Source organism: Elephas maximus, chromosome 14 (genome assembly GCF_024166365.1).
Source record: "Elephas maximus indicus isolate mEleMax1 chromosome 14, mEleMax1 primary haplotype, whole genome shotgun sequence".
Lineage (NCBI taxonomy): Eukaryota > Metazoa > Chordata > Mammalia > Proboscidea > Elephantidae > Elephas > Elephas maximus.
Genome location: NC_064832.1, coordinates 72,014,059 through 72,158,237, shown reverse-complemented (window position 1 = coordinate 72,158,237; position 144,179 = coordinate 72,014,059). Strand labels below are relative to the sequence as shown.

At 40.5% G+C, this 144,179-nt stretch overlaps 2 protein-coding genes across 2 annotated transcripts; both read left to right on the top strand.

The window, feature by feature from the left end:
* Window positions 1–62,487: 62,487 nt before the first annotated feature.
* OBI1 (ORC ubiquitin ligase 1) lies at window positions 62,488–109,247 on the top strand. Its single transcript, XM_049853131.1, has 6 exons — window positions 62,488–62,617; window positions 77,205–77,340; window positions 79,405–79,496; window positions 81,249–81,497; window positions 85,146–85,234; window positions 106,065–109,247. Exons 1-6 carry the CDS (start codon window positions 62,546–62,548, stop codon window positions 107,602–107,604), a joined length of 2,178 nt encoding a protein of 725 aa, XP_049709088.1. The 5' UTR covers window positions 62,488–62,545; the 3' UTR covers window positions 107,605–109,247.
* Window positions 109,248–120,850: 11,603 nt separating this feature from the next.
* POU4F1 (POU class 4 homeobox 1) lies at window positions 120,851–122,779 on the top strand. The gene is made up of 2 exons (XM_049853207.1): window positions 120,851–120,973; window positions 121,637–122,779. Exons 1-2 carry the CDS (start codon window positions 120,851–120,853, stop codon window positions 122,777–122,779), a joined length of 1,266 nt encoding a protein of 421 aa, XP_049709164.1.
* Window positions 122,780–144,179: the final 21,400 nt, after the last annotated feature.

The following is a 144,179-nucleotide window of genomic DNA, read 5'->3' as shown; positions in this document are numbered from 1 at the left end:
AACCCAATGAAGACACAGGGTAAAGACTCAAAAATGCTCACCCCTTTCATCATTTATGAAAAAAATCTGTATCTGCCACAAAATTTTACAGCACCTGGGTGACGCAAACAGTTTGAGCTTGTCTACTAACCTAAAGGATGCTGGTTCAACGCACCCAGCAGCATCATGGGAGAAAGGCCTGACGATCTGCTTTGGTCAAGATTATAGCCAGGGAAACCCTATGGAGCAGTCCTACTTTGTAATATATGGGGTGTCCATGAGTCAGAATCAACTCAACAGCAACCGGTTTTTCTAAAACACAGACAGCAACCGTTTTAGGATATGACCTCTGGCACTTCGCACGGTGCCTCATACATGGTAGATACTCTATCAACTTTACTGAACTGACTTGTACTCACATTAGTATAAAAAGACAACCATAGGAAGTGGTGAAAATAGCCCACCCAATAAGGGAACCACCCAGCACACTCTGGATGATCAGAGAGCAGTGCAGCGATGTTGGACAGGCACCATGATGTGGCGTTAACTTAACACTGCCTAAAGCTCCCAGATCGCTCCACTCAGCTCCCCAGCCCACAGATAACCACCTTTTGGCCCCCAAGAGGAAAAAAGGCAAGTTTATATACAGAACTGTGCATACACACCTTTACAACTAAAGAAATTAATCAAAGCCCTTGCCTTACTAATGGGGGACCCACGCTGGGATCATTTACATCTAAGAAAGCACACATATGTTATTCTTATGGAAGCAATCTTGAAGGAGAGGTTCATGCCCCTTTGTATCCATATCCTCCATTTGTGGAGATGGACACTCATGCTCAGCAAATCACATGGGGCACTTAGACAGATGCTGCATGGAGAGGTCAAATGCTGCAGTGTCATATGGCATGAGTTAAAAGGACATTGCACTCCCTACAGAAGCAGGAAAATGGATCACTGGGGACACAACAGGAGCTATGGGAAAAATAATCAAGTAACAATAAGAATAGATGCAAAAGGCACTGGCATAAAAAAAGGCATGACACAAGTATTACTCAAAGTTGTGGAAGAATGTGTAGATGACAAAACAAACAATCAAACAAAAAACTGGTTGCATCGAGTCAATTACAATTCATGGCAACCTCATGTGTTGTAGAGTAGAACTGCACTACATAGTGTTTTTATGTATGTAAGCTTTCCAAAGCAGATCTCCAGGCCTTTGTTTTGAGTTGCCTCTGGGTGGATTCAAAACACGAGTCTTTGGGTTAGTAGTCTACTGAGCAACCATTTGCACCACACAGGGACTCTGTGGATGGCAAAGCAAGAAAAAATAGCATCTAGCACAATACAATGGGGAAGAGTTGTAATATCATGCCCTTCCTTCGACTGCAGCCCAATGCACGTGCTCTTTCTTATCTCTAGCCCGTTGCATAACCCATTGCATATGCTCCCATTATCTCCTCCAGTGCTAAAGGCCTTGGCTTGCTCATCACTGCCTCTGCCAAGCCATCTTTCTGAAGACTGCAGATGTTCACTGTTGAGTCCCTGGCACCTTGAAAGTGTCTGGAAGATAGTAGGCACTCAATAAATATGTGTGGCATAGTTAATGCTTTAGCATGACTGGGACATACAGATGCTAGGAACCATGACTTCTACTGCATTGAGCACTGACCTGGGAATTTATTAAGTTACAATGCTTACATTTTAACAGGTGTAGAAAATAATTCAGAAGATGGAAATTAAAAGGGAAACAATAATTACTAAAGATAAGTAAAGTTTAAAAATAGACGTTAGATTGAAACTAACCAAGATGTCCATCAATGGGTAAATGGATAAACAAACTATGGTACATCCATACAACGGAGTATTTTTCAGCAATAAAAAGAAATGAGCTCTCAAGCCACAAAATACATGGAGGAACCTTAAATACACATTGTCAAGTGAAAGATGCCAATCTGAAAAAGCTACACACTGTATGAGTCCCATTATATGACATTTTGGAAAAGGCAAAACTACACAGGAAGTGAAAAAAATGAGTGTTCACCCGGAGTTAAGGGGGAGGGTATAGGATGAATAGGTGGAACATTTTTAGGGCAGTGACACTATGCTGTATGACACTGTAACGGTGGACATATGATATTATACATTTGTCAAAACTGATAGAAATGTACAACACAAAGAGCGAACCCTAATGTGAACATGGACTTTAGAAAATAATAATGTATTTTCAGTTCATCATTTTTAACAAATGTACCGCATTTGCCAAGGGGAGAGGGAGTACATGGAAACTCTCTGTACTTTCTGCACAAATTTTCTGTAAGCCTAAAACTGCTCTGAAAAATAAAGTCCATTAAAAATCCTTTAAAGAATAAAAATATATTAAAAAAAATTTTTAAAGTATATGTTGGTTAGCAGTTACAAGAATAATATGTGCTTTGTTATCACCAGGACAGTATAATCAACTGATCATATCGCTGAAGAGAATGACATAAAACAGAGTAAGGACACATAGGTACAATGAAAAATAAGAGAATTAATTTAAATATCAATTAGAAGTGTGTTTGCTTTTTATTTAAAGAAGATTAAAAGTATTCATACAAGCCACCAAGCCTCCATTCCAGATGAATTATCACCTTATAGGTAATTTGATATCCACATGGGTGTTGTTACTATTCTCCTCATCTTTTCTCTTTCAGGTGTCTTAACCACAGCTGTAAATACCACCTTTACAAAGGTCTTCCCTTCTCTGTCCATCTCACATGACTCTCCAGCACTCAACTCTCCGAATATGCTCCATAGACTTTTGGATTCAAAATACTCAAAATTTTACTGCCCAAATCCCCTTCTCCTGCTTTGTTCTTATCTTAGGAAATGGCATCACTGATTACCCAAGGCAGAAACCTGGAAATAATCCCTGACTCCACCGTCTCTCAGATTCTCTCCCTACAATATTATGAGCCACCAAATTCTATAGAATGTACTTCCTAAGTATCTCTTACACTTACTCCTTCATCTGCTAATACCTTGGCTCAAAAAATTCTTCATATCTGTATAACTACAGATCTCTTGAATATTCCTCTCCAAGAAAGTCTCCCCCAACCCCAACCAACTCATGCTCTTCACTGTTACCTGAGTGACCTTTCTAAAATACAAGTATCTCCTCACTCACCTGCTTAAAATGCGTTAGTGCCCATCTATACATCACCATTGCCTTCAGGTTAATCTCCACACTCTTTTACATGGTTCTTTTTGTTGTTGTTAGGTGCTGGCTCATAGTGAACCTATGCACAACAGAACATAATACTGTCCAGTCCTGTACCACCCTTACAATCATTGATATGCTTGAGCCCATCACTGCAGCCACTGAGTCAGTCTATCTCACTCAGGGTCTTCCTCTCTTTCACTGACTCTACTTTACGAAGTATGATGTCCTTCTCCAGGGACTGGACTCTCCTGATAACACGTCCAACGTAGGTGAAACGAAGTCTCTCCATCCTCACTTCTAAGAAGCATTCTGGCTGTGCTTCTTCCAAGACAGATTTGTTCATTCTCCTGGCAGTCCATGGTATGCAAAGCCAATAGTGAGGACCTCTTTCTAGCTCAGCTTCCCTCACTCCTCATGCTCCACAATGCTTCATAGGTAAGGGCTTTCCCTCAGGTCACTTGCCTTTATGCCTTTGCTGATGTTTTACTGTTGACCTGAAATATCCTCCTAGGTTTCTCCACCTTAACGAAATTGTTACCATCCTTTAAGAACTCTGCTTATCCATCATCTCTTCCTGCTCTCAACCTTTCTCGGCAAAGTTATATGGTTCTTCCCTGTGTTCATAAAATACCCTGTACATCTGGCATAGAACTTACCATACCAAATTTTGATTTCCAGTTTATTGTCTATATCCATCACTTGACTATGAGTTCCATGAACACAGAGAGGGTCTTTCATGCCTATAGCCTCCATGCCTAGCACAATGTTTATTGCATTGTACATGTCCAATCAATGTTTGTTTAGCAAATGAATAAGAGAATGAGTTTTCAGGGATAGGACTGGATTAATGAAAGGAAAATAACACCACTTACTTCTACATTAAAAATAATTTGTTAGAAAAGAAAATAAATATTTCCTGCATGGCTACTTATACCCGGCACCGTTGTGTTGTGAGAATGAAATGTGATAATGGAGGTGTCTGGATCTATTGATTAGGAACTAAGATGAGAGGGAAACAGAGAGAGAGTGAGAAATGAGAGATTTATAATTCCCTATTTGCTTACATGTGCCAGAACTCCTCTGCACAAGACAGGATGGTAAGGAACTGATCTGGCAGGCAAGGGCTTTATGGGGCTAGGGTTGTGTGGAACTCTAAACCAGCACATCTTAAACTGGACCAGAAATATGTGATCAAAAAGGGAAATTGTACTAGGCACCAGAACAAATTCTTTAAGAGCTAATATCCATTTATTTAAATGACCTGGTTTTGTTTTCTTTTTACATGATACATTTTCAAGGTGCTCTTTAGAAAGAATAGTTCCATTTTATCTTGTGATGATATATGCAATCATATCAATTTTTTAATAGGACAACAGAAGCCAAACTACAATGTTACTAGTTTAGTCAAAGGAGCATGTCACATATGTGGTGAAACTGAGACTGGTTATATCTAAAGGGTTTCCAGAGTCTAACCTGAAGTACAAAGCTTGTCTAAGTAAAAAATTCTTAGGCTAAGCAATCTCTGCCCCATTTCCCTCCCCCACCCCATCAGAGTCCTTTGCAGCACCCTCTGCCCTTGTGGAAATCCACCGACAGATTCTTACGTTCACCTGTTACCAACTGCCTTTCACTAAGATACTCCATTCAGGCTTGGCTTCTCCAATATTGTTGCTAGCTGCTGTGGCATCAGTCCCCAATTCATGGCAACGCCACACACAATGGGATTAGACCAGTGTGATCCATACGGTTTTCACCAGGTCTTTCTTCCTAGTCTGTCTTAATCTAGAAGCTCTGCTAAAATATGTTCAGCATCATAGCAACGCACAAGCCTCCACTGACGGACAAGTGGTGGCTGTGCGTGAGATGCATTGACCAGGAATCCAACCTGGGTCTCCAACACGGAGGATGGAATTCTTCCACTGAATCGCCACTGCCTTCTGACAGCATCCTCTAATTTAGATCTCAGTCACACCATCAAAAGTTACCAGCCCTGTGTCCGTTGTCTCAGGCTGTTTCAATACTTCAATCTAAGAGGAGTTCCAACTAATGGTTCAGTAACAAAAACATACTGTTATTTGAATTCATTGGTCTTCAATTCATAATATATAAGTAGCTGTTCTATCCACCCGTGGAAACCCTGGTGCCGTACTGGTTCAGAGCTTTGGCTGCTAATCAAAAGGTCAACAGTTCGAATCTACCAGGTGCTCCTTGGAAACCCTATCCGGTTTTCAGGCTCTCTCCACCCATATAATTTCTTAATGATAAAGCCAGATTTTCTTTCATCTTATTACTACAAAACATGCCTCAAGAACTAGTAAACTATATTAAATAGTATGCTAATGAACAGAAAATATAACATACACATGTGCCCTCTGGCATAGTTGATTCATTACACAGGGGAAGAAGGAATATTCAAAAAACAAAGTTTGGTCTAATTCTCCTTCAGCCAAACTCATTTCAGCCATGAAAGCACCATTTTATAACCCCATTAGTCCACTGCGTTGCTAGTCACTTTAACCTGGGCTAGCCATGTACTCACAGGGCTAAGAGCCCATATTCCTCTTTCATCTTGTTTGACGGAACCCAAGTGAACCCAGCAATGGTAGACAAAATTTGCAAAATAAGACAGTCTTTAAAGCAAAAGCCAATTATTTGAGTCTGACTTCATATAGGGAGTGCTTAAACATGTGCTCCCAACATTTCATGATAGCAATACGCGTCTATACAAAGTTGTTGCTGGGTACTTTGGAGTCAATTCCCACTCACAGTGACTCCATGTGACAGAGTAAAGCTGCCTCATAGGGTTTTCTTGGCTGTAATCTTTACGGAAGCAGATTGCCAGGTCTTTTTCCCCCATGGGTGGGTTTGAAGCATCAACCTTTCGGTTAGCAGCTGAGTGCTTAACTGTTGAGCCGCTAGGACCCCTTTTAAAAAGTTACTTCTTTCCAATTTTTTTAATCTTTGGACTGTTTTATCCCTCATATATGCCAAATAAATGGAAATTAAAAATCCAAGTTGGTGTTGTTATGTTGAACATTTACTATCTGTAGCTTTATTCAGCTTTTTCATAATGGTGAATATTATTCTTTTCGTTGGTTTCCCTCTTTTAGGCAAGGGAAGGTAAATAATACTTTTCGATACAATAACTTTACTTTCTTAAGAAAACTTTAAGAAACTACTATTATAATACACAAAACCCACTGCCGTCGAGTCGATTCCGACTCATAGAGACCCTGCAGGACAGAGTAGAACTGCCCCATAGAGTTTCCAAGAAGCCCTTGCTGGATTTGAACTGCGGCCAACCTTTTGGTTAGCAGCCATAGCTCTTAACCACTATGTCACCAGGGTTTCCTTATAATGCACAAGGCACAGTTATTTTGGTTTTGCAAACTGGTTTTAAAAAAAAAACTCTCAAGACTTACTTTTCGAATTTTCTAGAAGTAAAAGCTCATCAACAGAGTTGACAACACAAGAACAACTGTTTGCCCAAGGAAATGGATGGTCCAAATTCTATTTGAAATTTTAACACCCTCGCTACTCTCCAAGTATCTCAGGCCTATAGGATCAGTAGCTCATGGACTCAGCCTGGAGACTGCGGAAGAAAAAAAGCAATTAAGAGCAATGACTAAGAAAAAAGAAAGGAGTTTTCATAAAGTGCTCTCGGTTTTCTACTTTTTTTTTTTTTTTGGAAATATTGCCTATGTTTTTATCATGTTCATCTTTTGTGGGTATGACTTGAATGGTCTCATTTGAATATTTACTGTATTAATATGGATCATATACTCACATTTCATTACTCATAGAGCAGTCAATAAATATTTGTTGAATTGAATTACTTGGGTGTATATTATAATGTGGAGGCCTGGTGATGCAGTGGTTAAGAGCTTGGCTGCTAACCAAAAGGTCAGCATTTCGAATCCACCAGCCACTCCTTGGAGACCGTATTGGGCAGTTCTACTCTGTCCTACAGGGTCGCTAAGAATCTAGGTTGACTTGACGGCAATGTTTTGGGGTTTTTTTTTTGGTATATTATAGTGTTGGTATTGAGAAACAAACTTGACCTAAATTATGCTAGCATGTTTATATTTGTCTTTTACTATAAGTAGATACATACTTCATATTATCTCGAAGAACAAGAAATTGTAATCTATTCTCTATGCTTTCTGCATTTCTTCCTTTTCTCCCTAAAAAATAAGTATTTTTTTAATGAAGGGAGAAATATGTGAAAGAAAAAACAAATTAAAAAATTGAACATCTAGGAGTGCACATTGTCTTCAGCATGATCCATCTTCTTCTAATTCAAAAGGAGAAGAAAACAAAAGTAGGTTTTTCTGTATAATGGTCCCCTCCGCTTAAATTGGTATCTCTCTGAGGATGCGAGCAGTGTCTAGATTATAATGCTAAAATCTAAATAAATTCTAGCGGCCCTGGCAGCCCAAGTGAAGTCCCCCTCCGTTTCCCTATGGGCAACAGTCCCCCAGCAGGCTTTGGCTGTGCAGCTTTGGAAGCTTGTGGAGTCCCCATGGGCAAGCAGCTGCAGAGGGAAATTTGAGCTGGAGAAGACTCAATCTCTCAGCAACCAGAGGGAAAAAAAAGCGAGAGAGGACATAGCTGTGTTTGCATATGCGGGAGCCCCTTTCCTGCCCCAATTTCTCAAATTATCTTAGTCTTTTTGTCTATTCTTTGCAAAAAAAAAAAAAAATTTTTTGTAGTGTTCAGACAATTATAGGGCAAGGATAAGATACCATGTGTTCATGACAAAATGATCTGGTTGAATATTGAGGTGAAAATGTTAGTAATCCTGTAAAGAAATCGTTGAAGCCAACCCTTCAATTAGCACTCACTCATTCATTCTACAAATAGCCGGTGAGTGTCAGCTACTTGCCTATGCACTGAGTGTACTGTTCTAAAAGCCAGAGAAAGCTCATGTTGTGATGAGGGAGAATGACGACTATAAATAAGCAATTTAACAACAAAGTTTGACAAGATGCTACAATATAAGCCTCCCAAATAGTGGAAAGAAAAGGAAGGGGACAAACAACATTCCCATGAGAGATGTTGCAAAACAGAATTTCTCTGATAATTTCAAAACCTGTTTCAGTGAAAGAGAGGAGGAAAGAGACTTTTACAAAATTCTTCTCACTTGGGTCTACTTTTCAGTCTACTCTGAGTACCTCAGCCCCTGTCATTGGACGACAGCAAACTTCCTGCTGCACTTGACTGTATGTTCTCTGCAAACAGGTGACACAGCAACAATATGTAAATTAACCAAGAGAAATCGAGTACAAAGGCTATATTGGAAATTCTATGTGCAAAGCTGGTCTCCCGGTGACCTTACTGTAGAAAAGCAAACATGTCTGCCTCAGAGGAGCAATGCACATACCAAAATAATCCATGCTACTCCATCTTTTTTTTTTTTTTGATGTGGAAGAGAGATCTCAGAGGCATAGCCAGTAGAGTAAATGTTGTATCAGAAAGCCAAAATGGCATAGTGAATGTGAACATTAAAGCGTTGTAATGTTATATAAAGACAACCTCCCCTCATGCACTTCAGAAAGTGATGACTATGAAATGTTTTATTCTTCGGTAAGGAAACTTCCTCCATGAGTTATTGTCTGTGGTTGGCCAATTTCATCTTTTTTCATTAATTGATGTTTCCAGGGGTCCAAACCTAGCTGTTATTGCATTTTTATGCTTCATATCACTTCTTCATTTTGAAGTGAAAAAAAAATGAATCTCTCCTTTCTTTCATCTATGGCCGACATAGCTTTTACAGCCCTAGAAAAATGTCTGAATCAAGTAAGGAATTAAAAAAAAAAAAAAAAAAAACTAACCCCATTGCTATAGAGTCGATTCTGACTCATAGTGATCCGGTAGGACAGAGTAGAACTGCCCCCATAAGGTTTCTAAGTCTGTAAGCTTTACAGAAGAAGGTCACAGGGCTTTTCTCCCACGGACTGGCCGATGGGTTCCAACTACTGCATTTTTGGTTAGCAGCAGAACACTTAACCACTGCACTATCAGGGCTCCTATAAGTAAGGCATCCCAACCCAAAAAACCCATTGCCATTGAGTAGATTCGGACTTATCGCAACTAGGAAAAATAAAATAGGCTTCGTGGTTAGAAAGACATGAGTTTAAAGCCAAGATCTTGAGCACGATAAGTGATCTTGAGAATGACGCTTCATTTTCCTAATTCATAAAGTGGGGTGGAAAACAGGTACCTAATACACAAGCTGCAAGAACTAAATGAGAAAATACAGGGAATGTAGCAAGTACAGAGCATGGTGTTCGGCGTGAACTCATAAATAGTCGCAACTATTATCCTACCAGTGCTTTCAGAATTCTTTTTCTTTATCGCTCTTTGGTACACCTCTTCTTCCTCTTTTTAAGACTGCCCTTGCTTGTGTCATTATTATCACTGAATAATTGGATTTCATCATCTAAGCATACACACTGCTTTAAAAAAAAAAAAAAAAGTTGACCTGAGTAACCCTACAAAGTTTTATCAAATTCACTCTAAGGGGTCTTTCTAAATTCTTTTTAAAGTAAGAACAAGAGAATATCACCTAAGAGAGTAAATTTAAACTCAGATCTTGACAAACTATGAAAAAATAGCAAAGTAAAAATGAAATGGCTGAAATATTCCAGAAAATAAAACAACTAAAATGGCCAGGCGGCTCAGCAATTAATCAGTGATTCTAATCCTCAGAGATCGTCTCCTCCACCACGGAATAGGTGGCCTGTGTTATAAATGCACCTTACCAACTGTCTTGGACAGAGAACAAACTAAATGAGAGGCAATCTGAATTTGGCAGAAGGACATACTAAGGCTCTGGTTAATTCCACAATTTACCAACAATGACACAAAGAGGTATTCAGATAATATGATTGGCATTTAATTAGGCAAACTAGAAGGTGTATCAACAAGTGAGCTTTGACCTTAAAAGACACAACCTGGGGAGTTATAAACCTATAAATGTATATACACCAATGACGCTGCCATTATACTTAACTCCCTGGTCATTAGGACCAGCCCAAAATCCAAATAAAAATGAGTTTCATTACTTCAGAGTTACATCTCAATAACCATCAAAACCCAGCTATCTATTTTGTTTACCAATTTTACTTACAAAATTTAATTTCAAATTAATTTTGGTTGTTTCCAGAAATCAAAGCCACCCTGAAAGGAACAAGATGAGACACCACTGAAGGTATTTGAGATAATATAATGAAGGCACGTTCTGACAGAAATTTCTAAAGAAAAGTTAGAAAGTCATGTAAATTCTACCATGACTATCTTTAAGAGCATAACTCTTGATTACATCAGTTCTGATATGTCTGGGTTTTTTTTGTTTTGTTTTGTTTTGTTTTGAATTTTGTAATAAGAACTTTGTTCCTGCTGTAACCTCAGTTCTCCTTCCTACACCTGCGATTGGGAAAAAATACTATCCTGTGATAAATGACTCCCTTTCTGCCATGCTTCGGGCTGGCTCTTCATTGGCATCCTGGTTACATTGCAGTCTCTGCGGCTGTGGAGCCAAGTCAGCTTTCTGAGGGAGCAGCAGCCAGCCGAGGAGCAGAGGTAGCCATCTGCAAAAGCTTATCTGTCTGGGGGAATGGGCTATTTATTGTCAGCAGAGGAGTAGGATGTGAATCACAACATACATCAGTGGCGGTGGCAACGTTATTCATATAATATTTAATAAGTTTATGTTATTGGACCAAGTTTCATTAGGACTTGTTGCAATAAAACCACAAACATTTCTCAAAAAGCAGGGCATCCAGCTGGAGGATGTAGACTGTTTATGTAACATTGGCGTCTAGAAGCCACAGGCATCTAGAAGCCAAAACAAAAATAAGTGAGAGCAGTAAAAAGTACAGCCGCCAAATAGGGGCTGAACAGGCAACAACAGCAAGAAAAAAGGAAATGTAGTAACCATTTATTTTACATTTTGTCATTCAATTCACTAAGGCCTACTACGCAAAACAATTGCTCACCTCTTTCATTGTTCTTTAATTAATTGCATGTTTCCTAGACTTGATTTTTGTATCTCTACAAGTATGTCTTGAATGCAAAGATCAGTTCTCACAGTGTTGTTTAGCCAGCACAGTGCTTTGTATTATGGCCATTATCAATTTTTTTTTTTTAGGTTCTTAGCCATATGCTGGAATGTGATATAGTGGAAAGAGTACTGCACCTTCAGGAAAAAGGGTGCACGTCTTATAGTTCTTCCACTTCATTGTATAGTGTCAGTAGGGTAACTGGCACAGGGGTTAAGCATTGGGCTAATAACCAAAAGGTCCCTGGTTCAAACCCATCAGCTGCTCCACAGGAGAAAGATGTGGCAATCTGCCTTGTAAAGATTTGCAGCCTTGGAAAGAAACCCTATGGGGCAGTTCTACTCTGTCCTATAGGGTCACTATGAGTTCAAATCTACTCAATGGCAAAGGGTATCTATCCGTCCAAACTAAGTTCTTCAAATCCTATGTGAGCCTAAGCATGCAAAAACATACCAGCAAGAACCTAATCTAATGGGGGAAAAGAGATACTCAAATTTCAAATAATTATTAAATCCCTAGAAATTGTCCAACTTAAATACGTGGGACTGACGTAGATAAGAATTTACTGAGAAATACAAAAAAAAAAAAAAGACCTAAGAAAAGGTAAAAATATGCTTTTTCTGGTTGGGAATATCAGTTCTTCATAAACTATTTTATGGCCCAGCAAAATTGCAATAAAAATGGAATTCCATTAAAAATTCCAATACAATTACATTAGAAGTGGATTTGGGGAAGAACTTAATAAGTGATTTTAAAGTTCATTTAAAGAATATGTAAGTAAAAATAGGTTAAAAAATGTTTGGAAAAAAGTGAACATTGAAGATACCCTACCAATTATAACAAAATCGTAGAGTTTCCAAGGAGCAGCTGGTGGATTCAAACTGCTGACCTTTTGGTTTGCAGCCAAGCTCTTAACCACTGTACCACCAGGGCTCCTGAAAAATATTAATCATTATCAATTCTGGGCACTGGAAATATAATTGTTATATTATTATTTTGCATTTTTATATTTAAAATTTTAAGATACAATTTAAGAGATCCAACCAAAAAAATACAATAATCATTTCAAGAAGAAATGAATGGATCAACATAGATAACACAGTAAACCTTAGTATATGTAAAAGTTAATATGTGTTAAAGTATCATAAAACAACAGCAAAGAAATATAATATCCAAATAATGTCACTGAGAGCACTAGTTGTATATTTGGAAAAAATTATTCAGATTCTTTGTAACTTAAAATACATTTAAATTGCTTCCAGAAATCAATGTAACAAATAAAGCAATTTTAAATATAAGGGAAAAAATTAAAACATAACTGCAAGAAGAAATGTTTTCTATCCCTAAATATAATGGAAAAACTAAGTAAAATGTCAATAGATTTTAAATAGTTTTATATTTAAAACTTCTGTATATCAAAGATATCAAAGTTAAATGACTTACAACAAATTGAAAAAATCCATGCCATAATATTATAAAGAATAAGTACCCTTAATATGTAAAGAATTCATAGAAATTAGTTAATGAAAGCATTACTTAAGAATCAATAGTAATATAAGAAATAAATATGAACAGCAGATTTATAGAAATTTCATTTGTCTGATAAACATGAGGAAAGCAATTCAGCCTCATTAGTCATTAAAAGAAATGCAAATTGAAATGACAATATCATTTTCACATATTCAGATAGCAAAAACATTTTAAAATTTTAATAATATTGGTAAGGAGGCCAGAAAACATACACAGTTTGTGGGCATATAAATTAATACAATTTTCTGGAAGTAGCCTGTTAGTTTTAAGAACCTTTTACTCTTGCTCAAATAATAATGACTAATTCAAATGATCCATCCCAAAGAAATGGTCAGAAATGTGGTCATAGATTTATATACCAAGATGTTCATTGCAGTATTACCTATCATAGCAAAAAATGCCCAACAATGATGAAATGGCTAATTAAATTATACTAGATGCCTAATGGAATACTTGTTGTTGCTAGATGCCATCAAGTTGATTCCAACTCATAGCGACCCCATGTGATAGAGTAGAACTGTCCCATGAGTTTTTCTAGGCTCTAATCTTTATGGGAGCAGACTACTTGTTCTCCCATGGAGCTGCTGGGTGAGCTGGAGTTAGTAGCCCAGGACCTAACTGTTGCACCACCAGGGCTCCTTAATGGAATACTAATTATTTAAAATTAAATCATAGATGTATCTCTTTTGACATAGCATAGCCATCACAATATACCTTTTAGTAGAAGTAAAAATAAAATTGTACTGAAATAAAAATAGAGAATAAACTCAACCATATTTAAAGATAGTCACATAGAAAAATGACTGATAAATCCTGTCCTAAAATGCAAATAGCACTAAACTCATTGTAACCCAAGGTTAGAATTTAGGTTCAGCTTCTAAAACAAGACCCCAAACTGAGGATAAGTAGTTTTAAGCTGATGGGTGAACCCTCAATGTCAGAGACTCCAGCTCCTTCCGTCTTGTTGCTCCAGTATCTCTAGTGTTGCCTTCATTCCCAACAACCAGGGCTTACCACCAAGTTCATATTCCTGTAGCAGAAAAGAAGAAAAGGGAACAGGGTGGGTATGCTCTTTCCTTTTAAGGGTACAAACTTAAAGTTCTATACATCATGTTCATGCATATTCCCTTGGCCAAAGATTAATCCCATGGCCACACCTAACTGTAAGTGAGGCTCTGAAATGAAGTCTTTAACAGCGCAACCTTGTGACTAACTAAAAACCCCATTTATCACTGTGTAAAAAGGATAGTAGGAAATGATTTCTGTCACACTCCACCTCTACGGCCACCCAAAAGTCCACGTGCACCTTTCTTCACACACATAGAACATGCTGGCTCAATTCCCAAGAGGGAAAACCTAAAAACTTCATCCAGCTATTACATTTAGCTTAAATTCCAGAAATTCTGGGCGATGCCCAGTACTCTCCATCAAGTCTAGCTGTGCTTCCTCTTGATCTGCCATCCTACAAACTAAAGGACAAACTATCTGCCCCTCTACCCAGCATAAAGTACAGCCGTGGGTAGAAACAGGATAATTCATTAAAAATTCCCATTCAGGGTGGAGCCAAAATGGCGGAATAGACAGACACTTCCCTTGAGCCCTCTTTACAACAACAACAAAAAAAAGACCCGAAAAAACAAGTGAAACGAGTATGTTTGTGAAAAGCTGGGAGCTCTGAGCATCAAAGGCAAGCTTAGACAACAAACTGAGGGGCAGGGAAAGGAAGAGACCATTCAGAAGCAGAGAGGAGTTGCCAGACCTGAATCGCGGGGAGCCCTCAGGCACCATTCCCGAAGTGGCTGCGGTGGCAGCAGTGGCGGGTTGCTCCTAGCATTGGGCTGCAGTTTCCTCAGGGAGAAGCAGCCAGCCACACAGCCCACTCACACCTCCGGAACCTGAGCAGAAGGGCGTGCTCGGCAAAAGCTAAGTACTTGCGTATATTTTACCACGCCCTCCTCACCCCAACCCAGCTTCAGCGGCTGAATCCCTGGGCCTGAGATAGACCCTGATGAGCACCTGGAGCCATCCTCCCAGCCTTGGGGAAGGAAAACATTTCCAACTGGGGGGAAAAGATAATTTGCTAGCTCCATTAACTGGGGGAGCTCAGGATAGAAGCGGCTCCTGTCCGGGCATAAACCCTCCGTGGACCTTGAGCACCCTTCCCTTCTGCATGGGCCTGTGTGGGCCTATTTCGGGAGAATAGGTCCTTGTTGGCAAACTCCAACCATTTCAGCGGTGCAGTGGAGAGGTGGGTGTTTGACATTTGATATTGCTTTGCCTATTAAACAAGGTCCTCACCTACCCACAACAGGGACCTAAGGACTGGTGGCTCCACTTGGGTCACCCAGCCACCCACGACATGGGCCCAGGGATAACTGGTACATCCCAGTCCTTACAACAAAATCTTTGGGTGCCCATAGTCCCTCTGCAGAGCCCACCCACCAGCACACTGTAGAGAACAGAGACGTGTTTTCCTCAGAGACACTTAGGGGTCGGTTCTGAACCCCCTGCCTTGTTCAGAGCATGACCCCCTGCTGCAATCAGATATGGGTATATACGCCAATCACCCCTTCCCCTCTAAGACCATAGGACAGAGCCTGTACCACACACATGGTATCAGCTACCTGAAAACCTGAGCTGAATTCATACAAGAAAACTGAATGGACTCCGAGACTGATATACCTGATAACAGCTCTAGCCAGCTGGGGACAGGACACCAGAGCTCCAAAGGTGAAAATAATCAAGCTAGCTCACTCAACCAATCCATAGGGGTATACCAAAACAAAACAAAGCAAGCAGCTATGACATAGTAAGCAAGCATAAACTAATACAATAAGTTATAGATGGCTCAGAGACAACAGTCAATATCAAGTCACGTAAAGAAGCAGGCCATGATCATCTCAACAGGCTCTCAGAACAAAGAATCCAGGATCTTTTAGATGAAAGTGCATTCCTGGAATTACCAGATGCAGAATACAAAAGTTTAATATACAGAACTCTTCAAGACATCAGTAAGGAAATGAGGCAATACGCAGAACAAGCCAAGGAACACACAGATAAAGCAACTGAAGAACTCAGAAAGATTATTCAGGAGCATAATGAAAAGTTTAATAAGCTGGAAAAATCCATACACACATTGCAACCAGAAATTCAGAAGATTAACAATAAAATTACAGAATTAGATAACTCAATAGAAAGTCAGAGGAGCAGAATTGAGCAAGTAGAAGCTAGAATTTCTTAACTCAAAGATAAATCACTTGGGACTAATATATTTGAAGAAAAATCAGATAAAAGTATTCAAAAAAATGAAGAAACCTTAAGAATCATGTGGGACTCTATCAAGAGAAATAACCTATGAGTGATTGGAGTACCAGAACAGGGAGGGATAACAGAAAATACAGAGAAAAATTTTGAGGATTTGTTGGCAGAAAACTTCCCTGATATTGTGAAAGATGTGAAGATATCTATCCAAGATGCTCATCAAACTCCACATAAGGTAGATCTTAAAAGAAAGTCACCAAGACATATTATAGTCAAGCTTGCCAAAACTAAAGATAAGGAGACGATTATAAGAGCAGTGAGGGATAAAAGAAAAGTCACCTACAAGGGAGAGCTAATAAGAATAAGCTCGGACTACTCGGCAGAAACCATGCAGGCAAGAAGGCAATGGGATGACATATTTAAAATATTGAAGGAAAAAAATTGCCTGCCAAGAATCATATATCCATCAAAACTGTCTCTTAAATATGAAGGTGAAATTAAGACATTTCCAGATAAACACGAGTTGAGGGAATGCATAAAAACCAAACCAAAACTATAAGAAATACTAAAGGGAGTACTTTGGTTAGAAAATCAATAATATCAGGTATCGACCCAAGACTAGAACACTGGGCAGAGCAACCAGAAGTCAACCCAGACAGGGAAAACCAAAAAAAGCAAGAGGAAAAAAAAAAAAAAAAGCCCAACACAGGTTAACGGCAATGTTATTATATAAAAGAAGACAACATTAAAATAATAAAGAGGGACTACATCTTCCATATGGAGAGGAAGATACGGCGATACAAAGAAATAAAAGTTAGTTATAAATTTAGAAAAATAAGGGTAAATAATAAGGTAACCACAAAGGAAACAAACTATCCTACTCATCAAAATAAAATACAAGGGAAAAATACAGTCTCAGCGGAAACAAAATCAACAACAACAAATATGAGGAAAGGACAATATATAAAGAAAATCTACTCAGCACATAAGATTAAGTGGGAAAAAGAAACTGTCAACAGCACACAAAAAAAGACGTCAAAATGATAGCACTAAATTCATATCTATCCATAATTACCCTGAATGTAAATGGACTAAATGCACCAATAAAGAGACAGAGAGTGGCAGAATGGATTAAAAAACAATATCTGTCTCTATGCTGCCTTCAAGTGACACACCTTAGACTTAGAGACACAAACAAACTAAAACTCAAAGGATGGAAAAAAATATATCAAGCAAACAACAATCAAAAAAGAGCAGGAGTGGCAATATTAATTTCTAACAAAATAGACTTTAAAGTTAAATCCACCAGAAAGGATAATGAAGGACACTATATAATGATTAAAGAGACAACACACCAAGAAGTTATAACCACATTAAATATTTATGCACCCAACGACAGGGCTGCAAGTTACATAAAACAAACTCTATCAGCATTGAAAAGTGAAATAGACAGCTCCACAATAATAGTAGGAGACTTCAACACACCACTTTTGGTGAAGGACAGGGCATCCAGAAAGAAGCTCAATAAAGACACGGAAGATCTAAATACCACAATCAACCAACTTGACCTCGTAGACATATACAGAACACTCCACCCAACAGCAACCAACTATACTTTCTTTTCTAGTGCACATGGAACATTCTCTAGAATAGACCACATATTAGGTCATGAAGCAAACCTTAGCAGAATCCAAAGCACTGAAATATTACAAAGAATCTTCTTTGACCATAAGGCCATAAAAGTGGAAATCAATAACAGGAGAAGAAATCCAACACTTGGAAACTGAACGATACCCTGCTCAAAAAAGACTGGATTATAGAAGACATGAAGGATGGAATAAAGAAATTCAGAGAATACAATGAGAATGAAAACACTTCCTATTAGAACCTTTGGGACATAGCAAAAGTGGTGCTCTGATGCCAATTTATATCAATAAATGCACACATCCAAAAAGAAGAAAGGGCCAAAATCAAAGAACTATCCCTACAACTTGAACAAATAGAAAGAGAGCAACAAAAGAAACCCACAGGCACCAGAAGAAAACAAATAATAAAAATTAGAGCTGAACTAAATGAAATAGAAAACAGAAAAACAATTGAAAGAATTAACAAGACTAAAAGCTGGTTTTTTGAAAAACTCAACAAAATTGATAAACCACTGGCCAAACTGACAAAAGAAAAACAGGAGAGGAAGCAAATAACCCGAATAAGAAATGAGATGGGCGATATTACAACAGACTCAACTGAAATTAAAAGAATCATATCAGATTACTATGAAAAACTATACTCAAATTTGAAAACCTAGAAGAAATGGATGAATTCCTAGAAACACACTACCTACCTAAACTAACACAAACAGAGGTAGAACAACTAAATAGACCCATAACAAAAGAAGAGATTGAAAAGGTAATCAAAAAACTCCCAACAAAAAAAAGCCCTGGTCCTGATGGCTTCACTGCAGAGGTCCGCCAAACTTTCAGAGAAGAGCTAATACCACTACTACTTAAGGTATTTCAGAGCATAGAAAAGGATGGAATACTACCAAATTCATTCTATGAAGCCACCATATCCCTGATACCAAAACCAGGTAAAGACACCACAAGAAAAGAAAATTATAGACCTATATCCCTCATGAATATAGATGCAAAAATCCTCAACAAAATTCTAGCCAATAGAATTCAACAACATATCAAAAAATAATTCACCATGATCAAGTGGAATTCATACCAGGTATGCACATTAGAAAAACAATTAATGTAATCTACCACGTAAATAAAACAAAAGACAAGAATCACATGATTTTATCAATTGATGCAGAAAAGGCATTTGACAAAGTTCAACACTCATTCATGATAAAAACTCTCAGCAAAATAGGAATAGAAGGAAAATTTCTCAGCATAATAAAGGGCATTTATACAAAGCCAACAGCCAACATCACCCTAAATGGAGAGAGCCTGAGAACATTCCCACTGAGATCGGGAACCAGACAAGGATGCCCTTTATCACCACTCTTATTCAACATTGTGCTGGAAGTCCTAGCCAGAGCGATTAGGTTAGATAAAGAAATAAAGGGCATCCAGATTGGCAAGGAAGAAGTCAAAGTATCTCTATTTGCAGATGACATGATCTTATACACAGAAAACCCTAAGGAATCCTCCAGAAAACTACTGAAACTAATAGAAGAGTTCAGCAGAGTATCGGGATACAAGATAAACATACAAAAATCAGTTGGATTCCTCTACACCAACAAAAAGAACATTGAAGAGGAAATCACCAAATCAATGCCATTTACAGTAGCCCCCAAGAAGATAAAATACTTAGGAATAAACCTTACCAGAGATGTAAAAGGCTTATACAGAGAAAACTACAGTACACTTCTGCAAGAAACCAAAAGAGACCTACATAAGTGGAAGAACATACCTTACTCATGGATAGGAAGACTTAACATTATAAAAAAGTCTATTCTACCAAAAGCGATCTATACATTTAATGCAATTCCAGTCAAAATCCCAACGACATTCTTTAATGAGATGGAGAAACAAATCATGAATTTCATATGGAAGGGAAAGAGGCCCCGGATAAATAAGGCATTGCTGAAAAAGAAGAACAAAGTAAGAGGTCTTACTTTACCTGATTTTAGAAGCTATTATACTGCCACAGTAGTCAAAACAGCCTGGTACTGATACAACAACAGATACACGGACCAATGGAACAGAATTGAGAATCCAGACATAAATCCATCCACATATAAGCAGCTGATATTTGACAAAGGCCCCAAAACAGTTAAATGGGGAAAAGACAGTCTTTTTAACAAATGGTACTGGCATAATTGGATATCCATCTGCAAAAAAATGAAACAAGACCCATACCTCACTCCATGCACAAAAACTAACTCAAAATGGATCAAAGACCTAAATAAAATCTAAAATGATAAAGATCATGGAAGAAAAAATAGGGACAACATTAGGAGCCCTAATACATGGCATAAACAGTATAGAAAACATTATAAAGAACATAGAAGAAAAACTAGATAACTGGGAGCTCCTAAAAATCAAACACTTATACTCATCCAAAGACTTCACCAAAAGAGTAAAAAGACTACCTACAGACTGGGAAAAAGTTTTTAGCTATGGCATTTCTGATCAGTGCTTGTCTCTAAAATCTACATAATACTGCAAAAACTCAACTGCAAAAAGACAAATAACCCAATTAAAAAAATGGGCAAAAGATATGAATAGACACTTCACTAAAGAAGACATTCAGGTAGCTAACAGATATATGAGGAAATGTTCGTGATCATTAGCCATTAGAGAAATGCAGATCAAAACTACAATGAGATTACATCTCACTCCAACAAGGCTGGCATTAATCCAAAAAACACAAAAGGATAAATGTTGGAGAGGCTGTGGAGAGATTGGAACACTTCTACACTGCTGGTGGGAATGTCAAATGGTACAACCACTTTAGAAATCAATTTGGTGCTCCCTTAAAAAGCTTGAAATAGAGCTACCATACGATCCAGCAATCCCACTCCTTGGAATATATCCTAGACAAATAAGAGACTTTACACGAACAGATATATGCACACCCATGTTTATTGCAGCACTGTTTACAATAGCAAAAAAAAAAAAAAGAAGCAACCAAGGTACCCATCAATGGATGAATGGATAAATAAACTATGGTATATTCACAAAATGGAATACTACGCATCGATAAAGAACAGTGGGGAATCTGTGAAACATTTCACAACATGGAGGGACCTGGAAGGCGTTATGCTCAGTGAAATTAGTCAGTTGCAAATATTGTATAAGACCACTATGATAAGAACTTGAGAAATAGTTTAAACTAAGAAGAAAACATTCTTTTGTGGTTACAAGAGAGGGGAGGGAGGTAGGGTGGCAGAGGGGTAGTCACTAATTAGATAGTAGATAAGAACTACTTTAGGTGAGGGGAAAGACAGCACACAGTATAGGGGACGTCAGCACAATTGGACTAAACCAAAAGCACAGAAGTTTCCTGAATAAACCGAATGCTTCGAAGGCCAGTGTAGCAGGGGCAGGGGTCTGGAGACCATGGTTTCAGGGGACATCTAAGTCAATTGGCATAATAAAATCTATTAAGAAAACATTCTGCATCCCACTTTGAAGAGTGGTGTCTGGGGTCTTAAAGGCTAGCAAGCGGCCATCTAAGATGCATCAATTGGTCTCAACACACCTGGATCAAAGGAGAATGAAGAACACCAAGGACACAAGGTGGTTACGAGCCCAACAGACAGAAAGGGCCACATGAACCAGCGACTACATCATCCTGAGACCAGAAGAACAAGATGGTGCCTGGCTACAACCGATGACTGCCCTGACAGGGAACACAACAGAGAAACCCTGAGGGAGCAGGAGATCAGTGGGATGCAGACCCCAAATTCTCATAAGACCAGACTTAATGGTCTGACTGAGACTACAAGGACCCCAGTGGTCATGACCCCCAGACCTTCTGTTGCCCCAGGACAGGAAATATTCCTGAAGCCAACTCTTCAGACATGGATTGGACTGGACAATGAGTTGGAGAGGGATGCTGCTGAGGAGTGAGCTTCTTGGATCAGGTGGACACTTGAGACTATGTTGGCATCTCCTGCCTGGAGGGCAGATGAGAGGGTTGAGGGGGTTAGAAGCTGGCGAAAAGGACACGAAAAGAGAGAGTGGAGGGAGAGAGCAGGCTGTTTCATTAGGGGGAGGGTAATTGGGAGTGTGTAGCAAGGTGTATATAGGTTTTTATGTGAGAGACTGAGGAGTTGTAAACTTTCACTTAAAACACAATAAAAATTATTTTTAAAAAAACTTCCCATTCATACAATCACCCCAAAGAAAATAAAATGCTTAGGTATAAACTAGTTGATACATGTCCACAATCTATATGCTGAAAATCACAAAATGCTGATTATAGAAATCAAAGGACTAAACAAATGGTGAGACATAGTGTGTCCATGGATTGAAAGACTCAGGGTAATAAAGATGTCAATTCTCCCCAAATTGATCTATAGATTTAACACAATTCCTATCAAAATCCCGGGAAGGTTTTTGTAGACATAGATAAGCTAATGCCAAAATTTGTATGGAGGGATTGCAACCAATGTCACAAAACAGTATGTGTATAAATTTTGGAATGAAAAATTAGCTTGAGCTGTAAACTTTTACCTAAAACACAATTAAAAAAAAGAAGAAAGAGACTAGAACAAAATCTATATCCAGGCATTGCCCCGTGCCTTATGTGTTACATCATGTTTAATACATCAAATTTGTTGGCAAATTAGCACAAAGAGTCTACAAGACATAAGAAGCTAGTGTTCAAAAAAAAAAAAAAAACCCAGACCCATTGCCATCAAGTCAATTCTGACCCAGAGCAACCCTGTAGGACAGAGTAGAACTGCCACCATAGAGTTTCCAAGGAGCAGCTGGTGGATTCACACTGCCGGCCTTTTGGTTAGCAGCTGAGCTCTTAACCACTGTGTCACCAGGGTTCAATAAGAGGCTAGCAGTAGGATAGTAATGTTATCAGATAGAAATGGGCAATGATAACACATACAAATAAGGTATTTAAAACACCCTCTCCAAGAAGTCTTCCTAGATTAACTCTACCAACCAAAAAATCCACTACTGTCGAGTCGATTCCAACTCCCAGCGACACCATAGGGGAGAGTAGAACTGCCCCATAGGGTCTCCAAGGCTGTAAATCTTTACAGAAGCAAATTGTCACATCTTTCTCTCATGGAGCGGCTGGTGGGTTCAAACAGTCAACTTTTCAGTTAGCAGCGGAGCACTTTAACCGCTGTGCCACCAGGGCTCCTTAGATTAATTCTGTCTCAGGTTATCCTTTTAGCATTTCAGCAACAGTTATATACTGGTCTGTAGAGCTGTGTTATGTTGTTAGCTGCCGTTGACTACCTCTGACTCATGGCCACCACATCTGTGTACAGCAGAACAAGAGGTTGCTCAGACCTGCATCATCTTCAGGATTGCCAGCATGTTCAAGTCCATAGTGTGGCTACTGTGCCAAACCATCTCGCCGAGGGTCTCCCATGCCCTGATTCATCCTCTACTTCATCAGACGTGACGTCCTTATTCAGTGATTGTTGCCTCTTGATGAAGTGTCCAAAGCAAGCAAGTCAGACAATGTTCTGTTGCCATCCCTAACGTTTTCATAGGCTGATTTTCAGAAATAGATTGCCAGGCCTTTCTTCCTAATCTGTCTTAGTCTGGAAGCTCCACTGAAACCTGTCCACCATGGATGACCCTGCTGGTATTTGAAATATAAGCGGCATAGCTTCCAGCATCACAACAACATGCGAGCCACGTGCAACCCTACGGGGGAGAGTAGAACTGTCAGTACAAGGAATGGGCAGACGGTGATGGCATAAAGCTGCAGTCATGGCAAAAACATCTAAATGTATGCTTTATTTCTTTCTAATGGATAAGATAAGATTTTAATATAAGAGAGACATGAGTTTAAATCCTAGCTTGGCCTCTAAGAAGTTGTGTGATCTTGAAAGACTTATTTTTCTGAGGCTCAGTTTTCCTATCTAAGCAAAGACAATAAATCCTGCTTCTGTGGCTCTTTGTATGGCTTATTCTGAATAATATGGAAATAGCCTAGTGCTTGGGTCATAAGTAGATATTCCGTAAATGGTAGTTTCCTCTCTTTCCCCTTCAGGCTAGGGAATCAAGGTTTCTATAACTTTTGTGATTCCTCCACAACTTAAAGAATTCTATATACAGTTAACGAGAATAATTGCTGAATGATTGCATCAATATTCTTCAACAAAACTAACTATGAATATGCAGGTTTTGATCAGCACTATCCATTTCAAGTGGATTTCTACACCATGGCTACAACAAAAAGTATTCGTGATTAAGCCAAGGAGGAGTAAATATGTGTGGCTTTGATTGAGATAACTTTTCATGGTTCTAGGAAAAAAATGTCTTGAAACTGGTTACATAAGATCAGGAGTTCTCCCTCCTCCTCCCCTTATTTCTAACTTAAATAATGCCCCAATAGACAGTATACAGGAGACTGATACAATAGAAATCAATATTGATTTGTTTGTCCAAAACACATAAAAAGTGAATCTTACGGAGCGCTTTATGATGTTAATAGTTTGCCTAATAGCATCATTTGGAATACAACACTTTTCTCTATTTTAAAATAAGTGCAAAAAAATCAATATTCTCTCCCTAGACTCTCCGTGTGCTGCCACCACATGATACTCTTACCATTTTCTCACTGTACTTTCAAATCAAGGCTGCATCAAAGTGCCACCTACATTGGCTTCACTCAGACCTGCCATGAGATTATTGTGGCAATATGAACTACATTTGCATACATTGAAATACAGCAGAAAAAGTCACTGCTCTGCATGCTAAATAGTTGTTTTTCCTAAACTTAAATATCTCAGGTGGCTCCCTTTTATTCCCCGAACCCCTAAAGGCATTTTTCCACATTAAGAATTGCCTGCATTCAAGCAATTATTTGCAGAAACTGGAACCCACAATACCTTTGCTTATTTGTTATATTGTCTCTATTTTTCTATGTCCGTTTCCAAGCTGCAAGGCTGCCATGAAAGCCGAATCTTTAGCAGCTCGTATTCTCCTGCTGTTTCCCTCTCACCTCAAGTCAGGCTCCCCTGTTGCAAAGGGCATGTGCTAATGAGCCAAGTCACAAGTGAGTATATAAAAGAAAAAATGAAAAGGCTATAATCTCATTAATGAAATGAACAAGGGAGATTTTAGGCAGAAAGTCCACGAGGCTTTGAGTAGCAGCCACCTTAACATTTCCTCTTGGCCTCCTTACCTATGCCAGTCTCCTATCTGTACCCTCGTTGATCCATGACCACAGGCTTGTAGAAGCTACTAGCATGAGAGAGCCATCAAAACCCACATGTAAAAATTGTTATTCATTAAATAGAGTTCTGTTTTAAACCATACCTCTGACTGCTGGCAGGTGTTCACCTGGAGGTAGGTCATTGAGAGTCAATGCAAATGAGGGCAGTTCCACAGCAGGTAGAAAAAAATTAACTTAGGGAGCTTTGTGGACATAGGTCTTTCTCAAAGCAGCAGCACTGACGCTCTTTAGAATATAGCTCCATCACCCAGATGCTGAGCCAAGACCTCCTGACTGATTGCTGAGGGAGAAAGCTTTCCTTGTAGATTTTACGTGGTTAAGCTGTGTGTCTACTTGGCTGGGTCAGGATTCTCAGTGGTTTGCCAGCTATATAATGATGTAGTTTGGCAGTCATGTAATAACGTAGTTTGGCAGTTACGTAATGATGTAATTTGGCAGTTATGTAATGATGTAGTCATCCTCCATGATGTGATTAGCCGATCAGTTGTAAGGAGAGTTTCTTTGGGGGTGTGGCCTGCATCTAATATATATGTAGACATTCTGGCAAAGCTTGCTTGCTTGCTCTGGATCCTGCATCTGGCTTGTCATCACCTGACCTCCAGTACTTGGAGCTTGAGCCAGCTGCCTGTTGTATTGCCTTCCGATCTTGGGATATGTCAGCCTCTGCAGCCTGTGAGTCAACAGCCTGCTGTCTTACCAGCCTTTCTTGGATTTGTCAGCCTCCACAGCCCATATAGCAGTGCCCTGCTGTCTGACCTGTCAATCTCGGGTTCATCAGCCTTATGCAGCAACGTGAGTCAGGAGGAGTCTCCAGTCTGATACCTGGCCCATGGACTTGGGACTTGCCAGCCTTTATAATCCTGTGAGCCATTTCCTTGGGATAAATTTCTCTGTTTCTTTTTCTCTCTCTCTTTCTCTCTATGTGTGTGTGTATTATGCATGTATGAATGTATATATATATATATATATATATATATATATATATATATATATATGCTTCTCTGGTTTTGCTTCTCTAGGGAACCCAGCCTAAGACACATAGTGTCTTCCATTAACTGTGGACTCCCAACACTTTAAGTGAAAATAAAAAGGGTAACAATGAGAGACACTGAACACATACTACAATATGATAATCACATCACTAGTCATTCTTCTACCTTGAGTAACGTTCACTAGAAACTGTCAAACATGAATCATAGTAGAGAACATACTACCCCTTCCTTACCCTATCTTATGAGCACTTTAAAAGTCATAAAGACTGTAGAGTTGAATGCTTGAGTCCCTGGGGAATCTGGATCTTAAGTGCCAGAGAGAATGTAACAACCTTTCTTTATCCTAGCTGGCTTCCAGCTGAAATAGAAGAGATTGTTCTTGCTCACAAACTCCAATTTGGAAATGGAGGCCAAAAAAAAGGAGGGTGGGGGGAGTCCTTTTTGAAGAAATCACAGCTGGCTCTAGGCCATTGGTTCTCAAACAAACTTGGTTGCACATTTGGAATCCTATGGGGAGTTTTCAAAAATGCTTAGGCCTTAAAACTTAAAAGATTCTGGTTTATTTGTTATGGGATTCAATCAGGGCAAAGCCTCATTAGGTGATTGAATTGTACAGCAAATTTCAAGAGTCACTATACTAGGCCAGTGAGTCTTAAAATTTAGGGTGAATCACCTAAGGGTCTTTTTAAAATGCAGATTTGATTCAGCAGGTCTTGGGTAGGGGCCTGAGAGTCTCCATTTCTGACAAAATCCCAAGAGATGCCAATGCCATTGCTCAGCAGACCAAGCTTGAAGTACCAAGGCTGTATACTACGTTGGTAACCCAGTCTCAGAACATTAAATCACCTTTATTAATGTCCAATAACTGAAATCCCATTTTTAATCACAGTAGTAACCCATTCTGGTGCTTTTACAATGGTATTGGCAAATAATGCATATTTCTATTTTGCATGCATTTGAAAAAAATACTGGACTATAATTGTTGTTAGGTGTGTCAATATTCTTCACCAACCACATGTTTCAAAGGCATCAATTCTTCAATCTTTCTTATTCATTGTCCAGCTTTCACATGCATATGAAGAGATGGGAAATATCATAGATTGGGTCAGGAGCACCTTAATCCTGTAAGTGACATCTTTGCTTTTTAATACTTTAAAGAGGCCTTTTGCAGCAGATTTGCTCAATGCCATACATCATTTGATTTCTTGACTGTTGCATCCATGGGTATGGATTGTGGAACCAAGTAAAATGAAATCCTTGACAAATTCAATATTTTCTCTGTTTACCATGATGTTACTTATTGGTCTAGTTGTGAGGATTTTTGTTTTCTTTATGTTGAGATGTAATCCATACTGAAGGCTGTAGTCTTTGAGCTTCATCAGTAAGTGCTTCAGGTCCTCTTCACTTTCGGCAAGCAAGGTTGTATCATCTGCATATCATGGGTTGTTAATGAGTCTACCTTCAATCCTGATGCTGTCTTCTTCTTCATATAGTCCAGCTTCCTGGATTATTCGCTCAGGGTAAAGATTGAATAAGTATAGTGAAGGGATACAACCCTGATTCACACATTTCTTGATTTTAAACCACACAATATCCCTTTGTTCTATTCAAATGACTGCCTCTTGGTCTATGTACAGGTTTCACATGAGCACAACTAAGTGTTCTGGAATTTCCATTCTTTGTTATCCATAATTTGTTATGATCCACACAGTCATATACTTTTGCATAGTCACTAAAACACAGGTAAACGACTTTCTGGTATTCTCTGCTTTCAGCCAGGATTCATATGACATCCTTCATTTCATATTCTTTTCTGAATACAGCTTGAATTTCTGGCAGTTCCCTGTTGAAGTACTGCTACAACCGTTTTTTAATGATCTTCAGCAAAATTTTACTTGCCTGTGATACTAATGATAAAAACCCAACAAAAAATGATATCGCTCAATAATTTCCTAATTCTGTTGGATCGCTTTTCTTTGGAATGGGCACAAATATGGATCTCTTCCAGTCGATTGGCCAAATAACTGTCTTCCAAATTTCTTGGCATAGACGAGTAAACACCTCCAGTGCTGCATCCCTTTGTTGAAACATCTCAGTTGGTATTACATCTATTCCTGAAGCCTTGTTTTTCACCAATGCCTTCAGTGAAGCTTGGACTTTTTCCTTCAGTTCCATTAGTTCTTGACCATATGCCACATTCTGAAATGTTTGAATGTCAACCAATTCTTTTTGGTACAGTGTCTGTTTGTATTCTTTCTGTCTTGATGCTTCCTGCCTTGTTCAAAAATTTGCCCATAGAATCGTTCAATACTGCAACTCAAGGCTTGAATTTTTCCATCAGTTCTTTCAGCTTGAGAAATGCCAAGCGTGTTTTTCCTTTTAGTTTTCTAACTCCAGGTCTTTACACACTTCATTATAATACTTTACTGAGTCTTCTCCAGCTGGCCTTTGAAATCTTCTGTTCAGCTCTTACTTCAACATTTCTTCCCTTCGCTTTAGCTGCTCTATATTAAAGAGCAAGTTTGAGTCCCTTTTGACATTGAGTTTGGTCTTTTCTTTCTTTCCTGTCATTTTAATAACCTTTTGTTTCTTCATGTATGATGTCCTCGATGTCATTCCACAACTTGTCTGGTCTTCAGTCATTAGTGTTCAATGCATTAAGTCTCTTCTTGAGATGTTCTCTAAATTCAGGTGGGATATACTCAAGGTCATATTTTGGCTGTCATGGACTTGTTTTAATTTTCTTCAGCTTCAACTTGAACTTGCATATGAGCAGTTGATGGTCTGTTTCACAGCCAGCCCCTGGCCTTGTTCTGCCTGATGATATTGAGCTTCTCCATTGTCTCTTTCCACAAATGTAGTCATTTGATTCTTCTGCATTTCATCTGGTGAGATCCACGTGTACAGCTGCTATTTATGATGTTGAAAAAAGGTATTTGCAATGAATAAGTCTTTGGTCTTGCAAAATTCTATCATGTGCCCTCTGGTATAGTTTCTATCACCAAGGCCATTTTTTCCAACTTCCCATTCTTCAACTTTCACGTTTCAATCACCAATAATTATCAGTGCATCTTGATTGCATTTTTGATCAATTTCAGACTGCAGAAGTTGGTAAAATCTTCAATTTCTTCATCTTTGGCCTTAGTGGTTGGTGTGTAAATTTGAATAATGGTCATATTAACTGGTCTTCTTTGTAGATGTAAAGATATTATCCTATCACTGACAATATTATACTTCAAAATAGATCCTGAAATGTTCTTTTTGACAATGAATGCCTGGCTATTCCTGGCATAGTAGACCATATGCTTTTCCGATTCAAAATGGCCAATGCCAGTCCATTTCAGCTCACTAATGCCTAGGACATTGATCCTTATGCATTCCATTTCATTTATGATGACTTCCAATTTTCCTAGATTCATACTCTGTACATTCCATGTTTTGATTATTAATGGCTATTTGCAGCTGTTCTCATTTTGAGTCATGCCACATCGATAAATGAATGAAGGTCCCCAAAACTTGACTCCATCCAAGTCATTAAGGTCATCTCTACCCTGCAGAGGCAGCTCTTCCCCAGTCATATTTCGAGTGCCTTCCTACCTGAGGGGCTCATCTTCCGGCATTATATTGCAGACAATGTTCTGCTATTATTCGTGAGATTTTCACTGGCAATTTTTTCAGAAGTAGATTGCCAGGTCCTTCTTCCTAGTCTGTCTTTGTCTGGAAGCTCCACTGAAACTTGTCTACCATGGGTGACCCTGCTGATATTCGAAATACTGGTGGCATAGCTTTTAGCATGACAGCGACATGCAAGGCACCATAGTAAGACAAACTGACAGAGGAACAGTGGGACTGTAATTAGCAGCCACTAAATCTGGCAACCAGGGTCTCATTCTACCCTAAATATGATTCTGTTCTACATCCAGCTTATCAAACAAAACTATTATTTATTTTGATATCAGGTGAGTGTTTTTTCTTATAGGTCTACGACCTCAAAAAGATTAGGCTGAACCTAAAAATAATGCTACTGAGAGTAGTCATAAAAGTGGTAATGTGTCTGTTGTCCCTGGGTGGTGCAAACAGTTAATGTGCTCCAACCAAAAGTATGGAGTTCGAATCTACCCAGAGGCACCTGGGAAAAAAGGCCTGGTGATCTCCTTCTGAAAAATCAGCCATTGAAAACCCTGTGGAACACAGTTCTACTCTAATGTACATTGGTTTACCACGAGTCAGAATTTGCTCGAAGGCAACGGGTTTTTTAATATATCTATCAAATACTTTGAATTATTAATATTGTGCTTATATGAATGACAAATTAGATAGAATAATCAAACCCTTTCCAATTTTTATCCTAATTATTTTATCCCCAAATTAACAAGATTGAAAAACTTTTTTTGAATAGCATCTGCCTATCAGACTCCAACAGCCTTTTTCCCTTATACTAAATACAGAGTATTTTATGTGTATGAAAATATGTAAAATATTTTTAAAACATAAAAACTCACACCATTACTGAGATTTTAGAGTAAAAGTCTATGATAGTATTTGGAGAGGTTTTTTTCTAACTAAAGAACAACACAAAGAGGGCTACCGTCTGCCATGAGCTTGTATTAAGCACTTCATTTATATTAACTCATTTAACCCTGCATAGATTCTGACGAGATAGGTACTTTTATTTTCCCCTTTTTATATCTGAGAAAATTGAGATACAGAGAGGTTAAATAATTTATCCAATCAAACTTCTTCATCTGAAAGAAGGTTGGAAGATATCCAGATCGCTTCTCCACTCTCTGCCCCTTGCTCAGTAAAGCAGATACTGTAATTTCCAGAATTCTGAAGAATGATACCTGTAGACACAAGGGATGCTTTCTGAGACAATCAAATGACTTACCTGCTTCCCCATCTCCAGTTTTCCAGTTTTTTCTAATTCTTTTAGAAAACATCAGTTCCAGGTGACTGGGAATCAGAAAGGACTTAGCTGGCCACAGGATTTTTTAAGAGTCCCCAGATAGACTATGGGTGGAGAGAGGAGTGACCCTGAAAAGCAGAAAACTGTAAAGATTGCTCCAAGGGGGTCCTAATCCAAGGGAAAAGAATTGAAACAGTAGTATTTGGTTCTCAGGAGTTGTGCCACATGATAAAATAATAGAAACCTTTGATAATCAGAGATTTTAATTTTTTCTGGAGCCTCTGGTAAGGGGGAAAAGTTTCTGTAAGAAAGGAGCTAAAGTCTGGATTGATTTTTGTGGTCAGGATGCGTTGATGAAGAGCACAGCGGTACCAGAAAGAGACTACAGGTTAGAGGCTACTGCTAAAAAGAACTCTCAGACATGCTTAGAAAACTAAATGGCTTTAGGCATTATTCTGAGTTCTTATTACAGTCAAAAGTTAGTGGTTTCCATTAAAATCAGGGAAGAGTGCTGATAAAAACTCTTTGTTATCTACAAATAGAAAGAAATATTCTCATTGTGATAAAAGATTGAGGAACCAATAATTAAGATCATTCTAAATGGTAAGACACTAGCCCCCTGCTAATTAAGGACAGAAACAAGAGAAATGTTCTCTGTCATTGTTATTTTTAAAAGTATTCTGAAAATCTTTGCCAATGCAATAAGACAAGAATTAAAAAACAAGATATAAATATTGAAAAGCAAAGGAATAAGTATATACAGAACTGTCCCTATTTGAAGATGAGATGATCAACTAAAAAATAATCTTTAGGAATCAGTAGAAAAACTATTGAAGTTATTAATAAAAAAAATAGATTTTAGTAAATTAATATATTTAACTAAATAAACTTCAAAAATCTGTGTACACTGGAAAGCTTACAGGTAAATGACAAATTAGGAGAAAGCATAATAAATAAGACAGGAAGGTTGTTAAAAGCCTCAGTATATAAAAAGCTTAGGCAAATCAATAAGGAAAACAAAAAAGATGCTGATAACATGGGCAAAATAAATAAACATAAACAATACTCTCATGTCTTACTGAGTGTGTAAAAAATCCTTAGATAGAAATTTTAAAATGTAAATTAAAAACCATGAGTTAACAACACTATACACTGCTATTCAAAAGTAGATTGGCACCAAGGATTTTAAAGATATTGATAGATTAGGGCCTATAATTTTACTACTAAGAATGTATCCTAAGTAATTTGTTAAGAATTTAGCAAAGATTTATGTATGAGGATGTTCAGTACTGCTTAACTATAATAAAAACAACAAACAAGCAAACAAAACAAAACAACCTTAACTGTCAATCATTTCAGACAAAAGGAGATGCAAAGGCCCTGAGACAAAATATTTAATAGCTTAAAATGTTCAAGATAAAGTACCACATAAATAAAACCAAGATGTGCATTATATACGGCAATGGGTTTGGCTTTTTTTAGCATATACTATTTTTTTTATACAGAGCCCTGGTGGCTCAGTGATTAAGAGGTTGGCTGCTAATCAAAGAGGTCAGCAGTTTGAATCCACCAGCAGCCTCTTGGAAGCCTTATGGGGCAATTCTAGTCTGTCGTATAGGGTCTCCATGAGTCGAAATCGACTGAACGGCAATGGGTTTTGGTTTGGTATGTTATATATAACTATATATATATAGTTTTGATCCTAATTTTATAAAAAAGATAAATACATGAATGCTTTTTAAAAACTGTGTCAAAGTTCACCAATATATCAACAATATTATCTCTGGTAGTAAGATTATGAATAATTTTTATTAACATTTTTATATTTTTCTATTCTCTAAATGTTCTAGGTTACGTACATATTTCATTTAGAATTTAAACGTGAAATGAATATAATTTTTATTTATTTATATTGTTACTCAAGGCTGGTTCAGTATTTGAAAATGAATCAATGTAATTGCCATATTAACAGTCTTAAACACACACACTGGCTCATATCAATTGATGTAGAAAAGGTATTTGACAGAATTCAGCATCTCTTCATGATAAAAACCTTCAGCAATCTAGGAATAGCAAAGAACTTCCTTGACCTGATAAGGGAGATTTACAAAAAAATTATAGCAAACCCTGGTGGTGTAGTGGTTAAGTGCTATGGCTATTAACCAAGGGACCAGCAGTTTGAATCTGCCAGGTGCTTCTTGGAAACTCTATGGGGCAGTTCTTCTCTGTCTTATAGGGTCCCTATGAGTTGGAATTGACTTGGCAGCAGCGGGTTTGGTTTTTGGTTTTGGCAACATCATACTTAATGGTGAAAGACTGAATTTTTCCTCCTAATTTCAAAAAACCCAAACCCATAGCTGTCGAGTCAATTCTGACTCATAGCAACCCTACTTTGTCCTTTAGGGTCACTATGAGTCCTAATTTCAGGACGAAAGCAATTTAAGGCTGCTACTGAATTTGTTAACAAGACCAAAAAAAAAAAAAACCTGTTGCCGTCAAGTCAATTCCAACTCATAGCGACTCTATAGGACAGAGTAGAACTGCCCCATAAGGCTTCCAAGGAGCACCTGGTGGACTCAAAATGCTGACCTTTTGGCTAGCAGCCAAACTCTTAACCACTATACCACCAGAGTTTCCAAGAGGGAGCACGTAGGAACATGTCAAAAATACATAATTTCAAGCCCTATCCTAGACCTACTGAACTAGGGCCTGAATTTTAACAAAGTTTTAGCATATAATCCATGTACACATTAAAGTCAAGAAGCCCTTGTGTAGTGTACTAGAATGGGCTTTAGAACTAGAGAGCCCTGGTTTTTGCTCTCATTTCACTATTCTATATCTTGGGAAAGTCATCTAACCTCTCCGGATCTCAGATCCCTTCACGATCTAATAAAATGGAGAAAAAATTCCCCTTTCCAGGTTGTCACAAGGGTAAAAATAATGTATCTGGCAAAGTAATGCTCAAAATGTGTTAGTGTTATTGAGGGTATTCTTCCAAGAAGCCTAAGACTTATGTGCTCTCTTGTGCATAATAATGATGCTTGAGGGTGGATAACAAGCTAAGTGCAAAGGTGTAAATGCATAGAGAAGGAACTGTTAGAGGAAAAGCAAAAACTAGAACCCAGCTCTTCTAATTGCTGGACTATCACACACTATGTTTGACTTTGCTGGGTCCTCGTCATAAATCTCATTCTCCTCAGACCTACCCCTCAAGTCACTTCCTGAATTGATAAGTTATATACTCCTTGACATAATATTCAGTCATAGAGAGTATTAATATTAGTCTATGTGTGTGTAGATAGACATAATATTGCTGTCATTTCTAAAGGCCAAATTGAGATTTAGGTAGGACATTTTCCTCTTCAATCAACCTTATTTGCCTTTCCAAACTTTTAAAAAAGAAAGCTCCTTAATTCAATATTATAGGTAGTTCTGAAAAAGAAATTTGTAAAAATACTTTCTCAGAGTGAAAAATATGAAGTGGCAAGTAGAAAGACCTATCCTAAAATTCAGCATCAGCTCTAAATAGCCATGAGAAGATGAGAAAAAATGAATTCCATCGTTCAGTTTGGTTACCAGCAAAGAATTAATGAGGCTGAAGAGTCAGACCGGGCCTTCTTACTCTTAATTCCAATATTTCAGAACCCTTAGAGTCATCATGTGCTCCTCTCTGACTGATTTATTGCCTTTCTGCTGCTATTTTAGCCAATGTCCCCTTTGTTCCCATCCTTAATGAAGATCTAGGACATTTGGTCACGCATCATCTTTGCAAAAAGCTGTTATGTCCTTATTCAATCATCCTCCACCTTTTTCGTCATTAGCTTTGCTAAATTTTATCTTATGAACAAACCATTTTTCCTGTCACCTTTCACTCAAGCAAGATGCAAAATCCATCCCCTTCTCTTCAGATTCACCTTAAATCCCCTTTGTCCCTTGTCAAAGCTTTGCTCTGGGCAAACAGTTGAATAGCCCTCATCTGCCACTCCAACCTCTGTGTCTCTCTTTGTAGCACTGGAAGGTGGCCTTCCGACTCATAGCAAGCCTGTTGGACAGAGTAGAACTGCCCCATACAGTTTCCAGTGAGTGCCTGGTGGATTCGAACTGGTAACCTTTTTTTTAGCAGCCGAACTCTTAACCATTACACCACCAGGGTTTCCTTCTTGTGTTAGGTTACAAAAAAAAAAAAAACCTGTTGCCATCAAGTCAATTCCAACCAATAACCACCCTATAGGACAGAGTAGAACTGCCCCATAGAGTTTCCAAAGAGCAGCTGGTGGATTTGAACTGCTGACCTTTTGGTTAGCAGCCAAGCTCTTAACCACTATGCCACCAACGCTCCTGTGTTAGGATAGTGTATTAAAACTGCCCCCTTTTAAAAATGGGCTTGCTTTACAAAACTAAAATGCCAGTGACCCTCAGCCAGTCTCTTCATCTTTGCCGTTGTGAAATCTCAGAGTCTGATGTAGAGATTAAGGGCACACACCTTACGGCGGTCAGAGCTGGATTTAAATCTCTGCTCTATTATTTATTGACAAAGTGACAATACACAAGTTGCTAAACCTCTCTAAATTCTTGTTTACTCATATTAAAATTGAGATAATTGTACCTATGTTGTGAGGTTGTCAAATAAGAAATAGATAACGTAGTATGCGCAAAGTATGGAACGTAGTACCTGGTACAGTAAAAAGAAAATCCACTGCTGTTGAGCTCATTCTGACTCATAGGAGCCCTGTAGGACAGAGTAGAACTGCCCCATAGAGTTTCCAAGGCTGTAAATCTTTACGGAAGCTGACTGCTCCATTTTTCTCCCGTGGAGCAGCTAGTGGGTTTGGACCACTGACCTTTTGGTTTGCAGCCCAATGCATGAACCACTGTGCCACCAGGGTTCATTTGCACATAGTAACAAATCAATAAATAGAATTATGATTATTACTAAACTACCACGAATACTACTTGCCCAAACACTTAAAATAAGCTCCCATTTGTCACCAAGGTCCTATTCTCCCTCCTCAGTGGAAGATCAGCATCAAATCAACCTCACGTTCTCAGCTTTGATTACAGTCTAGGTTCAGAGGACATTTTGGTTAGCAGCCTGAGCTCTTAATCACTTCACCACCAGATTTATAACATGTATTTGGGGCAGGGGGGCACAATTCAATACATAACAAGCAAAAATTGTGTTTTACAAGTTTTCGGGTAGAGGGGAGAAACAATTCTTAATAATTTACTTTCCAAGCTTTGACAATGGTTAAGTTTCCTTTCAGTTAAGTTATATGATTTTACAACTATTACCATCATTTTATTTTCTCCATACTTTTGAAATAGTTCACTTAGCTATCACTTGGAGATATGAGTTGTTATTGTCAACTACCAGATGAGACTGAGCAAAATATATGTATTTGTTCCAACAGGAAATAACTGGTGAAGTTCAAAAACTTAGGGCTTTGTTTCTTGCTGTCCCACTGACTCCCCTGGAAAACATCTTCTTGGCCAAAATAAAAGTTCCTTTGCAATCACCTAAGAAATTGCTCACACTCCTGTAAGTCTCATCCCCCCTGTCCTCCACAGCCATTGAGGTGGTAAAATGAAGCACCGAATTTTAGTAACTCTGAATTCCTCAGTCTCTTGATTCATCCTGGACATTGACCAGAATAACCTGCTGGGAAGCCCCAATAAAAAGACTGCCTTTACAAACACTTTGCCTTTCCCTTCATTTATAATTGAGGTTGAGCTCATCAATAAAGCCTTCCAAAGGCCATTCACCACAATAATCTCAGACAAGTATTTACATTCTTTCCACCTCCCCTATCAAAAGCAAGACTATTTTTGTTACCGTAAAAAAAAAAAAAAAAAATGAATAGAAGTAGAAGGCAATGGGAAGCAGACTTTATAGCTCTTCTATCCTGGTATGGTTTTAAAAGATACCCAGTCTTACGGAAATACATCATGGACAATGAAAACTTGTCCCACTTTTTCCTCCTACTGTAACTCTTGTGATGAGAACTAAAGGAATTTCTAAAATGGGGTCCTGAAGTCTTTTTGCTTCTTTGTTCCCCTGCTGTGGCTATTCTGTCAGGCATTCCGTGCCTTTTTGTGTGTGTCTGTGTGTGTGTGTCAAATAAAATGAGAAATAACTGGATTTGGGCCCAGTTTCTCCATAAACATCTCTTGTTCTTATTGGATTCTTGCGCTTTTGTTCACATTTACAAAAGTGGTCCTTTGGAGATTCCTGTTCAAAAATGTAAAGTGAAACAGCCACACTAAACTGGCATACTCTTTGTCTTCATCTTTGTCAGTCATAACCACCATTTCCCATGACATGCACAATTGCCAAATACTGAAAATGGCCTTTTTCTCTCCTTACAGTGTTTATTTTACCTCCAAACTTATACAAATAGAGATTAGTTACACCCAGGCTGTGTAGATCATTTTTTAATTAACAGAGTTCATTGTGCTTAGAGAATATGGTGATTAAATAGGACAGCAAAATGGCTAATCTATCTTAAAATGTATAAGTTCCTTACCCCCGAAACTTCAACCTATGATGTTTTTATTCATTTGAACAATTCAGCTTTTGCCGTAAAAGACAAGAAGGCAACTAACGTGAGCTAAAGCCCCATATTTGCACTAGCATCGGTCAAATAGAAGAAAACAACATAACCTATTTTTAATTACATTCGAGGTGTCCGTCCTATTAATCTGAAATTTAAACATGCAAAAATGAGTTCCACTGTTGAAATATTACTTTCTAGGGTATTAGAAAAGGAAATAAAATCACCCTGGTTATAAAGCAATATGTGGTGAACCCTTCTTACAAACTCTTGCATGGTGGTTTCCCAGGAAACCAAAACTCTGCAGATGTACCAACTAAAATGCAGATGTGTGCATTTCAAAGAACTAAATCCAGTTTCATTCCTAATGAAGCCAATTCATTTTCAGGCTTTTACACAGAATACCGTGTCCCTCTAAATTGAAAATTAAGCTCAGATCGAAACATGAACACTGATACTGTTTGAAAACTAACATTTATTCAATAAAATTTGATTTTTAAACCCATATAATATATGATTTCCATAGGCTGGCAACTAGTATGCCACCAGGTAACCTTGTTGTCTGGTATCTCTCCAGGGGCCCTGCTGAATCATCGCCTTATGGGATGTGTGCCAACTTGACAACAAACGCAAACCTGTATTTCCTCTTCAAATTCCCTACTTCTGCCAGGAAACTAACAGATGCACCAACAAATGTTGCAAGTCTGCCTATTAAACACAGAGCTCATTGAATTTCTATTGCATTTCTCCAGCACAAGTGCATTTGGAGCAAAGAAAGAAATTAAAATGAAGTCAGGTGTCATTCAAGAAAATTACAGTTCCGTGGAGGATAGTTTTGAGTTGCAGCTTTGAGTTGCCATGCTGTGCCTTTCACAGCTGCCTACAGTGCTCGTCATTAATAATCTGTAAATAAGATCTGCAGGTGGGCCTGGAAGGCACCCCAGCCAAGAAGATGGTAGTTAGGGCTTCTGTCTCAAAGATGGGTGGCCAGGCTCATTTGCACAACCCAGCTTATGTTTCCACACAAAAGTGCAACCCTACTTAGCATAGCTTCAGGGAAGCAGCCACAATATAAAAAAAAAAAAAAAAAAGGGAATGCTAATTACTGTAACCAACTGGCAACGATGCATCCAAAATTAAATGGCCTGTGACTGAGCAGATGAACAATTTTTATGGCCCAAAGATCAGGGAACAGGGATAGTTTGTTAAATTAACTGACAGCCTCTTTGGTCTAAATAGGTGAGTCGAAGTCATTTGAAAGCTGTGTTTCTATATACTACCATACCGGTCTCTCCTGTGTAAATACGGTTCCCCCTGCGGTTTTATGTGGAAGGATGGCTAGATTTAGTAAATAAAATTCACAAAGTTCTCCGGTTCAGTTTGTAAATGACCAGGAGAAGCTATTTTGAATCCCTGTGGGACTGATCCTTCACATACAAAGGTCTGCTCTTTTAAATTCACCTGAAACTAATTCAAGTAGCACTGGAGAGAGATTTTTAGTGAACCAACAGAACCCTGTGTGAACAAAAGCTTTTAACTTCTAATTTCCAACATTGATCACACTTAAACGGAGCCATTTCACCAGCCTTTCAGAAGCAGCTGTTATTACAAGTTCATTCCCAATTGTTAATGCATATCCAAGAGTCTTCCAAAAAATAAATAGTAAGCAGATGAAAGTAGAGCCTCTCAAATTTCCAAGGCATTGCTTCTAGCAAACACTATTTTCCCTACCATAATTTGTTGTTTTTGTTAGGTGCCGTTGAGTCGGTTCCGACTCCTAGTGACCCTATGCACAACAGAACGAAACACTGCCGGGTCCTGAGCCATCCTTAGAGTCGTTGTTATGCTTGAGCTCATTGTTGCAGCCACTGCATCAATCCACCTTGTTGAGGGTCTTCCTCTTTTCTGCTGACCCTGTACTCTGCCAAGCATGATGTCCTTCTCCAGGGACTGATCCCTCCTGACAACATGTCCAAAGTATGTAAGACGCAGTCTCGCCATCCTTGCCTCTAAGGAGCATTCTGGCTGCACTTCCTCCAAGATGGATTTGTTCATTCTTTCAGCAGTCCATGGTATATTCAATATTCTTTGCCAACACCACAATGCAAAGGCGTCAACTCTTCTTCTGTCTTCCTTATTCCTTATTCCATAATTTAGGCTAGGATTTCTCATTTCGGGATGGATAATTCTTTGTTGTGGGGAGAGGGTGGCGGGAAGGAAAGGGTGGATGGCTGTCCTTTGCTTTGCAAGACGTTAAGCAGTATCTCTGACCTCTACCCACTAGATGCCACTGGCATTCTTACCCTGAGTTATGACAACCAAAAATATATCCAGGCATTGCCAAATGTCCCCTGGGAACAAAATCATCCCCCTGTTGAGAACTTCTGGCCAACAGTTAAACAAACATTTACTGAATGTCTGTTATCTGAGCAAGGCAAGGGACAGGGTAAAGGTTAAGGTTGAGAATACCAGTCAGAACATGACACCATTCTGACCTGGAGAAGCATGTAGTTTCACAGGGAAGATAGGAACACGAACAGATCATTTCAACAATATATGATAAGGGCTAAGACAGAGTTGTGGTAAGGGTGCTCTGGAAATATGGATAGGTGGTAATCTAACTTCTGAGGGTTCTGAGCAGAAATTCTAGAGCAGATAATGCTTAGCTGCTGCTTGAAGAATTAGTCAATTAAGGAGAGACAGAAAGAGCATTCCAGGCAGAGGGAACTGCATGCACACAGACACGGAGGTGTGAAACAGTTATTACATCCAGTCTTGGAAGAAGTACAGGGAAATGTGCCTTAGAAACAAGATGGCAAGATTTCACCTTGCTTACTTTGGACACATCATCAGGAAAGAACAAGCACTAGAAAAGGACACCAGGCTTGGTAATGTAAAACATCAATAAAAAAGAGGGATACCTTCAATGAGATGGTTGACACAATAGCTATAACAATAGGCTCAAACACACCAGCAATTGTTAGAATGGTGCAAGACCAGGCAACGTTTGGTTCTGTTATACACAGGGTTGCTGTAAATCAGAGCTGATTCAACAGCAACTAACAATAACATCCAGTTCTAAGCAATTCTATCCATTAATACTAAAATTTTAAAAAGCACATGCATAAAGGAAAGGCAGAATGTTTCAGGTAGAGGTGGAGTATATCATGTTTTTTATTATAACAGAAAAGTTCTTCCTAGTAATCAGTTGAACAAATATTAACTAACTGCCATCTCTATGCTCAATACCTGGTGAGATATCAGAAGCACAGATACAACTCAGGTATTGGTCTAAGCTGTAGACTAGAATATAATTGTGTATGTTACCCCAGTCTTTAGAGCCTTTTCTTCATACATCGGATTCCACCAGGAAACATTAGACTTGCCAGGTTTCTATGAACATAGACTTATAGAGGTTAAAGACATATAAACTCATTGCCATCAAGTCAATTTGACTTATAGCGACCCTATAGGCCTACAAAGAATTTACAATTTATTTGGGAAGACAAAATTCATGAAAAGATGATGAATAATACCAATAATGAATTTAATAATAAATGGCAATGAAATTTACAAATTATGAAAAAATGCCAAAGAAGAGTTATAGACTCTTAGAGTGGGAGAAGAGGTAGCAATCCTGGTGGCCTTCATGGTCAAGCAAATACTTGAGAAGGATATGTGATTTATTCTTGATCTTAAAATATAAGTAGAATTAAAACAGTAGAACAAGGGAACATTTTAGAAGATAAAAAAATGGCAAATACATTTAACAAATGTTGGACTAAGTGGCATTGTGAAGATCGTGAGGTGACTTGACTTACCTTGACCAAGCAATGAGTTCATGCAGGCAGAAAGCAAGGAGGAAGAGCAGAAAGTAGAGAGTAGTAAGATTTGGGAAGATTTCAAGTTGGGGGAGGAGGACTAGACTTGGTGGTTGGTATTTAAGACTATTTTTTTTTTTTTGGAATGAGGGTACAGTGTTGCTAAGAGGGGAAAACACAAGGACAATGGTGAGGAGGTGGGAAAGGGCAGCAAATATGAGTATGACTGCAAAGTTCTATTGGCTTTGGATGGGCTCACATGGTAGATGAAGGGAATGTCTTATTTGCCTGCAGATTTTTATGTTTCATGATAAACACCCTTTTTTTTAGCATTATGCTAACATACTGGTTACTATAAACAATTACAGGAAGGCTTGTCTTTTGCTAGAAAAAAGACTGTAAAGCCATTCTTTGACATGGATTATACCTCTGTTACTAAATGCCAAACCTCTAGGAAGTGAGTTCTGTCATTCTCCTCCACTCCTTCAGACTTCAATAAAATGACATTCACTTTTCTCAGCCCCACAGAATAGGCAGTAAATAATGCCTCCCAATCACAGATGCCTCTACCACACGCCCCTTAGGGACTCTGTTGCCTGCAGTCAATAGACTTAGATGCCTTCCCGCCTAGAGCAGGTAAAAATCCAGCCCAGCTAGTTAGCATCCTGCAAGTTAACTCCTTTTCTCCCAGAGGCAGGTAGAGGAGTCTCTCTCTTCCTGTTCAGCTTACGCTTTTTGGACCGATATAACATTTTGATTGAAAAAGGGACCTGAGATTGGTTATATGTTCTGCCTTCTATGACTTTTTGGCCCCCAACAAAGAGTCTGCCATCAATGTATATAACTGAGCAAACACAGAAAAAAAAGACATTTCTGTCTGTGGCTCTCAAACTTGAACGTACATAAGGGTCACCTGAAGACTGCAGCCTAGAAATTCTGATTCAATAGGTCTGGGGGTGGAAATTAATATAAGCATTTTTTTAAGGTAGTTCTGATGTTGGAAGCCATTTGAGAAACAGTTTTTTGGGGAACATGGAGCATTTTTTTTTAAGGATGTTGCAGACATCTTACTGGAACTAAAGGTCAGTTCTCACTTAGACCTTCTATCCTTTCCAAATAAATAAACAAAATGATTAGCCAAAAAGCAATCTTATTCTTTCTGAAGGATTTGAGGGATGAACCAAATGTATTAGGAATATTCTCAATATTTGAAAATCATTTGAGGGGTCGGTCAAGGAAAGCTACTACCAGAAGTCACAAAGTTCAGACTCAAATCTTCCCCAGACTTCCTAGTGAATTCACATTTTGAAAAGGATTCAAGTGTCTCCAAGACGACATTTGTCAAGGCATCTCCTTCCATTTAACAGAAAAGAAACTCCCTCAAAGTCTTTTTGGACTGGGCTGAGTGCCGGTACTGGGGTGAACTTAAGACCTGATGACATTTTTGTTGTTGTTGTTAGTTGCCATTGAGTTGACTCTGATTCACAGCAACCCCGTATGTGCAGAATAGAACTGTTCCACAGGGCTTTCAAGTCTGTGACCCTTCAGAAGCAGATTATCGGGCCTGTCTTCTGAAGTGCCTCTGGGTGGGTTTGAACCACCAGCCCTTCAACTAGTGGTTGAGTACTTAACCATTTACTCTACCCAGAGACTCCTAGATCTGATGATGGTCCCCATAAAACCTCCACTTTCCCCTAACCACTTTGACTTCATCCCTCATTCTTTGCTGCAGGAGCCACAAAATTGCTGGCGAGCTACAAACTAGGAGAAAATATTTGCAAGCCATATACCTGACGAAGGACTTGCATCTAGAGTATACGAAGAACTCTTACAACTCAAGAAAACAAACATCTAATTTTTAAAAAACAGGCAAAAGATTTGAGCAGACACTTCACCAAAGAAGATATATGGACGGCAAATAAGCACATGAAAAGATGCTTAAAATCATAGTCATTAGAGAACTGCAAATTAAAACCACAATAGATACCACTACACACCTATTAGAATGGCTAAACTTAAAAAAGACTAGAGATACCAAATTGTGGAGAACGTGGAGCAACTGGGATCTCATGCATTGCTGGTGGGAATTTAAAACAGTAAGCCACGTTGAACACCATTTTGGCAGTTGTTAAAATGCAAACACACTAACAAACTAAAGTCTGCCGATTGCAGGAGGGTTGGTTGCTTGTGTATATGGTGATGGCCTAGAAGACCTAAGACACTCAAAATGGAGCCTTCTAATCTTCCTTTTGAAACAAGAAATGTAGTCAGCTGGTATTTTCCCTCGCTGAGCAAGTGAAATATAATAAATCACCCAGCAGAAAGAGGCCAGACTTCTTATGCCTGTCTCAGGCCTGGCCTGCAAGGCCCAGTGCCCCGTGCTTAGCCTTGCAGATTGCATGTCACTTCTCCTGGTACAGAATACTGTCTCCAACAGCTGTGTGCCAGTGGGGGCTGCCACTTGCAGCTGTTTCCCAGCTGTTTACAGCAGAGTTATATTGCTTCAGGCTGAGCTTCTGCGCTTTGTCTAGCCACCTGGTCTGATTTCTTCCATCGATCGTCTGCAAATATAATGATGATTGTTTAAGGTGCAATGCTTTGGGGAGCACCACAAAGTCTGCTATCCTCTTTCAAGTTGAATCACATTTTTGTGGCCCCTGGAGGGTTTCTATGAGTCGAGGTATTGGTAGTTCGGTGGCAGAATTCTAGCCTTTCATGCGGTAGACTTGGGTTGATTCCCGTCCCAGGCACCTCATGCGTAGCCAACACCCATCTGTCCATGGAGGCTTTCGTGTTGTTATGAAGCTGAACAGGTTTCAGCGGAGCTCCCAGACTAAGGCAGTCTAGGAAGGAAGAACTGGAGATCTACTTCCAAAAATCAGCCAATAAAAACCCTATGGATCACAAAGGCCTAATTCACAACCAATCCCGGGGATCATGCAGGACTCACAATCATTTCATTCCATTGTGCGTGGGATCACCAAGAGTCCAAGGCCAACTCCATGACAACTAATAACGACAAGAGTGGTGCTGGGCATGCCTCTTTACCTGCATTTCCCCTTAGGTTGGTCACACATCCCAGGAGAAGTACCTGACCCCTATTTCAGCATCCTCCATTGATTCCATAGCTTTCTGAACTCTTGGCTTGACCCTGGGGACACTCCATTTGATATGCTGCTCAAAGGGCATATCTCTGTTTATTCTTAAAATGACTAGAGCTCTAATGAGAGTGACTGGTATAATCTCACTTGTCCTCATCCTAATTCACCAAAACCTACCCTTAGCGAATCCTACCATTCTTCCTAACCCAGCCCCAGTCATCTCTCCTCCAAAAAATCTTTCCAATACTCCAGCTCATTGAGACTCATCACTCTTATTCCTGGCTGCTCATCACACTTACTGCCTGGTACCTTCAAGTAACTTTATTACATGCATCACATATAATATTATGCCTTTTTATTCCACCCTCAATCTGTTTTATGCACTATTGATAGATTATTTTTTCTGAAGCAAACTCCGATCAAACACTCCCTGGCTCAGAAGTGTTCCTAAGCTATCAAGAACTTACAAAGCAAAGTCCTGGGGACCTTCCCATCTCACCTCAGTCCACCTGACCTGTCTCTCTACTGCTGCCTTCATCCAGTTTATGCTTCAGCTAAACTTAACCACGAGCTGTTCCTTCATGTTTTACTATTTCCATGACTTAGCTTATGCTATGACCCCCATCTAGAATATCCTTCGCCCGTTCCATATGTCAGAGCCCTGGTGGCACAGCAGTTAAGAGCTTGTCTGTTAAGCATAAGGTCAGCAGTTTGAAACCACCAGCCACTCCTTGGAAACCCTATGGGGCAGTTCTACTCTGTCCCATATGGTCGTTATGAGTCGGAATTGACTCAATGGCAATGGGTTTTGTTTTTTTATTCCATATGTCTACATATGACCAGCTCAAATGGTGTTTTTCTATGAAGTTTTCTTTTGTCCCCATTAAAATCATTTTTCCTACTGCTCAATCCCCATGCCACATCTATGAATCTCTCTTTAGACTCTTTTTATTCCTTCTCAGGAATTATTTATTTGTATTTCCTTCCTGCTGGACTAAAAAGTCCCTTAAGATAGGTAGGGTCCATATTCTACTTATCTTTGCTCATCTCCCAGTGTCTTTAATATTGCTGTGGTTGTTTTCAGTTGCTGTCGTGCCACCCCCAGTTCACGGCAACCTTACATATAACAGAACTAAATGCTGCCCGGTCCTCACCATCTTCGATATGGTTGAGCCCTTTGTCGCAGCCAACATGTCAATCCATCTCATGGAGGGTTCCCCTCATTTTTGCTGACCCTCTACCAAGCATAATGTCCTTTGGTTTTTCCTGAAATCTTGCCATCCTAAATTCTAAGGAGCATTCTAGGCATACTTCTGCCAAGATGTATTTGTTGGTTCTTCTGACAGTTGAATATATTGAATATAGTAGGTAAGTTCTTAATAAACAATTCTTTCCAAGACAAGCTCAATCTTGTCCTCTAAATAGAGACAACTGGGCCAGAATTTGCAAGAAGAGAAGAATTTGAGTCTTTGCTCTAATCTATTAGTTCTGTAGCCTAGAGCAAGCCAAATAGCCTCAGCTTTCTCAGGTGTAAAACTGGAATAATAGCATCTTTCCAATCTACTCACTGGGTCATTATAATGAACTAGTCAGATAAAGTGTTGCAAGTGCTTTGAAAACTGCTACGCTCTATAAAATCAAGCATCTCCCAAAAGCAAGCATCTGGCATATGCTTTCAGAATACATAAATTTTTATACATTGCAACTAAAAGTATGAGGATATACAGAACCATCATAAAAGTAGAGTATCTCAGTGTCATCTCATCCAGTACTCTTAAAGGCAGAGAACTTGGGAACTTGACCCAAAATAATGTTAAGATACAACTATAAGGACTCCTAACTCTCAGTCTTGCGTTATTTCCCTTAAGCCATGTGTAGTAAGTAACCAGTAACCAGTAACCAGCTGCTCTCGAGTCAGATTCTGACTCTTGGTGACCCCAAGTGTGTCAGAGCAGAAGTGTGCTCCATAGGGTTTTCAATGGCAGATTTTTCTGAAGTAAATTGCCAGAACTTTCTTCCAAGGTGCCTCTGGGTGGACTCAAACCTCCAACCTTCAGTTGGCAGACGAGCATGTCAACTGTTTGCACCACCCAAGAATGCTGTGTACAATAGACACTCAGGAGTACTTGCCGAACTAAGTAGATTCTGTGACATTTTGTCATAAAGTCCAAAAGGTACTATACATTGAGATTCTCTTTAGAACTCACCTGACTAAAAATTTAGTATCCAAATGTAGTGGTTAGGAGCACACGCTCTGTTTCCTACCATCTACTAACTGCACAGTCTTGGGCAATGTCTCAAAATCTCTCTGAGCCTCTACCAAAACATAGACTCTAGAAGGGTGGGGATATTTTGTCTGTTTGCTCACTGCTGTGTTCCCAAGCCTAGATCAGTCCCTGGCACAGAATGTTGTTGTTAGGTGTCGTCAAGCTGGTTCTGACTCATAGCGAACCTATATATCATTGCCTGGTCCTTTGCCACCCTCACAATTGTTGTTATGTCTGAGCCCATTGTTGCAGCCACTATGTCAATCTATCTCATCCAGGATCTTTCTCTTTTTCACTGACTCTCTACTTTACTAAGCATGATGATCCTTCTCCAGGGACTGGTCCCTCCTGATAATATGTCCAAAGTACTTGGGAAGAAGTCTCGTTGTCTTCACTTCTAAGGAGCATTCTGGCTGTACTTCTTCCAAGATAGATTTGTTCATTCTTCTTAAAGTCCATGGTATGTTCAACATTCTTTGCCAAGGCCGTAATTCAAAGGCATCAATTCTTCTTCGGTCTTCCTTATTCTTTGTCCAACTTTCATATGCATATGAAGTAACTGAAAAGACCATGGCTTTTTCACTAATATTCACACATAGCAAATGAAAACCTAGCCAATTAAATATTTAGGTCAAATGAGAGTAACAATTTATAAGACCCAAGATTTACCAATATTCAGATAATATAACAATAATACTCAGCTAGACATAATTTAATATGTCCTTGAGGATCCCAGAGGTTTCTCCAGATCCTTCAAGCTCGTAGAATCATCATTAAAATTCCAATTATATTTGTGTAGTATTGATACTGGTTATCTGAGTTTTTAGTTGTTTGAATTCTGGATAAAAGCATTTGTTACGTAACCCAGATATATATATATATATATATATGTGTGTGTGTGTGTGTTGTATACACATACAGTATGAATATAGTATGAACATTGAATGTATACATTTCTTTCCTGCCTTGCTTTCCTTTTCTAGAACATTGCCTCTATTTTTCCTTAAAAAGCACAGCATATTCTAAATAAAACAGTTTCACTGGTTTAAAAAAGGGCTCTCAGCAGTAACTTCTAAATTTTTACTGTAGCAAGTGCTTTGAATCCTAGAAACTTATGCTTTTGTACTTTTGAAAGTTTACTTTAAAACAGTGATGTGTTATCCTTTGCAGATCAACCCAAATAATTATTAAAATGACAAAATGATGACAGTTATTCAAGCATCAATAAAATTCAGATTTTATTTTTAATCATACCCTGTTATCATTCAACAAGACTGTATCTTCTGATAATTACCTGTGATATTCTGGTGATTATTCACCTAAAGCATCCATTTCTTATGTCTGCAAAACACTCTAAAACAGAGCTCTCTTATTTCATTAATTTTCTAGGTATGGGTCTTAAATTAAGAGACAAGAGTCCTTCACTGAAAGGTTTGCATATTGAAGTACAATGCCATTGCATTCTGTTTTGCCTAAATTAAATTCCTAAGAGAAAAACAAACAAACAAAACAAAATTGATTTTGACTCATTCGGCTTTTCCCACAACTTAGTTATTCACGACAAATACAAACCCGGCTGTCTAAAAAAAAGTGTTAATTCTTCCAAGCACTGAGTATCCACCTTGAGAACGTAACACCAGGTCTTAACATGAACTTATAGAAGTCAGTGACTGTCTCTGTTCCATCCTCCTCCACCTTGTTGTCCAAGCTAGAAATCCTGAATCTTCCCTGACTCACTTTCCTTTTCCCACAGCCAAACTTACCGTCCTCCTGATGACAGAAGACCCTCTCTCACCTGGCCAGAGCCTTTGCACATACCATCCTCCCATGTCTCAGTGGGCTTTGCTGTCCTCTGTGGCTGCTGGATATTCTAACCATCTTTCCCTGGGGATAGAAAAACTTACGTGACCCCTACCCTGAAAGAGCCTTTCTTCTCAGCATCTCCACAGCTCTGTGCTGATCTCATGCCCAGTCCAGAGTAAGTACTCATAAAGTGGTGACAGTTAAGGCCATATTATCTTACTATATTGACTGAGATTTTATAAATACTTTGCTTTATTTTTTGTTGTTCTTGTTGTTGAAAATATGCGCAGCAGAACATACACCAGTTCAACAATTTCCGTGTGTAAAATTCAGCGACATTGATTACATTCTTCAAGTTGTGCAACCATTCTCACCTCCTTTTCCAAATTGTTCCTCCACATTAATATAATTTCACTGCCCCCTAAGATTCTTACCAGTTGATTTCATGACCCATTAATGGGTATGTGACCTGTGAACTGAAAAAACAAAACTTTACGAAACAACACTGCCTGGAGTGCCCCAGGAATTAATTATTTTACGATGATACTTATAATAATCTTGGGCAATGTGAAAGTAATTATATTGCATTAAATTTCTGTGCTAAAGTAATTAAACCATTAAATGTAAATATTCAAAATACACTGCAATATTTGTAATACTACATTGGCATTTTTATTTTCATTTTTTTAATATACTGGGTATCTTAACAAATAAACGAATAACAAAAAACTGAAGTGACTCAAGCCTCTTGGCCTCTGAAAGGTCTTTATCACCTGTAGGTGATAAAAAGTTTCCCCCAAAGAAACAAGCTCACCCTCTGAAAGTTAACTTGCACATCTAACATGTCTACTGGAAGAAGAAACGGGTCCTTAAACAGATCCTTGTGCAAAATGTTCACTGCAGCACTATTTACAGCAGCCAAAAGATGGGACCCCCACATGGCCATCAATAGATGAATGAATAAATGAAATGTGGCGTATACATACAATAGAATATTAATCTGCCATAAAGAGAAATGAGGTTCTGATACGTGCTATGACATGGATGAACCTTGAAAACATACTGAGTGAAAACAAGTGAGGCACAAATGGACAAATATTATATATGATCCCACTTACATGAAAAATCTAGACTAGAAAATTGCATAGAGACAAAAGTTTACTAGTGATACCAGGGTGGGAGTCTCTAGGTGGTACAAATGATTAAAGTGCTTTGCTGCTAACGAAAAGGTTAGAAGTTCAAGTCCACCCAAATGTGCCTCACAAGAAAGCCCTGGCAATCTGCTTCTGAAAAATCAGACATTGCAAACACTGTGGAGCAAAGTTCCACTCTGACACACATAGGGCTAACATGAGTCAGAATTGACTGTTACTGGTATACCAGAGGCTGAGGGGGCATGGAGAGTTACTTCAAAAGGGGTATTGAATTTCTATTTGGGGTGATGAAAAAGTTTTGGAAATGGATATTGGTGATGGTGGCACAACATGATAAATGTAATTAACGTCACTAAATTATAAACTTTAAAATGATCAAAATGGCGAATTTTTGTTATATACATTTCGCCATGATAAAATAATAACAATGAAAGAACAAGTGGGTCACTGTTATGGATTGAATTGTGCTGTAAATCCTAACATCTATACCTGTGGTTATAATCCCGTTTGGGAAATGGTTTTCTTTGGTACGTTAATGAGACAGGATTAGTGCAGGGTGTATCTTGAGTCATTCTCTTTTGAGATATAAGAGATTAAATAAGCATACTATGAAGCAGAGATGGGGAAGAAGGATACCAAGCCACATGAAGATCGCCCAGAAGCAGAAGTTCAAAGATACAAGGACCTCTCCCTTCAAAGCCCGCAGAGAGAGAAAAACTTTCCCTAGACCTGGCACTCTGAATTCAGACTTCTAGACTCCTAAACTGTGAGAAGATAAATTTCTGTTTGTTAAAGTCACCCATTTATGGTATTTCTGCTACAGCAGCACTAGATAACTAAGACAGTCACCAAAGGAGGAAAGTGGTAAGACATGGAGTCAGAAAGGCCCATCCAGCAGTACACATGTGACCAAGCTGCTCCAGTAGAGAGAGCGCTGATTCTGAAGTTCAGAGAGAAGTGTTTTTGGCGATATTTCTCCAGGATTCTCCACAGCCCAGGAACAATGTCCTTCCACCTTCCTTTGCTCCAAAGCAATGGTCACCAAATGAAAGAGGGTACCCTGACTAGGCACCTTTCAGATGCAAGTCACTGGGAAGAGATTTCCCTCCTTGTAAATTTGTGAGTTTGCATTCTTCTGGTACCAGTGTCAGTGAGTTGGATTAAAGTGAATCTGATTGACTGAACAGATACATTCTTCAAAAGTCTAGACTTTCAAAGCTAAGATCCCGAAGCAAGAAGAGTTCACCGAAATAATGTCAACTATGAAGCCTTTTGACAGACTGTTCGCCAGTGCTCACCTTGCACTTCTATCCATTTCACACCTCTCTTGGCTGTCTCACTGGCCCGTTGGAATTCCTTGGTCACTTACACCCTCCCTGAGCAACATAGGAGTCCCTGGATGGCACAAATGGTTATGCACTCAATTAATAACTGAAAGATTGACATTCAAAACCACCCAGAGGCACCTGGGAAGACCAAAAAACTCTGCCATCGAGTCTATTTCGACCATAGTGACCCTATAGGACAGAGTAGAACTGCCTTTCCAAGGCTGTAATCTTTACGTAAGCAGACTGCCACAGCTTTCTTTCTAGGAGCACCTGGTGGGTTCGAACCACTGATCTTTAGGTTAGCAGCTGAGTGCTTAACCACTGTGCCACCAGGGCTCCTTTAATACATCTTAATCCCTTGCCATCGAGTCGATTCTGACTTATAGCGAACCTATAGGACAGAGTAGAACCGTCACATAGGGTTTCCAAGGCTGTAATCTTTCACAGAGCAGCGGTGGGTTCAAACCTCCAACCTTTCGGTTAGCAGCCAAGCGCTTAACCACTGCAACCCTAGAACTCCTTTAATACATCCTAGTCACTTATAATAAAATAATGAAAGTTTTTTGCTTAACCGTTTGGCTGCTAACCGAAAGGTTGGCAGTTCGAATCCACCAGCCACTCCTTGGAAATCTTCTGGGGTGGTTCTACTCTGTTGTGTAGAATCACTGTGAGTCGGAATCAACTCAACAGCAATGGGTTTGGTTTTTGATTTAGTCACTTATAATAATAAAAATTTATGGCCCATTCAGGCTATTTGCTTAGCAAGAGTCACCCAGGGCTCTGCTCCAAGTTGCTTCATTTTAGAACTAAGATTGATGGAACAGGACTCATCTTAAATATTATTGGTCACCATGGCAGAGAGAATGAGAGCTCTCAAAAAGCTCAAAAAAGGCAATGAAATGCTCCAGTTCACAGTAGTCCCATTTGCAACTTATTCACCAAAACATGGGCCACAGCCCTACCACAGACAGGAGGGCCAGGGAGGCAGACCAACCGTGTACTCAGGAAGCAGAAAGCCAGACTTAATTGCCAATAGTATCAATGGCTATCATAATATCACAAAATATTCAGGTTATACTGTTAACCTATGGTGTATGAGAGTGCCTGTTTTCCCATATGTTTGCCCTCACTGGGTATTATTTTATCTAGACACATATGTTAAACTCTAATAAAACAGCCATGCCTTCATTATTAAGCCATGGTGAGGAAGGAGAACTCTAGGTGAGCTTTCCCAGGTAACTAACATATAATTATTAAACTACTACAACTTAACAATTGTTTTATGTTTGAGATAGTTCTAAAGTGATCACACAATGTCATGTCTTCTTTTCATATCAGTCAGACCCAGCTACTTGAATGAAGCCCACTGGCATTATGGAGGCCACCTGAAGGAAGATTCTAGGAATGGAAAGGCAGCAATCGCTAAGTGAGGGGAAGAAAGACAGTGGAAGCAGTTAATGGAGTAAGGGTGAAAGAAAAGTGCTTTACATGGTATGAGCCCCTAGCGGTTTTCTGAGAAGATATCATTCATTACTTGCTCTGTGTTGTGGATGAATCCTTTCTTGTGAATTGAACTTAGCAGAGGAAGGCATTTCCCTAACTTACTCTGCAGGGCTTTTCCCCATGGCCTTGCTATTCTGGACAGATTCTCGTATTTCTCACAAAGAAACACAGATGCATATTACGGTTTAAAAACATTGTTCTTGAGTAAAAAAATATATATACATATACATACACATGGAGTCCCTGGATGGTGCAAACAGTTAATGTTCTCAGCTACTAACTGTTGGTGGTTTGAATCTATTCAGAGGCACCTTGGAAGAAAGGTCTGCCAACAGAGACAGATTACCTAATAAACAAGGTAAGCACGGGCTTACTTGTGCTTATTTACTAATCTGTAGCACAAAATTTCGCATGGATTTCACCACATCTTTGATTTACTGAGATTTGTTTATTTAATGAGACCCACTGTATGCTCAGCACAGTGACATACAAGTGTGATGTTGGATTCCTCATGCTCAGGGATCTTCGTTCTACTTAGGAAGAGATTTTTTCAGAAATGTAGAGATCAATCAAAGATGTGTATGCTTCCATGCATGGATGCATTAGGTGTGCTCTCTCTCTTAAAAAAAAAAAAAAAAAAAAAAAAAACCCATTGCCATCAAGTCTGACTCATAGCGACCCTATAGGACAGAGTAGAACTTCTCCATAGAGTTCCCAAGAGCGCCTGGTGGATTCAAACTGCCAACCTTCTGGTTAGCAGCTGTAGCTCTTAACCACTATGCCACCAGGGTTTCCTCTCTACTCATCCACAAATTAACTCACTGTATAATAAGTTGTTTACTAATATATTGGATTCCCTTCCCTGGGCGGTACAAGGAGTCCTGGTGGCTGTTAACCAAAAGGTTGGCAGTTTCAGTCCACCAGGCATTCCTTGGAAACCTTATGGGGCAGTTCTACTCTGTCCTATAGGGTTGCTATGAGTTGGAATCCTCGACGGCAACAGGTTTTCTTTACAGGTGGTACAAATGGTTAACATGCTCAGCTGCTAACAAAAACGTTGTAGGTGTGAGTCCACCTAGAGGTGTGTCAAACAAAACAAAGGCCTGGCAGTCTACTTCCAAAAAAATTAGCCACTGAAAGCCTTATGGAGCATAGTTCTCCTCTGACACACATGGGGATGGCAACTGCTTTAGTTTTTTAACTAATATATTAATCTTCTGGAGTTTAGACCGTAACCTTCACCAGAACAAGGCTGGATCTGTCTTTCAACTTTTCAGCTTTAGCATTTATCACAGTGCTTGGGCGACAGTAAAACAAACAAACAAATAAAAAACAACAGGGCCATCGGGCCACAGTAGTGTTAAATAAATTATGGTAGAATAAATAGCGAGACTTTATCTCACATATTTTGGACATGTTATGAGGAGGGACCACTACCTGGAGAAGGACATCAATCTTGGTAAAAATAGAGGGTCAACAGAAAGGAGAAAGACCCTCAACGAGATGGATTGACGCAATTGGCTCAAGCATGACAACAAATGTGAGGATGGCACAGGAGCCGGCAGTGTTTTGTTCTGTTGAATATAGGGTAGCTATGAGTTGGAACCAACTCGACGGCCCCTAACAACAACAACAACAGAATAAATGCATGAGGTAAAAATTGGTTGATATAGATCATGAATGATAGCGGGTGTGAAAGGGGATTGTGAGGAGGCTGGGTAGACAGGAAAAGCATCATGAAGGAGATGAAACTTGAGACTGGATATAATGAATGGTGTTGGGGGAAGAAAGTAAAGTCATAGATCAAAGAGTTGAGGATGGTGATCTGGGGAAATGAAGCTATACCTTAAATAACACTTGTAATAAATGATTTAGCCACTATCACAATGACTGGGAGCAACGATTGTATAACAGAGGTGTTGAGTCCTATTTCCAGGTAAAGCAACTTAGCAAGACTCCAGTTAGCTGCCGAGGACTCCATGACCAAATACAGGGTACCTTTGTGAGACAGGTGCCCTTACATAGACTGCAATTATCTGTAGGGCTTCAGTAAATGCAGTAGAAACATTTTCTTTATTTAAAGCGGTCTGGGTCGCTCTGAGTCGGAATCAACTCGATGGCAATAAGTTTTTTTTTAGGCTTTGGGTTGGAAACCCTGGTGGCATAGAGGTTAAGAGTTGGGCTGCTAATCAAAAGGTCAGCAGTTCAAATCCACCAGGTGCTCCTTGGAAATCCTATGGGGCAGTTCTACTCTGTCTACAGGGTCACTATGAGTTGGAATGTCTCAACAGCAATGGGTTTTGGCTTTGGGTTAGGAATCCCTGGGTCATACAAACAGTTTATGTGTTCAACTGCCAACCAAAAGGTTGGAGGTTCAAGTCGACCCAGAGGTGCCTCACAAGAAAGACCTGGCAATCTAATTCTGAAAAATCAGCCATTGAAAACCTTATTGTGACACACATGGTATCCCCATGAGTCAGAGTCAACTCCATAGCAATTGGTTTATTTCTTTTTTTTTTTTTTTTTGACGGAGTAGGGGATGTCTTTGGGTTCTTGAGGGAGTCTCACTTTGGAATATTTGCTCTCACCTAAAGTAAGGACAGGAAGAAAATGAATATGTTCTGAAAGGCAACTTATAGACAAAAACAGTCAGGATCTCACAGCTGGATTCCCTATTTTGCTACTTTGGTAAGTACTATGACCTCTCTTTCTTCGCGATTCCTATTACAATATTCCTGGAAGTGAAATTTCCTTCATTTATTCTCTAGCATTGAACAAACATTTGTGAACTACCACTTAGGTAGAACTAAAATATTCTTTTAAAAATTACCTAATTTAAAACCATCACCCGATTTGCAATATTTTTAAATATTTAAAATTATAACTTGGCCAGAGGCTAATCAACAATAAGAGCAACCAAAAGAGAAGTTACTGTAGAAATAGGCATTTTATGATGGAATAGAAAAGTTGGACTCAGTTGTTCCATTTATAAAAAAATATATATAAAGTAGCTCATTAATAGTGCAGTGGCTGGTGCCTAATTGGTACTCAATAAAATATTTGTTGAATGAATAAATGAATGCAGGAGCCTTGTTTGTCTGATTCACAGCTATTTACCCAGCCCTTAAACCAGTACCTGGTAATAAAAAATATATCTATTTAAATACTGGTGAAATGAACAAATAAATGACTAATCACATTTCTTTGTTTATTCTGCAATCACTTATATTGTGATTACATACTAACTTGATGTGTGTGGGTTCCTCATTAAAACCTCAAGGGCTACTTGAGTTCCTGGTCACTGTGGCACAACTTGGTTGCTGTTGTTCTTGTTAGTTACCTTCTAGTCGGCTCAGACTCACGGTGACCTTCTGTGTAACAGAACAAAAATGTGTACCAGTCCTGCGCCATCTCCATGATCTTTGACATGTTCGAGCCCCTTGTTGAGGCTATCATGTCAGTCCATCTTGTTGGAGGTTTTCCTTGTTTTCACTGACCCTGTACTTTACCAGGAAACCCTGGTGACACAGTAGTTAAGTACTACGGCTGCTAACCAAGAGGTTGGCAGTTCGAATCCACCAGGCGCTCCTTGGAAACTCTACGGGGCAGTTCTACTCTGTCCTAAAGGGTTGCTATGAGTCGGAATTGACTCGACGGCAGTGGGTTTGGGTTTTTTGGTTTTCTACTGCACTAAACATGATGTCCTTTTCTAGGGATTGGAGCACAACTTTACTAAAATGTAAACTCCATGAGACAGGGGTTTGTTTTAGTTGTTCCTTAATACATTTTACAAAATATATGTATTTAAGGAATGAAGGCTAACTTCCAGCAGTTTCACACTGAAAGCAGATGACAAATACTAAGCTGTCCCAGGAAAACCATTGTGCAAGAGAAACCCAAGTTCTTTGCTACAGCTACTGAGCATCTTTCATGTCACCATCTTGAGACATTTAAGCTCAGACTTCCCAACTCCTGCCTGGGAGATGATGGTACTATGCCTGACATCCAGGCAACTGGGCCAGCACCTCTGATAAAATTTTAATACAACACTTATGAGTTTTCTCAGTGTTAACCACAATCCAGGGGAGAGTATAAATTAGAAAAAAAAAAAGATTATCTTTCAGGAATGAAAAATAAATTTAATCTGAGATCAATATTTATGAAGTTGTGATTAATTGACTGATGACCAAATGATTACAAAACGTCTGTCTGAAACATCTACTCAAATTTATTAGCTTTGACCAAAAAAATTAAAAAACAATCTGAACTGGGTCAATGAAAGAATAATGCATTCCTAATCAATTTTTAATAGCACTTAAGATTTTATATTTTTTTAAACTTGCTTTTAAATAATTTATCATAAAAATGAATCTGATTTCAACAAGGGGTAAAAGGTGTTCCATGGCTATTTGATGGTTTTCTTAGCAAGGAAATTCAATTATGACTGACTTTTTATTACTGAACTACTTTATTAATAATAACACATCTTGCACTTACACGAAGGCATTGGGCCAACAATCTCAGAGACTCCAAGTGAGATCTAGGATTTAGCTCCAATTCTACTGTTTCCTGGTGATTTACCTGATCCAGACTTCCATTTCCTCATCTGTTAAAGAAAGACCTGCGTAACAATCCCTAAGGTCCTTCCTAGTCTTAAAACTTTATGATTCTAAGGATTTAGGAGATTTAACACACTTCCAGTCCTATATCTGATAGAGCTTCTCAGATCACAGGGCTCCCCATAAGGCTATGAGAACATTGAGAAAGTAAAGAAGCAGAAAGTCAATGAGTTGTGTACTCTTTGTTTTCAAATTAGAGTAGTGGCAGCATCATTTAATGATTTGGGCCAAATAAAGTGTATTTAGAACATGATTTACAAAAAAAAAAAAAAAAAGCTCTTCCTAGAGTGGAGAGAAGAGATAAGTCCTGACCTTAAATCACTTGCATTATTAAAAGCAAAGTCTGGGAATTGGCCTGGAATCAACCTGGACCTAGAGTTCTAACCAAGCTCTACTACTAACAATATTATCTGGAGCACACATGCATTCATATATATATATATATATTTATAAATATAAAACCAAACCCACTGTCGTTGGTTGAGTCAATTCTGACTCATAGCGACCCCATTGGGTTTCCAGGGCTGTAAATCTCTATGGAAGCAGACTGCCACATCTTTCACCTGCAGAGCCACGGATGGTCTCCAACCGCCAACCTTTTGGTTAGCAGTCAATGATTGCTTTAACCACCACACCACCAGGACTTCTCTCTCTCTCTCTATATATACATATATATAAAAAATACTATGTGAACAAAGCAGTTATGCTATGGTATGACCCTATTCATAGTTTTTGCATGCAGTAATATGTGAATTTAAATGTTTGTAAGGATATGCTCTAGAATAGTGATCACTTCATGGATTAAGGAGGTGAGGCAGAAGTATAGAGAAGCTTATTTATTTTTGCCTGGCTTAACCTTTCTAAGATGAGCCTCTATTATTTTCATAACTTTCAAAAAACTATACAGTCTTCCACTTTGAAGTGAAAAATAAGTAAAGACAATGTTTAAAATAAAACGGTTTAGGTCTATAATACAGTGAGGTTGTACCTAAAGAACATATTACTTTTTCCAGACACCAGATAAATTAGATATAATCCCTGACCACGAGAAACATAGTCTGGCTTGTATGTAGAATATAAAAAGGACTCTAACAACTCAATAATAGAAAGACAAAGAACTCAATTTTAAAAATGGGCAAAGGATCTGAACAGACATTTCTCCAAAAAAGATATACAAATGGCCAATATGCACACGAAGACATGTTCAACACTGTTGTTGCTATATGCCCTCTAGTAGATTTCAACTCACAGCGATCCTATAGGACAGAGTTGAACAGCCCCATAGGGTTCCCTAGGCTGTAAATTTTGACAGGAGCAGATTGCCAGGTCTTTTCTTCCAGAGGGCCACTGGTGGGTTGGAGCCGCTGGTAGGTTCAAACCTCTGACCTTTTGGTTAGCAGCCTAGCGCTTAACCATTGCACCACCAAGGCTCTGTTCTGCATTATTAGCCATCAAACTCTCCCCCTTCCAAAAAAACCTCCAATGAGATATCACTTCACACAGACTTGTTGCGTGCTCTCCAGTCAATTCTGACTCATAGCAACTCTATATGACAGAGTAGAACTGCCCTGTAGGATTTCTTAGGCTGTAAATCTTTACAGGAACAGAACGCTAGATATTTTCTCCCACAGACCGCTGGTGGGTTCAGTTAGCAGCCAAGTACTTAACCGTTGCACTACCAGAGCTCCTTTCATACCCACTAGGAAAGCTATAATCAAAAAGTCAGATAATGACTAGGGTTGGTCAGAATGTAGAGGAATTAGAACACTCTACACCACTGGTGGGAATGTAAAATGGTGCACCTACTTTGGAAAACAGCCAGGCAGTTCCTCAAATGGTTAAACATAGAGTTACCACATGACTCACCAATTCTACTCCTGGGTACATACCAAAAGAAATGAAAACATAGTCCGTACCAAAACTTGTACACCAACAGTTACAGCAGCATTATTCATGATAACCAAGAAGTGGGAACAACCCAAGTGTCCATTAACTGATGAACAGATAAACAAAATGTGGCATATCCAGATACGAGAATATTCTTCAGCCATAAGAAGAAGGAATGAAGTGCTGATACATGGCACAACATGGAGGAACCTTGAAAATATTATGCTAAATGAAAGAATCCAGTCACAAAAGAATATACGTTGTATGCTTCCATTTATATGAAATGTTCAGAATAGGCAAATCTATAGAGATAGAAAGTACATTAGTGGTTCCTTAGGACTAAGGGTGTTGGGGGCAGGGTGATAACTAAAGTGTACAGGGTTTCTTTTGGAGGTGATAAAACGTTCTAAAATCACCTGTGATGAATATACTAAGCATCATGGAAATATATACTTTTTTTTCTCTTTATTTTACTTTAGTTGAAGGTTTACAGAGCAAATGGGTTTCTCATTAAACAATACACATACTGTTTTGTGACATTGGTTGTCAACCCCATGACATGTCAACACTCTCCCCTTCTCGACCTTGGGTTCCCCATTACCAGCTTTCCTGCCCCTCCTGCCTTCTAGTCCTTGCCCCTGGGTTGGTGTGTACATTTAGTCTCATTTTGTTTTATGGGTCTGTCTAATTTTTGGCGAACCTCAGGAGTGACTTCATTACTGAGCTAAAAGGGTGTCTAGATGCCGTACTCTTGGGTTTTCTCCAGTCTCTGTCAGACCATTAAGTCTGGTCTTTTTTGTGAGTTAGAAGTTTGTTCTACATTTTTCTCCATCTCTGTCCGGGACCTTCTGTTGTGATCCCTGGGAGAGCAGTCGGTGGTGGTAGCCAGGCACCATCTGGTTGTGCTGGACTCAGTCTGGTGGAGGCTGTGGTAGTTGTGGTCCATTAGATCTTTGCACTAATCTTTCCCTTGTGTCTTTGGTTTTCTTCATTCTCCCTTGCTGGAGACAAGGTGCAATCAGTAGAGTATCTTAGATGGCTGCACATAGGCTTTTAAGATCCCAGACACTACTCACCAAAGTAGGATGCGAATGTTTTCTTCATAAACTATGTTATGCCAGTTGAGCTAGGTGTCTCCCAAGACCATGGTCCTCAGCACTCAGCACAGTAATTCAGGAGAGGAGGCGTGGGGAGGGAAAAACCCTAACCAGACGATAGGTTAGTGGTAACTTTGGTGAAGGGTAAGACGGAGTTAAGCACACCTTGACTAAGGCAAGGTCATGGGAGCTTCACAGACACATCCAAATTCCCTGAAATGTACACTTTAAATGGGTGAATTATATGCAATGTGAATTATATCTCAGTAAAGTTGTTAAAAAAAAAAAGAAACATATAATCTATTGTGGGGGCGGCTATATAAACAGTCAACTCTAATACCGTATGATCAGTGCGGAAATAGCCTTGCGGACAAAACACTAAAGCATCACTGAGAAGTTGCATGAATGACAATGATAATAAATGTGGAAAGAGATGTTGAAAACAATCTAGGTTTTAATATTCTACTTAAATGCAGGTTATGATGTTTTTAAATTTGTCTTTGGGACTAGGTATTGACACTAATCACCAGGATAATTTACAAAAAATGAACTTGCCCTGGTAAACGATAAAAAAAAGTCTTCAACATGTCTTCCTGCTTGCACTGTTTGTAGGGATGGATGTGAGAAGCAGATTATTCTCAGTCCTACACCCCACTCAGGGTGGAATGACCAGCCCTAAAATATCATGGTAGGTATAAACCAAGACAAGGTGGGGAAAGGGAAGAAAACAAAAATGGAGACAAGGCAAAACTAGAATGACAGTGGATAATGACCTGTAGCTTCCTCATTCTGAAGCCTGGGCATCTACAGCCAGGAACACGAAAGATGCATTAGCAAAACATGTAAATTCTAGACCCCATATAAATATTATTTTGCCTTTCAACAACCAGAAAACAGCCAAAGGAGTTGATTTTTATACCTGGCATTCTAAAAAAGGAGCAATTAAACCAAGAATAAGTATAACTATTTTGCACAGTTCTCCATTTCCAAACACACAATGGTCTCCAATTTCTAAAAATTTCTAGGAAAGGAAATTACTGAGCTGTTCGGGAGAAATCCTGCTGTCACCTGTGAGCCAATTTTGAGCTGAACTTGGGCTTCTTGTGAACTGATAGCTGCTCCAATCTCATTATTGCACAGTCCTTTTATAGATATGATAGTAAACCTACATTGATCTCGTATAGTTTTACCAGTGAGGAAGCTAGGGCCAACAACCTGCCCACCCCCCAATTACCATGGACAGAGCAGAACTGCCCTTTGAGGCTGTAAATCCTTACAGAAGCCGGCTGCCACATCTTGGTGGCTTGGAACAGCCAATCTTTCAGAAAGCAACAAAGCTCTGTGCCACCAGGGCTCCTGGAAGCTAAGGCACAGAGAGGTTAAATAACTTGTCTAAGGCCACAGAGCTAGTAATTTGTTAGGGCAGGGATTTCTACCCCAGTAATTTGTTCTAGAACCCCATGCTCTTAACCATGAGGTTGCTCCTGATCACTATACTGCCTCTTTTTTCCTCTAACAGTAAAAAAAAAGTAGTCCAGTAGGTTTTATTTCCAAATCTTTCAATTCTCCGACTGTTCTTGTTTGCATAAATTTATCACATCAGCTCTTTCTCTCTTAAAAACAAGTTGCAGTTAAGTTCCAAGTCTGATAAAATATTTAAGATTCAGTTAGGAACTTTTGGAGACTTTCTTTCATTGGCTAGGAAATGCTAATTTATAACCTCACAAATTTTCCTTTTGTGTTCGACAACCCAGTGGTACATTTCACATCCAACCATGAACCCTGAAATGAAGGCGTGAAAACGCACTGTGCAAGAGCTTTCAGGGAGTTTGGATGGCGCGTCCCATTTGCAGCTTTTTTTTTTTTTTTCACTTATGGGTGTACGTAAGCGTCTGTGGCTCCTACATTTAAATTCTCTTTACTTAGAAAGCACAGAAGGGCCAACGTGAAAACCTGTCTTCAGGCAAAGCTGCGATTAAATGTGTCCAGTAGTCCTGAAAACAGACGAAACGAATAAAATTGACGTCCTCTCTTGAAGTCCATCATTTAACAATGGAAAGGGAGCCTGAGTGTGGCGGAAAGTTGTTTGAAAAACTAAATGAGAAATCTAACGCCTTTTCTCTTCATGTTTTGATTACTCCGTGTGTTTACAAACTGTGTGGACTTAATCTTTAGGCGATAAAGTCTCCCCCACACCTCTCGAGGGAAAGATTTGGGATTTAAAATTGCTTTCCGTATCCTTCTCTCCTCCTTTCACTATTACCGGTTCTCTTTCCTTTAAACTTTCAAGATTTCCAATGCCTATAGTAAGTCATCGGCAGTGGGTTTTATAGTAAGTCACCTTCCTTTCCATTCTCAACAATCTTGCAGTTTCTGAATGGGGAAAGTTAAAGAGAAAAAAAAAATGAATGAAGGAAAGAAGGAAAAATTGTCGTTGACAGCGCGTTTTGAAAACGCGTTTTCGTTGCCTCTCCCTGGTGGGTTCTGGCCCGGCCGGGCCGCCGTAGCCGGCCTCGCGCGGCCCTAAACGCTGCGAGAAGCCGCGGTCGGCGGGACTTCCGTGTTGGCGGGATTCTGAACGCTGCCATGGCTCAGACCGTGCAGAACGTTACATTGTCGCTCACTCTGCCCATCACGTGCCACATTTGCTTGGGGAAGGTAATGGGTGATTCGGGGCACAGCAGGAAAAAGGAGTAGGGTATGAAGTCGCCCCCCGGAGCTGAGAACGGTCTCCAAGCGGGGCAAGGAAGGGGCGTGAGGCGCCGTGGTGGGAGAAGACCGTAACCCGCGTTCTCCTCAGGCGATGGGAGGCCGCGTTCTGGGGAACGGCCAGAGTGCGTTGTGATTAATGGGCTCATTTGGGCTCCTTTAGGATGAGGATGACAGCAGCCCGGGGTTTGGGGGGAGGGCAGCGAGGGCTGTTGGCCACAGTCGGCGGCCTCACGCGGACCGGCGCCGGCGTCTGGATGCTTGTCCGAAACAAATCTAAGCAATATTTTACGCCCCTGTGCAACCTAGTATGGTGTGTAGCGAAGCTGCCCCCAAAGTACGTTACATGGGGGCATCGCCTCAGTATTTCTCAGCTCCCTGCACAGCCAGGCTGTTCATGTTCTTGGGCCTACAGGACAAATTGGGGAGGCTTTTCCATTTCCAAGAGCCTTTCCTTCTAAACCGGCCTTTAGGATGGCCTTTACTCTGGCTTGTGGGTTCGAAATGTGAAAAGCAAATAGTATTGGCCCTGACTGGTGTTCAGAATAAGAAGCGTGGTCTTTTAATTCCAAGAAAGGGTCAGGAGATAGAATGCCCCTGGTTATGGTGCCACAGATGCCTAATGTGTTTGTGAAACAAGGTGGAGAAAGTACTTTTGAATTAGAAACGGAGTTTTGAATGTTATAATGGATTCGCCACTTCGCTTTCATTTCCATTTGTGTCTCCCATTCGGCTTCTTAAAGAGCATTTCTTTACCCGTAGGTCGGGAAGGGGAGAAGATACCGTGCACAAGCTGGTTTTTTCCACCCTGATTTGTTTTTAGATTTGTGATGTGTCTCTGTGTTTACCCCGAGTGCAGTCTGTGAAACAACAACTGGAGGCTTAGAATTGAGACATACAAACTTCCGTGGGCAGACGTTTGAGGCCCAACCAGTATGAGCATCTGTGGTGTTCGTGGTGGTCTGTGAATTTACTGAGATAAGAAGCATTAAGAAGGCAGGTTTGGAAGCAACTGTTATCTCTGATCCCAGTCAGAATGAAATGCCAGCAAAATAGCAAATGTGCTGTGGACATTTAGGGGATGGCTTGATCAATTCTGACTGGAGAGATCAAGGAAGGCCTCATAGAGGGTGGTGTTTGCCTTGGCATTTCCTACCACTGCCTACCTGGCTAGGGGGAAAGGTGATGTTTCTATTTGCTACAGTTCTCTACATTTGGCTCCTGATATGAACTCTCGGGATTATGTGTTAAATTCTGAGTAAATTTCCTCCACAGCTAGCCTTAAATGAGGATAAAAATATTCTTGGGAAATAATTTTCCCTTGCTCTTAATTGTATACATTGTATCTAGTTTCCATTAATAGTCCATCTTTTGCAGTTGTGTTTGAAATATATTCTGCCTGTTTAACTTTTTATTTTGTATTTAGCAAAAATGATACCTAATAGCGTACAGTGATTTACAGAATACTAAATGCTTTTGTGTGCATTTAATTACTTCATTTTCTCACACCGGTGCTGTGAAATAGAACTAATTTTCCCCATTTCTTAAATAAGGAAATTAAGGCTTAGAGTCTGTGGTGGTTGAACTTCTGTAGTTCTCATTTGTGTCTTCAGTGGATTATTTTCTGAAACACTCATTTGAGCTCATCCACCAGCAGACAATTTTGGAGTCTTTTCTGTGATTAGCTTTATTATAAAATGAAAATCAAAATGATAAAAGTAAAGACTAAAGATTTGGAAACAGACATTTCTCTGTTTATTTAGGGGGCAGAAAGTTGTGGTCACTGAGGACCTGTGCTCTGCATTCAGACTCCCCGGGTTCTAATCTGGGCTCTGCCACTTACTAGTTACATGACCTTGTACAAGTTACTTAACTTCTCTGAGCTTCAGTTTTTCTCTGTATGAAATGGAAATGTTAATAGTATCAACTCTCCCACCCTCCGATTGTTGGGGGGATTAAATGAGATCGTTTATATGCAGTACTTAGCAGAAAGTCTGGCACATAATAATATTGTTAACCTTTACTGTGGGAACTGAAGACAGGCACTCAAACTGAGAAAACCACCTTTTTCCTGTAAATATTCTTTTCTCAGTTGCATTATGAGGCTAGAACACTTATAAGTGAAGAAGTTACTCCCAACAGTGAGACCTTGTAGTTCTGGAAATTGCCACAGTACATCCAGGGTTTTTAACTGGATCCATAGGATTGTTACCTTTTCTGTAGTTAAAGCAAATCTGATTTGCTTGTGCCGTACCCACCACCCCCTTCCCACAGATGTACACACCGTATTCGTGAGGTACTGGAAACAACATGGCCTGGAATCACACCATGGTCTCTTCTTGTCACTTCTTACCTCCCTGATGCACAGCATCTCTGGTCACCTCTGTGGTGTCCTGTAAGGTCTGCTTGAATGTCCTTCCTGCTTAACCTCTTCCAAATGATTATTCCTGTGCTGCCCTCATCATTTTCCCTAACTCTCACCATCACAATCTTCCCTTAAGATTATTCAACAGAATTAGGAATCACTGTCCCCTAAACATCACTGTATTAAAAAAAAAAATGCATATTACCTTGAAGGAGGAATGGAGAGGGAGGAAACACTGAAGTGCCTAGGCCTTAAATCTGATGAGACATGGATAAGATAGGTGCAGTGGAATGGAGAGGAAAGAAGTAGGGGATTGAGTCTAAGTATGCATGAGGTTAGTACATTGTCTTTTGAATATAAATGTACTTAAAATTGAAGTTTATAGACATTTTGCATTTTACCTATCTCTACCTCCTCAGGTAGATTCAAGTAAGAGCATGATACAGCCTAAGAAGTTACTTACCCATCCTGTAGAACGAGTGTTGTATAACATGTGTGCTTGCCTATTTCCTCAATTTTTTTTCTATCTCTTGGACTAGTAGGCCAGCAAGCCAAAACGTAGGAATAATCTAGCCTGCATTACCTGTTAAGTGACATTTAAATTTATCTCTAGGTAGTACCAGAGGTTCATCTCTTCAGTTAGGAATCAAGCTGTGAAACCAAATTGTTGTAGCATGTACACATTTATTGGCTGAATGTGTGTTTTTTCATGATGGAAGCCAAATGTGACCCACAGTTAGTTTTCTGAAAGGATGCAGGAGATTTCTGAAAAGAATTGTCAGCCAACTAGACCTCTAATGCTGTTTACACTATTGTCTCATATTCCATTATTCCTCACTTGAATATGAGACCAGTTATTAATAGATATCCATTTGGGGCTATCATGAATTGAATTGTGTACCCCCCCAAAAATGTGTGTATCAGTTTGGCTGGGCCATGATTCCCAGTATTGTGTGATTGCCCTCCATTTAGTGATAGTAATTTTATGTTAAAGAGGATTAGGGTGGGATCGTAACTCCAGTACCATGATCCAATGTAAAAGGAGTTTACCTGGATGTAGCCTGCACCACCTTTTATCTTGCAAGAAATAAAAGGAAAGGGAAGCAAGCAGAGAGTTGGGGACCTCATAGCACCAAGAAAGAAGCACCAGGGAGCAGAGTGAGTGCTTTGGACCTGGGGTTCCTGTGCACAGAAGTTCCTAGTCCAGGGAAGAATTGAAGACAAGAACCTTCCTCCAGAGCAGACAGAGAAAGCCTTCCCCCTGAAGCTGACGCCCAGAATTTGGACTTTTAGCGTACTTTACTGTGAAGAAATAAATTTCACTTTGTTAAAGCCATCCACTTGTGGTATTTCTGTTAAAGCAGCACTAGATGACTAAGCCAGGGGCTATTGATTGGCCAGCAGGTCATCCTGGCACTACACTGGGTACCACACTTTTAAGATAAACGTGAATAAACCAGAGCATTTTGAAAGAGTTTGGAAGGAGTTGAAATTGAATTTGGAATAGATGGACGTGATGGTGAATCTTTAAAGTATTTTTTTTTTTTCATTTGGAAGGAATGAAGTTTTGTGTAGCTCTAGAGTATTAAGGTTTCTATTCAATAAAGGGACAAGCTTTCTGACTGAAATAAGCACATATGAAATCAGCTACACGAGAACATGGGGGTGCCCAGTTCTTGAAGTGTCCAGTAATAGACTAGACTATTGCCCACTAGGGATACTATTGAAAGGGTTCCATCTCTCAGGGAGGATTGCCTGCTTTCTTTTTCACCCATACTTTGATTTAAAATCTTGAAAAGGTAGGGGTAAGAACAAAGTCTTATGCAACTTAGAGACAATTCCAGGTTGACAAAATGTATTAACCATTCGGTATTCATTGGTGGCTATTCATTGACCACAAGTGATCCTTTCACTGTACTGAGTCCACATTTGAATCCTGGTTGCCTTTCAGTCCCTGAGGGTAGATTTAAGAACCAGCCTTGCACATAATTGTCACAAGTAATTTTCTTTGAAAAAGGCCACATAGAGTACAAGTTTCACATTTTTTCCATGTTTCCAGATCAAAATAAGTTTGAACAGTCACTTTCAGAAGAGTATAACAATTTCATGTTTTTATGTACTGTCTTGGTCGTGTAGTGCCGCTGTAACAGAAATACCACAAGTGGATGGCTTTAACAGAGAGAAGTACATTCTCTCACAGTCCAGTAGGCTAGAAGTCCGAATTCAGGGCACCGGCTCCAGGAGAAGGCTTTTTCTCTCTGTCAGCTTTGGAGGAAAGTCCTTGTCATCAGTCTTCCCCTGGACTAGGAGCTTCTCCACGCAGGAACCCTGGGTCCAAAGGACCTGCTCTGCTCCTGGCACTGCTTTCATGGTGGCATGAGGTCCCCAACTCTCTGCTTGCTTCCCTGTCCTTTTATCTCTTGTAAGATAAAAGGTGGTGCAGGCCAAACCCCAGGGAAATTCCTTTTACATTGGATCAGGGATGTGACCTGCGTAAAGGTGTTACATCCCACCCTAATCGTCTTTAACCACAGGCAGAGATTATGATTTATAACCCGTAGGAAAATCACAGACTGGAGGACAGCCACACAGTACTGGGAATCATGGCCTAACCAAGTTGACACATATTTTGGAGGGGTACAATTCAGTCCATTACATGTACCTAGAGTGCAATTTAAAAACTAACACAAAAAAGCTGATACATCCTGATTAATTACTAGGGTTGTGTATAATAGCTGACATATTTTTCAAATGGAATGCCAGTTTATTATTAAAGCAGGCCTGGTAGGATGAGGGTAGGAGAGGGGAGATTCATTACACCCCCTTTTACCTAGACAGGATGGGGACCCAGACCTATAGGCATTAAGTAATGGTGGTTCAGTGGTAGAATTCTTGCCTTTGACATGAGATACCTGGTTCAGTTCCCAGCCAGTGCACCTTATGTGCAGCAGCCACCTGTCTGTCAGTGAACATTTGTGTGTTGCTATAATCATTTAACCATGGTGGCATAGTGGTTAAGGGCTATGGCTGCTAACCAACTGGTCGGCAGTTCGAATCCACGAGGCGCCCCTTGAAAACTCTAGGGGGCAGTTCTGCTCTGTCCTATAGAGTCGCTGTAAGGTCTCTATGAGTCAGAATCAGCTCCATGGCAACGGGTTTGGTTTGCTTTGGTATGATCAGTTTGCACTTGACTACTAACCAAAAGGTTAGAAATTTGTGTCCACCCAGCGGCACCATGGAAGAAAGGCTTGGCAATCTGTTCAATAAAGATTACAGCCAAGAAAGCCCTATGGAACAGTAAAAAAAAAAAACAAAAAACCGGAACAGTACTACTCTGTAACACATGGGGTCGCCATTTGTCAGAATCAACAACAGGTTTGTTTTTTGTTTGTTTATGACGAGAAACAGGTTTCCACGGTACTTGGAGACAAGGATGGACTAGGAAGGAAGGCCTGGTGATACACTTCAAACAATCAGCCAGTGAAAACCCTGTGGAACACAACAGTCCGATCCACAGCTGGTCATGAAAATGGCACAAAACCTAGCAGTGTTTTGTTCCAATGCACATAGGGTTGCCATGAGTTGGGGGCAGACTCGATGCCAGCAAACAACAATTTAGTTCTTGGGATCACATAGTTTGAAAGTTCTAGGACCTCAGTTCTGGTGCAGCATCAGAGGTTTCTTATAGCAAGGGCTAGCTGGGAATTTTATTTTGAAAAGTTTCCAAATTCCCAAGATGGAATGGTGGGACTCCTGATAATACTCATTTCTACCTAGCACCCTAATGCTTCTTCACAGTCTGTCAAGTCCTTCACTAGAAAATGTATAAAATTTTGACATACATGCAAAAAAGAATTTCACTTATCTCCAGCAAGGTGCCAAAAGGGTAGGGGAATTGATTTTGAGTGTAATTGCCAGGCTAGTTGGTCAAGTTGATCTGTAGCTTCTTCCCTCTCGCTGATTGCATCTGTGCCCTTTTGTATAGCCCCTGCCCATCCCAGCCTCTCTCTTCTTTATCTCGATGTGTAGCTGAATCATTGAATATAAGTGCTGCCTCTGCCACTTATAACCTGTGTCATTATTTCTTTGAATCTCAGCTTCCGCAGCAGAAAGTGGATTTGATTCTACCAGCCGTAAGGAGGATTCATATGAATATCCTAGACTAGGTTCTGAAGTGGATGGGAGACTTTGCCCCCGCAAGGGACTTCTGGCGATATTTGTGGACATTTCTGTTTGTCTCCAGGAGGGACTGAATGCCATAGAACTCATTGGAGAGTTAATTGGATATAAAGTCTAATAACTCAGGCAAATTATGACCATTTCTGTGTCTTGAGAAGATTTTTCAAGGAAAATAATCTGTGTTTTGGTGTTGTACATAGGAGGATCTTGGTAGAAGAGGACAGGTGGACAGGAATTGAGGGAGGGCTAGATTCTGTGTAAGGAGCCCTGGTGGTGCTCAGGTGCTAACCAAAAGGTTGACAGGTCGAACCCACCAGCTGCTCTGCAGGAGAAAAGACCTGGCAGTCTGCTCCCATAAAGGTAACAGGCTAGGAAACCCTAATGGGGACTTTCTACTCAGTCATACGGGGTTGCTGTGACTCGATGGCATACACAACAACAACAGATTCTTTGTATTTTGTCCTGTGGGTTACAGTCAAAACTTGTTTTAGGAAGTGTAGTTCTTTTTTTCTTTATATGTTTCTATTCTACTAAGCTAAATTTAAACTATTGCTTAGAAATTGTCATTGTCTGGTAAATATTTGGTCCAAAGAAATGAATTAGTCAACTGTTCCTAAAATCCAACACAGTAGCAGTGATAATACCAGTTATTGAATAATAAAAACTATCCTTCTGTGGGTAACATTGTCAGTGGCTTTGAGCAGAGAGAGTGTCTGCCTGTGGCTCTTTATCATTTGGCAGATTAAATGGAGAGGTTAAACTTTTTCTTTTTCGTAGTTTGGCAGTGGCCATTGACCTTTTGCTTCTTGAGATGGCTTTGGGGGCATTATTTTAGCGTTTTATTTTAGCACATCTAAATTCACTTTTATTAATTTTACAGTGTGCAAGGCATTGTGCCAGGTGCTGTAGGTAGAAACAGGTGAGCAGGTTACTGCTGTGTCCTTGCCCCCAGGGAGGCTGAAATCTAAGAGAGAAGGCAGAATGCAAACAAGTTTTTAAGTAGAGCACAATTCAGAAAGAAGTGAGCATTAAATAAATACATGAAGGATACCTTATGGAATCAGACAAAGACAAGGTTATTTCTAAAAAGGATTAGTGAAGGCCTTGCAGGAAAGGTAGCATTTGATCTGCATCTTAAAAGATGGGAAGAATTTGGGTTTTATTGTTTGAGAAAGGTAGAGAAGCCAGCAGGACAAATCAAGCTAAGAGATAAGAGCCCGCATGATAAATAGGAAGCTCCTGCTGTCCAGGTCCTTTTTGGTGTGGCTGAAGTGTAAACTGTCAGATTAAGGGAAATGACATTAATTTAAGGGAAATGACTACTTAAGAACCAGATTATGTTTTTAAAGCTCCTGAACAGGAAAAAACCACTGCCTTTATGCAGGAGAGCTGTGAAAAGACCATCGCTATTTTGCAGGTGAATAATGAAAGTTGCTGAGCCATATTTTAGGAAGTCAGCTCCAGCAACTGTGTGAAAGTTGGATTGAGAAGCGAATGTTTGGACGCAAGGAAACTTGTAAAGAGGTCATTATAATAGATCAGGGTAAAAGAATGCCTTTACCTATTATCTATCCCTTCTTTTCCAAGCTCACCCCACCTCATTAGTGGGGTGAGCTTGGAAAAGAAGGGATAGATAATAGGTAAAGGAACATTTAGAAGTAAAACTGCCATATTTAGGTTACTCTCAGATGTTACTTTATAACATCTTTGAAATCTGATAGCATCTTAGAAATGATGGGATCCTACAATTGTAATTGGCACTGCTTTTTATTTTTTTCTCAGTGGTGTATTGGTGCATTTTAAAATCTATGGCTTCTTAGACTTGATACTAGATAACAGTATTTGGTGACAGATCGAGTGGTGAGAATAAGTAAAAAGGGTGAGTCAGGGACAGCTCTGAGTGTTCTAGTTCAGGTGGTTAGGTGGTGGTACCATTAACTTAGGTGAGAGGGAGTGACGGAGGAGGAGGACCGGATGTGTGGAGGAAGCCAAGTTTGGTTTTGGATATATTTATTGTCCAGATGGAACCCAGGTGGCGAAGTGGTTAAGAGTTCAGGCTACTAACCAAAAGGTTGGCAGTTTGAATCCACCAGCTGCTCCTTGGAAACCCTATGGGGCAGTTCTGCTCTGTCCTATAGGGCTGCTGTGAGTTGGGATCAACTCAACGGCAGCAGGTTTGGTTTTTGTTTTTATTGTCCTGATGGAGCTTTGGTGGCACAGTGGTTAAGTGCTCGGCTGCTAACCAAAAGGTTGGCAGTTCAAGCCTGCCAGCTGCTCCACAGGAGAAAGATGTGGCAACATGCTTCCAATTCTGCTCTATCTTATAGGGTCACTGTGAGCTGGAGTCGACTTGGCAATGGGGTTTATTTATTTATTTATTCTTGTATTGTCCAGATAGCTGCAGAATCTCCATGAGGAGATGGTAGTATTGTTACTCCCCTCACTCCCCCCTCCTGAGAAATTGCTGTGTAGAAGTCTGTGCTAAGTGTTTTATACCCATTATCTTATTTAATCTTAACACCTTTATGGAAAGGGTACTGGGTTAAGCCACCATTTTCAAAGGTGGAAACTGGTGCCCAGAATACCTAAATGGGTTACCTAAGGTCAAACAGCTCAGTGAGTGGCAGTGCAGGAATTGACCCCAGGTTTGTCTGTTGAAGCCTGTACTCTGCCACTTACTAAGGCCTGGTTACAGAGGGAAGTTAGGGAGTGTCAGCATAGAACAGATGTTAAAGCCACGTGACACATGAAATTCAGGGAGAGAATAGAACTGTGTCAAGACAAGAGGGCCCAAGGACAAAACATTAGAGAAAGCTGTTGTGCCACCTCCAGTATCTTGCCTGTAAGATCTCCTTCTCTGATCGTATTTTCATCATATTTACTCTCCAGGATTCCTTCAGCCTCATCACTTGGTTGACTCCTGCGTTTTTTTACTGCCGTTGTTGCTATGCATGTTCTTATTTCCCCTGTTATTCCTGGGCATTTATTATCATCCTTCCCTTGTCTCTCTCTTCCGCCCTTGGCAGAACCCCAGCTCTGTAAAACTAGCTACTCATCTACTTCCTGTCTGAACCTGACCAGCTAAATATTGCTCAGAAAAATACACACGTATGTTAATTGTTCTTTAAATTCAAAACCACAGACCTCAAATAAGAACCCAGTAATGTTCAGCCATCCTGCTATACGTCCCTAGTAAACTTCCCACTTTTCAAAATAACTTTATTCTCCTATTTTCTCAAATCTGTATCCCTTCCCCCTTCTGACTTTCAGCCAGTAGGTAACCTTACCTCATATTTAATGACAAAATATAAGCAATTGGAACATGATTTTCCTCCTCAGCAGATTGTCCAGTCTCTGCATTTGTTCTTACGCCCTCCTCATTCCCTTTGTTACCATGGAAAACAGGTCCTCACTCTTCTCTAAGCCACAGCCTCCCTCTTGTGCTTTGGAATCCATTCTACTCTTGACTTAGGAACTTTACTATCTATGGCTGTTACCCACCAGCTTCTTCCATTATTAACCAAAAACAAACCAAACCCAGTGCCATCGAGTCGATTCCGACTCATAGCAACCCTATATCACATCCTTCTTTTTATTGTATTATTTCCATCAGCATTCCTGACCATGGTCTCATTTTTTACTCTCTCTCTTTACAGCAAAACATGAAAGAATGATCTATATTCTGTCTACCTCATCACCTCCCGTTTGTTGCTCAACCTCCAGTCAGGTTCTCATCTCCAGTATTCCCCTGAAACATTGCTTGTCAGTAATGGATCATAGTGACCTCCATGCAGTCAAATCCTGTAGTCACTTCTCTGTCCTCATCAAACTTTGTCCCTTATCAACAGTTGACATATTTGGCTACTGTTGCCCTCTTGAAAAATGTTTTTGTCACGGCTACAGTTAGACCCTGTTCCTGTTCTTTTCTATATCACAGGCGCCTCTTCAGTTTCCTTTGCTATTTCCTCCTACTCTTCCTCTGTTTCATCTCTTCATGCTGGAAAACCCCAGGCCTTGGTCCTGGAATACCTTCTCTTCTCCAGCTATCCTGTCTGTGCAGGAGATCTCATGGCTTTAAATGCCATTCTCTTTTATGCCAGTGACTCTCAGACCCTGCCTTGCTAGATTTCTCTACTTGAAAGTTGAGTTGGTATCACAAATTTAATGTGGCCAAAACAAAATTCTTGATTTCCACCATGTGTGAAACCTGCTCCTCACCTGTCTTACCCATCTTAGTAAAAGGTAGTACCAGCCACTAAGTTGCTCAGAACCCTTTTTAGGATTGAAGAGATACTTAACCTTTTTGTGGGAGCAAATACATAGATGGCCTTTAAATGTGCAGTCTTTAAATGGGGGGTGCCTGTAGGAGGTGGGAGAGCACCTTGTTTTCCCTTAAATAATGTACACAGTTTAAGTCATGAGTATTGGCTTTCATTGATTTTCAAGTGAGTTACCCATAAAAACCATTGCCATCAAATGAGTTAATGACTTAAATAAAATCACAGCTCTAAAAGTAGATACCAGTCCAAGGATGTAATTCTCTCTGCTTTATCTGAGCTTCTTCATTTGAAAGTATTTTTACTTTTAGGAATATAGTGTGTGTTTAGGGGAGGGGGAAGCTAAAGCTAGACAACAGCAGTATCTTCCTGGTACTTAGTTTGATTTTTTTTTTTTTTTTTAATTTTGCTCTTAAAAAGCTTTATGACCAAAAAATGGAATTAAAACACACATGAATATATTATGGTCTGGGTTTCAGAATCACACGATTTTTTAAGAAAAAACAGAACCTGCAAGGAAATTTCAGGCTTGTTGTCTGTCACTTGAGATCCTGACTAAGAATACCTCAGAGATTAGCATTCATTGCTTGGTGCTAGTAGGAACAGTTTGGAAGAAGAGTTAGAGTTTGAATATTATAGTATCCTGAGGCATGGAGACCAGTGCAAGTGTTTCTCTGAGGAAAGTGGTTTGTGTTGGTTCTGTCTTCATTCTCCCTCTACTTCCTCTGCTTTCCCCCAGTTTCTAGTCTTCTAGTCCCCACTGCAATAGGGCTCTGCACTAGTATTGTTATTAGTATTGGGACAAGAAAAATAATGAAGATGAGTCTACAGTGTTTTGAGCCCCACAGTGAAAACCAAAAACTCTTTGCCATTGAGTTGATTCCAACTCATAGGGACCCTATAGGGCAGAACAGAACTGCCCTATAGGGTTTCCACGGCTGAAATCTTTACAGAAGCAGGCTGCCACATCTTTCTACTCCAAAGAGGCTGGCGAGCTTGAACATCCAACTTTCCAGTTAGCATCCAAGCACTTTACCACAGTAAATCAAGTGAATCAAGTGAAAGCCTAGGCATTTCTATTCTTTGTTTCTTTTTTGTTTCTTTAGTCATGCTATTTGACAAGTTCCCAAACTAATTGAATGTTAAATAGTGTCTTAATAGTAACTAATTCATTCAACAAACCTTTATTGACTGTATAATATGTACCAGGTGTCTTCTAGGAGCCAGCGTTTTAAGAATGAATGAGACTAAAGAAGTTCTCCTGGAGCTTCCATTCTAATCAGGGAGACAATAAATACGTAACCAAACAGGTCATACCAGGTAGTGTAAATGCTATGAAGAAAGCCAAAGCAACTTCTGTCTTTTCTGTTTGCTCCTTGAAAAAGTAACTATATGTAGTCAAAACACCCAGTTAACCCTGAGCAACCACCTAATTTCTTCATGCCTTGGTTTCTTTATTTGTAAAATATACCTCTCAGGGTTGTAAAAAGAAAGGGAAAAAAAGAGAATGTATGTGAAAGCCGTTTGTGAAATACAAGACTCAATATAAATATAAGGTATTATTATTTGTACTTGTTTAAATAGAGTTGGGAATTCGTGTATTTTGTATTTGTCAGTCTTTCTGTCAGCGTTGTTTGGTGTATAGCTTATAAACTACTTGAGAGTATGGCTTATGCCTTTTGGGATTGTTTTAGCTTTCGTACCTCTTAGGTTTTGGGAAATTTCTAGTAAGAAGTCAATGCTTAATGGTCAGTTGCTATTATTCTGTAATATAGTAGACTGAGGGAAAGATTCAAGAGTAAGATGGGTAATTGAGCAAAAAGAATTTTAAAGAACTTTCTAATCCTGATATTTCATAATTCTAGAATAGAATATCTTGTGGAAAAATGTCCTAGCTTCAGTGGGACAAAAAGCATTTTCTTTTTCCCATGAATGTAGCTAGATTTTCATAATATGCTAAGAAAGAAACGATTTCATAATATACTAAGAGTTTCAGTCTCCGTGGCTGCTATCTCAGCTAATATCTTATGTAGTCATAAACCACATAATGTTTTTTCGGGCAGTGTCCCAGTGCATATACGTCCATGGTCCTGTGAGGTTATAATAGAGTTCAGAAATCCTGATCAGAGAAGGGGACGTAGCAGATGTAACCAGAGATAGCCAATGAAGCAGCGTCTGGCACGCAACATGTGTATCTCCTGTCTCTTGTATACAAAGTGACTGCGCTGCGAGGTGTGTAATGGTACAGCACACATAAATACACATACAACCTGTAATACATATGCCTTGATAGTCATAATAACTGCCTATGTTACTGGCCCCTGTATGTATTGTACAAGTCAGTCATCTGTTTCCATAGGTTCTGAATCAGCAGATTCAACCAACCGTGGATCAGAAATACTGGGGGGTGGGGGGTGTCCAAAGAGCAAAACTTGCCTCTCACTGAGCAGTACACTGAGTCCATGCGAATGAAGGGATGCGTAGGCATAACGTGCTGTAGCTGCCCACCATGTTACAGATCCTGTCTCCCCCCAGCACTTGGTATTTCAACATTGTTCACCGTGTATCTTGTTTGTTCACTACTTGTGTGCACCCTTCGTGTCTGTGAAAAAATGCCTCCTAAAAAAGCAATTAAGTGGTCAGAGCAGGCCTTGAGAGGCTGAGTGTGAGGGGGTTGAGGAGAGTGAGAGGAAGGAGTTTAAGGCTAGTAAGGGATGGCTGGCTAGCTATGGAAAGCTCTACAGCCTCAAAAACTTCAAGATCATGGGGGAATCGGCATTGACTGACGCCAGGGCAGAGTCAGTGTTCCCAGAAGAGCTCAAGAAACTTACAGAAGAGCCTTGTAGAAGAGAAAGGCTACCTTCCAAAGCAAGTCTTCAGTTGTGACGAAACAACTATTTACACTGTGTGTTAGGTATTGCAAGTAATTTAGAGGTGATACGAAGCATATGGGAGAATGTGCATAGGGTGTATGCAGATACTGTGTGGTTTTATATGAGGGACTTGAGGGTCTGCAGATTTCGGTATCCAAGGGATCCTGGAATCACTCCCCTGCAAATACAGAGGGATGACTGTACTATGCTTTCTATCATCCCCAGGTTACAAACATCCGATTTTTTACAAATCAACCCCGTAAAGCCTATTGTATTGGAAATTCAAGTTACATACAGTGGTTCATAATAACAAACAGGCATTACATTGTGGTACACATCAAAACATTATTTTTATTATTACTGTATTTTTATGTTAAAGATGTTTTAGTGTACCTGCAAGTGTTTCTTTAATGTTTTTTGTATATAGAAAGGTACGCTATATACTGTATACTAAGACAAATATTTGACTAACTGACATTAGATACGAACCATATCTAACTGTCCCAACTTACATACAAATTCGACTTAAAGACAGACATAGGAGTGGTATTTACTCATAATCCAGGGACTGCCTGTATTTAATATGATGTTCACGCAAAATCCAAATCACGTAACATCCTGTTGTACGGAACATATCATGGACGTTAAGTGAAACACGACTGTAAGCAACAATGAGGCTTCTTATACAAAACAGCACTTCTATAAATGCTAGACGTTTTATATTCCCTTTTAAAGCACCCGCTCTGCTGTACTCTAGAGAAGCAGTTTGTTTTCTCTCAACTATATTGAGTTTCCAGTTACGACTCTTGCCCTGTACTAAAAGTAATGTTTCTTTTTTCAAGGTACGGCAGCCTGTCATATGCATCAACAACCATGTATTTTGTTCAATTTGTATCGATTTGTGGTTGAAGAATAATAGCCAGTGTCCAGCTTGCAGAGTTCCCATCACTCCTGAAAATCCTTGCAAAGAGATTATCGGTAAGGGCCTGTTTTATGTACATGTAGAAACAGACTTGAAACAATCTCCAAATAATGTGTATTTGGGGGAAGACTGAAATAGAAAATTTTCAGTGATGTTATTTGGCCAACATGCTGGCTGGATTAGTAATTTGTGTAATGTATGTGTGGAGCAACTAAGGGACACTAGGCACTATGAGAGGTGCTAAGAGAAACCATCCTCAGAGCTTCACGGAGTTTACATTCTGGGAAAGGCTATGCATGTGGATCAAAATATTAAAGGTTTAAAGCAGCGGATTCTCAGGGCCAATAAAACAGCCCAGAGAGTTCAGGCAAGGAGGTTCACCTAGGAACACTGAGAAAGGCTTCATGAAGTAGGCGGCCTTTAAGCTATACATTTTAGGATGGATAGAATTTCCACTGATAAAGATTAGGGAGGGCACTTCACGCAGAGGAGATGGCATGAACTAAGGTTTAGAAGCTGGAAAGCACAGGGCATGTTTTTGGAAATGTTCAGTAGTCTGGTTTGGATCTGACTACTATAATGAGGCTGAAAAGGTAAATTGAGACTTCAGTGTAGAGAACCTGAGTGATAAACTAAATCAGGGATTTGCTCTTTAGGTGAGAAGTAGGGCGAGGTGGACATGATGGTTTTGAGCAAGGGAACTGCATGATCCAAAATGTGCTTTAAGGGGTCTTACTCAGGCAGCGCCCATATAGGTTAGATTGTAGGGGAGAGACAGGATGTGAGTAGGTCAGGTAAGGCTTTTGCTCAGGTGAAGGCGAATGTGAGTCTGGATTAAAGGTGGAAAAGAAGAGTCAGTAGGCAAGAGGGGAAATAAAACTTCAACTAGAGCATCCTTGAAAAATAAAACATCTAAGGAACATTTTTAGTTTTTTTTTTATTATTATGCTCATATAAGTTATTTCTCTTAGATTGCAAAAATTAAAATGATTTTTTTGTTTGTTTTTGCTTTAGGAGAAATTGAAAGTGAATCTGTAATTAGCCATGTATAGAAAACACCTTTCAGAAAACTTAAGAAGTCATTGTAATAGTCCCAAATTAAGGAAAATGGACATAAATAAGATTTTTACAGTGGAAATGGGAAGGAAGAAGATATATGCTAGAGCCAAAGGAAGAACTAATGGGACTTTGGAACTCAGATATCCAAAGACAGAATGAGAGATGGCTGCAGGGTCTCTTTCTTGGCTATCTGGGTGAAGTCGGCTAGTGGAATAGCTCTCTGCTGTGCTGCATGCTGTAGGGTTGACCTTTCTATCTCTGATTTTTTACCTATACTAAAATTCACCAAAGAGTCAAGTTTTTTCTTGCAGAATATGGGCTTCGATGATTAAAAGAATTTGAATGTCCCCCACCTCCAGTTCTTTTCAAATCCTGTCTCATGCCTTCATTCATTCATATCTAAGTGACATTTTGTAAATTCTATCAAGTAAAATAGTTCATCCATCCTTGCATTTGGATAGAAGGTCCTGAAAAAGAACATCAGTAAAATGCCTTTCTAACATGATGGTAAGAAATACAAAGAAAAATACGGTAACCAAGCATAAGTGAAGAGCTCTGATATTTATATCGAGGGTATTTGATACAAGTCATTATGGGTGTACAGTTAATGCGGTGACTGATAAACCATTGTAACTGGGTTGTTAGAATCAGTGAAAAGACCCATTAATCTTTTCAGTTGTGTTACCAGTAATCAGGCACGTTTGAGTAGCCAATTGGTCTTACTGATATTTAATAATTGTCAAATGTTCAGAGTGTATAGTAGTCCAAATGTGATACCTTAATAAAATACAGCCTTTGCTTCATGGAATTTACTATAAGATACATAGGTAAGTAAACACACATAGGGTGTTTTACTGAAGGTATTTCTTAAGGTGTTATTTGATAATTTTTTTTTCTGAGCATTGGAATAGAGACAAGGTCTGGATGGTAGCCTAGAATGTGTATATAAGGGAAAGGATAGAAGTAATGCTGGAGAAGTAATAAAACAATAAATAAAGGGTTGATTTTCATTTTGCCCAAATCAGAATGAAAAATTAGGACTTTTTTTTTTTTTTAAATAGGAGGAACAAGTGAAAGTGAACCTATGCTAAGTCATACAGTCAGAAAGCACCTTCGGAAAACTAGACTTGAGTTACTTCACAAAGAATATGAGGTAAATAATGATGTTTAAGATGATTAACAGTAATGAATTCAAGGTAAAAGTGAACTACCTTGGTCTGTAGACTTCTAAGAGTAAACATCCCATGAAATCTTATTTTAAATGCCAACTTAAAAAAAAAATTAACAAATTCTTTTTCTTTTCCCATTCTTCCATTTCAAATAGAGGAAAAGAACTTTTTTTTTTTTCTTTAAGTGTCAAAGAAGGGGAGAACAGGATTGGATATAAAGGGAACAAATGGAAGCATTTCCTTTTTTAATTTAAATTTGTACCTCAACAGACACATCATTCTAGAAGTATTTGCTCCCTCAAGAAGTTGGGAGATAAAGGAAAACCATCTTGTGAAAGTCAGTCTTTTGAGTCCCACGAGGCATTATGAGTGCTCTGGTAAACAGTGATTAAAACCTCCATTCTGTTTTTGTTTCTGATAAAATTCACTGATGATCCTATGCCTGAACAATTCTGGTAAAGTAAATATATCTTAATATACCAGCAAAGACATTTTAGAGTGAAATATGCTATTTTCTAATTCTTATTTAAAGGCGAATGAGCAGGCTCATTTGACAAGGTGATGGAATTTTTAATAACTTTATGCTAATGGAGTGCATATACTTTTGAATAGTAGACTTTAAGCCCCGTTGTCATTTTATGTTAACTAAAGAGGGAATACTATTGCTCTCCTTTTGAACAAAAAATATGTTTAACTATGTCCATGTGAAACACATCAGCTGCCTCAAATAACTTTTGAAATGAAGTGAAGCATAAATAAATGATTTGAAAAATGTCCATTCATATGTGTTTTCCTGTATATTTGTTTATTAATAAATATATTCAAATAAAGTGACTATCTCATTTTATAATGCTATTGAACTTGAAATGTATATAATTTAAAATAGTAAATAGTATTATCTGTGTTAATTCTGCAGTGTATCCTTAAATACTTAAATATTTATCATTCTTAGGTCCTAAACCTAATCAAATCCTTGGAGAAATCATTGGCATTTTGAGCTACTTGGGTACAGTGGAGTTTATTTTCTAATAACAGAATTTCTAACAACCTCGGTTTAATGAAGTATCTGTTTATAGATGAATAAACGGTATGACAGAAAAGGGCTCTGGCATAAATGTCTAGTGACTGGATTTAAAATAAGTAGTTCCAAAGGGGGAAAACTAATACTTAGAATAGTCATGGTGGTAATTAAAGAACCAGAATCCAGAAAAGTTAGAAATTAAAAACTAACTACCGGTATTATTCTGAAATAAAAAGTGAAAGGAAATGTATGATTTCACTCTTATTTCGAGTATAGAAGCAAAAATGTAAACATTAAGCAAAACTGTAATAGATCATCTTGGTCTATTCTGTGTTTTTTAATTCCCCTTAGTAAAGTGATTAAATGTGCCTCAAAATTTTCTTCTGAAATGGAAGCTATTTCCCTTTTGGAATTCAAACAACTTTTCTTGCTTTCTGAATGATATCTTAAGTAGAATCAAAGATTTGATATTTTCAGTTTTTTGAAACTACAAACTATCATTGAATTACACTAAAAGCAATAGAAATGCCAGTTTTTGTCAGAGTCAGAAGACATTTAGAGAATGTCAGTGGTGTATGACTTCCTGGCTACATAATTGTTTGATCTGTAAATCTACGCATCTGCAGAATTTTGATTATAAAATTTTAAAATCACATCAGCTTCAGTTTAGCGTACTTATGTGTTTAGCATCTAATGTTGTGCAATCCTTTTTCAGGATGAAATAGATTGTCTGCAGAAAGAGGTAGAAGAGCTTAAAAGTAAAAATCTGAGCTTGGAGTCACAGATCAAGACTATTCTGGATCCTTTAACTTTGATGCAGGGCAACCAGAATGAAGACAAACATACAGTTGCAGATAATCCAAGTAAAATTGACTCAGAAGCTGTAGCAGAGTGGAAGAAAAAACTCAGAACAGCTAATGAAATCTACGAAAAAGTGAAAGATGATGTAGATAAGCTAAAGGAGGTGAGCATGGTTGTTTTTAAAATTCTGTGTGGTGGTTTTTAAAATTCTGTACTACTTTAAGCACCTTCAAAAGTATGTTGACTCACCATTAGATGGTTTGTGGGGTAAGGACCAAACCCCTAGATGAGCATTTATATGCAGTAGGAAAACTCACTTTTTCTCTCTGGATGTCATTAGCTGCCAAGAAATATCAGGTGGTTCCATTTGTGACTATAATTGGAGACTCTATAGTGGTTCTGTATGAGTTTGCATCTTCTAGGAGAATGACATCAATTTAAAGGATCTGTTTCTATTTTCCCTTCTTCATGGTTTGCCTTAATTTTTTTAAAGCTTTTATCAGTGACTACCCTGTATGCATAAAAACAAACATACCCGTTTCCCTACCTATGAAATGAAAGATTTGGACCATATCTTTTCTGGCACTACCATTCTCTAATTCTTAAGATTGTAAATATATAGTTAAAGGTTTCATGACATTCTAAGAAAAGCTATGAGCAGCCACATTAGACTACTCCATGCAAAAGAATATTGTGGCTTATGAGGCTGGTTCATTTTTTAAATTTTTTTCCCATCCATCTACAAAATAGAAAATGCACAGGTAAAAAAGGTAAACCTCTGATTTTTTCCAGTGCAGGAAGGGAGATGAGATGTGTGCCATCAGCACTGAAAGCTACAATCAAGTGCTATGGAGCTCTGTTGACCAAAGGGATCAGCTTTTGGTTTTACTTCATATTTGTATGCAGTGGAGTCCTGTTATGCTAAATGGAAATGGTTTTGTGATACCCAAATCCACAATCACTCAACCTGTCTACCAAACCAAAACCAAACTCACTGCAGTTGAGTCAATTCCAACTCATAGCGACCCTGAAGGAGAGACTAGAACTGCCCCATAGGGTATCCAAGGCTGTAAATCTTTTATGGAAGCAGAGTGCCACGTCTTTCTCCCTTGGATGGCTGGCAAAGTAACTGGTGGGTTTGCATCACTGACCTTTTGGTTAGCAGCTGAGTACTTAACCACTGTACCACCAGAGATCCACTCTCTCTAGAAAGAGAAAGTTCTTTCTCTCTACAGTCCCTTAAAATACCATTCCTATGCTGAATCTGCCAGGCACTCCTTGGAAACTCTATGGGGCAGTTCTACTCTATCCTATAGGGTCGCTATGAGTCGGAATCGACTCGACAGCAGTGAGGTTTTATGCTGAAAGTACTAAATCCTGTCTCCTAAATCAATAATGAGCTCCATATGGTATTTTAAAGAAGTACCACAAAATACTAGCTCACAAATCCTCGGTAAGGTTAAATAGCAGAGAAGTGTTTGCAACTTAGTGCGTATACGAAACCATTGTCACACATGCAAATGTGAAATAAATGCTGCTTGAGCTCAGAGGACAAGATGAAAGGAAGGAGGAAACTCAATGCTTTCAGATAGAAGAATCTATAATTGCAGTGAGGTTGTTACATGTTTAGGGGAAGAGTGCAGTTTCTTTGGGTATTGATGGCCAACGTTAACATGATGGTTTGTATAAAAAGAGAACACAGAAAGAATGACAGCTGGGAGGGTACGGTATTTATCAGTCTACCACGTCCTCTTTAACTTCCCCGCCTCTTGTTGAGCCAGTCATCAGTAAACTCTAGATGATCTCCTTCATAGTTATTAAACTTTAAATCTTTGGCAGTAAATACGTCTTTATTTAGATCATGAGGCTCTGTATGAAAATTTTGCTCTGGGCTCATAAGAATGATATGGGGATGTATATGAAAAATACGTAAAGCACATTTAGTTTCTCTTTGCTCTCTTAATGTTCACATGTTAAACTGACTACCCAAAGCTACCCTTAGACCTCAGAATTACCTGGGACATTTAATAAGCCCTGTTTGGAATCCTAGTGTTAGTATCAGGTACTAGGGTATAAATTGGGCATAAATGAATTTAAAAATGTGGATGCAGAGACAAACTCATAGGTGAAGTACAAAATAATAACAGTATAAATGAAATACAGGAGTAAAAAGATTCAGAACAAAGGACTACTTTGAGTGTGGTTGACTTTTTCTAGTGTTTTCTGTACCGGGTGAGTTTTGAACCATTGTGGGGCCAGTCACACTACCCAGTCAGTGTTGAGCATGCAGAATAGTTAGCTGAAGCCTTCAATACTCTTTTAGGTACAACAAATAGGCAGAACTCTGCTTCATGACTTGAATTCACCTAAGATTCCTGAACTTGAAAATATCTCTGATAGTTGAGGAACTAGCCAGCCCATAATTAGAAGTATTAGAGAGCCACAGGACTGGTGAGAGTCCTTGAAACATAGGGATACAGTATGGGGGGTGGGAAAGGAAATCAAATGAGTTTCTAATTTAAGCTTGTCCTCACCATCAAAAAGCATTCACTAAGTGCCTCTTATGGTGCTATGCTTGAGGGCTTAATTCATTGTCTGTGTGTATGAGGAAGTAAATGGCTTTCCTTATATCTTCATAGAGGCAGTAATGGTGTTTATCAGTCACTTAAAGAATTGACCCTCCTCCATCTTGGTTCCTGAGCAACGTTGAAGATAAGCAGGTGCCCAGAGCCCAGAAGGAACCTGGATGAATCTAAGTAGCAGAGCTAGGCTTTATACCCAAAAGGATGCTCTCTGCCATGCTTCCCTTGTAATCATCACAGGGCATTTGTGTGTGGATGGGCAAGTAATACAGTGAGGAGTTCTGGAAATTGGTTAAAAACATTGATCACATTTTTGAAATCTGTTTCTAAGCTTCTTCATTGACAGCAGTTCTTGTGGCCCACTCACCTTTAATGTAAATGTTCTAGTCAAATAAAGAATGTCTCTTGCCAAGTTTATGAAGCAGATTTCTAGTCTAGGAACTCTTATTTTTCTTTGACATTCACAAAAGTGATGAGTAGGGAGTTTAAAAGAAGCAGCTTTTTAGAAGACTCTAAAATTTAAGTACACTTTTCAGGCTAGCCAGAATCGATATTGAGACTCCAGATTTTCTAGCAGCTAATGTTTTGTTAGATTTTTAGCTATCATATGATTCAAGAAAGAAAATCACACTTGGGATTCTTTTTTTTTTAATCAAAGGAGAGTCCTTGGAATTGATTATAAAACACTGACCCAATTTTGAGGGTCCCAGAAGTTGTGAGCCAGGGTATTGGGAAAGCCTTTTTGAGGAAAGGAAGTAATTTAAGCATATTAGCTTTGTTCTCACTAGCAAAGTCTTAAAATAAAACCAAAAAAAATCAATCTCAGAGCGAAAGAATTAACTCTTCTGCATTAGTTTGCTAACGGTTGCATGTAGTATAATGTTACCCTGCTTAAACTAATTCAATTATGTGAAAAAGAAGAAAAAAACAAAAAACATGTATTTGCCATTTGTATGGTCCCTTAATGACTGTGCTGACTAACATAGCTCTCTTTATTTCCCTGGAGAGGAGATGTGCCAAGTGCTTGGGGGATACAGATTAAAAATGCTTGGTTGTGTTCACAATTTCACAAGTCATTCCCAGTGGTGATTTTAAGTTTTTGATTGCCGTATTCTAAAAATCAGTTTTCTGGTATTAGCACTCTAAAAAATACAAAAGGCTCGTGTGATAATTTTTACAAGGCACTTTTGTTTTAGCTTGTGTTTAATTATCTTCAATTTTTTTTTAAGGCAAATAAAAAATTGAAATTGGAAAATGGTGGCCTGGTGAGGGAGAATTTACGATTGAAGGCTGAAGTTGATAACAGATCACCCCAAAAGTATGTATTTTGCTCTTAGAACAATGTTTCTGATTATGTCAGTGTTTTAGAATAGGCTGCTATGATAGTTTGTGTGTTTAATTTGACTTTTTTTATTGAAGCATTAGGATTAGGTAGAATATCTTACCTCTGATAGTCAAGTGTGTACTTGTGTTATTGGTAAAACCTTAGCCTTAAAAAAAAAAAAGCCTTAGTTAAGGCTAATTTTATAGAAAGGATTTAATTCTTAACTTTTTTCCGTATCTGATTAACAGAAGGCTTGTTTTATGTGACCAAAGACAAGTGAACCTTTACTTGACTTTACATGTTAACTGTTTAATAGTACTAAATATAACATATAGGAGGCAGGTTAATGTAATGCCCTTTGGCTCTTTTCTGAGGTAATCATAATAACGGTTAACATTTGTCTAGTACTTTTCTCTATGTCAGGTATAGCAACCTGTGATATAGAACAGTGATTATTCCCTGTTTGAGGAAATGGAGGCATAGGGAGATCAAGTTAATTTATCTGTCTAAATCTAAACATCTGGTAAGTGGTGGACACAGAATTTGAACCCAGGTAGTCCAGCTCCAGAATCTGTGCTCTTAACCATTACACTAAAAAGCCTACCTGAAATAGAATTTAAGGCATCGTTCATTAAATTTTGGACTGATTTGAAACTGTTCAGTTAAGCAAATTTGTTCTTCCTTTATGATGGATGGTTTTTATTCCATTTCAGAGGCTAAGAGATTATACCTATTGACCAGTTTAACAGTTAGTTTGCCTCTTTAAAATTATTAGGAAGAGTTGGAAATTGAGTTGAATACGGAGAGATGATTGGAGACAATACTTGAGGTTCTTATTTTCATAGGGGAAAAAAAATGACAAGTGAGAAAAAGACTATGGTCCTGAGGTCAGACAGCCTCTCTGAGGGATGGCGTGTCAGAACTGCACACTTTCTTCCCACACAACCACTAAACTTCATTTCTTTCTATTGGAAAAAGACAAGGCAGAGACACACAAACAAGGGAAACTTATCCCAGCAGAAATCGCTCTCTGCTTGTCATTTGAAAAAGATGGTGCCTGGCCACCATTAATGAACATTTTCATCAAAGATTCTGTAGAAGAATCCTGATCAAAAGAGGGGAAATGCAGAACAGAATTTCAAATGCACATAGAATACAGGCTTTCTGGAGCCATTGAGATTGAATGAACCCCTGCATCTAGAGATAATCTTTAAACCTTAAACCAAAAAATATCCCTTAAAGTCTTCTTAAAACCAAATAAGTTTAGGTTATTTAAGAAAGAACGTCTGCCTTGAACATTGTGCTCTTTTAAGATCTATTTATATATATATTTTTTTTTATATGGGCTCAAATTGACAGTAGTAACTAGAAAGATTAGATAGGAAACTTAGAGGGCAGTGAGTTTATGTTAATGGGGGAGCAACTTCTTGGAAAAGGATGGTCAGAATGGTTGTACAACTTGGCTGTAATTAGTGTCACTGAATTGTACATATAAAAAAAATTTTTTTTTATATATAAAAAAATAGAAACTGTTAAATTGGTGTGTATTCTGCTATATATATTCTCAAGAACAACAAAAATAAATCATTAAAAAAAAAAAGAGGGAGAACATGTTGCCCTCTGTAAAGCAGTTGTGATATCAACAGATGATAGAAGTGAACCATAGTTAGGTAAAGCAGATAGAACCAACCAATAGTGAAAGAAGCATAGCTTTTACTTTTGCATAATTCCTTTCCTTCTGTACTCCAACCTCGTTTTTCTTCCACTTGGTTCAGATAGTGTCCTGCTTTGACAAATTAGTGAAATCAGCTTAGGAAGTGTTGTTATGTGGTGGTTTGAATTTCTGCTCTTGTCATTTATTGGCAGCTCGCCTGGCCAGTCATAGTAATGCTTGTCCATTAGCCATTTCCCACAGCATGCTGAATGGAACTAAAGCTATTTTGTTTGTAGCTTTTATTTCTTGAACAGTTGCCCATCAGATTTCAGATTTAATGCCAGCCACAAGAATGTGTTTTTAAATATCCATGGCTCCAACCTGATAAATAACTGAAGAATCTCACCTGAGGAGACCTGGCTCCTGTCTACCCTAAAACAAGAAACCACACTTCTGAATCCAGTATAACTTCATGCCTTGCCATCTTTTCCTCCCTCTCCTTCCCGCGCCTTAATGTGAAAAGTTTCACGTGAAAAGCAGTTTGAACTGACCCCTATTCCAGATCAGTTTGCAGTGCATTGAGGTATTAAATGCATTGTATTTGCTTTATTGCCTTGTTTACTCTGCATCACCAAACCCTAGTGGGAGTCAGAAGGGAAGCTGACCACAGCTGAAACATGCAGATTTGATTCACCTGAGGAGCCGTCCTATCTTGTGTAGAAAAGAATACAAAATTCAGGAGTTTGAAAGTAAATGCAAGCAAATAATTAAAAAAAAAAAAAAAAGTCATCCATTCCATTTCGTTCCCTCAGTTTAGGAAGTGCCTTAACCAATTGTTTTTCTCTTGTCTGCTTGGTTCGATGTCAAGGCATGCTTTTTATACACATGGGCTTGGTCAGATGTACTCTACAAGTTGAACAGACATACTCTAATCATACAGAGAGAAAGCTTTAAAACTTAGACACCAGAGACGGAAAAAATTAAGAAGATATTTCTTTCCAAGAAGCTCAGTCAAATATTATGTTATTGCCCATAAACTAGACTCATATCTGATATGATCCAGGGAGACTTAAACATTTACAGTGGTCTCAAGTAGATGGCATTGTATAAGAGTAATATACTTCATATAATATTATTTTTAAGTAATGCTATAATCTTTTAAGATGGCTTATCTTCTCTGCTACTGTTTCTCTTATCCTCCATTATATCTAATCTTAAAGTGTGTCGTTGTCGTTAGATGCTGCAGACTCGATTTTCAACTCATAGTGACCATGTGTGACAGAGTGGAACTGACCCATGGGGTTGTCTAGGAACCCTACTGGCGCAGTGGTTAAACTGTAGGTTGCTAACTGAAAGGTTGTTAGTTTGAACTCACCCAGCAGCTCTGCAGGAGAAAGACCTAACAATCTGTTACGTTAAAGATTACAGACAAGAAAACCCTATGGGGCATTTCTGCTCTGTTACATGGGTTTGGTATGAGTTGGAGTCGACCCAGTGGCACCCAACAATACTAACAGTCTTTATGGGAGCTAATCACCAGCTTTCTCCCATGAAGTGGCTGGGTGGGTTTGAACTGCCAACCTTTCTATTAGCAGCTATAGGGTTTAACTGTTGTGCCACCAGGGCGCCTTATCTTAAAGTGTACCTACATATTTCCTTCCTTTCACTTAAAATCCCTTTGAGAAATGTGGAGATAACCCTACTAAGCATGTACTTTTGGGTTTTCAAAATATCCATTCTGTTCCTGGTTAAAAATTCATTGTCCTGACATCTAAACCTAGTGGTCTAGAAAATGCAGCCTTTTTCTTTATCTACGTAATCACCTCCTGAATTCTTCTTTCTCTTCTGAGATAATTTATTTCACCTGGAGGAAACCACTAGTTTGCCCCTTCAGTTTTCTGTAATATGGACTCCAGGGAGAATCACATTTAATGTTCAGAGCTCAAATAGTTCGTTTCATCTTAGCATCTGTTAAGCAGCTCTTCAAAAGGAGAGGAGAGAAGCTGTAATTAATTAGTGGTGGTAATAATTCTTATCCGTATAGACACATGGAAAGCAGCTGAGGTACAGATAATTCCAGACATTAGGTGAGTCCAGCATCTTGTAACAGGACTTGGAAATATTTGGCAGATTGGCCTTTAGTTAGTTGGTTCTGTGTTAATGCTGGGATTCATGGTTTAAGTAACCTTACAGACTCTAAAGAAAACTGTGGCCCCTAGAAATGTACTTGTGTGGAACAATTATATAAGAATCATTGATTGGAAAATTAATTTGCTATGTAAACTTTCACCTAACATACAATAAAATGTTAAAATATATATATATGATTCTGAAAAAAAAAAGTACGTCTCTATTCACTCACACCACGCTAACATATACGTAATATTACATACAATTTCAAAGAATTCATAGATTGCTGAAGTCCATCCATGGGATCTGGGCTAGATTTTCTGCCCACTATTCTGATTCGAAATTGAAACTTAGATGTTTGAAGGATAGTGATATGTGCTTTAGTTGACAATAAAGGCTGATACCTGAAAAAAACTCACTCTGCAGCCAACTCAGAAATGTTTATTTATTTAATACTGTACTAAGTACTTTGAATTTTACAAGATAAATTACCCCTAAAGTAGATTAGGTTCCTTTGCTATAATTTCTCTTTATTTTTTCCTTCTTAGCATGGATCACAACTGCTAATAATTAACATTTTGTGTAATTATTTGTTCTATGGCTTTCTTCTGTTTGAGCCAGGACTATGACTGTTGTATTCTCTGCTATAGCCACCACATTTTATAGAATTCTGGCTCATATTTGGCTCCTTATGCATATTTGTTGAGTAAATGAATGAAAGACATAGCCACTGAGACTGTGTGGATACGAACAGAATGTGTGAGATATCAATAAGAAAAATGACTAGGCTTCTTCATTAAATCATTGACAAGACAAAAGGGAAAGGGACTGTTTTACAGTAAGAGATCTAAGAGACATAACCACATATAGTATGTAGATCTTGGTTTTTTTTTTTTTTTTTAACTTTTATTGAGCTTCAAGTGAACGTTTACAAATCCAGTCAGACTGTCACGTATAAGTTTATATACACCTTACTCCGTACTCCCACTTGCTCTCCCCCTAATGAGTCGGCCCTTCCAGTCTCTCCTTTCGTGACAATTTTGCCAGCTTCCAACTCTCTCTATCCTCCCATCCCCCCTCCGGACAGGAGATGCCAACACAGTCTCAAGTGTCCACCTGATATAAATAGCTCACTCTTCATCAGCATCTCTCTCCTACCCACTGTCCAGTCCCTTTCATGTCTGATGAGTTGTCTTCGGGAATGGTTCTTGTCCTGGGCCAACAGAAGGTTTGGGGACCATGACCGCTAGGATTCCTCTAGTCTCAGTCAGACCATTAAGTATGGTCTTTTTGTGAGAATTTGGGGTCTGCATCCCACTGATCTCCTGCTCCCTCAGGGGTTCTCTGTTGTGCTCCCTGTCAGGGCAGTCATCGGTTGTGGCCAGGCACCATCTAGTTCTTCTGGTCTCAGGATGTGTAGATCTTGTTTTGATACTAATTACTACAAACCAACTGTCCAAAGACATTTCTGAGGCAATCAAGTACCTTTGAATATGAACTAGGTATTAGGTGATACCAATCAATTGCCATGAGTTTTATTTAGGCATCATGATTGTGTAAGAAAATGCCCATTTTTTTTAATGCATATGAATTTATGAAATATATAATACTTTGGCAAAAAAAAGGGTATGTATGTGTCTATACAGATATATACACATATATGTATGTATATATAAATAAAGGAAATGAGGCAAAAATCTCAATAGCTGTTGAATGGGGTTTTTTTTAACATTGTTCTCTCTACTTCTGTGAATATTTGAAAATTTTTATGATAAAAAATTAAAACCAACAAAACATGGTTCTTGCCTCTAATGAAGGCAAGAGGCTAAAGTACATGAAACAAACACTAAAACACTCAAAAAAAAAATAGCAGAGACAGCAGTTTGGCTTCAGAGAATGGCAAGAAACTATGGGCTACAGTCATAAGGAGAGTCTTTATGAAAGAGGCTGGGTTTGGGCTTTGAAAGATAGATTCAGTGAGGAGAAAGGCATTCTGAGCAAGAGGAAGCAGCTTGAGCTTTGAGTACTGAGTGTTCCCTTCAGCTCCAGTGCCTTGTCTCCAATAGTAGCCATACATCATGTTGCTGCACAGGAAACAGTAGCTTCCTTCTCTGTCTCATCAGACCAAAAGTATTCTATATAATTTTCACATCTCTCCATCATCATCCTACTTATGTAGCTGGTCAGCACTGCTCCACCCTCAGTTATAAGCAGACAGGCCTATTCTCAGTCTCCTATTTAGTGGGGAATGCCAAGATTGTCACACCTCCTTCTGGTAAAGAAGCATCGAGAATGGGAAGACGCTAAAGGGAACACTTTAGTATTGCATTTCTTGTATTCCTAAATTCACTTGGCTTCAATTACTCCTCCTAAACTGTGCCAGAAAATGTGTATGTATTTGTCCTTGAGGGAGCTAGGAGTTTCATAGCTGGAAGAGGTGTGATGAACTGATTCGTGAAAAAGCATTTTAAAGTCCCCTGCCTTCTCTACCAGGTCTCTCCATTCAGTTGTGCCGTTTTCTTAACACTAATCATGCTAGACAGGGATTGTGCCATGTCTCCAGCTATGACAAGGCTTTAGCAGAGCAGGTGTTCTCACCCTCAGCTAGTAACTTGCTATAGTAGTGCGTGGTGTAAAGCTACGTGTACAGAACTCCCTAGGTCATTTATATCAAACTTGATTATAATTGGATTATGTTCTTATCATTGTCTTTAGTGAGATATATGGGTTTGGTAATATTTCCCTGTATGCGACTCCTTTTGTTGTTTGTTGTTAGCTGCCATTGAGTTGGCCTTTGACTCATGGCAACCCCATGCATAATGGAATGAAACACTGTGTGGTCCTGTGCCATCCCTATAATCAGCTGGGGATTGAACTGTTGTGATCCATCCATAGGATTTTCATTGGCTGATTTTCAGAAGTAGATTGCCAGGCCTTTTACCTAGCCCATCTTAGTCTGAAAGATGGACTAAAGACTGTGCAACATCAGAGCAACTTATAAGCCTCTACCGACAGATGTTCGTGGCTGCACATGAGATGTATTGGCCAGGAATCAAACCCAAGTCTCCCACATAGAAGGTGAGAATTCTACCACTGAACCACCACTGCCCCCTTGCAACTCCTTTTACTGCTCAGCAATCCCAAGGTTTGTCATTATGGACTAATCTTCATCCATGTCTCAACTCCTTTTAGGGAGAATAAAGGCTCCAGATACTCTTTTGACAGTGAGCAGTATTTCCTATTATTGGTAGCTGAAGAGCAAAGGATAGACTTCACAGATTATGACCTTGGCTTTCTTCCCTTTTTGCTAAATTTATGTTCTGTGAGCCATCTCATGTACTCCCATGGCTTTAGTAATATCTGTCTGCATGTTAGAGGTTACAAAATCTAAATCTTTGGCTCCAGCTTCTCTCTTAAACTATAGATTCATGTTTCCAGCTATCTATTTTGTACCTTTATCTGAGGCCCTGTACCTTAACACTACATAGCATAATGGTTTAGAGTTTAGCTCTGGAAATAGACTGACTGGATTCAGATTTCCCTGCTTGCACTAGGTCCCACCTTCCCCTACACAGTTTGTTTTTCAGCATAGTCAAAACTGCCTTTTTATATTATAAATCAAATTATTTAAATCCCCTGCCTAAAACTATCCAGTGCCTTTCTAGAATAAAATCCAAGTTCTTTACCATGGTCTAAAAGACTTCACAAACTAGTCTTTACCTGCCTTTTCCACTTCATTTCAGTCTAGCTGTCCTGGCTTATCCTGCTGCAATAATACTGGCCTCCTGTTTCTAAAACACTCCAGGTTTGTTCGCTCTGCGTAGGATTTTCTGCTTCCAGATCTTTACATGGCTATCTGAGATTCAGAAAGGCCTTTCTTTCTCATTCACGCTACAGCAGCTCTGCACCTCAGCACCTTCTGCTCCTTGCTCTGTCTTGTTACAATAATAAAATCATGGTGTGGCAAAGCAGTGTAGTGTGATTATGAGCACAGGCTCTGGAGTCAGAATCCCTAGGACTGAACACTATCTGGTTAGTAGCTCTGATTTGGGGGAATATATTTAACTTTTCTGTATCTCAGTTTTTATCTTATGAAATGAGGCCAAAAGTAAAACTTACCTCATAGGTTGTAAGTGAGGGTTAAACGAATTGAAACCTGCAGTGCACTTATAACGAGCCCATAGTTAATGCTCAGTAAATTTTATAGTATTATTAATTGTCTCCATAGCCCTTATCACTATCTGAAATTATCTTGCTCATTTAATTGCTTGACCTGTTTGTTGTCTGTCTCCTCCCTTTTCAATTCTCAGCTCAAAAATGTAAGGACCTTGCTCCCTGTCTTCTTCCCTTCCAAAACCCCAGCACCTAGAAGGCATTTTATAAATATTTGTTGGATAAATAAAAATTACTTAACCTCTTTGAGCCATCTTTTTATTTTAATGTAAAATGTGAGTAATGGGTTTACCCCATAGCATTACTGTGAGGATTGAAGGAGAGAATCTGTATGTCATTGGCACAATGTGTAGCACTGAAGAAGAAGTGGGGGTGGGATGGGGAGAAGTATTTGTATGTATGTCTAAATAATTATATCCATTATCTGCTGCCCCCATCCCAGACACAAAAGACTGTTCATTGTATTGCTTCATTCCTCTCCTCCTTAATGGCTTTACTGCTCGTCTAGTTGCCTAAGATGAAAACCTCAGTCTTCCTATGTTTCCCCACCCCTTCTGCTCACCCCACACCTCATTGTTCAGTATGTTCTATATCAGTCCTACCACTTAAATGCCTCTGTAATCCATCTTCTTCCCATTTCCACTAGTTTAGATCCATATTATTTCTTGCTCAGCCTACTGTAACAACCTTCTGACTGCTTACCCTTCTTTTCCTCTTTAAACCCTCGAGCATCTGCTTTTTTATTACCTGAATTCTAGAATATAAATTTGATCATCTCACTCCCCTGCTTAAATAACCGTTGGCGAGTCCCTATGCCTGGAAGTTAAAGCCCAGATTTGTTAGTATAGAATGTGAGGCTCCTTACTGTGTGACTCCAGTTTAATCATATCGCCTCCTCTCTAGCTTCCCCCTTGCTGTACTCTGCTCTGCCATGCTGGATTTCCTGCTGGGCCCAGGTCTACTATATCGTGGCATTCCTTTGTCCCTTGGCTTATGCCTTTTCCCATGCCTTGCCTGATCCTCCCTGCTAACCTATCCTTTTTTATTCTGTCTGACATTCTTTGAGGTCTAGCAGGACAGTTATGGCTTGACCTGTGAAGCCCTCCATGATTTTCCGAGACAGAAGGAACACTTTCCTCTTGTTCTCACACCCTGTTGCCCTATCGTTTTAATCATCACATTGTATATTGACCAAGTCCCATGGTTGTTATCCTAACTTGCTCTTCATCAAATCCTTGAAGCTAAAGCATATTTTAAAAAATTTACATATGTGTATTTATACGTACGTACGTGTGTGTGTGTGTGTATCTTCCTTCTCTGGGGCCTGGCAGAAGGAAGGAATCATTGTATTCTCTACTCCCACTTGGAGGGAACTGACCAGGAGTTAAAATTTGAACTTCCTTGAAGCTTGAAGTATAAAGGGTTGAAGAGGGCAGGATATCGCAGATTCCTGGCTTTTCTTCAAATGAGGAAAGCATAGGGGGTTCCTGAAGTTTTCCTCGTTGTTGCCCCCAGAGATTGGGAGCTAGAAGGGGGGAAGGATGAGGAGGCAGAATTAGGGCTTACCTGGCTCTGGGCCAGTGTCTTGAGTCATCTTACTTGAACCAGGTTTTTGTATCCTTGCCTACGAGCTGTGGTCCCCTTCCCAGTTCACAGCTCTGCTCTGCCTAAACCGTGTCTCCAGACATGCCAGGACCCCTCCGATTATTCCAGGCCTTCTGCTTTCTCTTCAGCTCATCGGGTCTGGCTGGCCTTGTCTGTTGTCCCTTCTTGACCTGTTCTGGCCTTTTTTGTTTCTCATGAGTCTGCTCTGACAAATGCTGTGATTCCTGGTATTTGACCCCAGCCTGATCCGATGACTGATTCTGCTGTGCCCTTTGGTTTTCCCGGAAGGGGAACTTGTAGACTGTCAGGGGAGCCTGATGATACCCTGGGGCCAGACTGTGACAGCCTGGTGTGCTCAGGCCCTCAGCTGCCTGAGGGGCCCTTCTCTAGAGAGTCAGCTAATTGGGGATAGGCAGTTAGTGCAGGTTTCTGTCAGCTTGTCTTTATTGTATTGATAAGATATTTTAGGAGCCTGCAATGCATGCTAATGACTAAGCAATAAGGTTGTCAGAGAGATTATAAACTGCTTGAGAGCCTGGATGATGTCTTCTACTTTGTCTCCCTCCTAGCCCCTCAGCACATATTAGTCCTCAATTACTGTCATCTGAGTAACAATTACAGGCTGGCAGGATCACAGTTTTTTGTTCTATTTTGTTTCAGATTGTCCCTTATGCTGAGAGAGAGAGAAGGAATTTTGATAAAGTAAAAACTGTAGCTACATACTAGTCCAGGAATGTTTTAAGTATGTTTTTCTGCCAGTGATAATGACACTTCTTTTTGCACTATTGAGATTTTGTCTTTTGTTGTTGTTGCAGTTATTATATTTTGGGCAAAAATATAAGTTCCTTATTCTTCTGAGGACTATAAAAGGATACAAAAAGCATATCTTAATATTCCTTCCTTGGATTAAAGAATAGGATCCCTGTTGATGCCATGTAAAGTTTAAGGCTGCTCTTTTCTTTTGGGGCAGAAAATTGGGACATTTTTGGATGGAATTGAAGTGGAATATATTTGTTAAATAGAATGGAATTTATTCAAGAGTGAAAAGATAAGTCCATCCTCACAGGCAGTGCAGAGAAAGTAGTGCTTAGAGTTGGGCATTCTACTTGGAGCAACTTCGCACACTGCCCAATGAGCTGCTGAGAGAAAAGGAAAGCAACGTTGGAGGTGGAAGCTAACTAGTTGCGATTTCCAAACAAAGGATCAGAGACCAAGTCACCATTGCCACAGGAGCAGGGAAGGAAAGTGGTCAGCATGGAGCATGGTTTAGTTCTGTGTTTCTCCGATGACCCCTGCTGATCCTGTGTGTATGGCTCAGTCCTAATTAGAGATTTACCACAAAAGGAAGCGAATCTGTTCTTCAGCTTATATATACTGTCCAACACTCAGGTCGCTTCCATTGAGAATTTCTAGGTATCTCAGCAGGAATTTTCAGCATCACAATTTTTAACTAACAAATGCATGGCTAGTTTAATAAAACAAACACACAAAAAACTTCCTTTGACAAATTGTGTTAATAATGAGCTATTTTTTAATATTTTTTTTAATTTTTATTATTATTTGGAAAGATTGCACAGCAGACTCTATCTTGATTTTCAAACAGTACTTCTGGGAAGTGGAGGAAGGAGGAATTATTATAAGGGCCTTAATTCTTTGGCTAGTTCTGCTGTCCACGTAAACTTTGTCTTTAAGGGGTAATTGTGGCGTTTTTTTACTCTTGCAAATATTGAAGCAGTTTCTGTTTTTGGATAAAATGAATATGCAGCTTAACTTATTCCTCAAAATTAGACCCCGAGACGAGTACCTGTGTGATGTTTAGGTCCCCAGAATTTACATTGAAAATTTTGCTCATTTCATGTAAGTAAGCCTTTTCCTTGTAGTTGAAGCTACCTGCTGATCATGTATGAAGTAGACAAGATGCTACAATCATGCACACTTTTATACTTAGCACATTTCAAGACTGCCCTTTTACGTCATGGTTCCGGGTCAGACGAATCCTTCGTATCCTTGGTTAAATAGTATACAGCCACCCTCTTCGGGCTGGCACGTGCCAGGGTGGTTTGTGTGTGCTATAGTCTCCACCTTAAGTGATTTTTGGAAGTTTCAAAATATTCTTGAACCTGTGTCTTGCACATAGTAGGTTTTTAATAAATATGTATTGGCTTCGTACATGCATACATCTTCCCACATTTTGTTTTCTTATTTCCTTTCCATGTTTCTATTAGCAAATGTACATATTAATAAATATTACAATGCTAATTTTTTTAATATTAATAAATATTACAGCAATGCCGGTCACTTGGCTGTGTATACAGACTTTGTGCTCAGTAAATCCTTTTAAACCCTGGTTCCTTTATATTTTTACAAATAAGGAAACACATACAGCTGACATTTAGCCCTATTTGAGGAAGTAGATTATTATAGACCTTTTAGTTTATCTGCTCCTACCTGTGTCCATAAAACAACTACCTGTATTCTCATGAAAATAGTGTACATAAGAGGATTTCTTCCTTCACCTCGCAGTCTCTGCCGGGAAGTCCAGGGCCCATACAGAGATGAAGTAGCTTCAAAATCCTTCTGACAGTTTATATCTCCTTCATTATTTTCTTAGTCTTCCGTTAAAAATAATTATATTATTTCTTATTTAAAAAATGATTCTCTGTGTTGTGGGAAGGATATTTTTCTGAACAATTAAGAAGAAAAAAATGGCAAAGGAGGCAAATAATAAGGCTTTTGAGTGGGAAATTGAAGGTATGCCACTTAGGGAAAAAAGCCTTGGAAGAGGGTAATACAAATACAGGGTCAAATGTGCAGGAAGTCACAGAGAGAGAGTTAAATGGGTAACTAGTTGGTTTGGCTATTGAACAACAGTACTCAGGATCCAAAGCTTCAATCAGATGCTTTCCTACAGAAAGTTTCTTTTGTTTTTCTTCCTGCTATCCCTAAAGTTCACTTTTTAAATTTTTTTTTTTTTTTTAGTAAGACGGGCCAGGGAACAGAAATGTTCTATCTTGAATCTTAAGGAAAGAGGAATTTCTTCCTCTTCTCTCTCAGTGTGCCTTGTACCATATATTTTTGTGGAACCAACTTGTGTGATTAGGACTGGCCATAGACAATATTTTTATGATTAACAAATTCTCCAGGAATATAGCATTTTCCTAACTGTTTAATTTTTAAGAGAGAGTTTTTTTCTTGAGGGAACATTGGCAGGCCATACAGCTCAATAGTGGATGAAAATGGATGGGCCGCTTCCCTAGCAGATTAGAGAGAGTACTTCCCCCAGCCCCCAGTGGCACACAAAGTTGAAGTAGACATGGGTGATGCACAAACAACTTACGGGACGTGGGTGGGAGAGAGGATGCCAGGGATTTTGAACCCCCACTCCTATTCCTACTACAATTTTGCATTCCCTACTGTCCCCCGCCCATCCTCTTTCCCTAAAATATGCCCCCCTACCCCTGCACACATACACGTAAGGTGGGGTCTAGTACTTGGACCTCTTCCCTTTCTTTCTGCATCGAACAAAAACTCAGATTCCCAAAGAGCTCATTTATAGGCTACTCACGGAAGTTGTGTGTAATCAGAAACAGAGTTTGCAAACCCAAGGAATCTCTTAAATGGTGGATTGTGCTTTAGGAGAACGTATTTAGGAAAGGGCAAAGGAGGAAATGAAAAGCTCTTCTCTCTGAAATTCCACCTCTCCATGTTTAAAATAAAGGAGCTGCTTTCCTAGTATCTCTGAAAGTCAGGGAATGAGAAGATAAGCAACTAAACTGGAATAAATAAATAAATAAATAAAACCCGATTACCATCCAGTCGGATCCTATGTAAACAGGCAACTCTACACTAAAATCCACCCTATAAATGGGTAATTCTTTCTTAGGATAAGTGTGATAGTTTTGTTTTTTTTTTTTTTGAGACTCCTAAGTTTAGTTGGTTTTCTCACACATCAACCTTTACCTTAGTCTAGGTAATCCTCATCTTGCAGAGTAGTAGAGGACCAGAAAACTGACCATGCAAGCTAAAACTGGGCACACCAATCAGTGGGAAAAAATCATGATTGTTCTGTGACCTTTCAGCAGTTTTGTCAAAACATTAACCCTTTTGCTATTAGTCATCAGTGTATATAAAAATGAAAAACTAGCAAAACTAATATAAAAAAAAATATTTTTACTTAGTACACTAAAATTTATGTAATACAATTTAGAACTGGAAAAGTTAAAAAAAAATGAGGTGTTTTATCTCTTTGTAAAAGTTTATGAAGAATAGTTTAAATACTGCTTGTTTTTTTGTTGTTTGGGTCGTATAACTTATGATAGGGAATGAGCACCTTTTCTATGACTTGAGTCATTTCACTTCTTTCTAAGTTTAGATCAGATTCCAACATTTTATCTTTTGTGTTTTTAATATCTCCGTAAGTTCCTTTAATATGAAGTTTCCTGCTGGTGTCGCGTCCCCTGGACATCTTCATCATTTTAGGCACAACCACTTTTCTCATTTAATATGTCATAAGATTGCTTCTGCTGAGTTTGTCTGGCATATCTAGAGTCTCTCAAATGGTGGCAGTTTTTATCATTCCCACTATCAGCTATTTCCGCTACAACTAGTTTTACACTTGATTCTAATTTTACTTCCAGTGTTCACTGCTTGTTTCTTTACAGTCCCTTTATCTGATTAGCCAATTGCCTCTTTTTGTTTATCCATATTTATGAAATATCACTTGAGTTTATCACTGGAAGACAAAGAAGTAACACAACTACATGCTTTGCTGTCTATGCATGGAATAACAGATTCATAGTCACCAGTCATTGACATACTTTAAAACTAGTAAGGTGATAGGTCACTGATCTTGATAAACATCTACTATTTACGCAGTCTTGTGGACTGAAAAACTAGCAGTGAAGTATTTGTTTTATGCCAGTTTTTCACAGTTAATATAATGTGGTAACTGAAATTTGTACCATGGTTTTGTACAATTGGTGTTATTTAATTAAACCGTAGTAACTAAAATTTGTACATGTCAGAACTGTGCAAGCAAGAACATCAACACTGAAAACCTGTCAGATAGGCCAGAGCACAAAAGCTGGTCCAGGTCCAAAGGTGGCTTTCACTTTGTTTCATTATTAACCTCAGGTAGCGAGTATGGCAAAAGATATAAAATCAAAGATACATAAGGAGGCAAGAGGCTTACCTCCCCAGTGTCCCCATTGTTCTTCAAGGTGTTTCCGAAGGTTTTTGGTCTCACCAACCCACTGGGCTTGCTGCATCTATCCCTTTTGTTGGGGCTAGAGTACTACTGGGCTCATGACTTCTTTCTGTGGTACAGCCACATAACCTAGTTACTTCTGTACCAGACCCTTCATACCACCAGTACTCTTTAAGGCTTCAGCATAGGAGGCCAGGCCTACCATATCACTGAGCTAATTAGTTCAAAGAACTATCCTAGGCTCTGAGGGAAGACAGACAAAAATACATATATGCTTTCATGAGCTTTTTACTTCAACATGAGAAATGAGATTTCCGTTTAAATAACTGTAATACAAGTTAGTGGAAAATGGAAAATAGTGGATGTTCACAGGGAGGTTCTTTTTTACCAGCATCTAAAGATAATTCACAGAACATAGAAAGCTAAACTTAGAAGAGACGTAAAGATCATCTAGTGCATGGTTCAGCAAACTTTTTCTATAAAAGGCCAGGTAGTAAACATTTTAGGCTTTGCGGGTCATACAGTCTCTGGCAGCCCTCTGGATGGAGCATGAAAGCAACCATAGATAATTTGTAAACAAATGAGCATGGCTCTGTTCCAGTAAGACTTTGTTTACAAAAACAGGCAATGAGCCATACTTTGCTGACCCCTGACCTAGTTGCGTCCTCTGATTTTACTCAGGGTGCCATTGTGAACCAGAGAGGCACAGTGAAATTACTTGAGGTTTTACAGCTAATTAATAGCAGAGCAGAGCTAGAGCTTAGTTCTTTTAATACTTGGTTCTGGGATTTATTCTTTTGCCACATATGCTTTCTTTTGACCTGCTTCAAAGATATCCCTGTTTCTCCTGTGCGGTGGGTTGTGAGAAAATGTGGCCTTGGAAACAGTGCTTTTTGTTATCAAAGATGCTATATTCTGTGATACCTCAAAGGCCAGACCAACAGGACTTGTATTTCTCTGACTTCTTCTAGGGACAAGAACAGTCTCATAGCTCTGTAGCTGTTGGGACAAGGGGAGTCCTCGTCCTTTTCCTCTCATCCAGAATGTACATATTAGGTAACATTGCGAGCTGAAAATCCTTTAAGTTTCTCCTAGATTCCGGCGGGATATATTTCCGGTATCAGTTGCAGTTGCCAAAATGTTCTAGTGTTTTCTCTGGCATAATGAAGCCATTGGCCATCACTGCTACTTTGAAAATCAAAGCCTTTTGGTCTCTAATGGAATGTTTATAAAAATACTCCATTTTGAAATTTGCTCAGGAAAAGGAAGTACGGTAAATGATGTTAGAAATCTCTCCGGCTTGCCTTGGCATTGATTCATTTAATGTTATGTACTCTGGAAATATCTGGAATTAGTGTGAAGAAGAGAGTATTAAAACCCAAAGATAAATAAGCTGTTGTCCTCCTTGTCCTTTTCCATGGTGGTATCAGATCTCTGTCTCTAGTTGTTGGTATTTGTACGTGATAAAGTAAATTGCCCTTTGCCAAATTTAATAATAGCTATCTCAAGTAAATCCGCTAACAAAAGTCTTATCTATTTGCATTCTTTTACTAAGGTAAAAATGGATTTTTTATTTTTTTGTGGAACGGTAAGCTTTTAGTAAAAAAGCTATGCTGTATATGTCAGTCTGTTGCTTTTCTTGGTGTTAAAAAAAACTAAACAGTCACATATACGAACCATCTTTTGTTTAGTGATGCAGTGACTCTCATAACACATACATAAGAGGCCCAAGGACCGCTAGCTTATCTTGTGGTGTTAGCTCTGTCTTGATGTAGTAAGGCATTGATGTATCCTAAAATAAGAAGCTGAAATTTATTCGATAAGTAGTTAATGAAAAACTACTGTATACCAAGAATTGTGCTGATGTCTAGCAGTGAATATAAGGCATTCAAAATCCCTGCTTTCTTGGAGTTTGTACTCTAATGAGGGAGAGAGTCAGAAAACAAATAAATTACAAGAATTGATTAAATTAATTGATCAGTTCCACGGCTTTCACTACACATTCTGTTAGTTTGCCCACTAGCACAGTTCACTTATTAGCATGGTAAAATGTCTGATCATTCAAAGCATTTTAGACTTGTAAGGTATTGAAATGGAACTTGGGGGAATTGGGGGCAGTGACCTTTTAGAAAACAGCCTAACTCCATCAGTGACTTCTCATGTTTGCTTGTCCCTGCCTCTTATACTTCCTTGCTGGCCTTTGTTGTTACCTCTCACAGTGCTTCAGCTTTCTCCCTGAAGAGAGAACAAAAACATGCTCAGGACTGTCACTGACTTCAACTCAGAGCCATTTGTTAACTTCTTTAAAAACATAATTAAAAAAAAAAAAATAGGGGCAAATACAGCCTCTTAAAGTGACATGTACAGGACCTAAAACCTGTAATAAATTGGTAGCACAAACAGGCTCTCTATAGCTGTCCAGAAGGTTGGAGGTTCAGACCCACCCAGTGCCCCATGGGAGAAAGACCTGATGACCTGCTTATGTAAAAACTGTTTTGTTGTTAGGTGCCATTGAGTCAGTTCCTACTCATAGCCGCCTTACGCACAACAGAACAAACCACTGCCCAGTCCTGCACCATCCTTACAATTCCTACTATGTTTGGACCCATTGTTGCAGCCACTGTGTCAATCCATCTCATGAGGGTCTTCCTCTTTTTCGCTGACCCTCTACCAAGCATGATGGCCTTCTCCAGGTGCTGGTCCCTCCCGATAACATTTCCAAAGTATGTGAGACAAAGTCTTACCATCCTTGCTTCTAAGGAGCATTCTGGCTGTACTTCTTCCAAGACGTACTGGTTTGCTCTTCTGGCAGACCATGATATAGTCAAAATTCTTCACCAACACCATAAATTGAAGGCATCAATTCTTCTTTGGTCTTCCTTATTCATTTACCAGCTTTTACATGCTTATGAGGCAATTGAAAATACCATGGCTTAAGTCAGGCACACCTTAGTCCTCATAGTGACATCTTTGCTTTTTAACACCTTAAAGAGGTCTTTTGCAGCAGATTTGCCCAGTGCAGTGCATCGTTTGATTTCTTAACTGTTGCTTCCATGAGTGTAGATTGTGGATCCAAGTAAAATGAAATAAATCCTTGACAACTTCGATCTTTTCTTCATTTATCGTAATGTTGCTTATTGGTCCAGTTGTGAGGATTTTTGTTTTCTTTATGTTAAAGTGAAATTCATACTGAAGGCTGTGGTCTTTGATCTTCATTAGTAAGTGCTTCAAGTCCTCTTCACTTTCAGCAAGCAAGTTTGTATCATCTGCATATCGCAAGTTGTTTGAGTCTTTCTCCAGTCCTGATGCCACTGCCTTTTTCTTCATGTAGTCCAGCTTCTCAGATAATTTGCTCAGCATACAGATTGAATAAGTATGATGAAAGGATACAGCCCTGATGCATATCTTTACTGATTTTAAACCATGCAACCACGCAGTATCCTCTTGTTTGTTCAAATGACTGCCTCTTGCCCTACGTACAAGTTCCTCATGAGCACAATTAAGTGTCCTGGAATTCCCATTTTTCGAAATGTTATCCATACCTTGTCATGATCCACATAGTTGAATGCCTTTTCATAGTCAATGAAACACAGGTAGACATCTTTCTGGCATTCTCTGCTTTCAGCAAGGATTCATCTGACATCAGCAGTGATATCCCTCTTTACATGTCCTCTTCTGAATCTGGCTTAAATTTCTGGCAGTTGCCTGTCGATGTACTGCTGCAACCGTTTTTGAATGATCTTCAGCAAAATTTTACTTGGCGTGTGATACTAATGATATTATTCCATAATTTCTGCATTCTTTTGGATCACCTTCCTTTGGAATGGGCACAAATATAGATCTCTTCCATAAACTCCATACCAATTACAGTCCATGAAACCCTCTGGGGCAGTTCTGCTCTGTCACGTGGGGTTGCCAGGAGTTGGGAAGCATTTCTTTTTTGTCACTGATCTTTCTGTATGCAAGCCTTTGAGTTCCGAAGGATGTCCTTTGGTAGCAGCTGACCTACCTGATAACATAACTTGATTTTATATTATTTGATTTTTTATCTGAGGATACCTTTATTATAAAACTTGCTTTCGAAAAAAACATGTTTATTTAATGCATTAAATAAACATGTTACACAGCTTTTCCATTTAAAAACACAGAGTATTTTATTATGCCAAAGTAGTTTCAGTCAAGAACTCTCAAGCATTTTTGCTGAATGTTTGCACTGAAAGATCTTTGTTGACTCTTTAAAGTTCTGTTGCAGAAGCTACAACTGTATCAAATACTGTGTTTATAAGCAAAAACATTTTTCTTTAACAAAGAAGAAAAACTCCTGTCGTCCATTTAACCAAATACTCGTAGTAGTAAACTCTAAAACGGGGAGGCTTCTTATTGTAGTTGCTTTTGGTTATATTATTGCTATGATTTTTGCTTCGTTTTTTAGAAGTTGAAGGGAGTGTGCCTTCTCTGAGAGATCAGTTAACTGCAGTGAGTAGATGGATATTCAGCAATCATGTCTTCTAAGGCCCTTTCTAACCCTGACATTTTTTGAGTCTGCCTTTACCTTGGGTCCTCCTTTTTTCCCTCAGTGACGAGAGAGTGGGGATCATGTTGGGATGAGCTGGGAAGTGAGATTGGGCTGGAATTTAGGAGCTGATGGACGTTGAGTAGGAGTCGTAGAGCATGTTTTGATTGACTCTAGGAGCTACGATTACTGTTGGCTCTTTCTGCTGCTTTATAGTGTTATAATTTTGTTTGTGTGTGTGTGTGTGTGTTTTTAATACTTAGTACATGTTCTTAATTGCAGTTATTTTCATAATTAGGGAAAAAAGAAAGAAAAATGTAAAAGCCACAGATTAAAGCAATTTTTAGAAGTCACCTTTTCAGATACCTTCCTGCAAGCTGACAGCCCCTAAATTCTTCAAGGTGGGCCAGTATTCAAGTCATCAAAAAGATGATTAAGAAAAGGATTTTTAAAAGAACTTTGGAGGAGAGAGGATATTTTTCATGGAGTTAGAACATAAGGCTTATATTTATTGGCTCATAAGAAGCAGTTCCCTAAAAAATGAGATTTTCTTTTGTGGTTAGATAGAATTTCAGGTAGACATTTTATATCCCTTGGAGCTGGGACAGTCTTACTCATCTCTGTATCCCCAGCCCCAAAGGCACCACCTAACCCATACTAGATGCTCAAGAATTGTTTTCTGAACTGAACCCAGTACCCATTCTTGAGGAAATAATGAAAATAAGATGAGCCTGGATAAAAGGGGTGAGTTTTTGATGTTCTCTTTTAGTCACTCTCCAAAATGTTCCCTGTCAGTAAATGTGAAAATGTTTTTATGCAGTGTATTGGAACCACAAGCACTGACTTTGTATTTCGAAGTTGGAAGAAATGAGATTGATGTCGCACACGGTAGTAAAATGCCAAAAATAAGTAGAGCTGAAATGAATTAAAGCCCAGTGCTCAGAAAAGCCAAGTAGAAGCTTCAGATCAAGGGTGGCTATAATTGAAAGAGGCTAAATAAGTATTTAAAACCACCCCTCCTGGGACTACTATGATTTCTGAATTTCAAATTGGCATTTTATGTTTGACAAGGTGACATTGTATAAGAAATGTATTGTAAAACATTGCTATACGATAGGAAAATGATTGAATGTAAATATTTCAAGATGTAGACCACTGTTCAAATGTTATCGTAAATCTTTGCCATTGTTCTAGGGGATAACTGTTGATGCATGTGTGAGCTGGCTCGATACAGCCGGCTTCTAGAAGGGAGATCATCGGCCAGTGTTCCTGCCTCTGCCACCACAAGTCTAGTTTGGCATAAAAGTATCCTGTTAGATCTTTGCCATTGTTATCATATGCTTATTATTACATAAGGGAGGACATCCTTTTTTTGAAGATACCTCATCTGGCGTTTCTTTTGCTCTGTCCACTGAATGATCTGAAATGTTTTCTGTTTTCTGTGGGAAATTAGAATGGGCTGAGACAGTTTGTGCCCTTAAATTTTGAAAAGGAAAGAAAAAAGCTTCAACTAAAAGATTAACAATCCTTATATTTTTTGTAGGTTTGGAAGGTTCACAGTTGCTGCCCTTCAGTCCAAAGTAGAACAGTATGAACGCGAAACCAATCGCCTCAAGAAAGCCCTGGAACGAAGTGATAAATATATAGAGGAACTAGAATCTCAAGTTGCACAGCTAAAAAATTCAAGCGACGAGAAGGAAGCTGTGAATTCCATTTGCCAGAGAGTACTTTCTACAGATGGCAGCGGGAACCCAGGCAGTGAGGAGGATATGGCATCAAAGAGCCAAGGTGATGGTGCCAGAAAGCAGCCTGGCTCATCCACTTCAAGTTCTTCTCACCTGGCAAAGCCTTCCAGCAGTAGACTCTCTGATACCAGTTCTGTCAGGCAGGAAAGCACCAGCAAAACAGAATCAAACCATTCTAACAAAGACCTTTATCAAAAACAGGTGGAAATAATGTTAGATGTGACAGATACAAGCATGGATACTTATTTGGAAAGTGAGTGGGGTAATAAAGCAAGTGAATGTGTGCCCTACAAAGATGAGGAACTTTATGATCTTCCAGCTCCTTGTACTCCTTTATCCCTTAGTTGCCTTCAGCTCAGTACTCCAGAAAATAGAGAGAGCTCCGTGGTCAAAGCAGGAGGTTCCAAAAAGCACTCAAACCATCTCAGAAAACTGGTGTTTGATGATTTTTGTGATTCTCCCAGTGTTTGTAATAAAGATTCTTCAGGGGATGCTATAAGTAGAAGTGAAAATGAAAAGAAATCAGACTGTTTTACTTCCCCAAAGACAAGGTTTTGGGATTGTTGCTCCACAAGCTATGCCCAAAGCTTGGGTTTTGAAAGCTCAGAGGGGAACACCATAGCAAATTCTGTTGGGGAAATGTCATCAAAGTCGAGTGAGAAATCAGGCTCGTGTTTATCCAAGAGGCTGAATTCTATTCGCTCTTTTGAAATGAATAGAACAAGGACATCCAGTGAAGCATCAATGGACGCAGCTTACCTTGACAAAATCTCCGAGTTGGATTCAATGATGTCAGAGTCAGACAACAGCAAGAGTCCCTGTAATAACGGTTTTAAGTCTGTGGATTTGGATGGGCTCTCAAAGTCAGCTCAAAGCACTGAATTTCTTGATGAACCAGATAAGTTGGAAGAAAGAACTAAACCAAACCTTTCCAAAGGTTCTCTAACTACTGATCAGTTAGAAAATGAAAATGAATGGAAATCCGCTTCTTTCTTTCTTCTCCCTCCATCTGACCAAGAAATGAATGAAGATTTTTCACTCCATCCCAGTTCCAATCCAGGAACTAATGAAATCAAACCCCCAAGCTGTTTGTTTCAGACAGAGTTTTCCCAGAATGTTTTGTTAAGCAGTTCACACCAGCTATTTGAAGATCAAAGGTTTGGGTCATCTTTGTTTAAGATGTCCTCAGAGATGCATGGTCTTCATAACCACCTTCAGTCTCCTTGGTCTACTTCCTTTGTGGCTGAAAAGAGGAATAAAAATGTGAATCATTCAGCAAAAAGAAAAATCCAGAGCAGCCTTTCTAATGCCAGCCCCTCAAAAGCAACTAAAAGTTGACTCATTAAAACGGTGTCATTTGTGTTTTTGCCTTGAGAAGAATATGAAAGTTTTTAAAGTTATTTTTTTCTTTTTTTGTCAGAAAAGTTCTATACAATTTTAAATTGATAATCTTTTGTCAAGTGTCAGGTCAGAATGGTGGATTAACCTATACCCAGAATACTGTTGTTTATTTTGAATAGAGTTCCTTCTTTTGGTTATGTTTTTGTTGGGGGTCTTTTTGATCTTGGAAGGTAGGAAGAGGGTTTTGTTTTTAAAGAGTACTATATGTGTCTGAGTTAGGGATATTTTGTTTTCTTGAATTTTGACTTAACTATTAGACACAGTGGCCTGTTGATCAGCCTTAGTTGTCTCACTTGGATTTCGTAAATACAACTTGTAGTGCTTGTTTACACACTGCCCATAAAAACACTTGAGTTTCTTTAAAACTTTTCCTAGGGTGGAAGTTATTTTACCTGCCCCTTTTTATTTATGTTTAGTAATGGCCTAACTTTTGTGCAAGGCCATGATGGAGAAATAGCACTGTAACCTTAGTTCAATACTCATTTACTTTTTTTAGATTTTACATATGTGTTCACATTTGTTAAACATTGTGTTTTGTCCCGTACTTGTAAAAAAAAAACCCTGCTAGTGTGGAAAAATAACATTTTCTATTTGAAAATATTCGTTTTATATCGGGTAGGTTATGTTTGCTCATCTTTTCACACGTGTGGAAAATCAGAAATTGAGCTTATTTTGGAAGTGGTTGTGGCGGTGTTGGGTTTGAAGGAGTCTAAATCAGGTAGTTTCGTTATTCTGGATGTACAGCTACAGAAGCACTCATTGCCGAGTTCTTCATCCACTGACATCCCACGGGAGCTTTTTTGGAGTGACGCTCTTGTTTGCATGTTACTGTTCTTTATGTAAACTCTGTATGCATGGTAGCAATCTTGCTTGCTCCATTTTCCATACTTAAGGAAAATAACTTTCAACTGGTTTACACACACATCTTTTATGTAGAACAAATTCTATTTCTTTTTTCATGAAGAGTATGTGGGGGAGGTGAGGATAGGTAAAAATAGAGCACAATTTTTAATTTAGGCTCTGAAAAAGTATATTATTATTCCAAACATGTTTGGCATACCTGTACAGGCCCTTAAGAATGGGTTTGTATGCTAATGACTCTTCTAATGTGCACTGAATATTTTACATTAATACTGTCATGTTTTCCATTAGTACTGCATGCTTTTCCATGTGAATTGAATAAAGGATGTCATAAGCACTGTAATCCTTGATGTTTTGAATATTGCATTGGCCCAATAACACCAGGTAAATTTACTGTTTTCAGTTGGTCTTAAACGGGGGTTAAACTTAAAGGCTGGCAGTTCAAACCTACTAGCCACTCCATGGATGAAATGTGTGGCAATCTGCTTCTGTAAAGATTTACAGCCTTTGGTACCCTATGGGGCAGTTCTACTCTGGCCTACAGGGTCACTATGAGCTGGAATCGACTCAGTGGCAGTAGGTTTGATCTGGTTATACAGGGGTTGGCAAACTATGCCCCACGGGCCAAACCTGGCCCACCAACTATTAACGTAGAGCTTGTGAGCTAAAAATAGTTTATGCATTTTTAAATTGTTAAAATCTAAAGAAGATGATGATTTCATGACATATTCAGATTTCAGTGTTTCTAAATAGTCTTTGTTTTTATGTAGTTTTGTTGTTAAGAATACACAGCAAAACGTACACCAACTTAGCAGTTTCTACATGTACCACTTAGTGACATTGATTACATTCTTTGAGTTGTACAACCATTCTCACCCTCCTTTTCTGAGTTATTCCTCGCCATTAGCATATCTAAAGAAAGTCTTATTGGAACAGAGCTAACTGACTTGTTTACTCATCATCTGTGGCTGCTTTTGCACTACAGCGGCAGAGTTGAGTAGCTGCGACCAAGACCCAGTGGCCCACAAAGTCTAAAATATTCACTGTCTGGCCTGTTATAGAAAAATCTGCCAACTCCTGTTATAATAGACTCTGAGGGTACAGTGGAACCATAAAGGTAACAAATCTGCTTTTAGAAGTAATATGAGCCAGAAAACATTGATAGATTTATTTTTGTTCTCATGTTCGTGGACTATCTTCTCCAATAATTATTTGTGTATTGTCTTTCTGATATTTTAAAGCTTTATGGGTACTTCCAGAGATATTGGCAGCTCAGATATCTTTGACAATGTGGTTATAAATTAGAAACTGAATTAAGTGTAGAAATCAAATTTTTCTGAATAGTCACAGGACAAATTTTGGGGTAAGCCTTGCTCCTAATTCTGTCTATAACTCTTCCCTGCCAAGAATGTGTCCATTTTTGACCCACATATGTCCTGAAACTGCCATGGAAATCTGGAGTGTGTAACCTGGTTTACTAATGCCTAATCCAAGCTGTTTATCTTCAGACACTGCTCCACCTTCCCCCAAAGAGTTGTTCATATTTAATGTACTCAAACCATGACATTCCTCGATTAAAGAGAATAATCTGCAGAATTTGATTTTAATCATACATTCTTATTTGTACACTACCATAATCTGATATGTCACAATCAGTATGGTCTCACATGTTTTAAAATATACCTGTAATGAACGCACACTCTAAAAATAATGAACAAAACTACTTTTCATTGAGAGCAAGTATTTTGTTAATAACCTCTAATTCAATTCTTTCCAGACCTTGTGAGCTAAGTATTGTTATCCCCAATCTACAGATGAGCAAATTGAGGATTAGTAATTACACAGCTGGAATCAGGGTAGAGTTGTATCTTGGAGGTGGGTCTCTGATTCCAGAGTTTACGCTCTTTCTCTCCCATGCATGGGAGTCCACATTTGTAGACCAATCAATGAATGGATTTGAAATCTCCCACTGGATATTTTTAAAGTAATATTTTGGAAGTATTAATATGTTGCTTTCCAAATATCATTTAACTCCTGCCAGTATTCCCCGTCTGTGGAGAAGCACAGCGATGGGAGTTGTGTGTATACCACATTATAAAGATTCACATTAACTCTGACAGACAGATTTAACCCTCCTCTATTGGTTTTTTTTTTTTTTCTATTGGTTAATTTCACTAAAGCTATATTTTTAAAAAAGATGTACTGATGATAAAGGAAGCAGACACCAGTTCATGCCTTTGTAAAAACAGCACCTCTAGACTGCTCATCTTTCGAAAATGCTGTGGCTATAGGAACGTCACGTTGTGTTAGTTTTGTTTTGTTTACATACTGTGTTTTTGGTGAGAGTTCACACAGGAAATTAGGTTCTCATTTAACAATTTCTATACATATTTAGTGATACTGGTTATGTTCTTTACAACCTATCAGCGTTCTCATTATTTCCATTTTGATGGTTCTGTTTCTATTAATCTAGTTTCCTTGTCCCCCTTGCCTTCTCATCTTTGGTCTAGGGTAAATGTTTACCATTTGGTTTCATCTGGATGAATATTTTGAGGAGCACAGTACTCATGGGTGGTATTTGTTTTATGGGCCAATCTGTCATTTGCCTGAAAGGTGACCTCTGGGAGTCGTTGGAGTTCCAAGTTTAAAGAGTGTCTTAGGGCGATAGTCTCAGGGGTTCATCTAAGTCCAGTAAGTTTGGCCTTTTATTAGGAATTTGAGTTTTATTCTGCATATTTCTCCCATCCTATCCGGGATCATCTATCAAGTCTTTGAACAGCTGGTAGTAGTAGATGGGTACCATCTGGTGGTTCTGGCCTCAAGGTAGGTGATGTCATTGTTCATGTATACTATTGGTTCTGTAGACCGGTTTCTTCTTTGAGTCTTTGGTTTCCTTCTTTCTCTTTAGCTCCAGGTGAGTAGAGACCAATAGTTCTTAGATGGCCACTGGCAAGCCTTTAAGACCTCAGAGGCTATTCACCAAACTAGGATGTGGAACATTATCTTTATGAACTATTTTGCCAGTTGACTGAGTTGCCCCACTAGACTGTGGTCCTAAGCTCTCAAACCCACTAGATCAGTCCCATGAAGTATTGTATCAATCCCATGACGTGTTGTATCTAGGAAGTATCCATAGCTATGCTCCTTAAGTGCTTTATTTCATACTTCAAACTATGTCAGCACACATAAACATGTATATGCATATGCCTGCAGTTATCCATATATGCTTTCTGGGTACATATTTATGCATGCTTGGTCGGCATGAGTCAACCAACTCGACGGCACTGAGTTTGATTGGTTTTTTATATGTATGTGTAACCAAACATATTTTTTAGTTGTTGTTGCAAAATTACATATCCCCCAATGATTTTTTTTTACAAATGTCCATATAAATTCTTCCTTGACATTAGTTACATTTATCACAATTTGTCAGCATTCTCTTTGTATCCTTCTGTTTGTGCGCAAACGTTCGTCTTTACTATGATTGTGCCGTGCTCACTAGTTTCACACTCCGAGCCACATTTCCCATCACCAAAAATAACAAGTCTGTAAATTCTAAAGCATACTTACACCTCCCCCGCTTCTCCCTGGTAACCACCGGTGAACATTGGTGTCTCTATGTGTTCTTGTCTTCTTATAAAAAGGGGTCATACAATATTTGTCCTTACATGCTTATTTCACTTAGCATTATGCCCTCCAACCATGTTATGTTTGCTGGACTCATCATTGCTCTTTATGGTCACATAGTGTTCCATTATGTGTATGTACCACAAATTGCTTATCCATTCATCTGTTGATCGGCACTCCTGATGTTTCCATTGTGAATAAAGCTGCAGTGAACATAGGCTGTGTTAGTAGTTTTAGGTCTCTAGGGTATATTCCTAGGAGCAGGATTGGTAGATCATAAGGTAGCTCTATTTCTAGTTTTTTGAGGAAGCGCCAAAGCATTTTCCATAGTGGTTGTACCAATTTACAGTTGCACCAGCAATGAACAAGGAAGGGTTCCAATCTCCCCACATCTTTGCCAACATTTACTGTTTTTTGTTTTTTAAATCTGTACCATTTTAGTAGGAGCAAGATGGTATCACATTGTAACTTTATTTTCTCTTATGGCTAATGATTGTGAGCATCTTTTCATGTGTTTGTTGGCTGATTGGATGTCTTTGGTGAAGGTTCTGTTCATGTCCTTTGCCCATTTTCTCATCGGGTTGTTTGTCCTTTGGTTGAGTTGTTGAAGTTTTCTATAAATTTTGGAGATTAAACCCTTAACAGATATGTTTTCCAAAGATTTTTTAATATATATATATATTGTCTTTTTACTCTTTTGGTAAGGTCTTTTGATGAGCAGAAGCTTATAATTTTTATGAGCCCATTTATCTATTTTGTCTTCTATTTGTGCATTTGTTGTAATGCTTATTATCCTATTTTTATAGATTAGGTCCATTGTTTTATTCCAGGTATTTTTATGGTTTTAGTTTTGACGTTTAGGTCTTTGATCCATTTTGAGTTAGTTTCTGTGTTTGGTGTGAGGTATGAGTTCTGTTTCATTTTTCTGCAGGTGGATATCCAGTTTTGCCATATGCTGGATTTTTGTGCTTTAGTGTTCATCTTTATCATCCAAATCCAAAATGACATCCCATCCAAAAATGACATCTTTTTCCTGTTTTAATAACTCAGCTGAGATTAAAGCTGAAAGCAGTAGACTTTAAGATTTACAGCCTCATAATCTCAAATCTGCTTTGTTTTCCTATCGTCTTTGGTGCGTCTGTTGGTTTGAAACAACTGTAGGTGCCACTGAGCAAGGAAGGAACTTTGGTCTCGGACCATAAGATGTTTCAGGAAATGTTGTTGTTTCTGAGCACTTGAGTGATTTTCAATTATTCAAAGTACATACATTAGATTATTTTTCTCACTTTTGTACCTATGGGCAGTACTTGTAGAGAGCATGAAACTGGCATTAACAGTTTAGATTTATGGAATGTGGCCTATTAGATTAGAAGGGTTTCCCAAAGCCTCCTAAAAAAGTCGCATCCCTATTTGTGGAAGTCCTACAACAGCCTTTGCCTATCACATGTAACTCGATCCCTGTAATAACACTTGGCAGAGAGAAAACCTTTTAAGCAGCGATCTCAGAGTGCATAGTGAACATTTATTGCTTAATTCTCGGAACCCCACTCTGAGGGAGGAAGCATCTATTAAGATGCAGATTTCAAGAACCCATCTGGAGTGCAGGCTATGATGATCTTCAGTTTTATATCACTGGGGCAGCCTGGATTACACTGAGTAACAGCTACAGTTTTTGAAACAAGGTAGGTGACCAAGCCTGCTGCTCTGCTTCTAACAGGGAGCCGACCATCTCTAATAAATGTTAGTTAGATTAAACAAGTGTGTAGAAGTGTGTGCCTTATGTGACACATAACTTAAAAAAAAAAAAATTTAAACAGGGAGCCGACCATCTCTAACAAATGTTAGTTAGATTAAACAAGTGTGTAGAAGTGTGTGCCTTATGTGACACATAACTTAGGGGTGTAAAAATCCAGTACCCAGGGGCAAGGATTTGACTTAAGCATTTACTGAGTCTGTGAAAAGACCTAATTCCGTCCATTTTGATTCCCCTTATAACAGAGGTGAGTAGAAAAGTCTGTGATGCCGATAATGTGGAGCCGTGGGGGAAACCAGGCGGGCGTCACGGAGGTGGTATTTGTATAGGGTCTTGACAGACGAGTTAAGAGCAGCTCCGAAGAGGATGTCTCTTACCCCTATCCCTGTAGGAGGCGCCTTTCAGCGTCTTCCTCAGGAGAGGCGCTAAAGGAACCATCTCCTAACGTCAGGGCCACTGATTGAAAAGGTTTCCCGGATTGCCCTAGCCTGAGCTAGCGAGTTTGGCTTTGCTCCGCCTCCTCTCTCAGAGCGTCCCCCGAGGCTCTGGGCTCGGCCTCGCCGCCTGGGCCCGCGGCCTGATGGCGAGACAGTGGCTCCCCGGGCGCTAGGAGGCTCAGGAGGCGGCCGGGCTGGCCCATCATCTGTCCATTATGCCGAGGCCTGGCCCTCTGTGGAGCGAAAGGGGCGAACTCGCCTCGCCTATTGGGTCATCTTCGTGCTGGGGGTGGGGAGATGAGGTCCGGTCGGCCAGTCTGGGCACTGAGCCCCCAGCCCTGGTTCCGGTCCTTCCCGGCTTCCCGCCGCCGGCTCCCCAACCCCTCGCAGGCACGCGCGCACGCACGCGCGCACACGCACACCCACACCATTCCCGGGAGGACAGACCCGCCAGCGCCTCTCTGGCCGGAGTTTCCCGCGCTCTCGGGGGCGCTCTCAGCCGATCCCGCCCAGGCCCCACCCCAAGAAGCGATCCGCTCCTTCTGCGTTTTCCTTTCATTTTATTACCACTTGCGAAACCTGGCGATTAGCACGCGAAACCAACAAAGAGTTTCTTTCCACCTTAACCTTGCACACAATCCTTTAACAAATTAATTAATCCTAATGAATTAACACTTCATTTATTTAAACGCGCTACAGTCCATGAATTAAATTTTCATGCAGTGATTAAAGGCTGTTAAAATATGCATGATTTCGTTAAAATTTTATAATAAATCAGGGCAATGTGTTACATGACAAGGCAACTATTTCCCAGTCCCTCGCAAGGGGCTTTGATTTGTGCGGGCGGCGGGGAGGAGGGGCGGCGGCGCCCGTGAGTGTTCGAGCCGGGCGACAGGACCCAGCTCCGCGCTCTCGGGCTTGGACTGGCTGCCTCGTGGTTTCCTCCGCGGCTTCGACACCCTCTTGGGAATCGTGCTCCTGGAGGCAGAGCTGAGCCTGCGGAGGGCGATGGACGCCAGCCTCTCGGTCCTGGGAACGACATGGCTTGTGGGGGTTGGGGGTCCTCTGCTGTCCCTTTCCGCCGGCGGAGCTCCCTCCAACCCGGGTGGGCGTATGTCAGGGTCCGAGCTGCAGGCGGGAGGCTTCCGTCTGGTTGCTCCGGGCCGCGAGCCGGCGCGTTTGGAGTTTTGTTTGTTCTTACCTTTCTTTTTTTTTTTTTTTACCTTGGAGCCCCGGAAGCACCTTCTCTGAGCAGCGCGCCCTTCCAACCTTAGAAGGGGTTGGGGCAGAGCGGGGGAGCCTCTGCCCTTCTTGGAACATAAATCACCGGGGGCTGTGGCCACGTGCAGTGGGACAACATAGCTCACTGGGGCTGCGAAAGCGGTTCTGGCAGCTAGCAGGAGGAGCAGCTAAGCCTCTGTTAGAGCGGGGATGTAGTTGTCACTCTTCACCCGTAAGGCTTTCACAAGGCAGGTGAGTTTTTTGTTCAGAGAGATCAGGGTGAGGAGGTACACGTAAATCTCTCTTCTGTAACGCCAAGAGCGATAATGGCCGTAGTGAACTTCTCTGGGACACATCACCAGGGTCACAAGCTCATCAGCGACATCTCGGGGTGGGGTAGTCGACACCCAGGGAAACGTCTCCAACGGAAGTTCATTTGAATTAAACTGTCAGAGGAAAGAAAACAGTGGTTTACTCAAGAATCCCCGGGTCCGCCCCAGTCTAGACGCGGGGCTGGGATTCTCCATTCTAAGCTAGTGTGTCCTGTCCTCAGGGAGCCTTAGAAGAGGAGATCACGACGGACCCCAGTAACTCACCCGCCCAGGCCTTGGGGACCGAGGGAGGCGAGGGCTGCGCGGTAGGGCGAGAGAGCTGGAGGGGGATAGCGCCTTCCCGGAAATCTCAGAGCTGCCGCCGGCGACAGCGCGACCAGGACTCGCCTCTCGGTGCTGGGCTGGCTCCGCGGGCCGCGACGGCAGGGCCACTGCCCAGGACCGGGCGGCTGGGCGCCGCGGCCTCGCGAGCTACAGGGGCAGGTCCAAGGGACCTTGAGGAGTCCTGTCGTTGTCACCGCGGGAGGGAGGGGGCGAGGAGCGCGAGGGATAGCGCTGGGAGACTGAGGATCAAAGCAGCCCAGGCGTGGCTGGGAAAAGACAGCTGGGAGGGGAAGCAGAGGAACCGCACGGCCACAGCCCCTCTCCTCCACTCACTCCACCTTTCCGACCGAGGGGTGTCAGCAATAGGACAACGTGCGGCCCCTCTTCCGACAGCCGAACCCGGGGCCCTGGGCCTGCTCTTCCCCGGCCTGGTCCTTCACTCTGTGCTTCAAACAACCGGCGCAGCCTCGCTAGTCGGCGGATTCTGGGCTTGGGGGGGTCTCCTCAGCACTCAGGGAGCTGGCTGCGCAGCGAAACGTCCCTCTTTTCAAACTGGAGAGCTGCCTGTGGGAAACGTTTCACCCCGAGTCTGCAGAAGCAGAGCTTCCGGGTTCGGGGCCTGCAGGTGGGGCCAGAGCCCCGGGTTCCGGCCGGAGTGAGGGGCCCGGCACCCGCCCCCTATACACACGCAGCCTACACGCACTTACGTGGACTTCCCCAGGGCCGATGCCCTGTCCCTAAACCCGGACTAACAACTCGGGTCCAACTCGGAGCTGGGGGATCAACTCGGAGCTGGGAGCAGTTAGTGGCTGCTGAGTTCTGCGCTAACTTACTGCGCTGTTTGGAAGGAGAAAGCCAGCGCCCAAGCAGGCAGCAGCTGTCAGGCGCGCTCTCCAGCTGGAGAAGGGAGACAAGGTCAAAAACGAGGAGAGTTCACCCCCAACGGTGCTGGCCCTTGCACAGCGCTTCTCCTACAAGCCCTCACTCCAATGAATGCCTACTCCCTGAGCTTGGGCACCAGGCGCTGCCAAAGGAAATGTGAAGTGAGGCCTGCCAAAAGGAGGAGAAAATTAATTAATGAGGAAAAGAAATGTGTCCCTGATCCAGATGATAGACTCCCTGTCCCTGAGGGCGAAAATTCCTTGGAAATCAATAGCTGTCCATTCGTTATCCCCTTCTTGATAAAATGCAAAGCTATGAGATTGGTGGGTGGGGGACAGGGTTCTGTGTTGGTCATTAAACTAGAAGAAGTGGAGTGGTAATAAAATGCCCAGGAATCTATGCCAAGGCTCAGACCCCATGTGGGCATCATTAGTGCAGGCAGGGGCCAGACAGTTACAGTGGTTGCCAAATCAGGAAAACAAAGCAGTGACATACTGATGAGCTGAGCCCAGGCCCACCACCCTTCCTTGCATCTCTGATGCTAAAGTGAGAGAACTTGATAGGAAAGGAACTGCCTGCATGCCTCCAATATGCCCTACTCTGTAGCTTGAGGTCCCACAGGGATGTGGTAGGATCAGTCTCCTTGCTCCACATTTCTGGTCAATTCCCTCTCATCACACCTGTCACACCAACACCTCTTCACCTGTGGCTGCCCTCCCCTCATAGACTGTCACCTCCCGGAGGACAGGTACCCATATTTTATATCTCATTTTATCTCTGGCATCTTGCAGTGACCCAGTCTGGTGTTCAGCAAGCATTTGACAAAGAAGGGAAAAGTAGAAAAGAAATGAGGGAGAAGTGAAATCACTGGCCTCTGAAAAAGAACAGGCCAGGCTAGAATCAAGATTTATAGTTCTGCCTGGGACCCCGTGTCCATCTCCTTTTCAGGGAGAGAAGAGACCCCTTCAGAGATCTTCCTGCTTGCCCCCAATCAGCCCTCTTTGGCTCTTTCTCCCGCCCCCGCCCCAGCTGGTTTCTCTTCCTTCCTACACACACATATATTGATTTGTGGTGCACTTTCACTGGGTGACAGGCACCGTGCTAATCGCCATGGTGGAAGACAGATGTGCCCTAGATGGGCTTCCAATCCGTTGATGGGGAAGGGATGGACTGTACCCACAAAACTTACATTTCTAGCCCCAGCAAAAAGCAGGATATTCTGGGCAAAGGTCTGGGCCCACCCCCGGGTGGGCAGGGACTCCAGTTGTCCAAAGAGAGGTGAGCTGGGAGGCCAGTGGAGGCAGACCTTGAGCTCCTGATCTTAGGCTCTGCGGGTGTCTCCCCGCTGGGTTTACTGCCTTCCTCGCAACGTCAGAGGATAAACCGAGGTGCGCTTCAGTGCTCAGAGGCTCTAGCCGAGGCCCGCTGGCTCTCTGAGGCACCACCTGGTCCCAAGCCTGCGCTGTCCGCGTTGCTGTCTGTCCGCACCTTTCAGAGACACTAAAGATCAGCGTTCCCTCAGGAGGCGGGCAGGCTCCGGGCGCTTGCCCTCTGCGAGACCCTTCTCCCCCTCTCCCCGTGGGGGAGAGCAGAAAACCACCGCGGTGGGTGTCAGGAAGGATTAGGCTAAGCTTGGACTTTTCGACTGCCATAGGACTCGCTCTCCTCCTTCAGCGACGTCCCGCTCATTGTCCATTCCCCGTCGAGATAAAGTTGCATTTAGCGCTCCCAGGGGACCGCGTAATGGATGGAGACGCGGCTCCTCGCACCAGCGAGTGAACATCCTTCTCACTTCCCTCTCGGGCTAGGGGGAAGTGGGGGGGGGGGGGGTGGGGGGGGAGAGAAAAGGAAAGAAAAAGCCACGGTGACGCCTGTGGGCTCTTCTTGGAATCTGAGTAGGTAAGTGTGTATGCTAGATACACACGCGTATGTGCAAAGGAAAGATAAAATCCATGGGAACGCAAATTTAGGTTTATAGAAATGAGATCTGCTCTTTGGTGGAAACACAGATCTCCTTGGTGTTGGGTAGACGAGAAAATTTATCTGATCTCTGCCTTCTATAAGCAGCCCCTTGCTGGTCTCCAGCTGCCTTGCCACAAACGTGATAACATCTGGGCTGTTATTAGCACCCCGGGCAGGCGCTTCGTCTCTGGGGACTCAGGCACCTGAACTGTGGTTCCACAGGAGGCCCTTGATCCACCTACCACGTAAGGGCAATATAACGGGCTGGCTAACGAATTCTTAGGTTTTGATTTGACAATAATAATAATAACAAAGGTTGGACCAGAGTTTGGGCCCTTTCTTTGAAATTGGTTTGAATTGCTATTTTGAATCACGTTCTCCTACAAGCTGTCTTGATCCTGTTTCCTGTTAAAGAAAAAATATATAAGCAAGTTGATATAAGAGGCAAAGAAGCCAAAAAGACGGAAGGGAAAAGAAAGTTATCTTTTCAACATCTTATCCCCTTTTCTCTGAAGCGATTTCCTTTTCCTGGAGTTTCCAGTATAAAAAGTGTGTGTGTGTATGTGTGTGTGTGTGCGTGTGCGTGTGTGTTTACGTGAGGAGAGAAAAGGATTCCTACTACACCCTGTTAGCTATTTTTTCCTTTTGATTACTAGAAGCCTCAGATCACCCGGAGTTCGTTTGAAACGTGGGTTTGTACACGGTTAAAGGAGACAAACAATAAGAGAAAGGCACAATTTCAACAGCCGTTCTCGAGTAGAAAGCATGCGCTCCTTGTGGTTCCTAAGTGGCTGTCACTGGCGGTGCCTGACACAGTTATATTCCCAACAACAACAACAACAAAGTATGCGGAGGAAATTAAATTATATGGAAATCAATAGCGTCTGACTGCTTCAAACAAATGTCTGTCACCGCGATTATTCTCCAGGAACCTATTTATAAACCTTGAAAGAAACAGGTTCTTGCAGCAAAAGACAGCACCTTCTGAGTTTCTGTGTTGTTATTTATACTGCAGACAGAGGAATGAGCGGGCATAATTTAACATACAAATGCCCAGCTGTATACATTATATAACAGCTTGTTAGACATCCCCAAGAAGAGGTGTGCCTAAGTAACGCGCATATATTCAGGGCTTGCAGTGCCGGGTAAAAAACGCAACACAGAGGGGCATGCAGGCATCATCTCCTCTTCCTCCCCCTAAAAGGTGCCTACCCTCAGACAATAGCTGGCCTTTCTGATCTTTCCAGCCCTGCGGTGGGAAAGGTGAGGCGTGCAGCGCGCATGCTCGGCAGCTACAGGTGCATCACCTGCGCTGTCCTTGCCGGTGGTCACTATAAGAGCGGCTCCCACGCGCTGGCCCCGGCCAGGCGAGCGCGCGCGCGCGCAGACGCACGGCGCGGCCGGGGGAGAGAACGCGCGCCAGGCTGAGACAGCTGATGCCTGTCAGCGCGGCGGGGCCGCCAGCTCTCGCGAGAGCTGCCAGGACCGGCCGCGAGAAGTGAGGCTCAGGTGTAAGAGGAGTGCATCCCGTCGGCGCGCGGGGCTAGAGCTCTAGGAGAAGGGGACTGCGAGGCCGACGCGCGGCGCTCTGCGCGGTTAAGGCGAGCGCCCGGCGGCAGCGGCGGCGGCAGCAGCAGTAGCAGCAGCAGCCCCTGGTGCCGCCGCCGTCTCCGTGCGGCCAGTCGCCGCGGCAGCAGCCTCGGAAGAGAGGCCGGCGGAGCCGGTGCGCGCACTTTCCCGTGGACTTTCGGAGTGTTTGTGGATTTACATGCCAAGCCTTCAAGATGATGTCCATGAACAGCAAGCAGCCTCACTTTGCCATGCATCCCACCCTCCCTGAGCACAAGTACCCGTCGCTGCACTCCAGCTCCGAGGCCATCCGGAGGGCCTGCTTGCCCACGCCGCCGGTAAGCGCCCCGCGGCCGCGGCCCCGGCCGGCGCGCTCGCCCCCTCCCCGTCTCCGCGACGCTGCATGTAGAGTGCTGGTGTGTGCACGGGTCCCGGTGCGGGGACTGGCGGGCAGGGGGTTCTCGAGGAGTCCTGCTGCGAGGCACGTTTGTCCGCCAGCGCTTTCTGTCGTGCTCCGGGCCGCCTCTGCCTCCTGGTCGGGCGCTTGCGATCAGAGCGGGAGCTCTGGGACCGTGACTCTCGACTTTCCTCCACTTTCCCTGTTAATTTCGTGCCTCGGAAAAGCGGTCTCTGTGCGTGCTCGGGTGCGTGACACGGTTTCCCTGCTGCGAGTTACATCTCCATTTCTTCTTTTTCCTTTTTCTTCACCCCACCCCCGTCTGCGAGCCGTGTGCTTGTGCCCCTCTCACCCTGCATTTGTCCCCTCCCCATGCTCTTGTCCCTTTTCGTCCCGCTACTTCATGCCCAGCGTGTCCCCCATTTCGTCTTTCCCGCTCTCCACTCCCCTCCACCCCCGCTGTTGTTGTTATTTCGGCTGCTTTGTGTTTGCCCTTTTCTTATTGTGCTCTCCGGCTTTTTTCTTTATTTTCTTTCTTTCTTTTTTTTTTTTTTTTTTGCTGTTTTGGTTTTGTGGTTTTTTGGTTTGGTTGTATCGCCTGCAGCTGCAGAGCAACCTCTTCGCCAGCCTGGACGAGACGCTGCTGGCGCGGGCCGAGGCGCTGGCGGCCGTGGACATCGCCGTGTCCCAGGGCAAGAGCCACCCGTTCAAGCCGGACGCCACGTACCACACGATGAACAGCGTGCCGTGCACGTCCACGTCCACCGTACCGCTGGCGCACCACCACCACCACCATCACCACCACCAGGCGCTCGAGCCCGGCGACCTGCTGGACCACATCTCGTCGCCGTCGCTCGCGCTTATGGCTGGCGCGGGCGGCGCGGGGGCGGCGGGCGGCGGCGGCGGCGCCCACGACGGCCCGGGGGGCGGCGGCCCGGGAGGCGGCGGCGGCCCGGGCGGTGGCGGGCCCGGGGGCGGCGGCGGTGGCGGCGGCGGTCCGGGGGGCGGCGGCGGCGGCCCTGGCGGCGGGCTGCTGGGCGGCTCGGCGCACCCGCACCCGCACATGCACGGCCTGGGCCACCTGTCGCACCCGGCGGCGGCTGCAGCCATGAACATGCCGTCGGGGCTGCCGCACCCCGGGCTGGTGGCGGCGGCGGCGCACCACGGCGCGGCGGCGGCGGCGGCTGCAGCGGCGGCCGGGCAGGTGGCGGCGGCGTCGGCGGCGGCGGCAGTGGTGGGCGCGGCGGGCCTGGCGTCCATCTGCGACTCGGACACGGACCCGCGCGAGCTCGAAGCGTTTGCGGAGCGTTTCAAGCAGCGGCGCATCAAGCTGGGCGTGACGCAGGCCGACGTGGGCTCGGCGCTGGCCAACCTCAAGATCCCGGGCGTGGGCTCGCTCAGTCAGAGCACCATCTGCAGGTTCGAGTCGCTGACGCTCTCGCACAACAACATGATCGCGCTCAAGCCCATCCTGCAGGCGTGGCTCGAGGAGGCCGAGGGCGCGCAGCGCGAGAAAATGAACAAGCCCGAGCTCTTCAACGGCGGCGAGAAGAAGCGCAAGCGGACTTCCATCGCCGCGCCGGAGAAGCGCTCCCTCGAGGCTTATTTCGCCGTACAGCCCCGGCCCTCGTCCGAGAAGATTGCCGCCATCGCCGAGAAACTGGACCTCAAAAAGAACGTAGTGCGGGTGTGGTTTTGCAACCAGAGACAGAAGCAGAAGCGGATGAAATTCTCTGCCACTTACTGAGGGGGACTGGGGTTGGGGGGCGTCGGCCGGGGTAGAGCGGGGAGCTCAGCGGGCATTGGAGGACTTCCTCCCTCCCCGGGCCTGCTTCCCTTCGGATTTGGCCTGTCCGTTATCCTGCTTGCATTTTGGAAGTCCCTCCTCAGCTCTCTCCTCTGCTCCCTCTCCGCGGTCCACGCTTTCATGCTCCCCCAGCCTAGAGGACCGGGGATGCTGGATGTGGAGAAAGGAGCGGGTGGCAGAAGAGAAGAGGGGAGCATCTGGGTGAGCAAGGAGTGGGAAAAGGAGAGCAGAGACTGGAACTGGGGCTTTGAGGAGCAGGATGTGTCTGGGGTTAGGGTGGGGTGAAATACGGGAAAGGTAGGGAAATGGACTGTTTTTGACCAGAGACTGAACCAAAATCTCCTGGGGACCAAGGGACTATGTACAAAAACAAAACTACCAACCACCAAAAACTAGACAAATGAAGACAAACTAAAACAAAACAGAATAAAAAGCAAAGAAAGAATGCTTTAGGAAATGTAACTCTGGGGAGCGGTAATCTGCAGCTTCATTTCCCCTGGAGGAAGAGAGAGAGAGAGAGAGAGAAAAGAGCACCATCATTCTTACCACCCGCCCAACCCTACACGCATGAACTGAGTTTAAAAAGAAAGAAAGAAAACCAAACGAACCAGAAGGTGAAATTCTGGGTAGAGAAGCTAGTTGTTTTGTCTCTGTTTAATTTTGCCCTCAAAGTCTTACCTCCATTTTTTCCCTATCCGATTTGATTTATTTCCTGTTTCTGCTCTCCATCACCGGGAAGTGAGAAGGGGCAGAGCAGAAAGGAGGGGTTTGCTGCTTGTTTAGGTGGGGACCAAGTTTTCCAGTGGTCCAGCCTACACTCTTGTGGCCTGGCCTGGGCTGGGTGGGCCCCTTTAGGGAGAGAGAGGCAGCCTTGGAGTTGACGAAAATCAGAAGAGGCTCCTAAATGTTTTATTATAGAAAAAAATAATTTGAACACTTTTCCCCCCTTTTCGTTTTTACTTTTATATTTGACTAAACAAATCATTTCAAAATAAGTCCTCTTTCTCACCTTGAACCTTTGCCTTAGCTTGCCCTTTCATTTCTTTTGTTCTGAGTGTGGTTTATTTTTTAAAATATCTACTGAATTTTTTTTTCTCCTATGGATTCAGATATACTGACTGCAGTGGAAGATGCCAGGAGTGATACTCTGTCCCGTTTTCTCCACTGAACAAGACCTATCTTGCTCTTCCAGGTCTCCTTTCCCCCTCTCTCGGAGAACTTGAGATTTTTAAAAATGTTGAGAAGTTTCTCCTTTCAGTTGGGGCAGGGCTTAGATATGAGAAAGTCAACTAAATCCCAGATGAGAGGAAGACAGGTTTAAAACTTTCAGTTTCTTTCAAAGGGGTCTGCATGTTGGGGGGGTGGGGAAGCAAAACAACTGTTTCTTTTTTATTATTATTAAGTATTATTATTATTCAAGAGTCATTTATTGTTGGGATAAATGTTGGGTAGCAAGAATTTTAATTTGCACTATCAGTCTCCCAAATAGAAAACCATGTATAGTATTTCATAGTAATAATCAAGGGACTTTATGAACTGCTGATGGGTTTTTTAAAAAATGATAAAGACAACTGAAGGTGGTTAGGTAAACTGCCTGGTTTGTGCACAAGATACTCTTTGGATCTCATGTGGAGATGGTTTATTACCATTTTTAATAATAAAAATTGAAAACAGAACAAATGAGAAAAAAAAAAAAACTTGCCATTTAACGAGACTGAAATCATGCATGACCTGAAAGGCGCAGAATGAAGAAACACAATTAGGTCTCACTCTGGTTAGGGATTATTTATTTATGTTGTATATCATTGTTTGCAGCGCAAACATTCTATGCATATGAAGCTGAGAGCACTAAACTGGGCTAGCTTTCTGGTAGACCGTTTTGTGGATGGTGTGATTTACACAGTCTACTGCCTGTTTTCACTGAAAACACAACATTCTTGTCATATTCTTGTATTTGAAGGAGAAGGAAAAAAAGAAAGATTATTGTAAATATTTTCTTTAATGCACACACTCACAGAGTGGTTACAAACTGCCAGTGTTAATCCTGAAATGTCTCACAGATTGATCTACCTGTCCATGTATGTCTGCTGAGCTTCCTCCTTGGTTATGTCTTTGCTCTATTGCCTTTTTTCCTCCCTACTTCTATCAGAACCATTTCTGTGCGCCAAAATTCAATAGGGGGATGTGTCCGACACACTTACTAATAAAACATACCTGAAAGAAGAGCAGTCTTATAATTTGGGTGCATCTTTGTTTCTATACTGGGCCAAGTCCTGGTAGAGTAGAGCCTGTCAACAAATGAGACTTAATTCAACCAAAAAAAAAAAAAAAATCCCACAAAAAATAAAAATGGGAGAGGGAAGGATGTTGAAAGGGAGATGAAAAAAGGGGAAATGGTGAGAATGATGTATTTTTCTGCTGAAATCAGAATTCACGACTTTCAGATAGCTCTTATGTGAAAAGTGGTGCTCTGAATAAAATGAATTCTATATTAGTTGCCTGTGCTTATCCAAGTTTTTAAACTGCAGAAACTCTTCAACTACAGCACTGTCTTCAGAGAGGTGGAAGGTAATCATCAAGCATCCACAAAACTGAGGGTAAGAGACAGAGGTACTTGGAGGTTTGTATATGTTGCTGAAGCCTGAAAACACTGCTAAAAATCTTGTAAACTAAATGACTTTCATGGAGGTTAATAAACATAAAAACCATCCACTGATCTGCCCAGATACCTTGTCAAATGCCTCTGTTCATTTGGAACATTTAGTGTGCCACCTACTGCTCCAAGTGACCAGAGACTATATCCTGGTGACCTGGGACTCGATCAGATGCCAAATGTACAAAGTTTCTTAATAGCTGGGATCATATCTTCTGAAATCCTTTTTTAGTCAAATCCTTTCGTTTCACCGGCAAATCTGTGAAGCAAAACACTTGATGTTCAGAAAAGAATAGTACATTTAAAAAGCTGTGATTTTAAGCAGTTGTTAATGTTTAAAAGAAAAAAAAAAGCACTAGAGGTATTTTAAAAAATAGATCTCTTCACCGGAATTGATTTGTTCCTGTTGTTATTGACTGAAACATCATCAAAGTTTTTAATAAAATGCATTTGTGAAAAGAAGTTATTTTATAGAAAAGTATGACCGGATTTCATTGTTGGAGAACCAGGAATGAACAAATGAAAAGATTCACAAAGGATTTTTTTTAATCTGCCCCAAACAAATGTTGCAGGCAAATACATTTGTATTATACAGTAATGACCGATGTATGTGTTAAGAACTTAAGTATTTGTTTTGTATTAAGTAAAATCCTTACCAAGTAAAAAGAAAACAACATTATGTTAATAAAACATCATGAAAATACATGGCTTTGCAGAGTTTCCTATTTTATGCAGTAGGAAACTGTGCAAAACAAAGAATGCTCTGCTTTCTGGGGAGTGACTCTATAGGGCTGGCGGAAGGGAATAATAATACTCTTCTGAAACGCCTTTAGCTGCCAATCCATGAAGAAACAAACAAAATCCTCCGGAAGAGAATGCAAAGGCTGGCTACTCAGCGCTAATTTGACCTTTAACGTTTTCTGGTTCTAAAAAGCAAAACTTCAGCAGATTTCGGCACCAGTCAGTGGGTAGAAATAGTGACGTGTGTGTGGCTCGGATTATTTTTAAAATAATCGTGGGCAAGTTGGAGAGAATTAAAGAACTGGGCTCCGTATGCATTTCAATTTCCAGGCGGTGGTGTAGGAAAGGCAAAAGAAAAAAAGCATAAAATGCACCTGCCACATTTATGACACCCATTCCTCTTCAGTTTCCCTCCCCTCCCCAGCCGCTCCCGTTCGCGCTCAGGGTCCTGCTCCTCTGTAGTAGATTTAAGTGATGCTGTCCTCAGGACCCACCAACTAACTTCTGAATAGATTGTTGTTTAAAGCGTGTTCTGCAATTACGCTCAACTTCGATTACATTGTCATAAATAAACCGTAGGCACCCACCGCCGTGATTGTATTGATTTTTACTTTCTCGTGATAGTAAGACTATTTTGGTCCGGTTCCTACTTGTGTCCTCGTGGAGCAGAAGACAGGGCGCCCTTTCCCTGAGGAGTCACGGCCCTTGGCCCCCACCGCGCTGGCCCAGCCTCTCCTGGCCGCCGACCCTGCGTCAGTCATCTCCGCTTGAGTTCACACGTCGAGGGATTTTCATAGTCTTGTGCGTGAAGCTGAAATTGTGGCTTTTGACCCTGGCTGAAACCAGCGCCCCCACCCCACTCAAAGGGCCTTGGTAGCCCGCGGGAGGATAAAGACGATCCCCGCAATTGCGCTTAAGGTCCGGCCCGGTCCTGCTGTCCGCCTTGGTGCTGCCGCAGTCTTAGCCCCTCCACGAGCGCCCTAAGGTACTCGCAGACTGTTTCAAAGGGGAGGGCAAGCTCAATTGATTTTTAAAATCGCAGCCAAATACCACTTCTCACGGGGACCGCTTCCCATCTGCGAGAGAAGCCCTGTCGCAAAAATTACCTTGTTTACTATTTGATAAAACCCTCGTGCTCCCGCGTCTGCGGCCACCGGCCCGGATCCCGCCCTCCCGGGCGGCGGGCGAGCAGCGCGGCCGGAGCTGAGCACCCGCGGCCCCACTCGCGTGGGTGGCCCTTTGAGTAATTCATGGCCTGAGATTTCCAGAAATTAATAAAACGAATGCCAACAAAGGGCTAATTAGAAACTTTAGTAATTGCTGTCAAGTCGCTTTGGTGGGAGAACGGACGGCACCCCGATTCCCCTCCCGCCAATCCGGTGGCTCCGAGCGGCGGTGCGCACGAAGGGCGGGCTTCAAAACTTCAGCGGCCAAACGCTCCTCCGGCTCCGGGAGTCCTTTCGGACGCGGCCAAGTGGGGCTGCTCCCTCCCCGGCAGCCGCCATCCGCCGCTCTCAGGTCTTGGCGCTGTGACTTCTGTACCGCGGGCGGGCGCGCGGGCGGGCGGGTCGGCTCGTGCCATTTCCAACCACAGGCAGCGCTGATGGGCTTTTTTTTTTTTTTTTTTGGAGCCAGGAGGGGACCCGTCCTCCCCCGACCCACGCATAGTTCTTGCTTTCCACGGAAACGCCCACCCACCCGGGACTGCCACCCGCTGGCCCCGCGCCCCCAAGTGCGCGGAGTCTCCGGGTCTGCGGCCAAGTGTCCCGTCTGCGCCCCCTTCTGCCTGCCGCCTTCTCGCAGAATCTCGGCCTGAAGCCGCAGTTCCGTTCGGCCGGCGGGGCAGCCGGCAGCCTGCGCGCCCGACCGGGATTCCGCTAGGCCGCGGACTACGCGTTCAGGTCACTGGCCCAAGGCCCCGGCGTCCGGCGCGCGTGCGCAGGGGTGGCCGGCGGTGGGGGTGGGAGTGCAGAGCGCGGGGCGGACGCGGCGCGCACGAAGCGCGCGGGCCGCGAGCCGAGTTCGCACATGCGCGCTGCGCGCGTCGAGTCTCCTAGAGGCGAGCCTGAGTTGCGCGGCTCAAAATTAGGCGCTCCTCGAGGTCCCCTCCCACCCACTTAAGTGCCATTGAGGACGTCTGGAGAAAAAAAAAGGAACAAACCAGTTCTCACACAGGATAAAAATATCCTCTCCTATTCCCCAGTTGGCTTAAGTCAAGAGAAACCTTAAACACCGCAAAACTTTCACAACGGGTTTACATTTTTAAAAACGAATTGGGAGGAATAAGATCTTGGCTTTCGTTTTGTTTTTCAGGGACACAGCATCAAAGCTCTGCAACCTATTTGAATTTGTTAAGCAAGGATTCATGCTCAGTGCGGGAGGAAGACTGGCCGCTGGGCTTTGGGCTCAGAAACTCAGTGAAGTCCTGGATTGCAAAACTGAGGCTGAAAAGCTCCAGTTCGGCCGGCAAAGCACGGGCAGTGAGACCAGACTCCAGGTCCAGCAGATCGGTGGGGTGGGGCTGAAATGCCCTCCATCCCACCCAGGCCCTAAGCTAGAATGCCCGGGCAGCCTCTTCTCGAAGATTTAGAAAGGGAAGAGAATAAGGACCAAAACCAAACCCACTGCCTCCCATTGTGACTCAGCCACCCTGTAGGACAGTAGACTTGCCCCGTAGCGTTTCCAAGGCAGCAAATCTTTAAGGAAGCAAACTGCCACGTCTTTCTCCCGCAGAGTGGCTGGTGGTGGGTTGGAGCCTCCGACCTTTTGGTTAGCAGCCAAGCGCTTTAACCACTGCACCACCAGGGCTCTGGTAGAATAGGATCAGAAGGAGGGAAAAGTGGCTAAAAAAAGAGCCTAGAAGGCGAGGTGGCAAGAGGAGGGGTGGCGAGAGAAGACAGAGAGAGAGACTCCTTGCACTGATTAGGTAAAATCAATTACAAACAAAAGTTTGTTTGGTAACTCTGACGCTTGGCCTCAGTCCAGCATAATGTAACAAACTTCGTAGACATGGCTCAGAATGAAGTGTTGACAGTTTCCAGCCGTGGAAATTCACTTACACCAGTCTCTCCCCCACCCCCCAAGTGTTGACAATAAACATTTAATGAAGGCAGAGACCTGGCTGTCTCTAGGCAGTGTCAGAATACTTTAAACAGACCATTAGCACGGCTTCTTCCACTTCAAACATTGCACGCCACACTCTAACATTATAAAAAAAATACAAAGTGTGAGAAAAATAATACGTTTATACGGATATCTTAAGTGGTCTGCAGTAGTTCGGATATCCTGGTACTTACTACAGAAACTAACTCATTGTAGATTAGTCGCGCTTAAAAAATGTTAAATACAGTTAATGCAATATTAATCGCCCTTTGGTGATGTAAAATGCAATATTTTCAGGCAGCTATCGAGCTTTTCTAGAGGAAGAGCTGATGAAAAGAGTCACAGCTGAATAGTGGAGAGAAAAAAACCCGGTATTTATTGCTTTTGTTTGGCTTTTGGCTACAAAGACAGGAACCTTCTAATGGGGTAAGGACATTTATTTTATCTGCAATCTATTGCTGCGAGAGCAGGGGCGGCAGATGGGGCTGGTGCGATATTCACAGAGTAATCTAGAGCAAATCCTAATAACTAATAATGATTTATGTTAATTTTGATCACTTATGCGACTTGACCAAGCGTTGTGATGGAAGAAAGAGAAAGAAAGAAAAGCAGGATGTGATAAGGAGCTCTGGGGCTGAGACAGTTCAACTGTCCTGCACTTCGCGCAATCTTAAAATATGTTTTATGAGTGAGCAATGGAAATGCAGGCATTTAAAAAAGCAGGTAGAATGGTTGACTCTGGGCAGAGGTTTCTCCCAGGGGCTTGCATTTCTTCTGATAATGTACCTAAATGAGGCGGACCGAGACGCCTTTGAGCGGAAGACCCTTTCATTTTAGGTTAAAAGAAAACAAATATGTTTCAATTGTTTCATTTGCTTATATTTAACCAAGGGATCAAGGGAGAGGGGGAGGCGCGGCAGAAATCAAGTGTGTGGGAAGCGCGCCCACGGGAGCGCGCGCGCGGGAGTCTTCCTTTCAAAGCGTAACCTGAGCTCCAGGTTTGAAATAAGCACTTTATGCAAAAGTTTTTTTACTGGCTGCTTTAAACAAGTTGCCATTTCTTAATCGTCACCTCCCACCTGCTATTTATTTGCGTAGAACCAACTTTTGGAAAGCTTTTCTGTCTCTCTCCCGCTTTTCTCCTACCCCAAGGGATTACCAGGGCTTTTAAACTTAACAGTGCCTCCTCTCTCCTCGCCATCCTCCCTCCCCCGGTAACGTGGCACCGATTCAGAACCACACAGACTGCCAACGGGACGTAGTTCTGCACTAGACCAAATGCAGGCGATTTTCGGTTGCCAGGCAGTGCACTGCAGAGGGTAGGAGCGATTTTGAAGGGAGGGTGGGCCTTGCTCCTGGCGATTTACTTTTCCGCTTACCTTTTTTTTTTTTTTTTTGAGCATTTTAACGCCTTGAGGCTATAGTTTGAAAGTAAGGTAGCATCAAAGCACCTCCTTATTAGCTCTGAATTTGAGAAATCCGAAGATGAAACTACCTAAAAGGTTTAATAGGGCGGAACAGCATTTATTTGCTAAGCAAACAGCCAGAGTACAGTTCAAAAGGGGTACAGTGGTTTATCAGCAGGAGGCTGGAAGAAGAACGTGGTCAAAGCGAATTCCAAGCTTCAGTTACGACGTTAAAGTGAATTAAATAAGCTTCAAGTGGGATGTCGGCTTTGATTTTGAATATCATCTCCCTCGGTTGTGTGTGCGTGTGTGTATTTGTGTGTGTGTGTGTTATGTAATTTAACCTGCAGGCTTTCCCCCCACTTTTCAGAGTTGTCAAGACTCTTTTTTTTTTTTTCCGTTTGTAAACTTTCAGATTTTGTGGAGTAAAATTGGTTACCTCTCCGGGGATTAATTAGATCGGCAAATGCATTTAAAATAAGATTTTTCCATTGTTTTCTTCTCCTCCCCCCATCCCCCGTTTTAAGATTACGGTTGTAAAAATGCACTTAATTTCTTCTACTAGGGGCAAAAACAAGCTACATCGTTCAGAACAGGTTTTTTTTTTTTTCTTGAACATTATGTTGTGTTTTGTTTTTGAATCATTTCAATCATTAACTATACTGTTACTGTACTGTTGCGTTAGTATCCTTGGTATAAAGAAGAATTTAAACAAAATAAATCTCTAAACAAAATAAATCCGGGCAGCTGACGTTGCCTGTTTACTGATAATACTCAGGAGCTGGTGTGTGTTTGTGAGCTTGAAGCGGTGCCTCCACGCGCACATCCATAGACAAACGTACGTAAGCACAATTTTTACTGTTGTTGAATATAACGGAGTCTCATTTCTAAACTTTATTCTGGCTCTTTCCCAGTGCTTCAGTACCAGAAGCGACTCCCTTAAAATTGAAGAGTGGTGCATTATTGAAATGCTCTATCAAAGAGCTCTGGGGTACAGCCTTTCTGGAAACGCTGGGCTCTGGATGAGGTCTGACTGTCTGACTGCACATAAGCCCCTAATATGTTAATGGCCGTAGGGGATGCCTAAGGTACCATCTCAAGCTGCTTCGCACACCATATGTCAGGCCGTTAGCCACATGGATCTATTAATCAAAAAGAGCTAGAGAGGGAGGAGAGGGTCTTCCAAAGGGGGAGAAATAAGAGAGATGGGGGAGGGGGAAAGGGAAAGCATTTAAAACCCTCATCTTCCTTATTTCCTTTATTAAAAAAAAGAAGTATAAAAATAAGTGAATAAAAATATCTAAAGAGGACTCAGCCAATATAGCTTTCCTTTCTGTCAAGTTAAAGGTGGTTCATAAATGTCTACCAAAGAATTAGAATACTGTTTGGTTCTACTGAAATACAAGGAAATTTTACCTGGAGGGTCATATTTAGGGTTCCTTTACTGAAAAAACTTTTATAGGCAAGGCTCTTTTGGTGCAAATAGGATTGTTTTTTGTCATGCACGTTCTTTTGTAGAGGAGCTTTATTGAAATTAGTGAGGGGGAATGGGGAAAATGTGTGCTTAGGGGGCATGGAGGGAGGCACCTAGAGGATTTGTAATGAATATATAATTTATTAATACATATCTGCATGGATGCAAGAGTTTTCACCACTCATTTCTTCCAATTGTAAATTTTAGCTCTTCCTTTAAGCTGACTCTGTGATAAATAAAACTACAGAATATATACAGTGGCAAAAAGCATTTGTCTCATTTAGGTGATTCTTTAAAAAAAAAACCATAGAGGGAGAAAAAATGAGAAAGAATTTAAAACACTATCTTTCCCATTTCTGTTTTGTTTAGAAGTCCTTCTTGTCATCGACTATTTCAAATAATTTTCAGTTAAATAGTTTAGAAAGTTTGCACAACCTTAGAAGTAATTATATACTCAGCATGGTGATGGTATAAACCTGTAAGTATGCTAAGTGTATAAGAAAAAAAACTAACTTTCTTGAATGTATTTCTCATGTGCCTTGAATTTGCCATTTTAGGGAAAAAAATGAAAGCAAGATTTTAAAATGTCAGGAACAGAGCAATGCAAGTAAAACATGTAGTTGCTTAATTTTAGAAGGTGCTTTCTTTATACTGGATGGGACTTCAAAGAGAAAATAAAAAATTGAAAGTCAATTCAGCATATTTTCTTATTGTTTTAGTTGGCAGCTGTGAAGATTAATTACATGAAGACTGAATTTCAAAATTATCAATTTTAAGATTTAAAATCTATAATTAATGGCAGAATTTAGGAAAGAATACCCTTGGAAATGCTCTTTAATGTAGTCGTCATTGCATGCTTATACTACAGTACTTATAGGATAATGGGATGACTGAAAAGTTTATTGATCTTAGGTTTTTAAAAATATATATGCAAATGACTGACTACTTACATAGTTGAGAACATGGATTATTCACCACCACAAACTCATTAACATAAACTCATCCATTGCAGTGGAGTCGATTCCGACTTATAGCGACCCTACAGGACAGAGTAGAAGTGCCACGTAGGATTTCCAAGACTGTAACCTTTAAGGGAACAGACTGTCACGTCTTTCTCCCGCCTAGCGACTGATGGTTTCCACGCCTAGTAGGTTTGAACTGCTGACCTCTTGGTTAGCAACCAAGTGGTTAACCACTGCTCCACCAGAGCTCCTTCACATAGCACTCTATTACATGGGGCATGTAAAAGAGAAAGGCAGCAGAAGGTTCTTATTTACGATTCACACATATATTAAAAGGTAAAAACAATAATTATATAAATGAGATATGTTACATTATTTATAGTATACCAATGGAGTACTCTGTACTGTATATTAGATTGGATATATTAAATGTTCTTTCACAAAGACGCTCATCTCTTTTTATATAGAAATAAGTTCTCAGTTACAGGGAAAGTTGCCTTTAATTAAAAACACCACTGCATTAGATTATTTGGTTTGGTTAGAAAATTATCCATAACTCCTTTAATAATAATTTTAAAAAGCATTTAAATATAGAGAATTGTATTTAACTGGCAGTCAGTCTGTGAATCTGAAGGATTCTAAAACACTGTATTCCATCCGGGAGGAGATGAACAAATAAAGAAAGGATCATCCTGAATTTCAAGAGTAGCTGGGTAGGGAAAAGCACTTATTATCTTTAAATTTTGGTGCATGCCTCTAGCCTTCATTTCTTTCCCCGTAGTTAAAAGGTAACCCATATATCTGTCGCTTTGGGTTTCCAAAGACTCGTAACTTAATTCCTTCAGGCTATTCATCAGCACAGTAATTAAACTAGCAAATGGATGTAAATAAAGTGAAATTGGTTTCATGACAGATGAGGCGAAGAGGCCTCTGACATGAAACAAGGCAGGACAATAATGATTTCAGCAACATCGGGCTATGGAAGGAACCCCAGCTGGATTTATTAGGTGCTGCAAGTGATTTGCTGGAAGCGGACAAGACATGAGCCCTCTTTAATTTGACAGGAATTTTGCATCCCAAAGAGCATAGTGAAATATAAATCAGAAACAAGTTCAGGCAAACTGTAAACAGATGCACTGCTGGAATAAAGGTACTAAAAAACCGACCGAGTGCCTACTCAGTATTAAAAAAGAAGAAGAAAGAACTATATCCCCTTCCCCAGTAGAAGGACTTCATTTGCACAATTTACTGTTTAATCCTGGGGAATGGCCAAAAAAAAAAAGAAAAAGAAAAAGAAACACTCATTTCTACTTAGTGAATTGTTTTGCCCTTTTAAGGTAAGCAATTTTGGATTTCCAGGTTTATTTACATGGGAAAACAACTAATACAATAGATGATTTAGAAACAAGCCTGATGAAAACATTTTTAGAAATTACGGGTACATGCATATGTGGAGGGGAATATGACAAACTGGGAGAGAAGCCCAGATGGACAACTTATTTTACAGAGTGGAATTACTTTTTAACTTAAATAAATCCAGGATGAAGATCTGGTACCAGTTTATTGCCTCCACTATTCTGTGCCTGGACACCTGGAAAGCAAAGTTCTGTCTACAAGCAGAAATTGTCTTAAGCTCTTGATCAGACAAACTCTTAAAATTGAATGCCTTACAAAAGAAGAAGTTTGATAAACTAGAGGGAACCAAATCATAGTTGAAAGTCATGAGATAAGGGAAGGAGAGGGTGCAAAGAATGAGCCTTTGACTGGGCTCAACAAAACTCAACTGGGAATTGAGTTTTTCCACTACAAAAGGGGAGTCACACACAGAAAAAGTAAAAGGCAGATTTTCACAGTAGGAGCAGATTAGTCTTTTTCCCTAAGAAAAGATGAGAAATGAACTGCTTTGTATTTAAATGTACCCTCAATTATTTAAGCCCCTTTCATGATGAGCAAAGATAAGTAATTCTTCTGAAGCCTTCACAAGCTGCTGTTCCTCCCCTTCCCGCAAGATTCACGCAGGATATTCAGCACCGTGGCCAGTTCCCACAGAAGGGGCAGCCCTTTACCCAAATGCCAGAGAAGACCCAGGAAAAGTGAAATCTGAGTCTTTCTGAAATTCTACAGGCGATTTAATTATTTAGCAGTGACTTTAATTTTTTTTTTGGATCCGCGAATGGGATACTAAGATGGCCCAAATCCTCAAATCTTTTAGAAAATGGTGTTTTAAAAGAAAGGGAGAGGAGAGTAGATTATTGAAAGTTTTAATGAAAATAAGACTTTTTTTTTTTTAAATCCAAAACCAAAACACTCACTGCATGTCCCCTCCCTCCTGCTGGTGGGTGACTTTCAGGCCACGAAGGAATTTATAATGGAACTCAGTTGGCTTTTTCTCTGAGCCTGTTATTTTTTTTTTTAACAGAAAATGTGCCTAATTATTTTAAAGTTCTTTTCCATTTGAAAGGCATAGGCAAGTCCTTTAATTATAATACAGTATGAACAGGGGGAGCGTATGGAGGAGAATGTCAAGAAGAGGGTGCCAGGGGCAGAGCCTCAGAAATCTGTATTCATTTCTGGCTCTTATTTGTTCAGTAATCTCTACCATCATAACTAAATCTTGAAGCACTGATGTAGTTCGAGTTGTTGTTGACTTAACGTCAAAATTCAATCACTGGGGGTTTTGCATCAGCCGGGCTACTTATTTGTCTAATAAATCCGTCATTTTGTAAGAAAAATATTTGAGCAGCCGTACTTGACCTCTTGGTTTCCACAAGTCACATTTATTTCTCCCAGTTTACAAATGCAAAATCGAGATGATTGTCTAATGCCTGGAGGAACTGTGTTGATTTCTGATTGGATTTTAGATGGAAATGTCTATTTTAAATACCTTGTGATTAAATTGTACATATAATAGAATCCATGCATTTTAAGCTGATTCCTGCTTTGAAACTTAACAACCTGAACTGTCTGTCACACATACAGATGGGAAAAAAAGGAAAAAAAAGAAAAACACTTCTTTCAAACAAACACTTAAATTCAGTTTCAATTGTAAGACTTTATTAAAGCCAGAAAATTATTTTTTTCCTAAAACAAATCTTTTACTGATTTTTTTTTTTTTAAAACCGGAAAGTGTTCTAATTCCTGGAGGGTAGGGCTTCACCACCCTATTCCTAGGGACAGCATGCATACACAGGAGAATTCATTTCCAGCCTCACATCTGCAATGTTGAGTCTATTTACAAACTGTGACTCAAGTCCAAGGAAATCCTTATCACCACTTCTTAGTATTATTAGTTAAGGAAAATAATGTGCCATGTTTGATTGAATGGATCTTATTCTCCAGTCCAGAAAATACTTGCCCCTCTTTTCCCCTACCCCTTCTCCTTCAAGCACTTTTTAGTGAAAAGACTCATTTATAATTCAAGGATCTTTCCGACATCTTTGGCTAAGGTACCGTGGTCCATTTGAGAGTTTCTCTGTATAGAGTTGCCCCATCAGTTGTGGCAAAGTGCTTGACTAAAAAGAGCGTTGATGTCTTTGGACGTCAGAGTGGAGAACTGATTTTGTCAGTTGGTGATGGGACTGGGAGAATGGGGCCTCAGAAACCTAGAACAGATGAACTGATCCTGCACAACGCGAGGCGTGTCCTGTGGACAAAGTCCTGCCGGGTTGACGAATATGGGGAGTGTGTAGACTGGTCCCACTTTGGCTGAGGGAGAGTAGGGTTTGGCAACGTGCTCAAATTTTGGATTCCGCTTTACTTTCTTGCTGAGGCCCAGGGAGTGTGTGTGTGTGTGTGTGTGTGTGTGTGTGTGTGTACACATGTAGAGGGAAGTGCCGCTCTAGATTGCTTGCACCTGAAACCATCGCGTTGGTTCCTCCCGGTATTCAGATTTCAGGCCAAATGTGGCCAGTAAAGGGGAAGGGTCCCTAACCCACCTCTCTGCGCTGACTTCCCGCCCCTCGCAGCCCGCCGCCCCGGCGGCACCCGCTGAGTTTGAGGTTCCTAAATTCTGCTTAAGAAGCCCTGGTGGCGCAGTGGTTAAGCACTTGGCTGCTGACCGAAAGTTGAGAGGCTCAAACCCACCAGCTGCTACCCCGGAGAAAGATGTGGCGCTCTGGCTCTGCATCTACCCGGGCAGGGCTGGTTGCGGGGAGGCTTTCTCACCAGCGGCTTGCAGTGTCCCCTGACAGGACCCTCTGAACAGGAGTCTGCTCCTCTGCTGGGGGCTCAGTGTGGGGGCGCGCTGCTACATAGACTCGTCACCCCCTCAGACCTGGAGGAGTCGCCAGTGAGCAGCAAAGTTACCCCTCTGCGGAGGCCGCTTCTGGGTGTTAAGCCGACTTACTGCCTTAACTTGCCATGAGCTGGTACACCCGCAATTTCTTGGGGGCTTTTTACTGCCCAGTCCTCCCAGGAAATTCTACCTATAATATTAATTTCTGAGCCTTTTTCATAAACATGTCATTTCCGTTTCTGAACCGATCTCATTTTCCTCTATTTGAACCTTAAGACTCTAATAAATTTGGAGAAAGCCATTGAAAACCAAACCCTCAACTCTAGGCCCACCCTTCCATGTGAGGGCAATAATCTACACAGCTCCACTCCCAGTTGGAAGGTTTGCTGAGAGTGGAAAGACCAGATCATATCTCTTTTTTGATTTGACTGGATTCAAGGAGCCCTAAATTTTAGTGTTGTAGTGGATAAGAGCTTGGTTGCCAACCAAAAGGTTGGGCAGTTCAAATCCACCAGCTGCTCCCTGGAAACTCTATGGGGGCAGTTCTACTCTGTCTATAGGGCTGGAATGGGTTTTAGTTTTTTGGGTTTGTTGGTGCAGTGGTTAAGCTCTTGGTTGGCAGTTGGAACCCTCCAGCCACCCTTGTGGAGAAAGTTGTAGCATTTTGCTTCTGTAAAGATTATAGCCTTGGAAACCCTTTGGAGCACCTCTACCCTGTCCTGTAGGGTTATTATGAGTTGGAATAGACTTGCCAGAAGCCAGCTTATGGCTGAATTTACAGTTCACGTATGAGGAGGTGAAGAAATAATTAGTATGTGACAAAAGCGGTCACACTGAGTTGGCAAATTTGGCCAATATTTGTTTCTGTCAGAAAAACATGCTAGACATGGCTCTTTGATGGAGCCCTAATGGAACAACTGTTAAGTGGTAGGCTGCAGATAGAAAAGTTGGTGGATGGGAACCACCCAATGGTTTTGTGGGGAGAAAGACCTGGGGATCTGCTCCTGTAAAGATTACAGCTTAGGAAACCTGTGGGGCAGTTCTACTCTGTCACATGGGGTCACTGTGAGTCTGAATGGACTCCACAGGACAGAACAACATAGTGTTGGTGCTGACTGTGGTTGGGGCTCTCTGGGTCATTAATCCATCTGCTTTCTTGTCTCACCCCCTTTCTTCCCACAGCATCATCTTCAGATGTGGAGATTTCTGAGGGAACTGTGTTTCTTAAATGTGGCTAGGTTGAGAAAAGAAGGGAAGTATATGGCAAGTCCCAGCTTCCTGGGTTTTGTTTCGTGGGCAAAGTTTCCTTGGATTTCCCCTTGGTTTCAAGACTTTTCTCCAGTCTCCTGTGATATTGAAGAAAGGACTTCTGCCATTTTACACTGGTTTTCTTTGATTTCACAAGTCAGTCACCCATCAGAACACATACTGAGAAGCTAATCTTAAGTGCACAGGCTGTACTAGCCAGCTGTGAAGGCAATTGTGGCAGGTGGGATGGTTAGGAGATGGAGGAGGGCTAGATGTTTCTGAGATAGTTATCTTTTAAAACTCAGATGATCCTAAGTTTACAAGGTGTTAGGCATTATTTCTTATTCTCTAATAAGAGAAACCTTATTTAAATATCCAAAACTTTTACCTGTAGAATTTTGAAGTTAGCTTTCACTTGATAAAGTAGTTATAAGTTGCTGAACTTTCTATTGAGAACAAAACTGGAGTAAAAAGGAAGAAGTGCTCGAAAATATTAATGTTAGCTTGTGGAAATAGATGCACTAGACTGTAGTTATTAGCAACTTATAAAATCTAAAATCAATATAAATTAATTTAATTATGATTTGTAATTGCATTATGCATGATCAATTTGAAACACTACATTAAAGATAATTAGTGCTGGGCGCCATCACTCATCACTTCCCTAACAGCTTAATGAAAAGGAATGCCATGTACCACCTTTGGGTTAAACCCGTAAATTCGGATAAATGCTTCATTTTCCAATAAAAATGTGGTAAAATAGTTGTACATTTAATAGACACTTTTATGACTCAATTGTAAATGCGTAATGGATTTTTTTGGGGGGAGAACTGTATTATTATTTTTTCCATGGACTTAGTTAAGTATTTATTAGGGTTGATGGAGCTGTCAGTGTTTTTTCAGGATCCGACCTGGAGGATTTGAATGAAGACTAACTTTTATGTAAAAATATCATGCTGTCCTGGAAGCTTGTAGCAAGAGGTCACTCCAGATGGAGGTCCTAACTTAGCATAATGGGTTTAACATTTCCATGACATCATCAGGGAATCTGAAAGGAGCCTAAGGATAATCAGAGTGGTCATTCAGAAGAACAGTAAATATTTTATGAGGATATATAGAAGACAGAAAAAATGGTCAGAAAGGTGATTCTAAGCTCCTTAGTGTTCTGTGAAGGAGGCTTCTCAGTTACTCCCAGAGTCAAAAAGAGCCACTGTGTATTCTTATATTAGCAAGACACATTCCAAAGCCTCAGAGGAGGACCTATGTTACGTATTAGTTTGTATAAGATCATTTTTGCTTCCTGAACTCTTCATAATTTTCTAGGCACCAGTATTTATCCTTTATATGCTTGCAAACAGGAATACCCATTCATTAATCCTGGGACAATTTTAGTTTGTTGATTTCCCAATATTATCTAGTACTGCAAGACAGGTTCTTTACTTTTAAGATGACAATTGAAATTACCAGAAGCATGTTAGAAGTGCTTCTGACTTAGATGAAGTCAGTAAGCTCTATTATTTGTTTTATTTCTACCCTCTATTAATTAATAATTGAATTCTTATATTACCACAGGTGTTTTGATGGGATTCACCTTTGTTCATCAGCATATTTCTACCTCTATTCCCTGACAGGCATTGAAAAAAATATATAGTGAGAAGAAACAATGAAAAAAAAATCTACAAAACGACATGATTCAGATTTTTAAGCATTTCCTTTAAATTGTTTCCAGCCAGAATTTGCACAGATAGGAATAAACTTACTTTGTTATTTGAAAAGTAGATACACTCCCATCCATTTTTCTTTTTAACCAGAATATGTTTAAATAGCATGTTCAGGTTTATTTTTATTTTAAATCTCACTTGTAATTATATGGATTAAATGTCTGGCTTTAACCACTGAAATGGGTATTTTAGGTTCACTTTTGGAAATGCCAACTGGAATAAATATTGAATCTTCTTGAATTTATTTGTCTATATAATGAAAAATACCCCTTTGACACTTATGAAAATAAAAGGGATCTTATTGTTTTCTGCAGGGGACATACAAAATGCATTAAATTTTGGGAAGGGCAGATAAAATATTTTAAATGGTAAAATTTAATCTTCTTTCTTCCAATCTTGACCTTCTAACTTCTGCCCATGCATCAAAGCCCAGATACAGTCATTGCAAGAAGCTTTTCACAGTCTTCCACCAGGAAGACATTTACTTGTGAATTCTCAGGCATGTTCTTCCTCTTTTTTGTCACTTACTTCGTATTGCCTTGTTTTATATGTTTATGTTTTTGTCCTTTATAACATAATGAGGACTTCTCAAGGGAAGGGAGCTTATCTTTTCTATCTTTTTATCTCCTAGAAAGTCTACCACAATATTACATTAAAAAACAAACCTGTTTCCATTGAGTTAATTTCGACTCATACCCAGCCTATAGGACGGAGCAGAACTGCCTCGTAGGGTTTCTAAGCAGTGATTGGTGGATTTGAACTGCCGACCTTTTGGTTAGCAGCTGAGCTCTTAACCACTGTGCTACCAGGGCACCCAATATTATATATAGCATATAATAAAACTTCATGAATACACCAATGAAGAAATTCCCCACCCCTCAACTCCCAGTCATCACACTGAACACATGCAAATAATACAGTTTCTTTAAAACTCCTCTTTCATATAGTTGCATTTTACCCTGGTGATTTCACACGTAGCTGGGTCAATGACAACACTGATCTTTTCAAACTGCAGTTATTATCATCTTTATAGTTTGCCTTATAATTATGTTATATCATCCAGAATTCAGTTCCACAAGAACCCATCGTAGCCTTCTTTTAAAGCAAAATGAAAGAGGTTAATGTTGTAAATTTTTAAGTATAATTTGTGGAAACAAAATTTTTGCCATTATATCTTTGCAGCTGGCTATGGTCTATTTTCATGACCAAAAGCCTTGGTCCCTTTGCCAAAACCTCAAACATACCCCCCATTGTTTTCCCCTTCATTTACCTTAAAATTTGACATTAGGTGGTTGCCAGATATTAACTGGAGGCTGTCTTTGCATGATTTATCCTTTCTTTTCTCCTTGCACAGTCACTGAATATTGCAATGCAATGATTTCTGCAAGTGGACCAGTCAAAAGTCAAATAAATCATTCCTTTATAAGATGCAAAGTTTAAAGCGCCAGTTAGCAGGTTTTGCTTCTTGATGATGGGGCTTAGCAAATTTTGCTTTCTGACACATTTTATAACCCTACAGAGCAGGTACAGTAATTACAAATTATTCTACCACACCCCCCCCGCCCGGTGCTAGACACTGCTCTAAGTCTCTCTGAGAATGTTTTTAATTGAAATGAAATGATTTTTAGTGATTGATACTATGATTTGATCAGTGTATCAAGTGTTAGAGTGTTATTTTATAGAACTCTGACACCTATTGGTTTCCAATAAGACAAGGGACGATTAATTCTCCTACAAGGGGAAGGATGCTGCTAAAAGTAGCTTTTAGTCAAGAATTATAGGTGAGGTTGATCATTTTAGTTTTTAAATATAAATCCCATCTTGTACTGTAAAACACCAAAGAGATGATTCTTTTCAAAGATTATTTTAATTCTAGTGACTGAACCAAGCAATGTCTCTCATGCTCCAAGTCTTTGTCTATGAGAGACAAGAAAGTATAAAGATCCAATCCTTTTGACATTAAATAAACCCCAAAAGGGGAAATAAACCATTTCTGCACCTTTGCATTAAATTTCATGAATTGAAGCCATAGCGACCAAATATTTTGCTCATCAAAATCCATATTTTCTTCATGTTTTGAGCTGTTTGCCAAACAAAGAAAAGGCAAGAAATCTACATTTATACATTTCTACATTAGATGTGGAAACATTAAAAAAAAGTGGATTAGAAAATAGATGAATATAATGATTTTACTCTCAATCATATGCTGCCAGCTAAGTGTTTGAGACTGAAAAATTGCACTAATGAAGCTATTTGAAGGCTTTTGTGGACAACTGCTTCCTCTTTGAAGATTAAATGAATGATGTTGATATGATTAATCTTAGTACAGGGAGTGATGCAGCAGCTAGAAAATACCTTGGTGATTTTCATAATTAAACTGAATCAACATTTCAAAGAAATGCCAGTGTTATCGCTTGTATATTAGAATTACATTCATTAGACAGAAGAAACAAATAATTTGAGCAAACAAGATTTTCCTTTTGGTGTGCTGAGACTTATGTCTCAGAATATCTTACTATAAATCATCATTACTGTTTAATTTTGTCCTTGACTTTTTAGTTGTTTTTGTATCTGTGTGTGCATGTGCAGCGCTGTTGATGCAAAGCACCTTGCTTCTCTTTCACTTATTTTCAAACCTTTGAATTCTATCTTTTCTTAACCACCCCTTTTAAGGCAGCTGTCTGCTCTCCATGTCCTTAGATAATGTTTAAGAAGCTTGATTCCTGATAATGTAAGACTTACTGGAATTGCATTAGCCACCTTGTAAAGAATTGAGAAAACCATACCTTTGGCATCTTTGCTTATCTTTGATGTATTTAGTGCAATGGTATCTTGACCCATTTATGAGTTGTAAATAATTTCTTTAAAAAAAAAAGAAAGGTTTTCCTTTTTTTCATAAAAGAAGAATTCCAGCAAGGAGTCAATATGTTTAGTGCTTTATGAATGATTTAAATGAGGAAATTATCAGCCCCATTTCCAATCAATCAAATGATGGAAAATTGCCTTGGTAGAGGCACTAGATACAGTTCTTTAGGTTCAAGGGTTAAGGATTACTGCGTCAATACTAGTGCAGTGTCTTACTTGTTCTATCACCACTTTAAATTATTTTAAAGGTTTCCAGATGACTCTTGGTAACCCTGGTATTTGCAGTGCTCTTCCAGTTGTTGCATGGTCTTTCCTTCCCTGGTTGTTTTATAGAAATGAGAAATGCTTTCTTTAATGTACTGGCTAAAGGGCTGGTTTTTCTCTTTGAGGACCCAATTTGAGTCCAACAAATTTGAGTTACAATCTTAAGTGAAATGAGTTTGGTTCCTCTCACCCAGTCACTGGTGATTGAAAATACTTGGCCCTGAACCTGTTTTTCCTTAGATTTTGAACTGAAGAATGCTGGGATGATCATGTGCCAAGCAGTTCAGGAATAAAACTTTTAAAATAAACAATGGGCCAAAGTGGATCTAAGATACTGGTACATATTCACTGCTAAAAGAATTCTGCTGAAACATCGCCTGATGGTCTGTAAGCTGTTGGGATTCCTCATGTAATTGTCTTCACCTATGTGCCGGCGATGCCAGCTGTTCAGCTCATGCTTAGAAGCTGCCAGTTATCTATAAATGGCAGCAGGTGAAAAACAAGACTGGCTTCCGCATTGGTGAATGTAGAATGTTTAGTTGAAACAGACTTCTCGGCACTCTCAGGCTTCACTAATCTGAGTAATCACTGAACCAAAAGCAAAATTTTCCCTCAGATCTTTCCTTCCATGCTTGTCAGCAGTACAAACAGCGGTCATAAGAGGCAGGCC

Excerpts from the sequence above, each read along its gene's own strand:
- OBI1 (XM_049853131.1), top strand. The coding sequence starts at position 62,546 with ATGGCTCAGACCGTGCAGAACGTTACATTGTCGCTCACTCTGCCCATC. Across the intron at positions 79,497-81,248 it reads TACTTCACAAAGAATATGAG|GATGAAATAGATTGTCTGCA; the intron begins GTAAATAATGAT and ends ATCCTTTTTCAG. Across the intron at positions 81,498-85,145 it reads ATGTAGATAAGCTAAAGGAG|GCAAATAAAAAATTGAAATT; the intron begins GTGAGCATGGTT and ends TTTTTTTTTAAG.
- POU4F1 (XM_049853207.1), top strand. The coding sequence starts at position 120,851 with ATGATGTCCATGAACAGCAAGCAGCCTCACTTTGCCATGCATCCCACC. Across the intron at positions 120,974-121,636 it reads CCTGCTTGCCCACGCCGCCG|CTGCAGAGCAACCTCTTCGC; the intron begins GTAAGCGCCCCG and ends TATCGCCTGCAG.